Source organism: Lycorma delicatula, chromosome 5 (assembly GCF_047948215.1).
Source record: "Lycorma delicatula isolate Av1 chromosome 5, ASM4794821v1, whole genome shotgun sequence".
Classification (NCBI taxonomy): Eukaryota; Metazoa; Arthropoda; class Insecta; order Hemiptera; family Fulgoridae; genus Lycorma; species Lycorma delicatula.
The window spans coordinates 126,781,210-126,925,388 of NC_134459.1; the positions used below are offsets into that span (position 1 = coordinate 126,781,210).

The 144,179-nt window shown below is 30.0% G+C and overlaps 2 protein-coding genes across 9 annotated transcripts; both read left to right on the forward strand.

Moving 5' to 3' along the window:
- Positions 1–26,833: 26,833 nt before the first annotated feature.
- On the forward strand, positions 26,834–102,753 carry LOC142325357 (major facilitator superfamily domain-containing protein 6). Of its 8 annotated transcripts, XM_075367030.1 has the most exons (12): positions 26,888–26,969; positions 33,450–33,512; positions 36,715–36,855; positions 55,344–55,537; positions 58,513–58,796; positions 72,116–72,368; positions 73,791–73,981; positions 76,979–77,115; positions 78,921–79,036; positions 80,964–81,209; positions 82,521–82,670; positions 100,009–100,125. In XM_075367030.1, the coding sequence occupies exons 4-12, from the start codon at positions 55,480–55,482 to the stop codon at positions 100,068–100,070; spliced, it is 1,497 nt and encodes a 498-aa protein (XP_075223145.1). In that variant the 5' UTR covers positions 26,888–26,969; positions 33,450–33,512; positions 36,715–36,855; positions 55,344–55,479; the 3' UTR covers positions 100,071–100,125. The 8 variants fall into 8 exon arrangements, with proteins under 8 accessions (XP_075223142.1, XP_075223141.1, XP_075223143.1 ...); XM_075367027.1 differs by lacking the exons at positions 33,450–33,512; positions 36,715–36,855 and adding an exon at positions 102,655–102,753 and having other exon boundaries at positions 26,834–26,969; positions 100,009–100,107; XM_075367028.1 differs by lacking the exon at positions 33,450–33,512 and having other exon boundaries at positions 26,880–26,969.
- A 4,367-nt stretch (positions 102,754–107,120) lies between these two features.
- On the forward strand, positions 107,121–128,527 carry LOC142324527 (uncharacterized). Its single transcript, XM_075365360.1, has 5 exons — positions 107,121–107,177; positions 116,287–116,480; positions 121,390–121,569; positions 125,905–126,364; positions 128,127–128,527. Exons 2-5 carry the CDS (start codon positions 116,295–116,297, stop codon positions 128,426–128,428), a joined length of 1,128 nt encoding a protein of 375 aa, XP_075221475.1. The 5' UTR covers positions 107,121–107,177; positions 116,287–116,294; the 3' UTR covers positions 128,429–128,527.
- The last annotated feature ends 15,652 nt before the right edge of the window (positions 128,528–144,179 follow it).

A 144,179-nucleotide genomic window follows, 5' to 3' on the forward strand; every position in this document is an offset into this window, starting at 1 on the left:
AGAAGGGTAGTTGTTGTCACCGAATTGCTTTGACGACTCATGGCAACTTAAAACCTTATGGTAGCCTTGAAAAAAAGGACTGTTTGAGGTTTCTGGAGTGGTGCCCTGATAAGGGCCATTTTTGCATTAGCTCTGAGAAGAGCTGTTGGGTTCGAAAGCTGGTCTTTGACGATGTCAACTTGGCTGTGATCAGGGAAGAGTTGTGGCTTGTCCATTGAAATCAGACCAAGCGTTCCCTCAACGGCAGTTGGGTCCCCATTCCAGCATGGCAGTGATGGCCCCCAGACCTCCGCAGTGTCAGGTCAGCGTCAGTCATCTTCCGCTGGTGCGGCTGAGGTGGTTCTCCCCAAGTGATCCCCCGCTGGTACAGCTCCTGCGGCTGAGACCACTGGCCAGGGCGATTGAAGCCCAGCGAGCTGGGGCAGAAAGGTAGCATCCACGCCGAGCGACTTCCTTAGCTGGCTGGCCAGGCCTGCTGATCCAGCAGGGATGTTGACATCTGCCGGGAACTTCCAAGTTGAGCCAGCCAGGGAACTTCTGTATTGAAAATTTTCTCTGGTGTTTCCTCTTTTATTGGAGCCTTCAAGAGGTGGAACCGCTATAGTGGGAGATCTGCTCAGTCAGTGCGAGCGACACTTGTTTAAGTGCATACGTATACACATTCTGTACTCCCACTGACATCTGAACTGTTAGCGTTGCATCCGCCAATATTAAGCTAGGTATATATGTGAATTTGTGCACTACACTTGCAGTAAGTGTGAATTGTTCAGTTATGCTCTTTACTTCGTTATGCTCCCTTAGTGGTGAACTGCACAGAATAGAACAAATGCATTGACAATAAGAAATTGTGGAACTGAATTTCTATGCAAAGTCTTTGGGTTATAGCTTCTTTTTCATTCTTTTAGTTATATGTCAGTGTCCCAACATATTTATACATTTTTAATTGTTTTTCTTCATAAGTTTTCATATTGCATAATGTGCATATACCATTAGTACAAATTAGTAAGTCATTAATTAGGTTAATAACAGCCTAAGTTTATACTATCTCATCTTTCTTGTGACTGTATTGCAAGTAAAGCACCTGAGGTACAAAAGGTATTAGTCACAGTTTCATTCTCTGGGGATAAATTTAATAATATTTCAATAATAATATATTACATATATAATAATATTACATCATTTATAATAATTTAGTAGTTATTTCTCTGGGGATAATTCAATTTGATTAGTAAATGTTAAATTATTTCCTTCTACATGTAAAATATCTGCATATTCTTCTATTAAATTAATTATTGCTTCTTTCTCCTCACTATTTATATGGTTGAATCCACTTTTCGACAAGTCTGAATCTGACATTTAATTAATTAAATTTAAATTATTACTAATATTTCTTCTATCATTATCATTAGTATTTGGCAACACTTCATTATTATTTACTCCATTTCCTTCCTATTACTATATTTCCTTTTATTATAATTATTAGTTTTATGATTATTATTATCTTCATTAGTAATGTTCAACAATATACAATTATTATTCCTACATATCTTCTTATTTTTCGGCAGCATATTATTATTTCTATCACTTATTATTTTTATTATTCCTATTCTTATTCCTCTTCTTATTATAATTATTAATATCATAATCATTACTTGTGTTCAGCAGCTTATTTCTATCAATATTCTCCTTACTATATTTATTAATAGTACGCTCTCTCTTCTTATAATATACTTATTTTTATTATCTATAATATCTGGCATTCTATTTCTAAAAAGGTTTACTACATTATTGTTAATGTTCGGCAACATTCTACACGTATTATTATTATTACCATCATTCTTCAATATAAACTTATAATTATATAATGGCTCAACATACATAGATGTTTTAACTATTAAATCTTTATTTACTTGAAGGATTATCTACTTGCTGGACAATAAGCCTTTCCATCCTTGTATTGTGGAATTTCCAATCCATCCAAGTTCCTATAACCTAACATGCCTTCTCCATTTGTAATGTTATGTATTGTACATGCTTCTGCCTGATTAACAGCTGTGTTTTACTATTGACAGTTTTACTACTTGACAGATGTACTGTTATACTATTAACAGTTGTGTTTTCTGTCTCCACTTTACTTGTATTAAAATAACGTACTGGCATTACAATATTTTTATATGATAATTTATTATTTACAAATATAAATTAATTCTCATTTCCTTCAAATTATCTAGCCCTAACAATAAATCAAAATCTTTATGAAAATCAGACAAATAATATTTATGTTTTTTTACCACCTAATAATGGTTGGTATCAAGTACTGTATTTTTCTTTTGAAAAATACAGTACTTGATACCAACCATGCAGTGATGCAGTATTTGTTTGCAGTGATCACTTGGAATGGTTCTTCTCCTAACTATTGTTTATAATGTTCACTTCCAATTAAATTCTTTATAAATGTTCTAATACTATCATTATCTACTTAGTACTAGGTTTAAATGTTTTGATACTATCAAAATTCTAAACCTAGTGTATGGATCAATTATATATGGTAATTCATCTACATCTGCATTCATTATTGCAAATTTGTTCTGAGGCTTGTGTCTCCTAAAAAATTATTCTTGCTGAATTTCTTACTATTATTATTATTATTTTCTAACCTAATTGCTGAGTGATTTCGTAAGTTTTAATTTTGTTCCCTGCTATCTGATGCAATCTTGGGTGTTTATTTTGGGGTTCTACTGAATTCCTTGTTATACTCATAGGTGTCTCCTGACCTCTTTTAAATAAGGGTTGCTAATTGGGATTTTGGAAAAAGGGTCTTTGGTAATAATTGTGGGCTATGGGTGATTGTAATGGTATCTATAGAAAGGTGGTCTTTGAAAGTTTGGAGTTTTGGGAATGTAACCTTGATAATAATTGGGGTATTGTGATATTTGGTATTTAAAATTATTCAGGTTTCGGGTCAGAGCAGCTTTTTTTTTCAATTTGTTATGATTTATATTATTATTTACAAAATTATATTTATTTATTTTAAAGTGACAGCTATTGGTTAACATACACAATGCTTCCTTTAGAGAATTCAGATTTTTAGATTGCATTAGCGATCCTAATGGCTCAGTTAAACCTCTAATAATACTTTAATCACTCACTAGCTTCCTTACAAACTCATTTAATACATTAGCAATTGCTACCTATTTATATGTAAGTTTAATAATGTCTGTATATGGTCATAAAAATTAAAAGTAGTTTCATTATTTTAATTCAGTAATTCTAAATTTAATGCAAAACAATCTCGTTTGTAGAGATATCCATTTAATAATAACTGTCTAACATCATTCTATTTGTAACTATTTGATCCTATTACTAACACTAAAACAGGTGATTTCACTTTAGAAAGAATTGTGGAGAACAAATATTCAAGTTGTCAGGATTATTGGCAACATAAAATTTTGCGACTAACTTGTCACATAAAGTGATGAAACCGTTTAAACTAAAGATCATCTGAAAATTCAGGTATCATATCTAACTAAATATACTTTCTTTAACACCAGTACTACCATTTTAAATATTGATATTTCTTATACTACACACAAAAATGATCAAAATCTTTCTTATATACTATTTAAATATTTTTCTTACACACAGTACTAATTTTATCATTACATACATGGTGATTCGTTGCCTTCGCTGATTGGGTTGCCGGTGATAGATTGGTTGAGCAAGTTATTGATCAGGATTATGTTTGCTAATACTGTGGAATGGAACAGCTTGTAGAGATGTCCTCTCTCCCACATCGCTGAAGCTTGAAAATTGAATCAATCAGGTAGTATCCCAAACTACGTCGATTGTTGTCTTCAGTATGGACTCCGTGAATAATGTTCTCTTACTCTTGTTGTCCATTGCACCTCTTAAATGGTTCAGTTATCGAAGAAATTATGTACATTAATTTCTCAAGATGTCTACTTAATGTAGTTCACTACATTAAAAGTTGAAACTGAAAAAAAATTACATTCATTAATTTTGTCAGTGTCCTACCGATTTAGTTCCCCTTGTTAATGATTTACCAATCAGAGTTCAGTTATATTTGCTAATTGTCCTCAAGGAGCCCTACTGATTGTTCCAGTTATGTTAATTGATAACTATGTTCTGTTTTTAAAAAAAGAACATTTATTTTATTTACAATTAATTTTAGTATATTTACATTCATGTAATTACTATTTTATTGATTGTATTATTATTATTTATTCACAATAATAATATTTAACATACATGTTAATGTAGCAATTAAGACATTAATGTAGATGTTTAATGATTGAGTTCATTGAAAAGACTAATAATTATTACAAAGAAACAAAGGCTGCAGCTGCATTCCATTTCAGAACGTAGTGGTTTCCTGGAAATGAGTGATAGGGAATGCTTGTGGCAAATGGAATCCAATGTATCATCATTTTACTATATTATAACTTATATATATATTATTTTGTAGATCAATTCTTTTAAGGATCATACTCTTCTGTACTATATATATAGTAGAGTAGAGTAAATTCAGTAAAATGGCTGGCACATGATTTTGCTTTGCTTAAGTTTTTGTTTTTATTTTTAAAGTTTTAATTTTATCTTTGTTTTAATTATATTTTTCATTTTAACTTAATTGATTAATCTTCATCATTTTAAACAGTTTTTTATATTTTATGTTTTTTATCTCTTGTTTTGATTATAATTTTAAAAAATTTCCAATTTAAATAAAGGTAAAGATTTTTTATACCCTATTTTAAAGTATAAGATAAATTTAATTTAAAGATTAATAAAATCTTATTAAAATTTAATTGGTTTAAAAATATTTTTAACATAAAATTATAAATGAATAAGTGGTATGTTATAATGGATTACAAGTTTATTATGTTTTTTGTAATATACATATAAATTTATGGAGCTGATGATGCAAATCAAGTTCGCAAAAGCACTTCTATTTGTATAATGAAATAAGGTAAGTCATCCTATTTCAATTATTTTGTACTTAGTGTTGATCTATTAAATATAAATTAATTTGTATTGGTTCAGAGGAAGGAGTATTGTTATTAAAAGAATTGCTTTTAAAAAAATAATATATATATATATATATAAAATTTTTTTTGTAAAAGGTACATGGAAATGAATACAATTTTATGTTACGTGTATTCAAGAATTCCCATCTATGCCTAGATGTGAAATTTATTTATTAATAAGTAATGAAAATAATTTACTCTATTATTATTATTATATTTTTGTAATAAATAGACACAATTGTAAAATTAAAACAAATTTTTGAAATTGATTATTATAAAATGGCTAAAAATATCAATAGTATTTTTTTGGAATTAAGTGTGAAGATAAAGTGAACAAAATTAAAATGTAAATGTCCAGCTGCTTTAGACAAGTAAGTTGGACACATTACAGCATATCAGTCATCAGATGTTCATTCTGGTGAATAATTTATTGGATACTGTTCAAAAAATTTATAGCTGTTAATTTTCATTGAAGGTTACAGCTTGTATGGCACAAAATAGATCTTTTGCTGTCCTATGAATATCACATTTTAATTATTTTGTGTTTAATTTTTTTCCTTTTTTTGGTGACAGTTTCGTTGTTTATGACTGAAATTCATTGATCTGTTTTAAACTAATGGTTCCGTCTTATCATAATAATTAAAATACATTGTAATTTTAATTTCTATAATTGAGTTATTAATTTTTTTAAATCATTTGTTGATTAGTTTTAATCATTAATTTATTCATTTTTATTAAATAAATAAATAAATAACTAAATTAACCTAATAATTGTTAAAGAATATTTCATAATTAATCAGATTATTGGTTAATGTAATCGTAATAGTTTTTTTAAAATAATCTCTTTTTTCTGTTGATTTATATTTTGTTTCTTACTTACACTTACATATTCTAATTTTTTTTTAAATCTATTTTCTTAAACAGAAAATGATATAGCCCCAATTATGCTGCAACTTGATTCTCATTCTTACTTACAAAGGCTGTTTTTATTACATAAGTATTAAGTAGTCATGTATCAAATTTATTACAGTACTGCTTTTACAAGTACTCATATCATGAGTGGTACCTAGAACTATGTGTAATATAGCTTGATACAGATTATAATCAAATAATTTGATATTTCATAAAAAATAACTTTTCAACTAACTGGGAACAGAGATCAAATGATCACACATTATTATAACAGTTTTTATTAATTGATTATATTCTTTAATTTTGGTTATTTTTATTAAATTTTATATTTTTTATTTAGTATAGATTTATTTAATATTATTATTTAATTATATTATTTAATATAGATTAAAAAATATTTGAATTAATTACATTAAAAGGTCTTAATTAAAAAAATAAAACTGTTAAATGTTTTGCAGCGTTTATAAAAGCATCTTCATTAAATAGTTATTATTAATACAAAACATTATAATGCACTTATAAATTATTTACCTGTTTTATACACTATCTTTATCAGAAATCCATGCAACTTTAATTTATACATTAGAAATAATTCAAAAAACACAATAAGATACGTAAGTCATTGAGAATGATCTTTGAGACATAGCATCATGTTGGGAGAACGAAGCTCATACGCAGCTAGTCTCCCAAAGGCCAGCCCTGGTCAAACATTTTTCCCTGGTCTAAAGAATTGGAACGCAGCAAACAACTCTGTCCATAAATAAAACAAGTAATTATAACTGCTACTAAATAAATAATTACCCGTCCGATAAATGAAAGATATAGCAGCAAGGGTCATCTGTCCAGGTTCTGCAATTAGTAGGGAGATACAAATCCTCCCACTATCATTGTGTCGCATTCCATTCCAAGATCTTAGTTATAATCCTTTATTTCTCCATTGCTGTCCCAAACAGATATCTAAAGAAGAACATCCACTGTACTGTCCAAAATTCTGGTCCTTAGATCATATTGGCTCCACCCACATGCTTGTAGATGATCTATTAAAAATTAATAATTTTATATATATAAAATCTTAATTATGTTTTGGAATATTTTGAAAATGGACATCATTGTACATATTTGTTTAGATTACTTTAGCTTGTAGATCATCATATTATCCACATCAGATTACTAACGTGGACCTTATGAATAAAAGACACCTAACATCAAATGCTAGAATTTTTTGTTCACCCAAACTTTAACCGACATGTTTTATACTTTTATCTTATATAATTCCTCACAATTACATTTGTCTCATCTTCCTATAGCCAATGTCTTACTTACCAATGCCTAATTCATTTAAGATAAAGTTTTCTCATAATGATTAACTGCTTTCTGTCTAAAGGTTTAATATCATCTCTGTTAACCTAGATAAATGTAAGCCTCTTATTGTATGGTCTGTATGCTTTTATATACTTGATATTTTTTTTGTTTATGGATGGGCATTTGAACAAGCCCTCAAAACAATAATACTAAAAAAGAAGTTATATGTTTGAAAGCACAAAAAATTAGAGGTTTAAACAGAAACATTTGAGTAGATATCACATACTTCAGTCTCTGTATATTAACCTAGAAATCATCTGTAAAAAAACAAAATTGTCACTGATCACTTAAGATGTGAAGACTTTCTGTTCCATGCAGAAAGCATTGTGAAAAATGAATAAATCAAACCTGTGATTTTTATTAGATTTAATATGAATAATAAAGGTGTTTAGTGCACCAGTAGCGATGGTAGTTATTAGCACCATGGTATTAGTTATGCCAGCTCTCCAACATCTGCTACTAATAATCATACATGCTGCTGCTAAATAATCAGCTTTAGCAATAATGCAGAAATCCAGCTGGAAATATTGAAGGACCTGTAGTACAACTGTGGAAATGCTTCTTGAGTATACAATCTCTCCAAAATTTACATTTATACTGCTGAGCTTACATCTGCCAAACTAAAACATTATCGGAAATGTAGCATCACTATGACTAATGCAGTCATAACATAGAAGGGGTTTTAATACTTAGGTTTAACCTAGCAGACAGAAATCATTAATGGCCATGTGATTTTTTTATGATTTTATCCAGATGAACATTCCAAATGAGTTTCCTTTTCAGGATAAGGCGTAGATAGTTAATCTCACCTACAAAATGGTATTGCTCATTAAGACCCTTTGGTCTTTTCCTCAGGATTAATTTTTATAGAAAGTAAGTTATTAAACTTTGTTTAAGTTCACTTATAATTTAACTTTTTGAACCAAAAAAAAAAACCCTTCCATTAAGCTACAGAAAAAACCAATATGATGGCATGTTACAAAGACTGAAGTTTCATAAAGCCTTTGAACATTCCTTAATGGAACCTAGATGATTAGTCAGATTATCAATCTCAAGAAATACTGACTCTCTGATTGATAAAAAGTAAGATAAGGTCAGCACTAATGGCCTAACATTTGGTTTGATATAAAGATTGATATAATCCAGCTAAATTAACCAAATACCGCAAACACCATGCAAAAGTAAAATATATTGAATTGTTGGAAACAACTAACATGTTAAAAATAATTCATTGAGCTCTAAGAAACTTTGTGTGAGTTATGGGGCATAACAGGTGGCAAGTATAGGAACAAAAACCAAAAAAAATTACATTAAACAAGTTTTTAGTAGTTTATAAAGTAATAAAACCTGATACTAAACACAAAAATAAACTTAGCATTCAAATTATCTAATAAAGCTAAAAAAGGGTTTTCCAAGCTCTGAACAAGTACCTGCTGTAAATTTACAAGCAAATAAATTTCTCACTTTTTTTCTAAGTTAATATACAAAGTATGCACTCCTTTTTCTTATTCTCCATTTTTCTATACTCGATTTTGAACTCAGAAGCTTTGGTCAATAAAAAGATGTACTATATAGCATCTCACAGTGAAAACTGATGCAAGCTATCAACCCTGAGAATGGCAGTCTGTCTGATCATCAGAGTCAACGTAAAGGGATAAGTTACAGTTATTATTCCATCATGGAACAGATGCATGCGTAGGTTTGCAGGATTGCATTGGGATAGATTTACCTGCCGTTTCTGTAATACAAGTTATCTGAATCTCCCAATCACTAACACTCTCGCCATATTTCTTATCTACCCATTTCATAATATTTCCCAGTCCAACTTCTTGGTTGTCCATAGGCACTTTGACTTTGTTATGTAAGCATGTGATTATTAGGTTAATGATTACTATTATTTAGATTAATGTTTGCTGACATTGAAGGTGGTGGAAACAAACATGACTACATTAGACTATAACATGTTTATATTAGTCCAAATGTCTGTGGAAGATAACGTGGATGAACTATCATAAAGAAGGCAAAGATTCAGATCATGCCTTTCTCAAAAATGTTTTCCTGGAAAAAGCATGAATTCGGTCCCCAAGAATTACAGTGGCTATTAAAATCATTTATTATTAAAATAAACACAGAACTTTGGTTATGAAATCATGCATATTTAGTTAAGTAAAATTTAAATGTGATGGTAGATATTAATTACATTGTAATAAATGAAACACAATTATAATTTGTTGTTACCTCCCTAGAATAGATTCCTACAGACAAAGAAATTGCAAATAGAAGTCTTAAATCAATATTTGTTTTTATGTATTAAAGATTCTGATTTGTTATTTTATAACTGAGCACAAGCTTCTGAGATATTATACATTTATATTACCATAACCACTTTACTCGTAATCAGCAACTACATTTTATATGTTATGTTCTGGGTTTAAATCCCATTTAGACTGTCTATGTAGCATGTCACATGCTACAAAATTAATTATCCTCAAAAAAAAAAAAAGATTTAAAAAAAATAGAATCTAGGTTAGCTGTAACTGAACGTCGGCCTGCAGCTACCAGAAAAGAATAATTATTAATTCTTATCATATTTCGCAGACAGCTATTTAAATAAATCTTTTTAATTACCTAAGTGGTACATATATAATTAATATTGTGGTTATTATGATTATTACTATAAACAAACATAACTATTTTTGTATTCTATTGTTGTTTGTCATTATGGTAGTTACTGTTATCACGATCCACAGGCTCCTATTAAAAAGTTCCTTGTATGTTTTAAATTATATAAGAAAAATTGGCATGACCTTGAGCTTGGGAGATTATTCTATTTAGTTGGATAATGCATATTGTGGAAGAGCCCATGTAAATGACAAGATGGGTTGTATATTGTAATTTATGTTCAGTCCACTGCTACAGTAGGGTAAGACATGCAACTGTGTGTGTATCTGGTAGTTATCAGTCAAATTGTTTTTAATATTTTAATTACCTATTGTTAAGGTTTATGTTTTGACTACAAATATGGACATATATTTTTCTGACAGGCTGCATATGAATATGAATGATTAAAGTTTAAATTGATCTAACTTATCTTTAGAAATTTTTAATTAGGCTATAACATGTATGTTAAAGTTATGTATAATATTAATTTTGATTAAATATTAGTTTTTATCGTTAATGTTGTGTTTTTTTTGTCTTCAGTCATTTGACTAGTTTGATGCAGTTCTCCAAGATTCCGTATCTAGTGCTAGCCGTTTCATTTAAATATAGCCCCCGCATCCTACCCCCCTAACAATTTGTTTTACATATTCCAAACATTGCCTGCCTGCACAATTTTTCCCATCTACCTGTTCCTCCAATATTAATATGACTATTTCAGGATGCCTTAATATGTGGTCTATAAGTCTGTCTCTTCTTTTAACTATATTTTTCCAAATGCTTCTTTCTTCATCAGTTTGCTGCAACACCTCTTCATTTGTCACTTTATCCACCAATCTGATTTTTAACATTCTCCTATAGCACCACATTTCAAAAGCTTCAAATCTTTTCTTCTCATGTACTCCAATCGTCCAAGTTTCATTTCCATAGAAAAGCTACTCTCGAAACATACTTTCAAAAATGTTTTCCTGACATGTAAATTAATTTTTTACTGAAAGCAATTTTTAACTGTAAGTAAATTATATTTCTGACTGAAAGCTTGTTTCGCTTATGCTATTCAGGTGCTATTCGCTTACTAAAGGTGGATGAAGCCCCTGCTTCATCTACCTTTAGTAATTCTACTTACCAAATAACAGAATTCTTCTACCGCCATTATCTTATCTCTTCCTATTTTTATATTCAATGGTTGATCTACATTATTTCTACCACATTTCATTACTTTCGTTTTGTTCTTGTTTATTTTCATGTGGTAGTTTTTGCGTAGGACTTCCATTGTTTTAAATCCTTTTTACTCTCATCTAGAATTACTATATCATCAGCAAATCGTAGCATCTTTATCTTTTCACCTTGCACTGTTAGTCCAGATCTAAATTGTTCTTTAACATCATAAAACTGTTAGTTCTATGTAAAGATTAAAAAGTAATAGGGATAGGGAACATCCTTGTAGAACTCCCGTTTTTATTACGGCTTTATTCTTATGTTCTTGGATTATTACTGTTGCAGTTTGGTTCCTTTAAATGTTAGCAGTTGTTCTTCTATCTTCATTTTTGAACCCTAAATTCTTTAAAATGATGAATATTTTATTCCAGTCTACGTTATCAGATTCCTTTTCTAAGTCTATAAATGCTATGTATGTTGGTTTGTTTTTCTTTAATATTCTTTCTACCCTTAATCTGAGTGCTAAAGTTGCTTCCCTTGTCCATATACTTTTCCTTAAACCAAATTGGTCTTCTAAGACTTCTTCCACTCTCCTCTCAATTCTTCTGTACAGAATTCTAGTTAAGACTTTTGATGCGTGAGTAGTTAAACTGTTATGTATTCTTCACATTGATCTGCTCCTGCTTTCTTTGGTATAATAACTATTACACTCTTTTTGAAGTCTGATGGAACTTCCCCTTTTTTTGTAAATATTATGCACCAATTTGTATAATCTATTGCTTCCTCACCTGCACTGCACAGTTATTTTACAGGTATCGCATCTATCCTAGGAGCCTTTCTACCATTCAAATCTTTTAATGCTCTATTAAATTCAGATCTCAGTATTGTATCTCCCTTTTCATCCTCTTCTTTTTCCCTCTTCTTCAACTATAACACCAGTTTCTAATTTATTTCCTCTGTCAACCCTTTCTTTCATATTATAAGTCGGTGAACCACATTTATTTAACACATTAGATTTTAATTTATGTACCACAAAATTCTCCTTAACTTTTTTGTGTGCTCCGTCTATTTACCAATGATCATTTCTCTTTCCACTTCTGAACAGTTTTCTTTAATCCACTCTTCTTTCACTAATTTGCACTTTCTGTTTATAGTTCCTGTTGATAGTTCCTTTTACCTTCTTCATCACTAGCATTCTTATACTTTCTACATTCATCCATCAGCTGCAATATATCCTCTGATATCCAGGGTTTCCTATCAGTTCTCTTTGTTCCACCTAAGTGCAGTTCTGCTGATTAAGAATTTCCTTTTTAACATTCTCCCATTCTTCTATATTTCCTACCTTATAATTTTTACTCAGATCTCTTGCGATGTCCTCCTCAAAAATCTTCTTTACCTCTTCCTAAAACTTCTTTAAATTCCACTGATTTTCTGACACCTTTTCTTCAGATTAAAATTAAGAAATAAAATAACAAAATAGAGATGTTTGTAGTAAAATCTCTGAACTTGGTTGGTTGGTCATTATTAAATCATCAAAGTGTAGTTAATTTAATGGAAGAGGGTAAAAACTGCAGAGAAGGACAAACATTTAAATTTATAAATCACATAGCTGAGAAAATAGGATCTAATAATTAAGGTTAAACGTTAGCATAAACTAACTTTTACTAGGATTTGAATCTCAGAATCTTTGACTTCGAATCACAAGTTAACCCCTTAGACCTGCTCGATTGGCCATATTATAACATATTATGCAATTTTTTTTTTTTTTTTTTTATGAATTAATCTTATAGAAAATGAAACAAACAGAGGAAATTTAAAAGTTAGAAAATGTGAAACTAGGAAGTAAGGATAGAACCCCAAAATCAACTGTTTGGTTTTTCCAGATGATCTGGTAATTTTGTCTCCAGATATTAAAACTGCAGAAATTAAAATTAATCTTTTAGAAGTGTTAGCAAAAAAAAAAACAGGTTTACAAATATCTTTACAAAAAACTGAATTTATGACAAATATTAAAAATGCTCCAAAAATTTTAAAAATCGAATAAGGAAAAATTAATTAATATGGAATAGATTTAAGTATCTATGTGAAATTAAACGTAACTCTTAGGTAAAGAATCGAATAAAGTTGGAGCTAATAAAATGGATTTTGTATATCACTTAGCAGAGTATTTATAGAATAAAAAAAAAATTCCAGAAAAACTAAAATTAGGCATTACAGTACAGTAGTTATTAGACCTGAATGTTTACACGCCTTGGAGTGTTATGAATAAGATAGGCAAAATTGAAAAGCTAGAGAAGAAAGTGAGGAAACTGTTAAGATTAGGACCAGTTAAAATTGAAGAGAATTAGAAAAAATTAAGAACTCTATAAATTTTATGACAAACTTTCAAATGTTGGAAGAAAAAGAAAACTTTTTTTGGAATCTTTCCACAATAAAAGAAAAAAGACTTGCTGAAAGGATTTTTAATTTTGTCTAAAATCAAAAAACTAAAAACACCTGGTTTAATGAAGCCTTAAAAGATATGAGAGAGCTCATTATCATGGAAGAAATAATATTAAATCAAATAAATTTACAAATGTTATTTTAGAAAACAAAAGTTTCCAGAGAAAAGAAATATGACTATAGATGGTGTGAAAAAAGAAAGCAAGTACTTTTAAAATGATATTTAACTAAATGTTTAAAAGTTAAATGGAGAAAGAATGAAAAAGTTTTCAGAAGAAAGGAAAAAAGAGAAAAAATTATTAAGATATTTATTGTGGTCCTAAGTTGGCCCCTGTAAGAAGATTAATGTTTTTTTTTTTTTAATTTATGAAATTAAAATAATTTATAATTAAATAGCTGCTATAAAAAACAAATCGGAAAATTAGCCATTTTCTGTTTAGCCTCTGGAACCACCATAAACTATTACTTCAAAGGACGATATGTATGAATGTAAATGTAGTCGTGAACAGTCACGGGCGACCATTCCTAAGGTGTGTGGATAATTGAAACGCAACCACAAAAGAATACTTGTATCCACCCTCTACCATTAAAATAACTGCTGCCTTTACTAGGATTTGAACCTTAGAACCCTCGATTTCAAAATCAGCTGATTTGCGATGATAAATTCACCACTACACATGAATTAGCCTAATATAGCACATGTATCCAAACTTGAAACATGGCAGAATGTATCGTTGTCTGTAACGTTATTACGCATGCAGAACATCCATTCAAAAGTTTGTACAAGTCATAAAATGTTACATATTAACCACAGGGAGAGGAATTTACGTAAATATTACTTTTTACTATAGCCTGGCAAATAAAAGAATGCATCTGAGCGTAAGCTAATAATTTCTCAATAAACTGTAGTTAAAAATAGGAATATATATCAAACCAACCTTTTTCTAGATTAGTCTAAAGAACTTATTCAAACAATAACAAACGCGACCTTTGCATGTTTAAGAAAAACACAGTAAGCAAAACTTTTGCAGTTGTTTGTATACTCTATTTCCGGCTTCTAGAACTTTGACAAAAGTTCTTTTAGAATGTGCGGTTTGCATTTATGTAAAATATGTATTGTTAATCATAAAATGTAACCAAAAAAATATCAATCAATTCATTACCCTAAATTTCGCAAAAATTCATGATCTGCAGCAAGACGTTAAATTCCTTGTATGTTGGTTAACATCTTCGGCACACAATTTTTTATAACCCAAATTTTCAGTCAAAACTTTATAAATCAAGGATCTTGAAACACCAGAGACAATTGTATCCCGATGAAGCGTCGATTTTCGTCATCGTTTTAATCAAATCATTCATCCTGACTGCCGGCCGCTATGTTTTCATCAAGAATGTTCGTTTATCCTCGAAATGAACGGGACCACTGTCTTACCTTAAGCATCACTCATAATATTAGACCCGTAATCTTCACAAATTAGCCTGTGAATTTGAATCGCAGAATTGTTTTTTGCCATCAAAAATAAGATTACTCCTCCTACGAGCTAAGTAGTTTGGTCACTTGGTAGGATCACTAATTGTACAGAATGAGCAACACAAAACCGAACCCCAACGTAACCGCTGCAGAATCGGTAGGTTATGTAAGAATGTAATTTTATGAATGATACGGATAAATTAAATAATAAAAAACATAAAACGTCATTTAAAGGTTGCATTTATTTACCTTATTGTTACAAAATATGTTCAAAATGACTACCCTGGGCATCGATGGACTTTTGTGCTCGACTGATCATGTTGAGAATTGTCTGACGCAAAACGTTTCTGACAACGCCAGAATCGTCTGACAATGAGAAACGTGGAGACCACTGTCCTCTGCTGACAGCTCGAACATTTGTAAAAGCTGCATGAGCACGATTCATTGAAACGTTGCTCCTTCTTGTTGGAAGGACCGTATTCTTTTTCATTATCTGCTAATTGCGCGTATAATTCTTCGAAAATTGTGAGGTAAACTTGTGTATTGACAGTCCGGTCAAAAAATATTGATCCCACTATTCGATTACCGGAAACGTCTCACCAAACACCAGTTTTCTCATCGTAAAGTGGACGCCGAATATCTCCTGAGGATTCCTCGCCATCCAGTACCTGGTGTTCTGCAAATTAACATGGCCGGATAAATGAAACCATGCCTCGTCTGACATGAAATACGACGTCTATCTGTCCGCCAACAATGTTTTCGAAAAGCCAGTTGCAAAATCAAGTCGTTTCGGTTTGTCTGTCGTCTTCAGTTGTTGCACAGTTGTAACGCAGTATGGTTTCAATTTTAATTCACGAAGAATTTTACGACAAGATTTGTATTTAATACCAGATTTTTGGGATAACTTTCGTAATGATTTTTCTGGACTGGCAGTAACTCTCTTTTCAATATCGGCAATGGGCTGTGGAATCCTAACGGAAGGTTACCTACTTCCTTTTGCATTTAAAACCAAACCTGTTGTACGCCATTTTTGAACTGAATCGTGTATGCTGCTACTCTTCGCTGGGATACAGACATTTGGAAATTTATTTACGAATACTTGGCGTGATTCTTCAAATGATACAGAACGAATATAGGACTCAACTACAGCTGTCCTCAACAGGATTGAATAAGGCATTTTACACACACCTTTTTTTCTTTTTTTAACCTCTGGACCACCGTTAGGTAATGCTTAAAAGGATGAGATGATTGATTCGTAGCGTGTGTGAAGATGCCATGTCTGACCGGAATTCAAACCTGGGACCTCCGGATGAAAGGCCGAGACGCTACACTCGCGCCACGGAGGCCGGCTTTTTTTATGTTTTACGTCAGAGGAGGAAAGATCTGCAACTAGACGCCCAACAGCCCGAACTACTGGGTGTGTGGGGTTTCCTGCCGAAGCAGGTCCCACTAAAAACCCTCCCCCTCACACAGGATGGAGATGGGATTGCCTAAGCAGGTACACATCATCCCCTTGAGTGTCTATGTCACGGGTTCTACCTGTGTCGTCCTCAAGCAAAGGCTTGAAGCGTCCATCGAGGACACCTAACAGCGGCGATCCTGTTCTGTTGGACCCCCGCTACCCACCCCCGAGGGCTGGCCCTCCATCACTACTCTCGAACTAAACACCACCCTACCTTGGTTTCTCTTCTTCCATTTTCTGGGACAGTACTTCCTGGAACCAGCGAGAACAACGACTCCAACCGTCATTGGAGCTAAGCAATAATGCTCATAATTTCCTCCGGGGAGATCTCTCCCTCAAACGGTCTATTCGGAGCCCATCTTGGGCACCGTAGGAAAATATTCTCTGCATCGTCTTCAAGACCACAATACAGGTACCCCGGTGACGTCCGTCTCCTTTTATATAAGTATGAGTTAAACGATCCGTGGCCAAGCAGCCACTGGACCGTCCAAACATCTATCTCGCCATACTTCCTAGAGATCCATTTCTCAAATCAGGATATCAGCCTGAGAGTCCATCGGCCCGTTAGGGCACTACACCATCTCTCCTGCCAGCGGCTCATTAGGGAGACCCTAGCCATAGACCTGTTGATGCTTTACCTTTCAAATCCTTTCAAATCCCTCCTCTGCCAGGAAATCCACCGGTGGCATCCTAGTAATAACTAGCACTGCCTCTAGCGAGACAGTGCGGTACGCCTGAGCACCTACAGTACCAATCTCTGGTATATCCTATTGGCCCTCATATTATTCCTAAGATGTCTAGAGACCAACCTAACCTCATACCGGTAACGCATAGAGAATAATGGAGGTCACCGTCGAAGCTATTACTCTCCTTTTTGAAGCTGTTACTCTCGTTTTTGAAGCTATTACTCTCTTTTTTGAAGCTGTAGGTCCAGCGGCATTAGCATCAGTCTAGTGACCGCCGATCCTACCCATTCTGTCTTCTTGAGTGTTTCTTCAATGTAAGCCATTAACCCCCTCCCACTGTCCAACCACAACCCAGGTATTTGGTTCTCCTCGAGGGGGGCCAAATAGGCGCCATCCATTTTCATGGAGGACCTAGGGATTCGTTGACTTCCAGTCATCAAAATCATGTCAGTCATTTGAGCAGAAACCGAGAGTCTTCTGCCCGCCAGCCATCTCGCAATACGCTTTAATGTATTGTTGGCCAGCAGCGTCACCTCTTGAAGACTTCTCACTGTCACTACAACGGCGAGGTCATCCGCGTAGGCTACCGTATCCACACCGGGTGGCAAATCCATTCTCAATAGGCCGTTCTAAGTCACGTTTCAAAGTAGGGGGCCCAATATTGATCCCTAACCCACGGGATTGGTTTAGTGTTGATGCGTCTTCGCAAATCAGCTGATTTTGAAGTCGAGAGTTCCAACGTTCAAATCCTAGTAAAATCAATTACTTTTATATGGATTTGAATACTAGATCGTAGATATCTGTGTTCTTTGGTGGTTGATATACTTTGGTGGCTGTGTACTTTGGTGGAATAGATATTCTCTAAATCACCCATGCCCCGCCAGCAACTGAGTTAGATTAAAATCCAGCGAGCCATGGTTTCTTCTAGACCATCTTCTAACATCCTCTATTACTCTAGAGGGCCATCTGCCATTCTCACATCCACCCCATCATTCTTGCCATCAACGCCCCCGTAATTGCCGAACTCGCCTCTCTCTTCTCAGTCGGATTAAAGGTACCAAGTTCTCGTAGCCTTCTCCTGCGTGCGACCGCTAGGTTTACCGAAAGCATCCCCGCCAAGACGTCCGCAGCCTCCTGAAAAACAATTCTGTAGGCTGTTGCAATCCGGAGGCAGCACCTCCTATGTAGGGTCTCAATCCTTCCTCTGTACTTTCTGTAACGCACCACGTCCGCCCAGATTTCTGCACCGTATAGCAGCATGCTGCATGCAAATTCTGTAAGTAACCTCCTTCCCAGTTGCCGCGGATCCCCATAGTTAGGTAGAATTCCTGCTATATGGTGCAAGACTCTCTCCGCCTTTTCAGCAGCCTCAATGGCGTGCCTTCCAAATCTCAGCCGGGAGTCAATCCATACTCCTAGATATTTTTTTGAATTCTTTGACATTATTCTTTTCCCATTCATCTCGACTGACAAGTTACGTATACGCTTGACAAAGGATACAACCACAAACTCCAATGAAAAGTCCTAATGTCTCTTTCTACGTTAAGATACGACGGAGTTAAATGCAAGTCGTTCTGATTTCCGCAATTTCTGTGTTCCATCGGTAAACTGGTCTGTATCTCTCTCTCGGTTATCCCGACCATCCAGGACCTCTCTGCAGGCTTCAACTATAGCATCATGAAGCTCATTCGGCTTAACTCATCATGTCCAGTTATCTTCTCCACAAACCTTTCCTAAAGTCTCGATATCTGTGTCTCACGTACCTTCCAAGAGCCCACGTACTCATCGCGGCTACTTAGAGGACGCCCAACGATCATTTCAATACATCTATGATTGCTGAGCGTTTCATCCTCCAACACCCGCCAGTGAACACTGCCCTTATAGGTTTCTCTGACGAATGTTAAATCTCTTGGCATGGTGCCAAGAGATTCCATAACATCAACGAGTTGTCTGCCCCTCTCATCGGATATCTTACTTCCCAGCTCCTGGTATTTGGAATTTAGATCGCCTCCCTCCGTTTCCTTATTTCTTGAGCTAGATCTTCCACAAATTCCCCTATAGGTTTGTTTGGGGAAATGTAACAGCTGAAAAATGCATCCCCGCAACAGCGACCCAAACAAACCCTTTATCTCCTCCATTATCAGTGAAAGTGTACTGTCTAGTCATTATGGTGATGGCACATAAGCATTCGGGATCCATGATCCATCTATCATTCTTCACAACACTGAGATTAGGTTCCAAGGCCAGTAGGAGGTCCACATCAATATTACTCGCAATGATTCACAAGAGATCATGGGATTGACGGCTCTTGTCGGTATTCATTTGAAATACCTTCATCGTCATTCTCAATTACAGCAGCTACAGCATTGATCACCTCTTCCCTTGTTATTGTTTAGGCACCTATATCCTTAATGTTAATTTTCCGGGTTCAAACTTTTTTTTTAATGTCATGTTGACATTAAAAAAGAAAGTTAATATAACACCCTGAACTCTCTCTTGTAGTTTTTTAATTAGCTTCTCAAGGACTTCAGCTTCATCATCTTTAACTTTGATGAAGATGTCCTCTCCCTGCCCCTTTTAGACAGAGAGAATTTCCGAGTCTATGTCCGTAACTGGAAGAACGATCTTTCTAGGTTTTAGACCAACTTTTTTGTACAACATAAAAGAGAGTCGTCCTATTAGTCCTACTTTCGCGTATTCTAGAACTTTCCTTGTCACCTGGCTGCTTCGCCCTCCTCGACTCCAAAGATAACATCTAGTTTAGCTTGGAGAAAGATTTCGACAATACCCTTCCTTAGAAGTGAAATATTCTTTTCTTCTGTGGAGGAATCAATAACGAGAAAAAACACTTTTCTTTCAAAGTCCTCAGGTCATATTCCTGGATAACTATAACTGACTTCTTACAGGCAACTAGCTGACCCGCAGCCATCAAATGTTTGACCTTTGGAGCCACTTTAAATGTTGACTCCGAGAATCTGCTTTCGGCTTATTGAGATCGAGTGTGACATCAATGTTCCAGAAATACCGGTTCATCCAGTTCCACAGTCTGGAATCAGTTCCACAGAGTCTTGACGAATCATTTTCTCCATTTAGTCGCCACGAGGACATCTATGTCGTCATTCTTGACGCCCTCTTACAATTGCCATAACAGTTCGCTTCTACCGGCATCAGTCCTGGTCTGACATGCAACTTCTTCTCTCAGTTCGTCTTTCTTTCAAAGGAGTTAGATTCAACAAATCCTCTAAATGCCGTCTCGACCCTCCCCATATCTAAGGCAAGCTCTTTCAGTTCTCTGGCCGTGTGATTTTTCTTGGCGTGCTTAGTGAGCGTACTGCTCACACTAAGTAACTCCTTAACATTCTCAACTAGTTCCCCTTGAGGGATGTTCTCTAGATTAACCTCTGACTGCTGCTCCATCTCAGCCGGAGCCGTTTTAGCAGAGCGGCTCCTCTTCTTCCGCTCTTTACTTTTCTCGACAGTTGACGCACCATCCGTCGACTAGCTAATTGTCAAGTCTCTGGAGCTAAAAGTGTAGTGGAGCGACTGCTGTTGTTGGTTTTTCACTCCTTTTGACCATTTTTACCAGCCACGGTTTGGCAAAATGTATGCACTCAAATCCCAAATCCGGGTACCCACAACCGCTACTGACGCAGAAACCCCCCGCACCCACAACTGTCGCAAAAGCAGAAGGTACAGGAATTCTTAGACCTTTCTATATTTCTAATTAATTAATTAAAAAAAAAAAGGCCGGCTACACAAACACAATTGCACTCACAATACTGCACGGAAAAATTCGTATACTGCAACTAAACGTATGCTACATGTAACCACCCTACAAACGCCAGCAACAATCACTAGTAACATATACATCCACCAGTCGCGATAGTTACGCGAGTCTTTCATAAATAGTGTTGAGTAGCGGTTTCATTATGGGTTCGATTTTATGTTGCTCATCCTGTAGCAGTCATCATAAATGGATGAATACTGACAACTAAGAGAAACGTTCTCGTCAATTTAGGACTTTTGTCAGACTAGAGCAGCGTTTCTCAACCTTATCAATATTTGCGATCTAATTTTCAATTATAATTTTCCCTCCCTGTCATACATAACAATTTATACACTAATAATGTATTTTCAGCATTTTGACGCTATAGTTAGACAACGACCTTAATTACAAACCTTAAAAATTACCAAGAATAAGTAAATTTATTGATATTTGACTACCCCGACCGCTGCATTGACAAACCAGAATCGATGCCTCTCTATTACTCTCAGTCTTATGTTCACCATATCAGACATTCTCGCGGCTACGCGAGAAGTTCCGATTTGTCTCGAACATTCTGGAACGTCTCCACATTCTGGAACGTCTGAGACGTTCCAGATACGTTTCACTGCGCAGTGAAACGTATCTGCGCAATACGCAGCAGCACCTCGTTCAATTCCAGCCAGTCTCGGTCGAGTCGGTTCTTCTATCGCCATCGAATCTATTTTGTATGTTGTAATTTGTGTGTTATTTGCAATTCACGGTATTATATTCACGGCAGTAGATTTATACAGAATCATGGATACATTTTTAAGTGGGCGTAAGCGAGCATTAGACGATAGTGAAGCATCACAAACGAGCGTGGTTCCAAAAATAAAATCAAGAATACTTATTAAGAAAATTTAATAACTTTATAACTTTCTTATTAAGAATACTTATACTTAAATTTTGGGTTTACCAGTACTGAAGTAAATGAAAAAGAAAGGCCCATTTGTATCATTTCTTAAAGGGTTTGACAGCGGACAGGTTGATGAAACCTAATAAACTTAAACGACATTTGGAAACTCTTCATAATGAGTACGTTAACAAACCCCGAGAATACCTTAAAATTAAAATCATTTCAAAAGCAAACATCATGTTAAACAAAAACTTTGTGAATGAAGAAGCTTTACTTGTCTCTTACAAAATTTCATATAAAATAGCAAGATGTAAAAAGCCTCGCATCATATTCTATAAATATAATAATTAATAGCCTCACACCATTGGTGAAAAGCTTATTTTGCCAGTTGCAATTGAAATTGCAGAAACTATGTTTGGAGATAATTTTGCCAAACTGCAGTCCATAACTCTATCAAATGATACTGTTGCCCGTCGAATTGGGGATGTATCTGAAGATTTACAGCATCAGCTTTTCGGGAAGTTGCGTGACAAATTGTTTTCAATTCAGCTTGGTGAGGCAACAAATAGCAAATGAAGAGGCTCATTTCATTGGCTATGTTCGATTTTGTGATGATATGTCAGCAGTAGAACTACTTTGCAAACCAATAGAATTCAAAACATCAGAACTTGCTTTATTTGCTATCTTAAATGATCTTATAAACGAGGCAAACATAGAGTGGAATAATTGCGTCGGAATGTGCACCGATGGTGCTCGTTCAATGTCTGGAAGATTCCAAAGTATACAAGCACTGTGAAACAAAAATCTCTACAATGTGTCTGGACACATTGCATGAGCCACAGAGAAGCTCTAGCTTCCAAAGAAATGAGTCCTTGTCTGAATATTGTGCTTATGATGGTTGTAATCGTAGTAAATTATACAAAATTGAGACTCCTAAAATCAAGAATCTTTTCTGCACTTTGTAAAGACATGGGTGTAGTACATCTTGACCCTTAGGGGAAAACACCAGCCAAGTGACGGTTACGGTTGCCATGCCACCCCCTCCATTCCTAGCCCTGATGGGCTTTACCGGAGGTCATCTTCAAAATCTCGGCAAAAGGCATCTCTTAGCCTTGATCTTGCCTCAGTCATGATGCACCAATGCAAATACCACATTTGCATCGTTGACATTCCCGTCGGTGTACTATTTCCTAAAGAACTCATAAAAACAAACAAAACACATCTCATCAACTCTTGAACAAGAGTTGATTTGACAATACCCAAAGGAACTGACCTACTACCTGAGCAGATATAAGGTGAGTTATAAACATAACAAAGAACTACACAAAAACGAAAACAAATCATAAAAACATAAAACAGGGAAATACTAAGACAAAACAACAATGGTCAAACCCAGGCAAAACCCTAGATCCCCTCCGCATTGCTCTCCTCTGCCAAATAAACAAGAAACTTTTCTGCGATCGTCCACTCAGCCTGTTTATGAGTGCAGTATATTCAGCATTACTATTTTATTGTGAAGCAAGATGATAGAAAATTGGAATTGTGGAACAGAAATTTTAAGCAAAAAACCTAGAAATGTTTGCAGATGTGGATGAATATGTTAAAACTTAGTAGGCTGAAGAACAACATGTGAAAGTTGTTTTTGTAATCATTGAAAATCATTTAGTCATGCTGCCAGAGAATTTTAAAAAGTATTTTCTTGCTGACGACAACTGGCAAGTTGCGAAATTAAAAGATAATTTAGTGGTAAATCATTTTTTGAATTTTGGGCAGGGATGGATGATGCGTTTTCTGCACTGAAAACAAGAGCATTTCGTATATTTTTACCATTTTCAACGTCCTGCCTTTGCGAAACCGGATTTTTTGCGATGGCTGCTTTGAAGATAAAATATAGATCTCAGTTAAATACAGAAAAAGAACTCAGATTATCTATTTCTAATATTAAACACTTCGAAAAACTTTGCTCTGCAAAACAGGCCCAAGGGATTCACTTTTATTGAACTTGTTTTTAATTTAGTATTGATAAGCTAATTATTAAATACACTGTGCAGTACTGATGCAGTCTTATTTATAAGTGTATATCAGTGTAAAAGTGTATTTTATTATTTTGTTTTGCTTTCCTTTCAGTAAATTAATAATTTTTTTAATAATATTTCCTTTTTGATATTATTTAGTATTAACACGCCCCCCTCATTTAGTATTAACACATCCCCTAGGGTGGCTTGACCCCACAGGTTGAGAAACACTGGACTAGAGTGTAAATGGAGATTCCTGCAGACTCTGTTGGTTGTACACATAAGGTACAAGTGTCAGCTATTACAGTAAACAACAGTCAGTTGAATAGAACATGGCGTCCAATGTAGTGAAGGGTTATGTGGAACAGCGCGTTGTAATGAAATTTCTCGTGAATGAAAATGAAAGCGTAAAACCCGGTGAGATTTATTCGCGACTCCTTGCACAGTAAGGTACGGTGATGAGACTTAGCCGCAGTAAAACATTTTAGTGGTGCAAACGTTTTAAAGAAAGCCGTACATCTGTGACTGACGATTCCGAAGCCATCAAAGTTATGAGCCTAGATTTTTGGGATAAAAATGGCATCATTCACGCTGATTTTCTACTCCGTGGATTCAGTATTAACAGTGAGAACTACTACAAAGTTCTTCAAGATGTGCACAATGCTCTCAAGAAAAAACGGCCTGGTATAATCGCTAAAGGCTTTCTGTTTCTGTAGGACAATGCACGACCGCATACAGCCTACCTACACGACATGCGTGCTACAAGATCTTGGCTGAAAGTTATTGCCACACTCTCTTTCTTTTTCCTGTTTAGCCTCCGGTAACTACCGTTTAGATTATTCTTCAGAAGATGAATGAGGATGATATGTGTGAGTGTAAATGAAGTGTAGTCTTGTACATTCTCAGTTCAACCATTCCTGAGATGTGTGGTTAATTGAAACCCAACCACCAAAGAACACCGGTATCCACGATCTAGTATTCAAATCTGTGTAAAAATAACTGACTTTACTAGGACTTGAACGCTGGAACTCTCGACTTCCAAATCAGCTGATTTGGGAAGGCGCATTCACCACTAGACCAACCCTGTGGGCTTTGCCACACTCTCTGTACAGTCTGGACCTCACGCCCAGTGATTTTCACCTGTTCAGGCACTTGAAACTGTTCCTCGGAGGCCAGCATTTCAACAGAAACGATGAGGTGTAGCAGTTAGTTCAATCATTGTTTCAACATAATGACAAATCTTTCTACACTGCGGGTATCCAATTATTAGTGAAATGCTCGGATAAATGTAGCAGGGGATTACGAGAAATAATGTATTTCTTACTATCATAAGTGTGTTATACGTTTTTTTAAAAATTAATAGTCCCTGACTGACCAGAACATTCAGTAATTCAGAACATTCCCTCGTAACAATAAAATAACTAAACAATTGTATAGAACACTGTATAGAATACTTATATATATTTCAGAAATTATTTTGACTACACCATTATCATATTCTGAGTGCTAATTTAAATGTATGACATACAGCCATAGCATAATGTATTCAGCGAAGGAGAATGTGATGAAACAATATTCAGTAGTTAATTCAAGGAGACATGTCGCATCACCAGATGACATGAAAAATTCATGTGTTCTCTTTGTTCTTCACCCTATAGAACCACCGTTAGGTAAATTTTATCTTTCTTTTTTTAATTCTTTTATTTATAATCGCATCAACAATTAATGTCATTAGCGACTTAGCGGTGTAATCTAACTGTACCGGTAAATTTGTACTCTTGAACAAATTCAGGTCGACTAGACCTGTGACGTGTGTTTAATTGATATCCAACCACCAAAGAACACCGGTATCTGGTATTTAGTATTCAACTCTGAATAAAAGTGTTTTTAGTGTAGTATACCTTAATTAGGATTTGAACTTGAGAACTTCGACTTCGAAATCAGCTGATTTACGACTACTTTACCACTTGACCAACCCGGTGGGTTACCGTTAGCTACTGTTTCAAAGTATGAGATGAAATGACAATTCTGTAGCGTTTGAAAATGCCATGCCTGACCGAGATTCGAACCCGGGACCTCCGGATGAAAGGCCGAGACGCTACCACTCAAGCCACGTAGGCCGGAATTTGTTCACCTAGTATGCTTCAAACGCAAACAACAATGGATTTCTTCACTGCAATCGTCTCACATCAATGATGATTTCCATGGCAACAGATTATTTTTAAATTAACAGCTTACTGCCGACAACATGAAAAGCAATGTTCAAATATAACTAATATAATACAATTTTGTCCAACAGTTCTTATAAACTAAAATTAAAAAACTTTGCTAGAAACACACTTTATGTTGTGTTCTGACTTGCACCAAATACCCTGCGTTTATAGCCGGCATTTCTCATTGCGGTAACGCATATTTTCATAGTCCAAAACATTTTTTCCCCGTTTAAGATAATTAAAACATGAGCGATATCACCTTTTCTTAATATTAGAAATAATTTTGTATAGCTACTGTGCAGCTTCACGTAATCATATAGCGTTGTTTTACATTCTAAAAATAATTTTAATTAGTTAAATTATGTTATGCCCCCGCTCGTCTTGTAACTTAAAAAGAGAATGGGAAAATTTAGTTACGTGAATTCAAATAAATTAAATTGAACCGCGATTTTAATTTACTTTTCTTGTTTTAATTCCCGCTGACTGTTGATTTAACTCTCTACTAATGCTAGTTGAATATTATTATTATTATGATTTTTTTTTATTATTTTATTATTTATTATTAAAACTTATCTGCGCTTTTAAAACCTCAATTCAAACTAAGATTTTATTTGGCGGTATAATTTTTCAACATTGTATTACGTTTACATTTTTAAATCCAAGCAAAATCACTTTATTTATAATATTTTGTTTTGTTAATTTTTATTATTTTGTTTTGCATTTTTTATGTTGGGCAACTGTACCGTAAGTTGACATTGCGTATAGTATAGTATATTTCATTCAGTTACCTGTCAGATGCGTTTGAGTTATGAACGATGTACTAATAGAGGCTAGGTTATAAATGTTAAACGAGTATTAAAACTCGTTGGATTATCTAGGAAGAAGTAAGTATTATTCTTTGTTTTTAGTTGTTATAATTCGTCGTTGCTAAAATATCGTCACGTTTTTTTACTAGTGTACATGTAGGTTATCAATTTTATAACCTGAAACTCGATAACTTTTGAAATTATACACCATAAAATTGACATAATATTTTTAATTAAATAATGGATGTATTAGATAAAACTAAAGCTAATTTTTTTTTCTATTGTGATTTAAATTTAATAAAATTTCATTAAGATTTATTTGTGTTAAATAGTATTTATATTTTATCTTCCTTTTTTTATTTTCGTATAAGATATAAATAATGTTAATATGACTGCTTTTGTAGGAAATATTTTTTTGATTTGGTGCCTTTTAATATCCCTTAGAATTAATGAGTGGATGAGTGGCAGATACTTTTTAACTAGTTAACAAAGTTTATAAGTATGTAAACGTTTTTAATGAGTTCTTAGTATTTTTAAACGCATTGCTTCTGTGAAACTACAATAGGTTAAGATGAAAAGTATTTGAAATAAAATAATTATTAAAATTTTGGATTCTGATTGTAGAAATGCACTTTAATGTATAGTTGCAAAACTTTACTAACTGTATTAATCCCAACCTTTGTTAAAAGTTGAATTGAAATACTTGCTCCTCCAGTCCTATTTTCATAAAATTGTAATTGCATCTTACTTCTTCACCAAATTTCTCATACCAAAGTAATAAACATACATATTCAGCTTTAACAGAATTATTGAACAAAATAGATCCTAACACTCTAATATCTACAACCTAGTTTTTTCTCTACTATATCTAGGCTTTAGACATACAATGATTTAAAAGTAATTTTAACTTTCAAGTCTGCAAAAAAAATATTGTTACATCATTCATACTGGTGTTACACAGCTTCAAAACCTCAGTCTATAATTTTAAGTCTTTACTACAAGTTTACCCATAAGATTACATTATCATGTTAAAATATTACAATCTTTGGGCATGCCTCCTTTGAGCTATGAAGCTGCAAAAAGCGATAATTCTATGGTTTGGACCATATTTGAGAATCTACAAGAAAAAAGGACTAGTGCCGAATTTCTAACTTTGTTAATAATATACAATTCTTAAGTCTTTGTGTATACAAAGACTTGAGTCAGAGACTTTACTGATTTTAAAAAAATTAAAGAGATGTAACATTTTTAAGTATATAAATTTAGACTAAAGATAACTATGCTAGAAAATGTAAAGTTTTAATTTTTATAAAACTTTACTGGAACGTGTTTTATAAAAAAAATTTCAATATTTCAAAAAAATGATGATGTATGTTTTAACATGATAATTGTAATAGAGAAAAATAATAACATTTTCATAAATAGTAACCTTGGTCAAAAATGTTGTTAGGCACAAAGAAGAATGGCCACCACAAAATGTTAAGAAGTTAAAACTTGTAAAAAAACTCCCCATTTTGAAGAGTCTGTCACGTTGGAATAATATATGCAATTTGTAATTTTTTTTAATGTTTAGCAACAGACATTTGTTAATCAATACTAATGAGTTAGTCAACTACTTGCTGTCAAGAAACTTCTTACAAAATTAAGAATGTGATAGCATACATGCATGTGTGCATATATAACTAAGCTCAACTGCTATCAAATTCCAATGATGTGTGAATTATTGGAAACTAATAGAGGATTTGGTTTAGATTAGTATGGCAAATTTTTCTGTTCTTTTACAGTCTTTATATTATGTTGCACCTGCATATCAAAATTATAATTGATTTTTTTTAAACATTATCTCATAACTGCCCTTGTGACAGAGAAATGTATGTTAACATAAATGGAAATGTAATGTCTACCTTTGTACTTCTATTGTTCTTTCTTGGTGCTACAGATTGTGTTAAAACTTTTGTTTTTTCTTAATTTTATTTTTTCGTAATTACGCTAAAAATAAGACATTGGGTTTGATGAGCAATTACACAAGTGGACAGTAGTAATATTAAACCTGAGAGAAGGTGTTCATTATTCTTGTCCCAGTTGATCATTAACATTCAGCTCTATGAATTTACCTTATTGAAAAAAGTAATGTCTCCTATGTTGTAGTAATTGTGGAGAGTAGTGTAAAAAATATATTGGAATTATATTAGAATTTTCACATTGGTGTTTATTTTAATTGTTATAATTGTCTTTATTAATAAGCATCCTGTTTAGTCTTATAAACCTATTATAAAATTAAAGGAAAATTTTCACTATCATTATAAAGGATTCTGAGCATTGTATAATCTTGAAAACTATGAAGCATTATATGAATTAAAAAAGCAGGTTAACGAAGTGAGTGTACAAGGCTCATCTAAAAAACATTGAAAGTGAAGTTGTAAATAGTAGTAGCAGGAATATTTTTAAGTTTCAAAAATAAAAATTGATAGTTATGGTTCTGCTAAGAATCTGTTGATGAGAATTATTGTGTGGATAGCTCAATTGCCTCTGATTTTGCAGATTATTTTATGATGGAAATTAAACCTCCATATTTAGTATTTAGAATAATGAATTTTTGTCTGGAAATTTTTTTCAGCTTTCCATATCAAATTTTTCTCCTAATGAGGTTGAGAATTCCAAAATTTCATCTAATTCAAAAAGATCATTTCATTGTTTACAGTACAAACAAAAACCTATGTTCACTAGCAGATTCAGTTTTCAGCATAACTAGAGATGATGTTAAATATTTTACTAGGTTCTTAAACTCTTAACAGACCAGTTGAATCTGTTACTATCCCTCCGACACATTGTTAAAGGATTTATGGAATTCTTATTGGATCTGCAACTGTTTTTGTTTAGTTTATTTATGGAAATAAAAATATTTCTGTCAAAATGGGAAAATTTGAGGTATCGCAGTACCTTATTCAGAAAGGTCAAGAGATTAGTTACTACAGGCCCATTTCTATTGTTTTTCTTCTGCCAGAATATTCTAAAATGTAATTTATGAAAATATTTTGAACAGTATTGCTGTATTAATTAAACAGTATTGAAGTCATCCCAGTTTGATAAATCTGATTATTTTGAACTATGTTGTGTCTTAATAATTAGGTACTAAATCTTGTACAAATCCTATTTTTTTTTATTTTAAAAAAGCATTTGTTAAGGTGGATCATAATGTCCTGTTAAAAAAGTTTGACGCATCTGGTACACTCTTGATCGACCTGATCTTGACTGTACGGAAATTAAATCGTTTAGTCCTATGTTTGCACTCACCCACCGTAAAACATACCGATCCGATCTTTCGCTAAATACACTCAAACCTATGCGCTAGCACGCTGTAAAGTTTAAACTTATAAAGACTATAAAGTAGAAAATAAAAAGTATATAAAAAACTTTTTAAAACACCATTATTTAAATTAAACGCACTGAAATGTAAAAAATAATTTTAGAACCGTATCCCAGAATGGATTTGACAACAAGGTTTGATGGTCTTATGTAAGATTATGTGAAAGTCATAGCTTCAAATTAAAAATTTGATGTTTATGCCAATTTTTCTTGTGCTTGATGAATGGCCTAAAGAGTAGGGTGCAAACATGCATAAGTAAAAATTGGCAAAAACATCAAATTTTTAATTTGAAGCTCTGACTTTTACATAATCTTCATATCACATCAAATCTTGTCAAATTCATTCTGAAATAACGTCCTAAAATTAATTTTTACTGTTTAGTGCGTTTAATTTAAGAATGGTGTTTTAAAATTTTTTTTACATATTTTTTATTTATTTATGTGATTGTTTTTCTACATAGCATAATGAATTGTAACGAAAAAGTAAGCACCAGACTGTACTGATCACTAGCAGAAAATTTGCTTGTGATAGGGTAGTATAAATTTCTAGAGTTAAATTTCTAATTTTACTTTCGTTATATTAGTTTTTATCATTCAAAAAAAATGTATTTTTAAACAAGAGGTAATCAGTTTTGGATTCCTAATAATCCCATTCTGAGACACTGCCTGCCATGTCAACCCGCCCGGAGCGGCGGGTCTAGCTGCGGAGGCATGCCTATGGCACGCTCTGTAGTTAGTCTTCTTCATAATTCAATGTTAGCATATATTCTTGTACTATTAATAAATCTTTTGGTAAGATCCCGTTCCTTAATGATATTAATCTGTCATTTAGATAACATACATTTATACTTTCTGAACTTGTTTTGCTACTTCATTCCTCAATTTTTTCCACTCCGATTTTTCCTTTCTTTTGTATAGAATAGATGTGGTAACTTCTCCACCCCTAATTTCACCCATCCTACCCACCTTACTTTACTCAGTCATATTATATCCATTTTATTTTCCTCTTTCTCTCTTGAGATTCCTTAACTTTCCATTCTATTACAAAGTCTTGACATTCCAATTTTCCTATATGCAGTCGGTTCAGTAACTTCATTTGTTTCTTCTCTCAGAAATCTGAATGAAAGGCCGTTTTAACTCTGGAACATTTAACAGAAGAAACTACCATCATAGCATAATAAAAGGAGTAATTACTAGGATAATTAATACAGTGTCTTTCTGTATTCTAATACTATTGACTTTCTGAAGAAGTTCCTTTGCGTTTGTGGACAATAGAGAACTCTGTAACCACCATCACTCGTGCCATCTGAGAAAGCCGGTGACACTTGTGATGGGGAAACTCCGTATACCAGAAGTAATTTGGTTCCATTATTTGTTAGTTCCTTTTATGTTCTAGTCATTGTTAAAGTATACAATCATTAAACCCTATCTATCGTAGGGAGGAGAGTATCAGGATTTTCCTTTCCTAAATCTCGGACATTAAAATCTTTTCCTAGATTCTATAGTACTTCTGGAGAAGCTATTTTATCTATTTTTAAGTTGTAATTTTGTAATCTTGTATTTTATTAACTTTTATATTGTTAATATTACATGATGTTGTTTATTATAATTGAGTTTTTATGATGTACCTGTTGAAAGCAGTATTGTATAAATAAATAATTACATTTTTTACTTGCATCTAAACTTCCCTGTAATTTAAATTTAAATTTGTTCATCTTAAATAATTTTATGTAATTTTCATCACATCAAGGAATATAAAAGACAAGAGTTTTTATTTTTTGATAGATAAACATACTGTATAAGCATATGGTTCAACATTTCCAGGAGTAGCATCTTGAAAAATTACAAAATGAAAGTTTTAAAAAATGTTGTTGAGAATAAATGCTAAAAGTCTTAGTTACTTGCATTTTTTTTATTGTTAATACTTATTCTTCCAATGCTAAACACTTATTATAACAAGGGACATAATATGAATGAAAAAATAGGTAAATAATGCCAGAACTTATCTGGGTATTGAACTAGAGACTGATTGTTGTAGAAGCCAGTTGGTAACCACTACACCAACAGGTGGCTTATTAATGATCCAATTTTAGTGTGTGATCTTATTAATCGGTTAACATTTTGTAATGGTTAATAGCAGGTAACCACTTGAAAAAAAAATTAATCTAAAAATATTGTAGCTTGTTGATATTACTTATCAGTGTTTATTATCTTTTGTTCTGGTACTAATGATTTTTTTGTAGCAAATAACTTTTGAATCAATTTCCTGATTTTATATAATATATATATATATAATTATATAAAATGTTATATATATATATCAAATATTTATGTCTTTAGGAAATTACATTTTCTTGTGAAATTTTCTTCTAATGACCTTCAGCTTATTTGATTAAATGTAGAAGTGTTATAGTACAATAAATATCTATCTTTGTCAGTGAAATTGCATTGTGATAAAGTATTAAATTTTTTCTCCCTGGTAAAAAGGAAGATTTTACAAGAGCAGAAAGATCTGTTACTTGCATTTATAATTAATTTATTCATAATTACAACTGACATATCCCATAACTAACATGATTTATAAGTACATATCTTTATGTTAAAGAAGCACTTCATACGTTGTTTAGAATGTATTTTAATTGTTATTAGTTAATACCATAAATGGTAATAAATCCTTGAAGAACATAATTTTTGTCTTTTAATATTATATTATTATTCATAATGTTATTTAATAACTTTGGTGAATGACTTTTATCAGTCTTTTATCTAGTAATTCTTTTTTACTACTCTAAATTACACTAAAATACCTGTAGTGATATATGCCTTAATTATGTTTTACTGATTATTTTGTTGTTTACCTTGCAGTTTTAAAAATAAAATAATTTTCCTTATAAATCTTTAATTTAATTTTGTTTTAGTTTTTAGTATGTAGTAGTCATCAAATTTGATGGTATACATAAATATTGTAATATTTACTCTATCTTTTTTTTATTTGCATTTCTTTGTTTGTTTGTGTTATTAGTTATTAAATGTCACTATTGTTTATTTTTACGTATAATTTGCCTGTTTAAATTTAATTTATTTACGTGTTGTGATATTAATTATTTGTAAAATTTCTATATCGTAATTATTTTTGTGTTCATGATTATGTAATTTTTTTCTGAAACATTTATTCACAATTCTCCTTTGAAGATTGGTAGATTAAAGTTTTTGACAAAAAAGTGGGAATGCAACATCACATTCTTTTTTAAAGAAGTAAGTAGTTTATTTTTATTTTTTTACTTTGTTTTTTTAGTATATAATACTACACTTCGGGGTATAAAATAGACCATTTTTGTAGCAAAATAGTTGATAGCATATTCACTGATGCTTAAAGAGATAATTGGTATGGTTCTCTATGAAACTGATATGATGTCTGAAGCTTAAAGATATTAAACCTAGAAAATATAAAAATACTTGTTGTGATATACATTGCTGAAGATCTGCAGAATTAAGGAAGAAAGCAAAGAATTATAAGATGTCTAGGACCAGAGCTGCAGAGGCTGATGTTAAATGTTGACCAAAAATTGTTTTCAAATGAGAAACTCATTTCTTATTGAAAAGAGCCTTGTAAGACCAATAAAAAAGGACAACAAAATAACTACTGATCCTGAAGAATTGTTTGAGAAATTTGAATCATATTTTCAATCTGTATTTCAGATGAATAATTCCATGTGCTGTATAGATTGTGATATAAATTACTGTATGAATGCCATTGAAGTGTTTTTGAAGAGGGTGTATTATTGATCATCAAAACATTAATACCTACTCCTGCTGCTGGTATTGATGGCATTCCACCATTTATAATAAAAGATCTGGCTGATTGTATTGAATCCAGTTTAGCAAAAAACTCTTTAATTTAAATTTATCCAGTAATGTGTTTTCCAGCTGTTGAAGAAAAGCTCTGGATACCGGTGTTCTTAAAAAGTGATATCTCCATTTAATTCCAACTGCAGACCTGAATCAGTATTGAGTATGGTTGCTAAAATAGTACAAAAAACGTTATTCATCAGTATTTGTATTTAGGTCTTATGAAACAGTATTTGGCCATGTCAACATGGATTTATATCTAAGTCCACTCTTAGAAATCTTGTAATTTCCAAAATCATAAGGTATGTTGGAATAATTTATATCAGAACCTGTAACCATATTGTCATACCAATTGGAAACATGGTCAACTGGATTGTGTAAATGCAGTTCGTGCTCATCAGTAGGCACCGATTGAAGCAAAAACTGGTACCACCCACACATGGAACAGGAACACATACAGATATTCATGAAGGAAGATATATCAACGAATTGACCCAACATTGACATGTTGCTAAAATCTATAAAATTTCAGCATCAGACTGGTACAATAAACTCAAATATTTTCATAAAGAGGAATGGTCAGTCTACTTCAGGTCATCACAGAAAAATGTTGAAATCACCTTCTGAAATTGGAGGTCTATCCATTAGACAAAATTCAGGAGGTGCCAGTTGCAAATGTTGGCAGCATCTAGTATTCGATCCATGGTATTGATGGCAGAGAAATTTCCAGTATGTGTCTCATACTGTCTGGTGAAATCCACCATAGACAGGAAAGAGTCCCCCGTACCAAGTAAGATTGTCATGTATTGTGAATAGGTTTGTAATTTTCCTTTTGCTGCTGCTGCAACAGTTTTCTTTTTGGATAAACAACCATTATACAGAATAGATAGACAACACCGATAAAATTTTTCAGTTTGCATTAAGAAAAACAAGATTCATATATAATCAGTTTCAAATCAGTGTCTTTATGTATCTGTATTCCAATAACCTTCTGTATTTTAATGAGAAGACAGTAAATCGCATAACACGTCTTCGGGTTTGACAGGTATCATACACCTTCCATTCTTGGAATTCAAGACTGAGTAAACTGCAATTTAACCACAATCATTTTCCATGGACCTGTGGCTACCAGTTCAAACATTTAAACAGTCAAATCACATGGGCAGAAGCCATCCCAGCAGCAGGAAAAGTTTGCACTTGGTCAGCTACTACGTAAAAAAAGTACAGCTACTACGTAACACCATTTGCTTAGATACCATATGATATAATACCTTTGTTTGTTTCATTAGCTTAATTCATTGATATTCTGCTGACTACCGAAGTGAAGAGCGTAATCCGTCGGGTTTTGTCTTCCCTTCATGAACAACAGTGCTGAGATCACTAAAGTCAACAGCAAACAATTCATGTTGGCCACTGTTTGTTACAGTCTTAACAACAAATACCAAGGCATAAACTGTATAAATATAACAGCAGTAACCCAGCCCAGTAGTGCCCACTGAATTGCATTTGCACGGTCCAGTTGACAATGTTTTTAACTGGTACAGCAACATGGCTGCAGGTTCTGATATAAATCATTCCAACATACCTTGTGCTTTTGAAAATCAAATTTCATTGAATCACTACTATGTTCAACATTACCAGAATACCAGCGGCAAAGAAACCTTAACTGAAATTATGAAAGACCTTCAAGTTTTTACTTTAACTGAAAACGCATCATGCTCCCTGGCCCACATTCGATACAAAGCTAACCATATTCACAAGAATATATATATATGAGAGTATACAGAGTGTTCCTCAAAGAAACGTAGAATCGTTTTAGGATATGTTCTACTGGTAGAAATAGTAAAAAAAGTTTATATAAACATAGTTCTGGAAATGCTTTGTTTTCAAGTTATGGCTAGTGACTTAACTAGCCATAACTAGTTAAGTTATGGCTAGTTAAGTCATAACTAGCCATGAGTAGTTATGGATAGTTATGGTCATAACTACTTCATAATAGCCATAACTATTCGGCTCTTCTAATAAAAAGAAGCCATACTGTAATTTTTGGGACTCAAATTAAGTAGTAAAGTTGTGGTCTCTTATGCAATTTGAGCTGGGAAATAGGATAAAAGAGGTCCCACAATTGTAACTCCAGTATTTTAGATATCCGACATAAAACCAAATTCCCAAAAATTCCGGTATGGCTTCTTTTTATTGGAAGAGCTGAAATCCGGGCAAAATCTTTCGCTAGCCATAACTCGAAAATAAAGTGTTTCCCAACCTATATTTATATGTACTCTTTTCATTATTTTCAACAATATAACATGTCTTGAAACTTTCTTCGTGGGACATTGTATATATAATATATATATATCCACTCAGATTTTATTCTCATTGTAAAAAAAAATTGTAAATTCTTAATGTAAAAGTTTGTTCACAGGGTTATTCAATTTCAAATTTTATTTCCCTGAAATCAAGCTTAGGGTAGATTCAGTCATTACTATTTCCCAACATACTTAGTAGTTTGTCTCTGTAATAATATTAGATCTATATTAAATTAAGTAAATATTTATTTCATTTAAATTCTATATAATTAAATTTTTTTGTGTTTTTTTTAATAATCAAGACGTTGAGTAAAGCAGCTAGCTGATAGCAATTACTAATCTAGCTTAGAAAAAAACCTTGTATTGTGATAATGTTGTTTAAGCCTCTAGTTTAAAGTGTATAAACAAAGGTTATAACTTACAAGAAGTACGTTTTTATCAGTGTAAGTATTATGTACTACCATAAATTTAATGAAATATTTATCATTTGACTAATAGAATTATCTTTAGTTTAACATTGCATTAAAAGTAGGTTGTACATTTATATAATATTTTATGATGTTGCAATTGTAAGTAAGTTTGTTTATTGTATATGGCATGTTGATTGTATGAATTTACTACTTTGTAAACTTTATTTTATAAGGGTTAGAATTTAGCTTACATTTTTACCCATATATGACATAATATTATTATAAAAAGGCTGTAAAATTATGGGATGACTGTTTCTATAAATTTCATGAACAACATGATAGAAATGTATTATGTACTATAATATAAACGTTAGTTGCAATTCACTTATTCCTTTGTTGGAAATTTTTTTTTATGTCTAATTTAATGATAATTGATTAGAATTAAGTCAGGAGTGTAACTTGATCTCATTTCAGTTAACAAAATTGAAATTTTTAATGCAGCAGAGTGAAGACGCTACATTAAGGTACTATAGAATTATAACAGTTTTATTAAACAATTAATTTAGAATTTAGCTGCTGTACAACCCATTAAAAAAAAAAAAAATAGATATGTTTTGTTTTGGATAAAATAATTAATTATAAACAAGATTGCTTTAAAAGAGGTTTATATATTTAAGTAAAGTATTTTAAAATGTGTTTATTAAAATATTACATATAAACTTTGTAAAAAAAAACCCCTAATTTTTTAGGCTATTATAAATATGACTTAAAAGATAAGCAAATCAGAAGCATTAAAAAAATATACAGCTAACTGTAAATCATAGCTCATGTTCAGTTAGTTGAAGAAACATACATGGCATTGGCCATGTATGTTTTCATTTGGTAACAATTTTCTATAGTATATAGAATAACTTACCAATTCAGTGCAATGAATGCTACAGATCTTGTTCACTTCTTGATTTATTTTTTAGAGGCCCTTTTTAAAATTAATTTTGAAGTTTTTAACTAGTTATTATTTTTTTCATAAAGAATACCTAAATTTTTATTAATTACTATTGTTTGTTTTTTAACTTTTGTCATTTTTTTGTTTGATTTAAGATTTAGAGTGAAGTTATTATTTTTAATTGGAGTTTTTTTATTTAATTAGTTTTTTACTTTTAATTTAATTAGGATGCTAGAAGGTGTTAAGATATCATCAGTAATGTTAAATAATTATTATATAGCTGTTCATTGGTTTTTCATTTGTTCATTGGTTTTGACTTATCAGTTTTTTAATAAATTTGATTTCTTTTTTATAACAATGATAAGTGCATCATTTCAACTGCATATGTATTAAATTTGTCTCTACATATTATGCAATAAATTAATTCTGTGTAGTGATGATATTATTAAGAGATAGTAATAATTATTTTTTTAAATGTAAAATCTGTATCTGTATGATATAAATAATTATGTTATTCATAATCATTAAACACAGAATCATATTTTTCTTTTAATTATGTATATCATTTGTATTAGTTTATTATATGTTATACTGTATTGATGTATTGCTATTAATATTTACTGATAATACTTTAAAATGTAAGTTCAAAAATATGGGATACATTTTTTATTTGTAATATGATATTTTAATTTTATTAATATTGATTAAAATTTTACTTTGCTAATTTTACCGATATGTATATGCACATCAATACTATATTACGCTACGCGTTGATTCTTTTTTTATGGATTACACTAAGTTTTTCTAATTTTGTCAGTTTGGAAATTGGAATTGTTTTTGTATATCAAGTTAATTTGAAACTTTGTTATGTTAAAAAGTTTGTTGTATTAAAATGCTGTATAAACACATGCAGATGTGTTTATACAATTTATATATATTTACAAATATATATATTTGTGTGTGTGTGTGTGTGTGTGTGTGAGAGAGAGAGAGAGAGAGAAGATATGAGAGCAAAAATAAATTAATGGATAAATCATGTTTTATTTTGGAAAAGGTTATTGTGTGAAAGTATTCTTTTATAAATTTTTTATCATTACTACAATATTTTGATTATAGTCAGAAATCACAAACTAAAATAGAAGCAAAATTATGTCTCTTACTTAAAAAATTCAATTTTAAATGTTAGAATAAATTATACTCTACTTTCCAATAAATTTAAGAAATAAACTGTAATGATTTTTTTTTTAGTTCTTACTATTTTAATTTAGATAGAAATTTAGTATTAATCAAAACAGTGTATGAATTCTTTATCATTTATTATTCTTTTTAATGTTTTACTGTTTCATTATTCTGCATCTTAAAAAAGCATGGAATGGGAAGTAATAAGAAATATTGGTGTCTTCTGAAGAATAATTGAAAATTTGCAGATAAAAATAAGAATAATTAGCCTTAAAAAACTTTAAATCCAGAAATATATAAGTGTTATATAATTGTAGGATCTGTTTTAGGAAGAATAATAACAAAAGTGGTAGTAATTATTAGGCGAGTACCCCAGCTTTAACAAGTTAGAATGAAGTAATGAAATCTTATCCTTTATAGAAGATTGCTTCTTCTATAAATAATTTAACAATAATGAAATTACAAATATTAAAAAAACGTATGTAATTTATAAAATTTTTTTTTTAAAATAATTAATAATCAGACTGTATTGCATAATTTGTCAACAATAGTATTTGGAAAATGTAAATTCTGCTTAATAAAACTTGATAATTTTATCTTTTTAAGGCAAATTTAATTACATTTGAAGAATATGTACCTAGAGGAAGAAGACTTCCAGTAGTTTTTACATTACCATCTAAGGACTTTAAAGTTTTCCGCAAGTGATAGTAATCCCTTTGGTGGAAGTAGTCTTCTTGACAGATAATCTTGAAGGAAGCTATTATATAAGGGAAAAATGGAAACTCCTCTGGGAAATTAACCAACAAGAAACAGTAAACTCATGGATGATAACAGACCCAACCAAAGAGGTTCCTAGAATGGACTTCTCAAGAAACATTTGGTGCCACCTAAACAGAATAAGAATAGATCAGGGAAGAAGCACTGCTAGTGTGTATAAATGGAGATTGAAGGACTCTGCTCAGTGCCTTTGTTGTGACCCTCGTCAGACAGTTAGACATATTATAGAAGAATGTCTAGTTTTAGTGCCAGTTGGCCTAGACCTTAAGGATATTCATATTTTAAAGCAGTGGTAGTCAACCTTTTTATACCTACTGCCCACTTTTGTGTCTCTGTTAGTAGTAACATTTTCTAATCACTCACTGGCTCCACAGTAATGGTAATTTATAAAATAGGGAAGTAACTTTATAAAATGTATAAAGCAGATTTACAGCAAGTTAAAGCACATAATAATAATTACTTACCAGATACTTTATGTTGGGCTTTCACTAAGTTTGGCAGAATAAATCTTTACAAAATAACTTACTGTAGTTAAATCTATCTATTTATTTATACTTTGTGTAGATAGAAGCATGAAGTCTGATGAAATTACATTTAATTAATTAAATTTTTAATGATATCCCCGAGGCTGATGCTGATGCTGCAAAACTAAATACTGGATATCTGGCTCAGTTTTTGTAAGGAATAAACAAAGGTTTCCTCTTTCACAAATATTCAGGCAGTTTCTTTCTTTGATCATAATATGATTAACAGTACTAACGCCTGATTCCACAAGATATGAGGTAGGAAAAGATATCAATAAACTGAATATCATTTTCTCCGTATTTGGATATGACAGGCATTTTTTTATTTTGCTATAGGATTTCATATCCAGCACTATCGAATTTATGTTTACTTTCTTCATCATATCTAATCTCTAACAGTACTTCTTGGCAAAGTTTGTTCTTGGCAAGAAGTCTGTTCAATATTTGCAGTAAAAGGATTTTTCATCCAGTAATACACCTTCAATTTCAAAATATCTTCAAATTGTTTTTACATGTCCAATTTAAGTTCATTGAGGTCTCTGGAGTTATATCATCTTTTACAGATGATAATTTAGGAAACTGATGAAATTCTTTCTTCAGTATATTACAATGAAGTAGTTCAAGTTTGTCAATAAATAATCACAATACTTTGGCATCCTATAAGAGTTTTATTAGCTGCTTGAAACTGCAAATTGACATCATTAAATCTCTTAAAAATATGTGCCAAATAAAAGGCATCATTCTTTACTGTTTTTAACTGACACAGATTGGTCTCATTATTACTCAAAAAATTGTATAACACTATCATATAATCCTACAAAACAAGCCAAAACTGTACCCTTTGACAGCCACCGGAGTTCTGTATGCAAAAGTAACCTAATAAAATCTTCATTATTGTCCTGGCAAAGCTATCAAAATATTCTATCATTTTTTGCAATCAATTTGATCTTGTTTACGGCTCAAATTATTGTAGTTAATGATGATTGGTGACTTATACTTACATGTTTTCCTACATGATGTTGTTTCTGCACCACACAATGAATACATAAAGCATTTGGTGCTTTTTCCTTCAAATAAGCAACAAATCCATGATAGCGACCTACCATTGATTGTGCTCCAACAGTAGCGCATGCAACAATATTATTCAAAGGAAAATTATTTTTTGCAAAGTATGATTTTACAGTATTAAATATAGATAATCCTCTTATATCTGTAATGAGATTTATTGCGAGTAGCATTTCTTCTCATAATGTACTGTCTTGATCGAAATAACATACTTATGCCATTAATAAAGCATTATTATCTGCAATGGTAGACTTGACCAATTGCATGGAAAATGAAGAGTTTTGGAGAATACTTACAGTATTCTCAATCTAATGTTGAAAAGTTTTTTCAACATTAATTTCTTCAATTTGTTTGCTTAGGAGCAATGTTTTTAAAATTTTAGGTACATCCTAATGCATTACTGTTGAGATAAATTCTTTTATAGAGAGTTACAGTTCCTCCAATATTATAGCTTTTACCACTTTTTGCAATTAATTGTGAAATGCAATAAGCGGCAATTAATCCATCTTCATTTGCTGCATGTTGTTTCTTAAATGATGCAACGGTTGTTGAACAGTTTTGAAATTTTGTATATATTTCCGGAAAACATTCAGTGGACTTGTCCTTATCATTTAGATGCTTTATAGGAAGATGTTCTCTCAATCAACTTGGCTTCATTGCCTCATTGGATAATGTTTTATGACACAATAAACACATTGGATGTTGTTTATTTACAACAGATTCTATGAAACCCATCTTCAGATACTCTGGCAAATAGCGATGAATGTATTTCTTTTTTTTTTGAGACATGGGCTCACAATATTTTGTTTGAAGCTGTAGGCACATGCTCACTCTCACAAATCTAACTGCATACTGACCAGGTGCATGAGCTATTCTGGGACGAGGCTCTTTTGTTTGCAGTTACATTACAACGCCATTTAGTTTTACTTAAGTAATGTGAACTAAACTTATGCACAGGCAATACAAATAGTATATTTTCTGAAATTTTAATTTTCATGGAATTTTATGAATACCTAATGAAGATTTTTTTAAATAATGCTATGAAAATTTTTTTAAAAGTCAATTAAATTAAAAAAAAGGAAAGTGCTACAGTATCAGACAAAACCCCGCCGCCCACCATGAAAGCTGGAACGCCCACTAATGGGTGGTAGGGACCAGATTGACTATTGCTGTTTTAAAGGATGAGGCTAAACACTGGCTTGAAAATTTAAAAGTAGATCTTTATTGTGTAATTTTAAAATAATATAATGCTAACCTCATACGATAAGAAGAAGAAGATACATTTGAAAGTTGTAAAAAATGTGATAATACTCTTTTTAAAAAAAGTTATGAGAGAGATTTTAAATATTCTTGGTTTCTAGTTAAAATATTTTTTTCAGGATTACTTATTGTATAAATTATACATTTATCAATATGTACTTCAAAATCAGAATTTGAATGATTTAGAGTATGAAGTAAACTTATTTTTTCTGCTAAAGTTAGAAAGGAATTTTGTTTTCTTTTTTTTGGAAATATTTAATTTAATTTAATTTTTAGTTCCTATTCAATATTATTCTTACAGTAGAGAAACATGTATTATTTAAATATTAAGAATCCATTTATGTGTATGTGTACATTTCCATCTAAAATTCAGCTGTTTCTAAATAATTGTAATGTTTTAAATAAAACAATTAATTATCACAGCAATTTGAAAGTTATCAATGTTTTTTTTTTTATTAAAAAAACTTAACGTTATCATTTTGAGGAATAAAATTTTATAAATTCAAGAATAAAGTACAGACTGACTGATATTTTATTTTTATATATTAGTGTTATATTATATAGTGTTATATTAGTGTTATATTATATAGTGATATATTAGTGTTTGTGTAATAACATTCACAACAGGTAAAATTATAACAATAGCTAATTATATTTTTATAAATTAGTACTATGAGGTAGAGTGTTATTAAAAACTGTATGTCTGTAACTCTGTTTTATTTGTTGTGTTTTTATAATATTAAAACAAGTTGTTTGTGTGATTTTGTGAATATTTTACTTTTGTGTATGTCTTGTAGTAGTTAAACAGATGTTAATATTAATTCTACTGGAAATCTTTTCATCTGATCAACATAATGCTTTTTTTGTACTTAAAATAAAAATTTTTATTAAATAATATTCTGAATTGTTTATTATAATAAAAAGGACCTGTAAAACAACATTAAAAGCAGTATAAGATATAATGAAACTGTGACTTTAAAAGGAAGTAAAAAAAACGACCCTGTTTGTAACTAGATTAAATTGTATATTTAGAAGATCTTTTCAGAATTACTAAAGGAGACCTGTATTGCTCCACAGCAACTGTAAATAAATTAACTTAAGCTATAAAAGATAATTTACTTTGTGATTCATAAGACTTCTTTCCAGACAACATTAGCTGTGCATTGACCCTTATATTTCATCTCCACTTTCACATTATTAAAAGATTTTGTACATGATAGGACATTGTATGCCCATGATTAAAATCTAGTTCAGGTAGGTAGATTCCTACTCGGTTCAAAGTTTGTCTTTGTGCCTTCTTAATGGTCATGGAAAATATGCTAGCTGTAGAGTGAGGAATTGTATGTGTTCTCTCAAAACGTTTATCTGAATTGAGTGATAGAAGTCAGTTGAGGCTCATTTGATGGTACTTGACAGCCATGTCAATCATGTTTTAAGGCATGAATTCTGTATATTAATTAGTTTCTGAGATATCTCAATTTGAATTTCATTGAGATAAGGCTTTAAGTATAAGAAAAGCTATGTTCTCTTAAAATTCTTTTCATACTTGAGTAAACATAGTTGGTGCATGCTCTTTTTCTGTAGTGTGACATAAAACCACACCACAGAGTGGTGGTTTGAGTGTTTTAAGACCTAAAAGAAGTCTGTAACTAAATTAGTTACTGAGTATTTACAGAAAACTAATTTTTTTATAATTTACTTTTTTTTTGTCTTCAGTCTTTGACTGGTTTGATGGAGTTCTCCAAGATTCCCTATCCAGTACCAGTCGTTTCATTTCGGTATACCCCCTACATCTCACATCCCTAACAATTTGTTTTCCATATTCCAAATGTGGCCTGCCTACACAATTTTTTCCTTCTACCTGTCCTTCCAATATTAAAGAGACTATTCCAGGATGCCTTAGTATGTGGCCTATAAGTCTGTCTCTTCTTTTAACTATATTTTTCCAAATGCTTCTTTCTTCATCTATTTGCCGCAATACCTCTTCATATGTCACTTTATCCACCCATCTGATTTTTAACATTCTCCTACAGCACCACATTTCAAAAGCTTCTAATCTTTTCTTCTCAGATACTCCAGTTGTCCAAGCTTCACTTCCATATAAAGCGACACTCCAAACATATACTTTCAAAAAATTTTTCCTGACATTTAAATTAATTTTTGAAGTAAACAAATTATAATACTGACTGAGAAGGCTCGTTTCGCTGGTGCTATTTGGCATTTTATATCGCTCCTGCTTCGTCCATCTTTAGTAATTCTACTTCCCAAATAACAAAATTATTCTACCTCCATAATCTTTTCTCCTCCTATTTTCACATTCAGTGGTCCATCTTTGTTATTTCTAATACATTTCATTACTTTTGTTTTGTATTTGTTTATTTTCATGCGATAGTTCTTGCGTAGGACTTCATCTATGCCATTCATTGTTTCTTCTAAATCCTTTTTACTCTCGGCTGGAATTACTATATCATCAGCAAATCGTAGCATCTTTATCTTTTCACCTTGTACTGTTACTCTGAATCTAAATTGTTCTTTAACATCATTAACTGCTAGTTCCATGTAAAGATTAAAAAGTAACGGGAATAGGGAACATCCTTGTCGGACTCCCTTTCTTATTACGGCTTCTTTCTTATGTTCTTCGATTATTACTGTTGCTGTTTGGTTCCTGAACATGTTAGCAATTGTTCTTCTATCTCTGTATTTGAACCCTAATTTTTTTTAAAATGCTGAACATTTTATTCCGTTATCGAATGCCTTTTCTAGGTCTATAAATGCCAAGTATGTTGGTTTGTTTTTCTTTAATCTTCCTTCTACTATTAATCTGAGGCCTAAAATTGCTTCCCTTGTCCCTATACTTTTCCTGAAACCAAATTGGTCTTCTCCTAACACTTCTTCCACTCTTCTCTCAATTCTTCTGTATAGAATTCTAGTTAAGATTTTTGATGCATGACTAGTTAAACTGATTGTTCTGTATTCTTCACATTTTTCTGCCCCTGCTTTCTTTGGTATCATGACTGTAACACTTTTTTTGAAGTCTGACGGAACTTCCCCTTTTTCATAAATATTACACACCAGCTTGTATAATCTATCAATCGCTTCCTCACTTGCACTGCGCAGTAATTCTACAGGTATTCCGTCTATTCCAGGAGCCTTTCTGCCATTTAAATCTTTTAATGCTCTCTTAAATTCAGATCTCAGTATTGTTTCTCCCATTTCATCCTCCTCAACTTCCTCTTCTTCCTCTATAACACCATTTTCTAATTCATTTCCTCCATATAACTCTTCAATATATTCCACCCATCTATCGACTTTACCTTTCGTATTACATATTGGTGTACCATCTTTGTTTAACACATTATTAGATTTTAATTTATATACCCCAAAATTTTCCTTAACTTTCCTGTATGCTCCGTCTATTTTACCAATGTTCATTTCTCTTTCCACTTCTGAACACTTTTCTTTAATCCACTCTTCTTTTGCTAGTTTGCACTTCCTGTTTATAGCATTTCTTAATTGTCAGTAGTTCCTTTTACTTTCTTTGTCACTAGCATTCTTATATTTTCTACGTTCATCCATCAGCTGCAATATATCGTCTGAAACCCAAGGTTTTCTACCAGTTCTCTTTGTTCCACCTAAGTTCACTTCTGCCGATTTAATAATTTCCTTTTTAACATTCTCCCATTCTTCTTCTACATTTTCTACCTTATCTTTTTTACTCAGACCTCTTGCGATGTCCTCCTCAAAAATCTTCTTTATCTCCTCTTCCTCAAGCTTCTCTAAATTCCACCGATTCATCTGACACCTTTTCTTCAGGTTTTTAAATCCCAATTTACATTTCATTATCACCAAATTATGGTCGCTATCAATGTCTGCTCCAGGGTAAGTTTTACAGTCAACGAGTTGATTCCTAAATCTTTGCTTAACCATGATATAATCTATCTGATACCTTGCAGTATCGCCTGGCTTTTTCCAAGTGTATTCTTCTATTATGATTTTTAAATTGGGTGTTGGCAATTACTAAATTATACTTTGTGCAAAACTCAGTGATGTCAAATGTAGATTTGAGTTGTGCATTTTACATTGTTGACATCTAGATAATTTTATCTGTGAATAATAAAATTTTTACAAGGATTATTTACTCAACTTACCAAGTTATGAAAGACAGGCAAACAAAAATTTTAATTCGTAAGAGGATAAGTGTAAAAAAAAATGTAAAAACTGCTTGGTTTTTATCATGCAGGTAATACTTCTTTTCTGTTTAGCCTTCCGGGAATCACTGTTCGGTATTACTTTCAGAGGATAATGTGTATGAGAGTAAGTGAAGTGTGTAGTCTTGTACAGCCTCAGATTGACCATTTCTTAGTTATTTGGATAATTGAAACCCATCCACCAAAGAACACGATCTAATATTCAAATCCATATAAAAGTAACTGCCTTTACTAGGATTTGAACGTTGAAACTCTCGACTTCAAAATTGGCCGATTTGCGAAGACGCGTTCACCACTAGACCAACCCCGGTGGGTTGGGTAATAGTAATAAATGGGTTGTTTGTAAAGTTTTGCAGTCAACGAGTTGATTTCTAAATCTTTGCTTTACCATGATATAATCTATCTGATACCTTGCAGTATCGCCTGGCTTTTTCCAAGTGTATATTCTTCTATTATGATTTTTAAATTGGGTGTTGGCAATTACTAAATTTTACTTCGTGCAAAACTCTATAAGTCTGTCCCCTCTTTCATTCCTTTTGCCCAGCCCGTATTCACTCACCATATTACCTTCCTTGCCTTTTCCAATGCTTGCATTCCAATCTCCAACTATTATTTTCATCTCCTTTTACGTGTTTATTTGCTTTATCAATCTCTTCGTATACACACTCTACCTCATCATCATCATGGGCGCTTGTAGGCATATAAACGTTAACAATCGTTGTCGGTTTAGGTTTTGATTTTATCCTTATTACAATGATTCTATCGCTATGCGTTTTGAAATACTCTACTCTCTTCCCTATCTTCTTGTTCATTATGAAACCTACTCCTGCCTGCCCATTATTTGAAGCTGAGTTAATTATTCTAAAATCACCTGACTAAAAGTCGCTTTCCTCTCCCCACTGAACCTCACTAATTCCTACTACATCCACATTTATCCTATTCATTTCCCTTTTTAAATTTTCTAGCCTACCAACCTTTTTTTAAACTTCTAACATTCCACGCTCCCTCTCGTAGAATGTTATTTTTTAATTTTCTGGTGACCCCTTCCTTAGTAGTCCCCACCCAGAGATCCGAACGGGGGACTAGTTTACCTCCGGAATATTTTACTAAGGAAGGCGCCTCCATCATTGCTATATGAAAATGCAGAGAGCCATATTTTCTTGGAAAAAAGCAACTGTAGTTTTCCATTGCTTTCAGCTGCACAGTACTCAGAGGACTGAGTGGTTGATATGGCCGTTTAAGTCATCCTGACTCACGCCCCTAACAACTACTGAAAGAGCTGCTGCCCTCTTTCAGGAATCATTCCTTAGTCTGGCTCTCAACAGATACCTCTCCAATATGGTTGCACCTTCGGTCCAGCTACTCTGTATCATTGAGCACTCAAGCCCCCTCACCAACGGCAAGGTCCGTTGGCGAGGGGGTTTACCAATTTATCAAATATTTTTAATATAAAGATTATTCAACTCATAGTGGTGTTGACGTGTTTCTTTATAATGGTGCTTGTCTTGAAGTGATTAGAATATCCATTCTACAGGGCTGTCAATTATATTTGACCTGAATTTTATTTATTCATTTAGTTTTTTGTGTTAACATGAGTCATAAGTTACTTCTGAAAATGACAAACATGTTTTCAAGTATAACAAGCATCCCATGGTAATCTTACCAGAATGGGGGGTGGAGTGAAGTGGTTTCTCATTGCCTTTTCAGTAAGCTGAATATACTGTTCCATATTAATTCGCCTTGCCAACTTCACTGAAATGCAGCTCTAAAATGAACCATCAATGTATTCATTATAGGAAAGGTTGAATATTTATTTTATATGTATTATAATGAGCATATGTTATACTTTAGAGAAAGCAACTCTGATTGGTGCCTCTTGCACTTTAGGTGTTTTATATGCAGTGCAGTCATTAATTGGGTCAGATTATGTAATACAACAAATTAATGAGCTTCCTGTGTAATGAAACCTCACATTTTATACAATGTTACAATTTCGTAGGGGAATTCTCTTGTATTAAATTGTAATTTACCGTTACTGAATCTTACAAAAACAACATAGTAAATCATGAAAAACATTATATAGTCTTGATATGAAATTCAGCCAGAGAATAAAGTAGTCTCTAAGGACTAAGGAAAAGTTTCCTTGAAAAGTAAGAAACTGTTTTTTGGTACAATGCTGAAAAATAGACAAATATAATAACTACATCAAGATATCTAGAAGCACAATTCTGTACATTTAAAAAGTGAGTAGTTATTAATTATTTTGTAAAACACTTTAATCATACTTCATCATGCTTATCACTCTATTTAAAGATAATTTTTTTTTAGTGGAAAAAATAAAATTTTGAGGTTAAAGAAATTAAGTAGAGAAATAATATATAGTATAATATTATAATCAATAATATAATACAATGGTATTATTTATATAATTTGATAGTAATAATAAATTGATATTTTGACATTTTTTTGCAAATATTAAATTGAAAAGGTTTTCATTGTCTGAAGAAGAAATATTATTATTCCAGTATTATATGAAAACTAATTAACAGTAATAAAAGGAGTTAATATTGATTTCTTAGTAAAATCTGTTTTGTTAATCAGCAAATGAAAAAGTGGAGGAGCAGACTCAGAGCTGGTTTATTAGGGGTAAATTAAACCTCATTAAGTGTAGCTAGTTAAAAGAAGTAGAAAGCAGTATCACAAGAAGATTGGAAATGATAAACATTTTTTTTCAGCCCTACATATGTCAGATTGTACAACCATGTTGTATAGTAAAACATTTGTATTACACATATTATCATCTGCATTATCTTCTGCATATATAAATTTTTGTTATTTTACATGAATTATCTGCTACAATGACATAAATTGATTCATTTGATGTGTAAAATGTTTTGTCTTTTGTAAGCACTTCGCTTCATATTAATAATAGAATCACTTTAATTATTTTTAAATTACTGGTTTTGTTAATAATGTTCAGTAGAAATTTTTGTGTTTGATGATAATTATAAAAGGAACAAATTTGTGTAAATTACTAAAAACTCAAAGCATAAACCAATATTTTTGAGGGAGATTTATTTACATAGAAAATATTAATGCATGTAGTCTATTTTAAGTTTAAAGTTTTTTGCTGTAAGTATCTTAAAGCTTGATTTGCTATAATAACTAACATTATAAGAAATGTTATTCCAAGTAAGCAATATTTTTTTTTTATGAAACAGCTGACTATTGTAAGTCAAAGCTGCAAACCCTTCTTTGTAAAATTAAATAAAAATGTAACACTGGTCAACATAAAATTTGGAACTGAAAAGGGAGTAGGTGTTCTATATAGTATTTTATATCCTGAATCTGAATATTTATTCTGAAACAACCCATCATGTAATATTCTTGAGTTACAATCTCTTAAATTTATTTGTTCCATCATTCATGGAACAAACTATACAAATAAGATTGTACATCTGTATGTTTGCTTATTCACATCTAATTTATATTATGATGCATGCTGTAGACCTATATTTGATATACAACAGTCGAATCATGTCATTTCATGTCAAGCCAGACATGTATAGATGTGTCAGTGAATCAAGTAATGAGTAATTCAACGTGATGAAAGTTTCTTCAGTATGAGTTCAGCTCTTGGTATGACTTTTGTTCTTTAGTAGTGATGGTATTTTTATCATACCCATATTATAAAGATTGTTTCATAAGTGATGCCATAAATTTAGTCAAAGATTTTTATGACAAAACAACTTTTGGTATTATTTTATTGAATATCAAGGTTTGTTGTATGTGTGACTGTTTTATTACACTCCTTGGTGAAACAATTTTATGAAGTGTTTTAAGTAATTAAGTATTTATAAATTAAAACTTAATTATTTTTTAATTAAGTAAGTATTTCTGTAATATCTTAGTCTGTGGTATTAGTATTGAGTTTTATTTTGCCTTCTTGGCTTGTTTTAATACATTTTTATTGTATGATTAATAATATATTTACACCTTATAAACTTTATTATTTTGGAGTTATTTTACCCTTTTATTAATAAAATTCTGGGCGATGATAACGCCCAGGCGTTTTTCGCCCACAAACAACAAAAAAAAAATCTTAGTTTACTTTTATTCATTAAAACATTTTGAATTTTACAATGAATAAAAATTGGACTTGTAAAAATTCTCCAAATATTTTTTATTAAGATTGCAGAGAATTCACCCCAAAAAGTCAGTGAAAACTAGTTTCAAATTTGCTGAAAACTGCTTACAAACATTACTTTAACTGTCCCTTGGGAGACCAAGATATGTCCTGGGTTCCACATGTAGCACATGTTAAATGCTGTGTTAAACTAACCCAGTGGTTAAAAGGAAAAAAGAGCATTTGCCTTTTGGCATACTTATGATTTCACGAGAGTCTACTAACCATTATGATGACTGCTGTTTTTGCTTAACAAATGTTACTGGTTTCAGTTCAAACAATAAAAGCAGTATTGCATACTCAAATGTTTGTTCAGTTATGAAACCAGTATTTCATGGTGTTTATTTACTGATTCCAATCGCTCCAACTTCTTGGAAAGTAATTTCTGATTATCCAGAATGCTCAACTGATGAATTCTCAACTTTAGTAGATATTAATTACATTCCAGAAGAATCAAATACTGAACCTCACCTCATCACATAAGCAGAACTAAGCGACCTAATTCGTGATTTGTATTTGTCAAAACAACATGCAGAACTCCTAGGTTCATGTCTTAAAGAATGGAATTTATTAAACAAGGTTACTAAAATTTCAGTATAGAAATCGAAACAAAAATTTACTGAAATAATACAGAAGAGATCGTTTAATTTGTTCCTGCCATGATGTTAAAGAGCTAGTGTTTGAAGTGGATATTGAATATTTTATTCATGATTGGCATTTATTTATAGAATCATCAAAAAAAAGCTTAAAGGCAGTGCTGTTGCATAACTTGAATTGGTTTTCTACTATATTGGTAGCACAAGCTATAGGAATGAAAGAAACATATGAAAGTACGTCAGAAATTTTAAAAGCTATTAAGTATGATGAACACTCATGGCAAATCATTGCTGACCTGAAAGCGATTGGGCTTTTTCTCTGTCTCCAGAGTGGCTTTACAAAATATATCCGTTTCTTGTGTTTGCGGGTTAGTCGGTAACTTCAAATACTATGAAGTTAAGGACTGGCAAGGAAAATATCAGTATTCCCCTTGTTAAAGAGATCGTAATATTTTACCACTTTACACATAAAACTAGGCCTGATGAAGAATATTGTAAAAGAATTAGATAAGATGGAGACGGCTTTAAATATTTAGCTGAGATTTTTTCACAATTAAGTGAAGCCAAATTAAAAGGGAATGTTCATTGGGCCACAAATAAGAAAATTAGTTTGTGAAAATATATTTGACGCCAAACTGAATCCTAAAGAACTAACAGCATTCAAAAATGTTGTTACTGGTTTTCTTGGAAACAAAATAGCTGAACTCTTAGTGAACTACAAAATTGTAGGCTGCAGAATGTCATTGAAAATTCATTTTTTACATTGTCATTTTGACTATTTCTCTTTGAACTTAGGTGACATCAACAATGAACATGGAGAAAGGTTCCACCAAGATATGTTATAGATGGAACAATGTTATCAAGGCAGATTGGATGAATCTATGACAAGTGACTACTGCTGGATGATAAAAAGAGGACTTCATTGAACACAAAAGAAGAAATAAAAGAAAATAAATTAAGATAAACATAAAGGTCTGCAAAATAAAGGAATTTTAATTATTATTATTTTTGTATTCTGTTATTTAAGAAGTATCTCTATTTTAAATGATCATAACTAACTAAAAATCTGAGGGTGATGAAGAAAAACTGATTTTATTTTAAGATTCAGCAGAAAAAATGCATTCTAATTCACCTACTTCTATATCAGTTCCAAATTATTATTATTTATTTTTTTTGACCTTTGTAATTATTTATAAAACCTAATTGTTACATAATATTTTTTTCTTATCTTGATGTTATGCGCTTTCATAGAGATATAAAATTATATACATTAGGTTAATCACATATCTTGAGAAATTAAAATACAGACATGTTTATCATCTCGGGCATTTGTATAAAATGAGTTATTCTGCTATTAGAATTTGTGTTAGAAAATATAACTATTGTTTATTAATGTTATTATTTAAAAGTGTTTTTTAAACTGAGATCTACATTTTAATTTTTCAAAATATGCTTTTAATTTAATAGATATAATTTTATACATTTTGATAAAGCAGAGATCTCTGCAAAAGCTCTTAACATGAAGAAAGGAACAGAATAAACAGTAAATAGTAATAGTTTTCATAAATATTCATATACTTCTCCATTTTCCTAGACTATTTATTGACAGAAATATAATTATTGTGTTTATGAATTTATTACAAAATCAACTTTTGAAATATAAAATTGTTTATAAAGATATGTAAACAAAAATCAGTTTTAATTGTTTACTCAACACTCTTAAATTTGTAACTAAAAACAGATTTATTTGTTTGAAATTTTAAAAACACTAATAAACATTTTTATTAATTTTATATAAAATATATTTTCTGTTGCTAAATTTAAATTTGTTTATTTAATTCCAAATTTTACTTATGTTGCATATCTAATATTTTTAATGATATTTTAAAATATAGGAAATACAGTTCTTCATTTAAGTTGAAAACTGTTAATTTTGTAAAAGAAAACATTAGCAAAGTAATTTCTAGAGAACATGATACTAATGTGAACAACGTTTTTCTTCATTGGAAAAATTAAGACATCTTAAAAATGCCCCATTCAGAATGTGTTATATCATCAGACAAAATTGTGTTGACTTAAATTCTGTAATTAATTTAGTGGTTCTGTAACTACTAAGTGAAATCGATACATAGAAACAAAGTGAAGTTTTAATACAGAGTGTTCAAAAAAAGAATACCAGTGTTTTAAAGCTATATCACTTAACTTAGACCTACAGTAATGAATCATAAATAAAATAAAGGACTAACTCTTACAGTTTTTATCTACAGCTGTTCAATTGAGCACCTTTCGTCATGTAGTACACATCTAGCCGATAGGAGGGTTTGTCCTGTACTTAAATCAGCATGGCTGGAGTAAAGGAAGCTACAGCTGCTTCAGTCCTTTTTCTCAATTCAGGTAGATTATTAGATAGCAGAGACACATATACAACATCCTTTATAAAACAGATCAGATGACCTTGGAGGCCACTGCAAAAAAGCTCTGTTATTGGGTCCATGCTGACCGATCCAGCAATTGGGAAAAATGTTATTCAGCCAGTCCTGTATAGAATTATGCTAGTAAGGAGGCACACTGTCTTGTTGCCAAATAAAATTTTCTGGTCTAACTTATGTACAGCATTATATCCAAATAAGCAATTTGCATAAGTTCATGGATTTTGTGATTCCCAGATATGGACATTATATATGTTAACTTTTCCACTAAGATGGAATGTTGAATCATCACTGAATACAATACACTTAAGAAAGTCATGCTGCAACATTTTGATTGTGAAGTTGGCATGCCCAGCATAGTTGGTTGGCTTCAAAGCATATAACAGCTGTAAATGGTATTGACACACATAATTGTTTCGTTAAAATATTCCACTCTGTTATCTCCAACATTGGTAGTTTGTAGCTGGTCTTCTAATAAATCTTTTAGGGCTACTCAGGGAAGACTCCCTGACATGTTCAACATTTCCTTCTGACACCCTAGGTCATCCCATACTCTTTCCTTTACATAGACATCCAATTATTTCAAACTTTTGATACCATCGACAAATATTAATGTCACTTGGAGGTTCACAGTTAGACATTTTCTGTAAAATGTACATTAAACTGTAACCACAGATTCACATTTTAAGAACTGCATAACACAGTTGGCTTTCTTTTTAGTAGTCACCATCTTTGCTAGAGAGATCTGTCAAGGGGAAAGATAAGGTGCCAATCTGTGGCCAAGTACGCAACTTACTGCTCTTTGATTCTAACCTTAAATCAATACTCTATAGATCATCCAAGAGATGCTATAACCAATTAATACTCCAATTTTCTTTTTTGTCCATCAGTATTATTATATGTCCTATTCAGTTGAATGAAGTATAATGATCAAATTATTTTATTATATTAAGAACAGTATTTTGTATGAAAAGATATTTACCAAAATACTCATGTTGTATAAATTTTAATTTTAATTATAAGGTAATAAATTAATGTGGAAAACTTAAAGTTTTTATTTTAATTTTAACACAAGAATGGTTATTTTTTATAACAATTCTACAACATTTTTGTTCTAAAATGTTGATTGATATGCTAAAATTTATTATAGTAATTATTATAGTAATTTATTATTATAGTAATTGAATCTATCAAATAACAAACAATTGTCATAAAATTAACTAACAGTTCTGCTAACAGATAGTTTATTAGGATAATGCCTAGGAGGAATTTTCATTAAAAATAATTAAAAACATAAAGAGATTGTTTTACAAGATTAATAACATTTACCGTGATACCTTTTTTTGTTGCACAGGATGACAGCTGGCAACCCTTGATATGGTATATGTGATACTACTAGTCATACATATTCTTAAATGTAGTGGTATTTTTATTAAAATATAATATAGTCACGATAACATAATAATTCGCTTCATATCAGTTTAACAAATATGAAGGTTAATCGTAGGTTATTACCTGTGAAAGCACATTTTTTCTTCTTTATGTCTGGTAAGTTTCTATCTGTTTATTATTATACTGTACAAGTATATAAAAATGTTTCATTTCTACTTGGTTTAGAGACCAAGGACTCTTACCTAGTAGAGCTGCAAAATAAGATATGATGTTTAACTGGTTATATTTTTAAATTGATTTTAAAATTAAGAAATGCTTGTCCAGCAATGGAAAGAAATATACTTTATTCTTCTATGTTTTATAGTGAGTTTTTTTTTTAAAGATATGACGCACTACTTTTATACTTAATGCAATAGAACTTTCAAATCAAAATAAACTTTATCAATTGGAATCAACTAAAACTGAAATAATTTACAAGATTTTAAAAATATGTCATTAAGATAGGAGGTAAAGATACAAATATATGGAAAACTTTGTTCAAGTAACTGATGAACTTTGCGGAGAAATGGTTAGGTTGAAAACATTGTTCTTGGAGGGGGAGACTAGAACACATCACCATCTCAATAATGACAAAGCATTTTGGTATGAGCCATACTGCCAGACTGTATGAGAGTTCCGTAATGAAGTTGGTTTTTCCACTGTCATTGATAGTCGGAAAGTTTTGGTTCTGTGGAGTGGATCCAGTTACCAGTTTAATTTTTACAGATGACTGAACATATTAATATACAGTTGCTAACTGCTATACATATACAAGCACTTAACTAAAATGGGCTGGGTGATTCCATTCCAGCCTAACTGCTTAATTAGGAAAATTTTCTCAGAGTTATTTTAATGCTACTTTAGGTAAGTTTATTTTATAATTGCAGAACAGAGTTGAGTTGTTGAAAAATAACATGAGGCTGGCAGATGCACATTTTAACTAAAGCCTAGTATGCCATATCCACCCTCTAATCCAGTTTATCCTTTAATATAATTGAAGTTTTAATTATAAAGTGTTTATTACTAATATTACTTCTAAGTTCCTAGGAACATATAATGAGTCTATGCCATAGGTGAACCAGAGGAAAGTGGCAGGAGAAATATCAGTTAATAGGAAAACATATATATATAGTAGATATGTTGTCTGTGCAGTTTTACATAATACAAAATGCACAATTACTTGATTCTCAGAATCAAAAAAAAAACTTTTACTGCTTGGTATCTGTACTCTGGCCTTCTGTCTCTAAAACTAACACAATGTCATCTTTATTGCTGATAATTAAACAATTTTTCTTCAAGTTTGGTTTTATGTGGATTTATTCCATTTGTATAAACTTGAAATTGTTTAAAAAATAAACAAAACAAAAAAAATCTGTCCTTCAAAGTTTGACTCATTTAAAAAAAAAATTAACTACTTTATTCATTGTGTGGTTTGATGATATTCTTCATTCCTTTATTCCTGTGCTTATGTTATATATTGACATATTTAATATATTTTATATTCTCAATGGTCTATTTTGTATATTCTAATCTTTTTGTTTCTGTAAACATTTTATCTTCTAGCAATCCTCTATTTCCAAAATATAAATATGTAGCCCACCAACCTAGTTCATCTCTTTAAAAGGTCGTGCCACATGTCTCTCTATTTTCATCATCATCATAAAACCTCCTCATTTTGAATTTTATCAACCTACCTAATTTTTTAACATCACTGCATTTCACATGCCCCTATTATTTTTCTCTCTGTTTTTACAATTGTCCATGATAATCTGTTATATTTCACACAATCTTCAAAGATCTCTTGAAAAAATATCTTCAAAGATTTCTTTCTTATTGTCAGATTTATGTTTGAGACTAAGAGAGACTTTGCTATGGTGTAAAAACCCTCTTTGCTTGTCCCAGTCTGCTTTGAAGTCCACATTCCATTGACTACCCTTTGTAATTTTACTGCCTGTATAGGGAAATTCTCTGTTTTCTTTGACATTTACTATTCTTTCTCTAGAGAATATTTAATTTATTTTTTCTTGTATCATGTTTCACTGCCTTTACTTTAAACTTTATTTTCAAACTGAGACTCTCCTGGCAATAAATCCATGACTTATATTTCATTCAAGTCAGTTTTTGATCATTCCAAAAAAACACATGTATTTAGCAAACTTTATTTTTATTCTTGGATAATTATTCCACTCTCAGATTTTTCCTTAACTCCAGATTGCATCTTCTGTTATTAGTTAAATAACCATGGCAACCACCTATATTCTTCTCTTCCTCCTTTCTAAATTAGAGCCCACTTTCTTCTCGTAACTGCTAGCCGAATTCTGTATAGATTGTAGTAAGTTCTTTTACTTTATCTAAGGTTAAATTTTCTTAAAATGTTAAACATTGTCTTATATTCTATGCATCATAAGCTTCTCCAGATCTATAAATGTAATGTTGGTGTTTTTTCTTCATAAGTCTGCTTTCTAAAATTAATCTGCAAGGCCATTCTGGCCTGCTTTGTACTCTTGTTCATTCTGGAGTGGAAACTAATGTATTAAATAAATAAAGGATAAAAATATCTCTTTTTTACTTAATTTTTTTTTGTATGACACTATGAATTAATTTTATGTAGTGTTTGGTTTACTTAGAAAATGTTTACATATTGGAAAAATATTCTATAGTTTATATTCTTCATTACATGGTGCATTGTTTGGTGATATAGGTTACAGCCTCACCCATATAATTGCCAACCTCATCTTCATGAGTAGTTGTTGAATACAATTATATGAAACACTCTTTTTCTTGATAAAATCATGGTGATTTAATGATTCCCAGTATAAGGAGTCCTCTCCCTGTACCAAGTGCCTCAGATAAACTGATTGTTGGAAAAAAATTGCCACAAAAGCAGCTTAAGAAATCCTAGGGAAAAGAAAACTGAAACCATGATAACGATGGATGACTGAAGAAATACTAAATCTTATTGAAGAAAGAAATTAGATAAGGAAGAATGATTTGGAGAAATACAAAAGGATAAAGAACCCAATTACTAACAACTAAAGTAATCATCATCATATTATTATTACAATCATCTTTGTTTTATTTGTTGCTTTTAGCAATGGGTCCAGTGTTACCGTTTCTTCCTGTATTTGGAAAACAGCTTGGTGTGTCTGAGGTGGTTATGGGTGTAATTACGTCAGTGCTTCCAGTATTATTTCTTATAGCTAAGCCAGTTTTTGGTTTTATTCTTGACACATTCCAAAGTGCCAGGAAAATTATTTTTCTTCTACTTTTATGTACAACAAATGTATTTTTTGTTTTACTTGTATTTATACCAGTACCTGATTCTAATGTAGTGAAAATTGACACATGTTCTGGGCTGCATGTGTGTTCTAATCAGGTAAATGAATTATGATGATTTTTAGCGTAGCTCTTAAAATGTAAAGAATTTAATTTTAATTTATTCTAAACCCAACACATAATTAATCCCATTCCATGTTCTGTTGTATTTTTTGGATGTTACATGATCATTAAAACAAAAATAGTGACTTACTAAAAGACAGCATCCTTCTCTTTTCAATTCAAAAATGTAGGTTCATTTCTGATTTGAACACAGTTTTACAAATGTATAGTAATGACAACTCTATTATTGTTTTCTATATATATATATATATATATATATATATATATATATATATATATACATGGCAAAATAGCTATATTCATTTTATGTAATAGTTTGGTATAATCTTTATGCAGTTTTACACATGTTGTAATATTTTGGTATCACAGTGTATGAGGTCTGTTCAGAAAATAACGAAGCATTTTTAATTATGCGCCAATGGAGATATTTAGTACATGCAGTAGGCAGCATTGTGTTCTGCATAACCTCCTCTGTAACCATATATTCTTGGATTGTTGATATTTCATTTATTTTTTCTGTTTTTGTTATTTGAGTGCAATGTGTGTACGTGTTAGTAGCAATTTCTCTAATGTTTGATTTTTTGATGATTGAAAGTTTGTTTCAATGTCGTAGCCAGATTTCGTCTCCCATTATGATCCTTTGCATGAATGTTTTGTTGTCAGTGGCTTATTCAAGAAGTTGTCGACAAATGTCCACGATGTTCTTTCTGCTGTTCATTTATCGAACGACGAACAAACTCTACTGCAACTGGATGCATGTTCAATTTTTCAGTCAAAATGTCAGGGCATGATCTACTTGACATGCTAACCTCTTCTGCAAGTTCTCTTACAATCAATCGGCGATTTGCATGCGTCAGATCGTTGATTTTCTGAATTTGGGTGTCATCGGTTGAAGTAGAAGGCCTTCCCGGTTGAGGGTCATCTTCAATTGATTAACAACTACTTCCACTTTTAAATGATGAAAACCATTCATAACATTGCATATGACCCAGACTGTAATCCCCATAAACTTGTTTCAAAAGTTGAAATGTTTCTGTAAACATTTTCCCCTGTTTCACATAAAATTTTACGTTGTATTGTTGCTCCTGAAAATTCTAAAAATAACTACTAACACTTAAACATGTTGCACTCAAATAACAGTAAAACAAAAACTAAATGAAATATCAACAATCCAAGAACATGTAGTTACAGAGGAGGTTAATATGGAACACAATGTTGCTTACTGCCGTCATTAAATATCTCCAATGGCGCATAATTAAAAATGTTTGGTTATTTTCTGAAGAGACTCATATTTTGTTCACTACATAATTATACTGCTATATTAATAGAATCATCATCTTCTGGTGGTGCATCACAAAGTATCACTGCCATGAGGATCTGTACTGTGTAAATCAGACCATTATGGTATTTATTAACCATGTTTGGAGTTGTATTGATGGCTATTAAAAACAAGTATGAGTTCATGTAAGTCTTAATATATTAATAACCAAATTATTCAAGGTGCTCTTGATATAATAATCTTCAGTCATTTATTAGTTAGGTAGTCCTAGTGTTACATAGGTGTCAAGATACTGGTTAAATGTAATGAATGCTTCACTGCACACCAGCATAATCCTGAAAAGTCTAAAAAAGATTAATCATTAGATCAATCATAGGTAATCATCACTGATCATTCATGAAGACACTTCTTAGATACCCAAGCAATGTAACATTATGCTTGGGATTAATTACATAATCTCACTCTTCAGCTTCTTGAAGCAGTTGGCAGATACCATGGTGTTGCTACTTCTGATCAAGCGTTAGGGCTGCACGGCCTTGGGTATGACTGCATACCCAAAAATACATAATGTATTTTTAACTTGATGGATCTGCCAAATAATCCTGGATTTGTCTGTAACTGACAACATAATCTGGAACTCTCTTGTCAAGTTTACTTTCTAAACTTATTCCCAAAAATATAATTTAAAGCTTTATAAGTTTCAAGGAAATGACTTCTGAAATGTTTTAAAGATGTGGCAGAAATATCTTTAGACTAATATACTTACTAGAAGATTACTTCAAGTGGATATAAGTAGCAAGTTGTAAATCAAGTTACTTCAAATGGTTGTTTTCTTCAGTGTCCAACATTTTATTTTATAAAATTTGAGTTTTATGTACAAGGAATATCTCTAAAGTAAAGACCGCTGGGAAATTTCTCTCCTTAAGTTTGGTGAACCTGTGTCGTTTTCATGGCCACGCTAGTAATGTACACACTGCATTGTGTCTGTAAGTTGTCTTGTTGTAGTATCTTTGATTACATTTGAGTTATTACATTATAAAATGAATAGGAAAATCGATGTTGCTACTGACTGTGAAATATGTGAATCATACATTTTTTAAACCATCAAAACGTTAAGCCGGCTAAAATTCATAGGCACTTGGTTGCTGTGTACGGTGATGTATGAATGAAACATCTGAAAATGGTGTGAAAGGTTTAGAAACAACAGAATTAATGTACATGTTGAAGAACATTTGGGGAGGCCCTCAGCAATCACTGAGGACGTGTTGAAACAGTTCGATGATGAAATCAGAAAAGATCGTCGCCAACGATTTCTGACCAGGTCCTTCTTTTTCCTGATGTTTCAAGAGCTGTTGTTGGTCACATTTTTCATGACCATTTAGGCTTCAGAAAGGTTTGTGCACATTGGGTGCCACACATCTTAACGGAACATCACAAAAAAATCCAAATAGGATTTGCATTTTGGAATTTTTGATGCGCTACACAGAAAAAGGTGACTAGTTTCTTAATTCAGTTGTTACTGGCAATGAAACATGGATTTTGTATTACACGCCAGAGAGAAAACAGCAGAAATGAATGGTGTCTTCCTCAATCACCAACCACACCAACATAGGTCCATGCCACAGCCATTTAGATGCAAACTGATGACCACATTCTTTTGGGATCAATTTGACATACTGTTGATTGATTTTATGCCACATGGAACGACTATAAATGCAGAAGCCTACTCTATGTAAGTTACGGCATACCATTCAAAATCAGCGATGTGGGCGGCTGACTGATGACGTCGTCCTGCTGCATGATAATGCACATACACGTGATTTACTGAGAACATTTGCATGGGAAATTTACAATCACCCACCATAAAGTACGGACTTAGCGCCTTCTGATTACCATTTGTTTGGGAAATTGAAAGAATTTTTGAGTAGTAAGTAATTTGTGGGTGACGATGAACTTAAAAATGCTGTTAATCAGTGGCTAAATGGACTGGCGGCAGAAGAATACGATGAGGGTATATTGAAGCTGGTGTATCGCTATTAATTCATGTAGTGATTATATAGAAAAGTAGTATAAAGTATGTAGTTTAAGAGAAATAAAAAAATATTTATAAAGTTTTCAGAATAAATCTTTTTATAGTGAAACAGTCTTTACTTTAGAGATAACCTCTTGTATTATATTGTAATACAATGTAAAATTAATTTTTGCTCTTTCTTTTCTCTTAATAAAGGCTTTCTATTAATAAATTTTACTAAAAGGTCTTCAGTTGAATAATTGTTTCATGTTAAATTCTTGAAAATATTTTCATGTGTATTTACAAGTACTTATTGATATTTAACATTTGTGGAATCAAAATCGATGTGGAAATTTAAGATGGTACTTAAATAGTTTTATATCATTATGTGTACATGCTAATGATTTATAAAATAGGATGTTAATTACTGAATGAACGAGTACAGTATTACAATATTAGTGTAATATTGTACATTGAGTGATGTTAATTAATTCTGAGTAATATTAATTTAATAAAGATAAAGTCTGCAGCTGCACTCTATTCCTGAGCATAATGCTTTCCAGAAGTTAATGAAAGCTGGATGCAAGTGGCAGTTGGAATGTGAGGAATCTGTCACTTATTATAACTGCTCCATCCCCAAATAAAACAACCGGGGAATGATTAACAACCTCAGGTCTTTTAAATATTTTAAAAGACCTCAGGTTTTTTATTTTTAAATATTATAATGTAACAATAATAGCAATTAATAAAATTAAATTCAGTAAATACAGTAATTAAGCACAATAAGAAAGTCCAAATTGACTTCCACCTGTTACAAAACAATTTATTTTAATTATTGACAAATTATTTAAATTCATCTTTTCCAAATATAAATTCTTTAAATGAATAGACAAATCTGTATGCTGTGCCTCTTCAAAATTTAATTCATTAATAAATAAAAATTTTGGATGCCTGTAGCTTGTACTCATATGTTGTAATGGGCTATCCCTATATAAAATTTTATTATTTGCATTTATTAAGTATATTCCTTGTAATGTCTTAGTATTGTCAATGGTTTGTACTATTTTCTGTTTTAAATTTTTCTTTATTCAGCAGTATTGCCAAATAATATTGTAACTCTTGTATCCATTAAACAATATTTCCTTTTACTTCTAATGTTATGTATTTACAATTATTTATTTTACCAGTTAATACAGTATTTTTTCACATTCAATATTTTTATATGTAATTAATTCATTTGAACAAAAATATTTATTATATATATTATTACTGCAATTACTACTTAATCGTATTGCTTTTGATTTCACATTTTACTACTTAAGTCAGTAAAATTATCTTCTATTATTTTTACAGTTCTATTACATTATATATATGTTATTGACTACATTTACAGTATATTGATCACTGATAGACAAAAAAAATTTTTTTGATGTTTCTAAAGTGTGATACCATTTCTTGAATTGCTTTTTTGCATACATTACAGATCTGTAATTTTTCTATCACCCTTAGTTTTAAATAAATTGCATTACTAAAAAAAATTAGGGGAAATATAGTTAAAATCTGTAAAATTTATAATTTTGCATGGCCATACCTTTGTTAAAATGATTTCACTGATACTTCTGTTTTATAAATAGCCTCAGGCACATCCTAGATTAATGCAACAGTAATCGGGTAGCATGTTAGTATTCCATTTCCCTTTTTAGCAGTTTTCATCACTGAAATGTCTTGGTGGAAACGTAAACGTTCTCCATGTCCGTCACTTACATCTCCGAGGTTGTTCAGGAAAAAATCCAGATGTGAGTGGAGGAAATGTATTTTCAAAGACATATTACATCCCATAGCTCTGCATCAAGTAAGAAGTTGGTTAATAATATTGTGGGAATTATCATATTTTTGTTTGCCAAGAAAATGTTTCCAAACATTAATTTTGACCATGAAGGCTCACCCTTCAGTATTAGATATGATGTTATAGTATTTGATAATGATATGATATAATTCTTTGTCTAGTATTGTTTATTTATAGCTTACAAATTACATTAACAAAATTAAACGATAAAAAATGAGTTAACAAAATACAATATAATAGGAGCTTAAAATGCTAACAATACGTTGAAAAATGAAAAAAATTCTTTAAAGTTCAAAAATGGTGGGTGATAGAAAGATTCTTAGTTTAAATCAGTTTTCAGCATCAAAAAACAGATAAATTCATGTATCGCATGTTAGAAAACAAAAATTACGTTTATCAATGTTACTTATTTGATCAATAATATCATTTTGCTTTTATTTTATTTGATTTAATATTTCTTCATCATTCAAATCTAAATTCCCTGTAATCGTCTCTATTACTAAACATATACCAAATTCCTCTTTTATTTTGTATATTATTATTTGACAACACTATTTCTAGTTTTTCATTAACATTTTAGTATGGTTAATACATTTTATATAATTACTAACATCTTGGTATTTGTTTCTGTTCTCTGTTACAAATTTTTCTTTGCTATTAATATTATACAGTCAATTAATATTATTATTCTTTTCAAAATCATTTTATACATTTACATAAATATTATTCAAATTGTCCAAATAATAAAACAACTTATTTTAAATTATAATAATGAATAAAAACATGATATGAAACTTCTAATTTAGCCATGCCTAAATCTATTGATACAATTCCGTAATTAACTGTAATATCTCTAAATTATCTTACACATGGGCGAAAACTACTCACGACAACATATACTCCACAACTGCCATTGTGAAATATTTAGGATGAAATTCTACTAAGTGCAGAATGTACCTAAAACAGGATTAGGATTATTATTGGGAATATATTTTGTTGTATTATTTATTTTAATTATTTAAGTAATTTCCATCATTAAATTATTTTATTCTATTTTATTTCTGCTTTATAATATTTTAACATGTACAACTGCTGATATTTAAACATATGGTTGTGTGTATTATTTATTTCATTGTTTATACGTATGTTACTGCACCAGTTTATCTGTACTTAACGTGATATTCTAGTTACATATTTTAGTTAATTATTTTTATAACTTGGTCCATTTATTAAAATTTGATTTCGCCGGTTGATTGTTTCAATAAATCTATATATTGGAGTATTGGATTAGTTAATAAAGTATTTTTACTTCATAAAACTAAAGTAAAGTATTTTTAATTCATAACATGTAAAACATCTAACATTTGTAGTACATCTAGCTAGTTAAATTCAAGGTCAATGTCAGAAATAAAATTTTTTCTTCATATGAAAATTAATTATTTATACAAAGATTTTTTTTAAATGAACATAATATTTCTTCATAATTAAACATATTTAAATAATTCATATAATTCCTAGTAAAACATTTTTAAATAATTCATTCAGTAATATTTCTTCAAATAAAATAACATTGATTATGTAACAATAAACTTTCCTATTATATGTAAATCATGCTGTATTAAAATATTTACCCATGACAGAACGGAGGCCATATGTGCGATTAGGGTAAGAGGTTGTTTATGTGTATGTCTGTTACCATTTTCCTCAAAAACTACCGGACCAATTTCAATGCAGTTTTCTGCATTACGTGAGTATCATTTCAGAGCAGGTTCTTAGATTAATTTTACGGTTATAGGTCACCAGGGGGTGCTAAAGTAGATGTGTTTCTCTAAAACAGCTGGGCCGATCTTGTTGCAGATTTTGCATTATGTAGATATCACCTCACAGCAGGTTCTTAGATTGGTTTTATGGTTATAAGCAGCTAGGGGTGCTGCAGTAGATATGTTTCTTTAAAACGGCTTCGGTTTTTAAAATTTTTAATTTTATCACTTGTTCTAACATAATTTACTTTATTTAAAATTGTAACTAATTATTTCATAATTTTGTAATTATTCGTCAATTATTCTGTATACTTATTATTTCTATTTTCATAACAAACCTGCAAAATTTGGATTGTGAAATGTTATGTTAACTTTTGATAATTGATTCCTATGTACAAGGTGGTACCCAAAAGTTTGGGGAATTTTACCATAAAAATAAAATAGCTTACCATAACTTATAATTTCCACCGTCTCCTTCAAATTAACCCCCTTGGGCATTGATACAGTGATCCCACTGTTTTTCCCATGATTCCATGCATCCCTGGAAGTCTGCAGGTATAAGTGTTCGAAGCATGTTCTGCGTTTCTTCCTGAATCTCCTCAATTGTGTTATAACGATGGCTTTTCAATTGAAATTTTAATTTCGGAAAAAGAAAAAAGTCGCACGGGGCAAATAGGGTGGATGGGGAATTACTACTGTCTTTTTGGAAGCCAAGAAATTCCGAACGGTTAGCGATCTGTGCACGGGCGCGTTGTCATAATGCAGAACCCAGCTGTTGGTACCCCACAGATCTGAACGTTTGCGCCTAATGCTTTCACGTAACCGCTTCAAAACTTCACAATAGAACATCCCATTGACAGTTTGACCAAGAGGAACAAATTCCTTATAGATAATGCCTTGATGTCGAAAAAAACAATCATCATGGACTTCACGTTGCTGCGAACTTAGCGTGCTTTTTTTGGCCGTGGTGAACTTGGTGACTTCCACTGCGACGACTGCTGCTTAGTTTCAGGATCATACCCGTACACCCATGTCTCATCACCGGTTATGATGTTGAAGATGAAGTTAGGGTCATCTCTTGCTGAATTTTTCAATTCACTACAGACAGCTACGCGATTTTATTTCTGGTTGTTGTTCAACAGTCTCTGTATGAATTTTGCAGCAATGCGTCTCATGTTGCCCGACAATTTGCATGAACCCATATGACATTTGTACAATTGCATAAACATCATGGATTGTTTGTCTACGATCTGCAACAGTAGCCTCTCGCACTTTCGCGATGTTTTCCGGTGTTGCGCTTGTTGATGGTCTTCCTGTACTCTCATCTTTATCGATTGTCGTTCATCCATCTTTGAATCGTTTGTACCACAAAAAAGTTTTACTTTTACTCATAGTCATAGCATTGTCACCAAATGCTTCCACAAGCATGCGATGGGTTTCTGCACCAGTTTTTTTAAGCCTGAAGCAAATTTTGATGCAGGTTCTTTGCTCTTTAAAATCTGCCATTTAGAACTTCGTTGAAGCAGTAAAACACAACGTTACACAACCGCATGAAAGTTAACAATGCAGCCTCTCACCATCACAGCTGTTGGAACACTGATTCACAAAGAGTACTATTAGCCACATCTAGCGGCAGCAGGTGGCTAATGCAAACCAGCAATGATTCGCATGCAAAATTCTAATTCCCGAACGTTTGGGTAGCACTGAATCCAAAAATAACCTTTCATTTTTTCCATCATGTCAGGATTATTCACAAATTGCAAATTTCAAAATTTGTAAAAAGTTGAAAAATTGCGAAAATGTGATACTATAAAATTTCTTTTCTTTATAATAAATTAATATAATACACTTTTTTCCTATACTATGCATCTTAGTGCTAAACAGTTTAGCAGTCTCAAGAGATGGGCAGGGGGGTTTGGGTTGAAGATGACAAGACAGTGGTGGCAGAACTTGGCTGTCACAAGACTTAACGAGATGTAACATGTTTATTGGCAGCTATTCGTGCCATTCATGCACTGTTCAACTACTATCGATGCTGTTTCAACCATCAGCATGCGTAAATAGAGTTTTTTCGTTCTCCATGATCAAACACGTTTTTGTAGAGGAAAATTATATTTTCAGGCATAAAGTAAACTTTCCGTTTTCAAAAGACTGCTGAAATTCTGCAGATTCTTTTTGCTACATTTGTGGTGATGGTGGAAAAGCAAAAACTAAATATAACATCATGTTTCGTTTGACAAGTGTACCTCACATATTTCGGAGTAAAAATAGGAGATCAAGAAAAAATTTGGGCACCCTACTACATTTGCTACACAAGTGTTGAAGGAATTAGATGATGGTTAAAGGGTGAATAAGAAGCATTCATATTTGGAGTTCCAGTGGTGAAAAGAGCCACACAATCATACCAATGATTGTTACTTTTATTTGACTGTGTTCACATTTTCAATTTGAAAAATAAAAAAAAATAATCGTCTATCCAAATATGCCATCTGCTTTACGCCCAGTTCCTCATGGTCCAGATATAAGTGTGTCAATTCCACCAGAAAATTTACCTGAAATAGACGGTTCCAAAAGTGATTTAAATGAAGACAACATCGAGGAGTATGAACCGGTGATAGCTGTGCACCAGTGCTTTACGTACAGTCTGAACTAAACGATTTGGTTTGAGACTTACATCTGACCAAAGAAAATTCAGAATTACCTGGTTGGAGGGGTAAAGAGAAGAACCTGCTAGCAGCTGGCACCTCATTTTCTTGGTTCAGGTACAGAGAAAAGGATTTTCTACCATATTTTTTGGAAGAACATTCTGTATGAAAGTACTGATTGGAGACTGTTCATAGATTCATACAAAAGAAGCCTCAAAGTTGTTCTTCACAGTGGGAATACATATCCATCAATACCTGTCGGACATTCTGTCCATTTAAAAAAGGGTTATTATAATTTGGAATTCATTCTCAATAAAATTAATCATAAAGTGGATTATATGCAGCAGTCTCAAAATAAATCTATGCTTCTATGACAACAAGAAGGATACACAAAGTTTCCTTGTTTTTTGTGGGAGTAGGATAGCAGAGACAGAGAAAATCATTGCATAATGAAAGATTAGCCAAAAAGAGCTTTATTAGAACCTTAAACCAAAAATGTGCTCCAAAAAGCTCTCGTAGATCCAAATAAACTTCTCCTTCCACCTCTGCATATCAAGTTAGGCATGATGAAGCAGTTTGTCAAAGCCTTATCAAAAGAAGGTAAATGTTTTAATACATCTGTGACAATTTCCAGTCTTATGAACCACCAAACTAAAAGAGTGTCTTTACCGGTCCTGACATTAGAAAATGTCTCAAAGATAGTAATTTTGAGAAGCAAATGGAAGTTGCAGAAAAAGAAGCCTGGGGTGCCTTTAAAGATTTAGTAACCAAGTTTCTGGGCAATAAGAAGGATCCAAATTTCAAATCAATCATTGAGAAAATGCTGCAAAAGTACAAAAACTTAGGCTGCTGCCATGAGCTTGAAGGTTCACTTCCTAAATTCACATGTGGACTATTTTTCTGAAAATCTGGGTGCCGTTAGCAAAGAGATGGGTGAGAGATTTCATCAGGACATGAAGGAAATGGAAAGGAGGTATCAAGGAAAATAGACTACTGTGATGATGGCAGACTGTTGATGGGTATTACATTGAGATGAACCCTATAGAGAACATGGAAGGAAAAGCGCAAAGCAGAGTATGAACTGTGCAAAAAAACTTCAACACATGGAATAAAATTGTAAATATTTACAATTTTATTCCACCGTAATAATTTTCGCCCACCGTAATGATTTCATCATTACGGTGGGCTAAGAGGGGGAGTAGTTTCCAAAGGCATGATGTACCTCATAAAAATTAATTAAATAAATATAAAGAAATTTATTTAAAAATGCACTATAATAGAAATGAGGCTTATTTTATGGCAATTTTCATTAGAAATTAAGAGGTCAATGACCTCTTTATGTATATTTTTTCACTTGTTTCTGTCTTATTACGTATTTATTGTAAGGTAGTTATTTTATTGTTGTGTTTCGATACTTGTTTTTTTATAAATATTATTAAATAAAGTAGATCCATTTGATTTACCTAATACTTTTAATATAAAAAATAGTTACGGATTAGTAAATAAATTAAATAGCTTAAATGTAAATAAAGACATTAGAATGGTTACTTATGACATAATTAACATGTATCCTAGCATACGTATAGACCACACCATAAAAATAATAAAAATTAACAAAAACATTCATAGTAATATAGATATAATAGTTTAATATTTATAGAAAAGTAACTATCAAAACACAATAGCAAAATAATTACCTTACAATCAATACATAATAAGACAAAAAAAGAGTGAAAAAATATACACAAAGTATTTATAGACAAATAATATCATTGAATACATTACTAAAACTTACTTACAATAAAGAGATTACATTCCTAATAACCGCATAATAATATATTTTTAAAAAACTAATAATAATAAAATAAACAATCTCTGTGGAATTTATAAAATTAAATGCAATGATTCTGATAGTATTTATATAGGAAAAACAAATAGATCCTTTAAAACTAGATTTCTTGAACATTATAGAAATTACAAAAATAATAAATTAGCTTTAAATAATGCAGCAGACCATATAATAAACAATAATCGTTCTATTTCTGATATTAACACAAATTTAGAAATATTATAAATAAATAGAGACGACAGAATTAATTATATTAGAAAAGTATTTACACACAAAATTTCAGTTTGATAAACCAGACAGTGTTTGAGGGGAACGGTCTTATGAAAACTGCAACTGACAGCAATACTTGTTTCAATTAATTCACAATTTTCATTATTTTAGTATTATTATGTTTAGATTTTTATTATGCAATAACAGAATTATTTCAATCATGATTGAGGATGCGGTATATCGCGAAATTACTTTCATCAAAAATTAAGGTAAGATATGTCTTATCTCAATATTTTGTACTAGGTGGTTTACGTAACAGATTTAAATATATTTTAACAGTACAAAGGAATAATATGAATCTTAAAAAGATTAATTTCAGTAAAATAAAATATATATATATATTACCTAAAAAGTTAATTACTGTAAGAGATAGTTCACTGTAAATTGATTTATTAAAAAAATTCAGTCTGAATTACGAGGGTGGATCAATAAGTATATTCTACCCGTGTTTGAAGACAGGTGGCGTTGCTGAAGAAAGTTGTTGGCATTACCGTAATATTCTACCATCTATCAAATGATGCCGTAGAAAATTTCAGACTGATTCGTAGGCTAGTTTTTATTTCGCAGCCATTGATATTGAATGTATTTGATGTTTTTTGATAAATGGAAAAATATCAATATCGATCTGTAATTTGCGTTTTATTTTGGATTGAAAATTGTGCGAAGAAATAAAAGCGAAGTTGGATTCTGTCTATAAGGACTCTTAACAATCTATGATAACTGTGATATATTGGTTTAACGAATTTAAGCGTGGCAGTAAATCTGTTTTTTATGAGGAGTACCCAGGTCACCCAGCTGACGTGGTTACTGACAAAATCATTGAAAAGATCCATAACATGATTCTTGCTGATCGTTAGATGAAAGTGTATGAAGTAGCAGAGCCCATAAGTGTGTCATACAGAACAGCATTAAACATTTTACATGTTAGATTAAGAATGAGAAACTTGTTGGCCTGATGGGTCCTGTGATGCTTTCTTTAGAGACAGCAAGCAGCTATGGCTGTCATCTTCGAAGCATTGTTTGGATCTCTTTGGAAGAGGTTTTACATCAAGTCATCACCATTGATGAAACCTGGATCCACTACTATATGCCAGAGACCAAACGACAATAAAAAAATGGGTTTTTTCAGGTGAATCTGCTCCAAAGAAGCCCAAGATGGTCCCATCAGCCGAATAGATCATGGCTACAATTTTTTGGAATGCGCAGGGAATAATCCTCGTAGATTTTCTGGAAAAAAGAAGCACAATCTTGGGGCAGTACTACAGTGACTTATTGGACCAATAAAGTGGGAAAAAAATTCTGCTCAAACAAAGAGGTCATCATTGAGACAAAAACCTATTTGGAAGAGTTTGACAAATCGTATCGTTTAGAGGGTTTAAAAAATGGCAGGGATGTTGGAAAAGTGTATCCTCCTAAAAGGTGATTACATTGAAAAATAAAGAAAAAGATTTTCTGAAAAACTTGCATTTTCATTTCTAACACAGGTATTACTTATAGGTTTAAGCTTTTATTTTATTATCTAATTTTGTTAAATTTCTGTATAAAATGTAATTTGTGGTAAAATTTTAGATTTCTGTATAATTTTGAATAATTTTCTTTTTATATTTATAAAATAATATTTTCTTTTTTATTGCAGTCAAGTTACAATCTTGTAGAAGAAGAATGTTGGTCAATTTGTAATAAAACTGAAATACAACAGAATATTTCTTATAGCGATTCAGATTGTCAAGTGATTTGTAAAATAAACACTGATAATGTCACATACTCTGCTGATACAGAATTTTATAAAGGCTTTTCATTTTGGTCTTATGTAATTCTTATGAGTCTAGGTTCTATTGGTTTTAATGTAATCAATAGTGTAAGTGATGCTATTTGTTTTGATATGTTAGGTGAGTAGTACACATTAAATGATTGTATAATAAAATATATGTATTTTAACTATTTAATAAAAAACAGTGGTTAACTTTCTTCATCTCTGATTGTTGCCCTTCATGATGTGTAACATTGAGTATGTTTATCTGTTATATCACCTGTTCAGGTGGTAGTTAACAGTTAATTATTTATTCTTTATAATCCAGGCATAGAGTCACTGCAGAATTTCATTGTTGTGTACTACATGTACATATAGTAGTTAAGATTAATCTCAATTACTTAAGGGATGTAAGTTGTTTCCACGGAAGCATTTTTGGTTGGCTAAAACAGGCAATAATAAACTAATAGTTCAAAACTGTTTAAAAGATAATTAATTTTGAAATGCATTCAACTTCATTAGCCTGAAAGCTTTTAGTAAGATAATTTTATTTATATAAAATATTAATATTCCACTTACAAGGAATTTTGGCTGTAGTTGGAGTCACTGTACTTGATTTTTACAGTTATGTTTTTTTTTTTTGGAAAATTAAATTATTGATAAGTCAGTGTATTGGTCTTGTGTAGTTGAAATTTATAAGTAATACATTGTAAAAGAATATTTGTAATTCTCTTTCTTCTTTATAAATAATGTGTTCTACTAAAAAATAATTATTCAGAGATGAGAGGTTTCTACAATAATAATGTACTTAAGTTATTTAAATGTACCATACTGACAACATTTATATTGCATGCACTGAAGTGTATATTTCATCCTTGTCTTAGAAATGCTACATTTTGAAGAAACATTTTTCATAAACAGGGGCTTGCCCACTCCAGAGGATTAAATGAATGCAGTCTCTAAGCTATCTAGACTGATTCTGAAGACAAAATGTTACTATTGTTTACAGATTTTAAAATTTAAAAAAAAACTAATTTAAGAAACAAAGTATGGTCATGTAGAAATTTTCTTATTTTATACCTCAAGCATCAGGAAAAATATCTAAGGTGAGGATTTTTCATTTTGAACTATGTTAGGTAATATATTATCAGTTTCAACAGTTCATTCTTGGGTTTGAGATTAGCTGATTTTTGTTATTTTGTTTCTGTATAAGATTTTATACTTAAACAATTAACTTAAAACAAAATTTTTCTTTTCTAATGAAACTTACCTGCATTTTTTATCTTACTACAGTAAGTAACTATGATTAGGGTTCTGCATACCTTTAAATTTATTGTGTATCTTTCTATCAGTGAAGATTAGTATCAACCTTCACACTGTGTTATCGTCAAAACTTGGGAATACCCAAATACTGATTCATTGCTTGTAATATATTTTTTTTTCATTTTTGACTGTTTCATAAAAAATCATTTTTAAATATAAGATTTATGAATCAGAAATAATCATGGTTTTTACTATTCTTAATAAATTATTCAAACTTATTGATTTTTTTTTTTGACAGGTAATGGTGCAGAGAAGAAGTATGGCATGCAAAGAGTTTGGGGAACTTTTGGTTTTGGTTTTGCAGCTCTTATTGGTGGTTATGCTATTGATCTATGGTCAAAAAAATCTGTAATCAAGGATTATTCTCCAGCATTCCTTTTTGCTTTTGGTTGCATGTTATTTGATTTAATCTGCTGTTTAAAACTTAAGGTTTGTTCCTTTTTTCATTATGAACTTGATAACTGTTTTATTTCTCTTTGTGAACTGCTAGAAGGCATAATAAAACTGTAGATTTTGTAATTAGAATTATATTGCACTACATTTCTTTTTGTTTCTTCTGTCTTTGTACTTATCATAAATATTTAATATTGTATGTTGATAGCTCATTTTAGTTCTTTGATTTCCTTTTTTTAAGAATACAGCAGATTTATTTTACAGTATGAAAACTTGGTCGAAATTAGTACAAAATTTAATTTAATTTTTTCACTGTTTACTACTGCTTTCCATCAGTCAAATTAGCTGAATCTCCTCTAAACACTTAATTCAAGTTTAGTCCACAGACAGAACTTTTATTCTTCTTTTGTTCCTTTATTTGATTATACTTTTGTTAACAAAAATAACTCTATTAAGAGATAACTATGTTGCCGCCTTCTTGAAACAACTTATGAAATATGATGGTCCAAATGCTCAGTTTTTTGTTTTTAGTCCCATTGATTAGGTTTGCTTACATTCTTATCATATATATATATATATATATATATATATATATATATATAGAGTATTATTTCTTTTTTTTTTCATTTTTAGTATAAAATAATGAAATTTTCTCGTTTTAAATGTGATGAATTTTCATTCACAATTAATTAATTTTTTTTTTTTGGCAGGAAGTATGTTTACTTTTTTGTAAGATTTTATTAACATGCTGAAAGGTTTTATAGAATTTTTTTTAATTTGCTACATATTTTTTTATATTTATTATGTTTAACATAATCTTTAAAAGTGATAAATGTTAAACATTTAGTATTTGTATAAAAATTAAATGCAGTTACACATTTGACAGTCAGAATACAGATAATTTTAGAAGATAATGTATTTTTTAATCTGTTTTTACTAGAAAAGGATAAATAAACTTAGGGTTCTATCAATAAATATATTTTTTGTTACAATCTGCTATGGATCACGCTAAGTGTGGGTTTATTTCTTTTTTAATCTTTTTTGCTTCTCTTCCCTGTACTTCCTCATTCTTCTGAATTTGGCTTTTTTCTTCCCTTCAGAACAGGTGTTCGATTCTGTTTTCTCTCTCTTTGCAAAAATTTGGAACCTCATGATATTTTGTACCATTCCCTTATAGTCTTGTCTATTTGTTGATCAAGTCCAGTTGTATTTTGTATTTTTTTTTCCTCAATTACCTCCTTGAACCAGTTTGTGACTGTTTTCTATGATTCTTTTAGTTACGTTATTTGTGGGCGTTTTCTTAATGTGACCATAGAAGCATAGTCTTCTTTTCCTAAAGTTGGTTGTGAGTTTTTCTGTTGTCTGGTATATTCTCTATTGGATCTTAATTTTTTTTTTTTTTAATATCTTTTTAGAACTAAGATCTTTCTGAGGATTTTTCTTTTTTCAGTTTTTATAATAGTTAATCATTTTTATAAAGGTAAATTAAAAAAAAAATAATATGTTAAAATTTTTTTTCTAATAATTCAATCAGTTTGGGGTAGAGCGAAAATTAATGAGCAATAAAAAAATTAAATAGAATTGAAAAAAATATACATTAAATTTATATTTCTAAATTTTGTGCTATTTTTATAGCAACTGGCTACTATTGCCTTATCTTGTAGTTAGAATGACTTAATTTAACTGGGAAAGACTGTGAACTGGCTTAAACCCAGTTTAATTTTATGTTTATTTTAAACTTTTGAGAAGTAGAATTTATTGTAAAAGGGATGGGAGATGAGATATTTATTGTACCTATATTATTATGAGTTGGTGATATTTACATAGTAGCTATTGTAATGTCTGTATACATATGACAGATGAACTCAAGTTTCTTAAAGGAATGAAAGGTTACAGTAGGTATGAGTGAAGTTTAGGTTTGCAGGAAAAGGAAAATAGATGGTTTTATTTACAATTGAGAAACTTTAGTCCACCTGTTTCCAATTGGAACTTGATGAACTAAAGCATTAACTAGAATTAAGGTTAAGCTTATTGATACTTATTGATTTTTGGTAGCTACTTAATATAATGGCTATGAATATAATAATAGCAGCTATGAAATTCAAAGCTTGATTTTTCTCCTTGTACTTAAGTTTTAACCATTCTTTCATTAACTAGCAGCTGCTATACCAATTAATTTTATAGCTTTCCCCTATATAGTTATGGGTTTGTTGTTTACGGCTCTCATTTTTCAATGCAAAATTAAATATAAGAATATGGCTTGTATGAAAAGGAAGGAAAATGTTTGGTCTATGATACTTTGAACTTATTACATTTTAAAACTGATTTGTTAATTGAGAAAACTCTACTGGAAATGGTGATTTAATTTAATGGAAGAAATTTGCTATGCAAGAAACAAGATTAAACTATATTAATATCAGTAATAAAGTAAGTAAATTTACTTACTGTCAGTAAGTTAAAGTCACTGACAGTAAAGTTACTGTCAGTAAAACATTTAATTTAGTTCAGTAAATTACTGAAAATTATTTACTTTCTTAAAGTGTTTGTTTTAAAGGTAGGCTTATAATTTATTAAAAATGTAGTTTCTATATTATAGTTTTAAATCCTTAATACTTCCTATTTTTAGTAAATAAAAATATGTGACTCAAAACAGTGGGTAGTATCTCGGCAATTTCAAACACTATCATAGGATAATAATGTTATTTTGTTTTTATAGTATCAGAATACCATTGAGGGTTAATACTTGCCTTTGCATCAGAGAAGAATATAGTTCAATATAACTAGCTGTTGGAACAGTGAACAAATTGCAACTACGTATAGACTTAAAAGAATTGGCATAATTATATAAGATTGTTTATTCTTTATTACTGCATTTAAGTTAATGGTCCTTGAGGATTATATCCTTGTGTGTAGATTATTATGCTTATATTCAGTTTCGTTAATTTCTGTATAATTTTTACATAATTGTACCTTAATATTTTACTGTGTAAAGAATCAATGAATTGACAAAAATTATTTATTTTATTGTTGCAGTTGCCACCACTGCCTAGATCAGAGAATATATTAAGTGACATGGGTTTTCTGGTCAGGAAGCCAAATATAGCTGTGTTTCTTATCTTCACTGTTCTTGTTGGTATATGTGACAGCTTCATAATTTATTATCTCTTCTGGTAACAATTTCTTATAGCATTTAATAGTTGTTTTATGTGTACTTGTATAATTCATGGTTAGTGGATTCAGTTTCTTTATTTAGATTCTTTTTTTTTTTTTGCTTTTTTATCTTATCATCCAAAGTATAACCTCTTAAACTGTATTATTTACTACCTGACAGTTCTAGATTGTATCTAGCAGTAACATTTTGCAAATAAGGGAGTACAGACAAGAGACCAAGAGTCAAAGATTTTAACAAACTAGTCCTTATAGATCTCTGAAATTAAAAAATTGCAATTTTCATTTATTTAGGTAAACTGAATACTGTTGGTCTTTTTGACAATTTTTCTATTGGGGAGATGAAATACTGTTAACCATTACATTTTGGTTTTGGTCAAGTTACTCTAATAATTTTAATTTGTAATAAATATAAAATGATATTATGTGAGTACTAATATTATACATAACATCATATTATTTTATTTCCAAAAATAAAGTGTAATGACCAGTAAATATAATAATATATTGCTTAAAATATATATTCTGTTTTGAAAATACTCTGATGTATGCTACATGAGTACATGAAAATAATAGCAGATTCTTATTCATAACTATGTAGAATAAGTTTGTTAAAAAGATTGAATTATCATTGAAACTGAAGCTATTTTACATTACTAAATGTTAATCAAAAAATATTAATTAATATTTGGATCACAGACCATTTGGATGTCAGTTTTAACAAACCAGCAGCATTCTCTGTGTTTTACTGTTACCTACTTTTTTCAACTGTAGTTACTTTTTGTGATAAACAATCGTTTTATATAGCATATTGCTGCTGTCCTTAACACTGGATAAAAGGAAATTTTTAGTACACAGCAATGTAGCTAACCATCAGTTTATTCATATCACTGCATTTGTAACACTTTACTTCAGGATATTTTTAATTATTCTTTTTATTTTAGCTAATTTTGCTCTGTTTTGCTGATTGCGTAGGATGTTTCTCCCATATATAACTTACGTATTAAAACACTTGAAGAGCTGGTGGCCTGTAATTGTAAACTAAGATTATCATTTAATACTACTAACTACATATTAATCCCAATAAACTTGTATCAGTTTATCCCTCCTTATTTATTCTGATTTTTTTTTCTTAAAATTAGAAATAAAACAAGCTTCTGGGATATGAAAGAAGCTGAAAAATTAAAAAGACAACCACTTAGATCTTAATTAACTATAGACGTATGGAATTTGACAAATATCAGTGTAATATCTCTCTTCTTCCCTTTATATATATATATATATATATATATATATATTTTTTTTTTTTTTTTTTTTCTACTGACAGTTACAAATATATGAGATGCAGTTCAAAAATAAGGGCCGATCAGTAACAAAATGAAAACAGTTGAAAAAATGTATTAATAATTTCAAATACATAATTACTTTATTTCTCTACATAACCACTCTTTGCATTGAGATTTTCAACTCTTCAGTTTGCTTGAATTATTAAGAAATCATGTTTTTCACAATTTATTTCAGTAATTTTCATTAATAATATAATATAATATCAATAACCTTTTCTTCATTAATTTCATATTTATACTTTTTTTTATATTTAGTATCTGTTAATATTGTAAAAGATTTGTAGTCAGATTATGCAGTGTGTTTACAAGTTGTTAATTTACTAACTAGTTTAGCATTAATCACTTGACATATCTAAAAAGGTTTATGTTTTTATTTATTACTGTCTTGTAATAAGCGAAGGTTAACCATTTTATAATATTTTGATAATTTTGAATAATTCATTTTACATGTATGATTTTAGGTTTTTAGAAGATTTAGCCAAAGAATGTGACATGATGGATAATATTAAATTATTAGAAGGTTTAACAATAGCAGCAGAAACTCTAGGTGCTGAAGTTTTATTTTTTATGTATTCTGGTAAGAAAGGGATAGATTTTCTGTTGTATTATTTAAAATCATTATCTTTCACATTTTATCCTTTTCCATCTTGTCTCAAACTTGCCAACAAGTGGTAAACTTCTATCCATGTAGCTGCAACAGATTGATGGATCTAATAAAGATAGTCCATCATGATGTTAACTATTTCTTTGATATTTTCTTGAAGACAAGGTAATACTACCTACCTATCTCCCTTACCTTTTATTATCCTGTAAGTTGAACCTTTAGTTTAGGGAGAGGTTTTACTTATAAGAAAGTGTATTTCATAAATTATCAATATTCTATAATCAAATGTAGAAGATCCAAGACCCTATATACTTTTCTAAATGCAAAGTAGGCACTTCTGTAATTTTATATAAGAAATATTCAATCTTAATTTTTCTTGTCATCAGTAAGATCAGTAACAAAACAATCCTATTACTGGTAAGCTAAATTTTGTTCAAAATAATATGAAAATGTGCTTATAATAAGTAATGTGAAAGCAATATTTCTTTTGTAATTTTAATATTGTTGAACAATCTGTTGCAATCCTAAACGAAATGAATTTTTAGACATAAATGACTAGGCAGTGGTGCATGAATATTTGGCTGCTAGACTGCTAATTAGTGATCTTGCTTAATAATAAATAGAATTCAATGGAAGGTTGGCATGCAGTGTAATTAGTAGGCTTCAAAGCCTGAAATAACTGTAAACAGTGTACGGATGCATATGTAAGCATCCACTCTTTCTTTAAAACATTTCACGCGTCATTACTAGTTCACAACTAGTCTTCATAACAGATTTTTTAGGATTATGCTGGAAAGACTCCCTGACACATTCTACATTTTTTTCAGACACCCTAGGTCATCCTGTACTCTTCTTTACATAGACATCCGGTCATTTCAAACAGATTATGCCATGAAAGAATTTTATTGTCATTCAGAGTATCAGTTAAACTTTCTACAGAATTCACATTGAACTGTAACTGCAGATTCACATTTAACAAATTGCAAAACACAGAAGTCTTTCTGTTCAGAAGTCACCAACTTTGCTATTGATACTGTCAAGTGGAAAGATAGAAAATCAGTTTATGACCATGTTGCAACTAAATCTGCCCTTTTTGCTCTTTGATTCTTACCTTAAATCAATACTGTCTGTCTGTATAGTTGGGAAAGTAAGTTCAAGAGGTGGAAGGAGAAGTCTAAATAGGAACCTTTAAATTAATCCTGTCTTTAATTTAAGTGAACGTTATTCATACATTATTTAACAAGTTTGTGCTAGAGTGTTGATATTGCTATCTTCTAATCAGAAGTAATTGTTTTTGCCACTGATACTTTGGCATCATATCCAGCAGAAATCAAGCTGGTAAGAGGAATCAGATCAAATTAATTAATTTAATTACCCACTATTTTGATTAAAAAATGAGTCCTGCTGAATCATGGAGTGACAGTCACAATGGCTGATTGTTTTAAAAGCTATTTATTAATTTTTTTTTACTTAAAATAGGAAGTGACCAATATTTTTTACTTTTACATTTATATTATTAATGATTTTTGTCATTTTGATTATTCTTTTTTAAAGTGTTAATTTTTTATTGGCTTTAAAGCTCTATGAGCATTGCAGATTTATTGACCATACCTTGTATTACACTGATTTTTCAAATATATATTTTTGATTTTTTTTCATTTCTTACTTGTTGGTTCTCATATTCAATGATGATTACTTTGATGTTAACAGTTTAACCAGAGTTCCATAATTCTAATCCTCTAACTGTCATTTATGCATGTAATTCTGTAATTTAATATAATATTCTTTCATTTTCAAGTTATTATTTCTAATTAAATTAAACAACACTTAATTTTTAAAATACATTAATTTTACCTATTTCTTGAAACATTTGTTTTAATATTAAACTGTTTTTTCTTAGGTAAAATACTGGAGGTTTTAGGATATGGCCATTGCCTTACACTTTGCTTCCTTGCATATGGTATTCGACTTGGCCTTTTATCAATGTTAATTAACCCGTGGTTAGTGTTACCTATAGAATTGATAATGCAAGGACCAACATATGCTTTGTGCTACACAACTATTGTTGCTTATGCAAGTGCTGTTAGCCCTCCTGGGACATCAGCTACAACTCAAGGTCTTGTTGCAGGATTAGATGATGGATTAGGTTTGTATATTCCTGTTTCTGAGTTAATATTTTCTTTTCGTTGACATACTTTTTAATTTATTTGTAAGCTGTGACCATTGAGTTTGACAGAGATAAGACTTGTATATTAATAGTTTGTGAAAAAACAAAAAAGATAAATTCATATTTCTTTGCTTTTCTTAATATTCTTTTTAATAAAAAGAATATTATATAGAATAGAATATATTTTTAATAAAAATATATCTTTTGATTAAATATACTGTTAATTTTTCCCCAAAATGCAACTTAGCATGAAGAATCATATGTTTAACATTGATTATACATATTGCCATCCATTAGGAATTTGATTAAATACTATATTTTACAACATTCTGGGGATGGCCAGATTTCCCTTAAATTATTCTGAGATTATTCTCAAGTATCTTTAGAGGAAAAGCAGTTGGTTACTTGATAAATTTTATTGGAGCTATGCATAGTTAGGATCTATTATCAAAATATTCTGTTGGGTTAAGTAAATCCTATTTAGAGGTACTCTTTCCCTGATATTTGTGTGATTTGATTAGACTGAGTCTGTTGACCTGTCTGATGGCTGTAAAAAAATCCAACCTAGAACTGAGTAATCAATGAAACCTAGTAATTCCTTCTGGTACTCAAAACCTAAGCAAAACTTCTGAGGAAGCTTTTGCTTATCTATTTTCTTGGTGGTTAAATGGATATTAATAAATTTAGTTCATCGACTGTCAGGTGTTAAGTTATCTTTACAAAGTTATTACTCTTTCTGTAGGAATTTTGATTAACATTTAATCACATCTGTCCTACTAATTATTCCCTGACAACTTATTGTTGTACAAAATGTCTGGAGCTTATCTTTTACAGAATGTAAATTTGGTTAGGTAGCTGACAAAAAGTATGCATGTTTTCCCTTTTTGCCAGTTAATTAAAATTTACCACATTTGTTATGTATGATTTTGTCCAGTGAGAATATACTCCTTTCTTTTAAATACTGTAAAATGATAGTGTGTATGAATCCTTTTATTTTAATATTTTAAAAGAAGAGATTAGATATGAATGGTCATTTAATTACATCATATCTACATTTAGTGTAAAAAATATGACATTTTCCAGAAATTATGAAAAGTATAAACAATAAAATTATATAAACCCATCATGAATAAATTTTATTGAATTAATGCAATGTTTACTCAGTAGTAAACATTCCATGTTCATATTTTTAATATTCATTTCAAAATGGAAATTGTTTAATGTTTAATATATATGATTATATTTGTAGTACATAGATGTATCATTTTTCATGTTTTATTATTTTTTTAGGCTATGCACTTGGAAGTCTTAGTGGTGGATATTTGTATAAAACTATTGGTGGTAATAATGCTCTGAAAGTTTACAGTGGAATTGCTATTGTCTGTAGTTTATCACATGCTGTGTTATATCCATTGTTACGAGAAAAACCAAATACCTCTGGTAAAAATGTTAATGATAATAATAATAACAATAATAAAAATAACCTAAATAATAAATAGTTTAACAAGTAATTTAATAATAGTATAACAAATAGTTAAGAATTGAATATTCTTTTTTTTTTTATTTGATCTCACTGACATTGCATAATGTCTTATCACCCATTGCATTACTTGTAATATAATATTTTTAAAGTATAATTTTAGAATTTTTTTCTTTCTTATTTTAAGTGATACTTCACTTGCTGTAGTCTTAAACTTGTGGCAGACTATGATACAAACAATACTGTAGTCTTATTTATTATGCTGTTATTTTGATCTCATATCGATTACCATGTTATCTCAGAGCCTGATTCATATTTTTGCTCTGTTTATTAAATATATTTTATGTGTATTAATTAAAATTAATTTATGATATTAAAAACCACACTGATGCTTAAAAATCTGTGTTGTTTCTGTAAAAGTTTTTATGCTTATATATACTAACTTAATATTTAAGTTAACTTGAAATTTTTTTTAATTCATTCCTCCATTAAACTATTTTTTTTTTACTTATATTTTTTATCTTTGATTATATTTTTGTTTTTTATTATTTGTTGACATACAAATAATAAAAAACAATTGCCTTAAATATAGTAAACAATTTTTTATTGCTTTTTTAAAATTTGTGTTTATTATAAGTAATAATAAAATTATAATGACTTGCATGCAATTATATCATTACTGATGGTATGTAATGCACATTTTGTGCTAACTAGATTTTGTATTTATATTATTGTTAATTTAACTAAATCTGTTAATATTTAAAGTATCTGCATGGTGTTGTTAAGTTTGTGTGTTGAATGTTATTTATACCTTTTACACCATTTTTATAAATACAATTTTCCTAGATACAAGTATAAAATTATGCCTTTACTTCTCTGCTTTTTTCTAAGTATGCTATTAATAGGTTGATAGCTTTGATAGCACATTAATAAAATGAATTACAACTGCTTTTTATTTATTACTTTCTGTATAAAATACAATTTACAAGAATCCCCTTTTTTATTCAGTGTCTAAACATAACCCTCAACAAGTTACAGCCCTGCTGAGCTGCACACATTCTTCTAAGCAGCATTGAAAGTTGTCCAGTACTTTTTATAACATATCATCAGTGATATTCGTGATAGTAACTGTGATGGAAACCTTCAATTCCAGTATGGTGGCACAATCTGTAATGAAAAATTCTTACTAGAGATACTTCCATAAGAAAAAAATCAGCACTTTTTAGATCACAGGATCAAGCCAGCCAAGAGATGTCACCATGACAAGAGATTAATCTTTTGTGTGGAAAAGTCTGTCACATAAAATCCATGCATAATTTTTTTCATGACTACAGCTACCTCATTCTGTTGGTACCACAAATGTTCATATCCATGTTAAGCAGCTGTAAGTAGTCCTACAGCAACCTTAGATAATAATTGCTTGTGACAATTACAGTCACACCTCATCGCCCTCAAAAAAATGAAGGCCCAATAATCTGAAGGAAGCTAATCCACACCATATTGTGATCCCACTGTGATTAGGCTTGATATGGGTGTACATCACAACATTAACATAAATTTTGATTATTTAAAGGATATCAGACAGGTGGTGCAAAATTGTCTGCATGCAACAAAATTTGATACTTAGTTTCTTGAACAATTTGCAATTTGAAAAATGAAAATGGAGATCATGGTGTAATATTCTTCTGAACAAGGATTGGATATTTTAAAACTGTAAAGTGTTGCCTAGCAGATTTTTGGGGCTATGCAAAATTGCAGTATGAACATTTTCAGCATCTGTACAGTTCTTTTGCTCTTTCTTACTTTATGATTACAGGCACGTGTGTAAATTTAAGAGATTTTATCCATCTGTAATGCTACGATAATCTGGCATTTTCCCATGACATCCTGTTGCCTGAGAATGTATGCTGCCCATCAGTCACAAAATTATTATTCTTGAAATAAGTTTCAATAACAAAAGCACAATGCTCACCAGTTCAGCTTCACATATTGACAGTAACAAACAAAATGGCAGCTCATATATAAAAAAAACACCTCATCACCCATTCATGCATTGATGCATTACAAGATTGACCTGTTCAAGCCAAAATGTACTATGATCACTGCCCCCCATTAGAAGATATGTTTTATTATATCGTTATTGATGTTTATAGTCTTACCAATTAAATAATAATAATATATGAATCAATATATGGAGTGCTACATTACATTATTGTAGCTGTTTATATTGCATTTTAATAGCACTGTACATATTACATTCGTTTACAATAGCAAAAGAAATTTTTTTTAATTTAAGAGCAGCCAGTGCAAGCTGCTTTATCTAAGAGGAATGATATTTATAATATAACCTACCTTTTTGGTGTACAGATTTAAGTATTACCTTAGGCTGAATATCATCTGCATTTTGACATATTGGTATGCAACTGTGTATTCAGTTCAGTGTGAAAGTTTATCTGTTCACACTGGATAAATGATTACAAAAACTAAAAAAGATTGCAGAAATCGTAGTAATCCATACCAAAAAAAAAAACATAAGATATTTTTAATTGATAACACTGATCTTGTTAAATGAGAGTAAATAACTGATTCTTATATTATTTTTCATGCTGATTTCAAATATGAAATCAGAATTCTTCTATCAGGCTTAGATTTTCTGTAACTACCATTCTTATTTTCAGGTACTATCATGCATGAACTCCATAAGCATAGCATTTTGTGAACATATTTTATTATTTATTAATTAAATAGCATTTGTTTATTTATTATAGTCCCTTAATTGTTGTCACATTGATGTGTTAGATATTAGTCATCATTATGTTTATTATTTTCATACTAATTAGAATGAACAAAAATGTGACTCATCCTACTTTCAGCTTACTATAAACATATCATCCACTCATTAGTTATTTCTGTCATTATTATATTTACTTATAAACTGTTGGGCAGACTAGGGAAATATTTTTAATTCTCATTCAAGTGCAAGTTTTCGTGTGTATAATATTCAGTTTTGTAGCTGGCTTTCAAATTTGCAGGTATATGTTGTTCAATAAAGTGAGTCTATGTTTATTAAATTAATGTGTTTATAAAGTGTTTTTTAAACAATATTAGTTATTGTAATTATTAACAATGCCTTACAGTTGCATTAATCCAAACAATTTCTGCTACATCTGTGGTGAGGTAATATTGAAGTCTCAGAAAAGAAGTATAACTCCACTGATAAAAAAGTTATATGAAATATATTTTGGATCTAAATTAGGTGATCAGGAAAGATCTTGGGCTCTACATATTTGCTGTACTTCTTGTGTAACATTGTTGACTGGTTAGCCAAACGGATCTCGTCACATAACATTTGCAATTCCAATGGTTTGGAGAGAACTGAAGGATCACACTACAGACTGTTATTTTTGTGTAATAAAGATATCTGGGATAACAGCTAAAACTAGACATCTTGTTAAATACCCTGATATTCACTCTGGTATGTAGTCAGTGTCACATAGCCAAGAAATTCCAGTTCCAGTACCACCAGAAGTATGGAATTTAGATGAAGATGAAAATGTTAAATCTTTTGCTGAATTATCAGGCGATGAAAAAAAAGAACCAAACTTTTTAGAAAATAAATATACTGAACCACATTTAATTAATCAGTCAGAATTAAATGATCTGCTTCATGGTCTAAATTTATCAAAGAATCAAGCAGAAATACTAGCATGAAGACTGCAAGGATGGCATCTTTTACAATCAAACACTAAAATAAGTGCTTTCTGTGACAGTCAGAATTTGTACATTTCTTCTCTCAGACAAAAACTTAGTATACTGTAACGATGTGGACTCTGTACTGGAAGCTTTGGGACATATGCACCATCCTGACCAATGGTGACTTAATCGACTCATCAAAGCTTAGTTTGAAAGCTGTTCTACTTCATATTGCAAATAAATCCCATTCAATACCATTAGCATATGCTGTTCACATGAAGGAATCTTATGAAAATATGAAACTTGTATTGAGCAGGATTCAGTATGAGAAATATTTGTGGAGATCTGAAAGTATTAGTGCTTTTATTTGGACTGCAACTTTGATACGCTAAGTTCTGTTGCTTTTTGTACCAGTAGGACAGCAGGAATAGGAAAAACCATTACATAAAAGAGCAGTGGCGAAAGAGAGAGGTTCTGACTGTAGGAGAGAAGAATGTCGTAAGGCATTAGTAAAACCAGAAAAAGTTTATCTTCCACCACTAAACATTAGGCTAGGTTTATTAAAAAATGTTGTTAAAGCAATGTTTCATAATGGTGCAGGGTTTCAGTTTCTAAACAACAAATTCCTTAACACAAATAATCCTAAAATAAAGGAAGGTATATTTGTTGGAGCACAAATAAGAAAACTAATGAGCGAACTAACGTTTGAAGAATGTTTGTTTGACTTGGAGGCATGGAAATCATTTCAAAATGTGATAAACAACTTCCTTGGAAACCATAAGGCCAGTAACTGCAGAGAACTTGTGAATGAACTCCTTCAAAACTTCAAAGAACTTGGGGTGTAACATGTCACTCAAAATCCATTTCTTACAGTCACACAAACACAATACCAAGGAAAATGAAATCCAAAAGTGTTAGCTAATTACTGTTGGAATCTAAAGAGGGGTCTACCAACGCAAATTACAGCAGAAAATCCAAAAGAAATAGATATTAGGTGAATACAAAATGCATGTAATGTATTGTCATATTACATTCACCATACATTTTTTGTTTCAAAAGAAATTTCAATTACAAAAAACTGAACACTATAGAGAAAATCTATTCATATATGAAATCAGCTTAAAAAATATATAAGAATCAGTCATTTACTCTCATTTAACAAACAATTTTGTTGACCAGTGATGTGTTCTCATAAAGTAAGTTTGCTAGATTACATTATTTACTATAATTAATCATTGATATATTGCTTTTGTTGATGGTAATAATAGTTATAATATTATTTAATGATGAGAGGAATATTATAATCAGAATTAATGTTAAATTAATATTGTATAAAATAATACTCTTTAATTTGGTTGCAGTATTGCACCTTAGCAATCTAAAAATTTCTTTATTCTTGCTCTGCATTTCTTTTAGCTTCTATGATTAGCCTAAGAAAGAAGTATCAATGATTGTAATTTGCTTCTGGTTAAAACACAAAAAAAAATATAGCAAAGGAGAATTTTTATCAATAGTAATTTATACTTGGTTTAGTTTAGGTCCTCTTATGCATGGTATCAGTAATTGGTTCTAACTCTGTGTACACGACTTTGTTGGGCACAATTCACTACTGCCTGTTTTTCTGGTACTTTTTATCAATGCAGGTTCTTCCAGTTCTTTCAATTTTCTCGAGTCTGTCTATCTTTGATTGTTCGTTGTGAAAGAGTGGTTCCAAGCCAAGAGAGGTGGAAGAGTGTTTTTGGTGCATAAGTGGCTTCTGGTTTTATAACTGTGTTGTGGTGTCTTATTTTTACGTTTATTTATAGGGATTTTCTGTTGTAAGTGAATCAGTTTAATTTTTGAGTTTTAGCTAGTTTGTTTCTTCTTATTCGGATTAAGGTTTTTCATTTACATTGTTTGTTATTATTTCTCAGAAATATTTAGATTGGATAACTATTTAGATTTTATTACTGTTTGTGTTTACATCAGTAAAACCAAGACAGTTTGTTTTGATTTTTCAACCTATTTTTACTTTTAGGGGGCATTTTTTGACCCATTCCCTCATTACCATTTCTAGAGCACAGTTTTATAACAGCAGTAAGAGCCTATTGCCTTGGCACAGTCCTATGTTGATCGCAAATGGTTCTGAGATCTTGCCTCTAAATTTTACCTTTAACTTGTGTTAGTGAGGAGTGTCAGTTTTATCATGTTTATTAATTTGGTATGTAGTCCAAGGTGTTAGAAACTTTTTAGCACGGATTCTGTGTAGATGCACTTGTAAGTTTTTTGAAATTACAAATGCTATCACCATGTTTCTGTTTCTTTTTGTGTTGTAATCCATTATTGTTTTGAAAGTCATGATCTAGTCTGGAAAGTTTCTCCAGCATCTGAAACCTCCCTGGTATTCTCCTACTTCCTTATCAAGTTGTGAACTAATCCGATTGAAGATGATTCTTGAAAGAATTTTGTGTGTTGTTTCTTAAGAGTGAGATTCTCCTGTAATTTTTAGGGTCTATTTTGTCCCCTTTATTGTGTAGCAGATGGATAAGGGCTGTCGTTTCAGTGTTCTGTTAGTTCTTTGAACCAGATGATAAGCTGTTAATAAAGGACAATTTTTGCTGATCTTCTTGCATGTTTCCAGATCTCTACAAAAGTCTAAACTTCTCTTGCTGCTTTGTAATTCTGCATCTCACCTAGTGCTTGGTAGACATCTTTTATTATGGGAGGGTTGATATTTCTGTTGGTTTTGTTATTGGGGTATTGGTGTTGAAGTTTAGGAGTTCTGTCAATTTCTCACAATTTAGGATTTTGTTGAAATATTTATTTAGAATTTCCATGTTGTCTTTATTGTTTTGGACCAGTTTACTGTTTTCATTCTTTATTAGTAGGGTTGGAGGTTCATATTTTTGGAGCTGATTTTTTAAGGTTTTGTAACTGTATTTTATTGAATTCTTCTATTGACTTCGGTGTCTTTACTCTCCTTAGTCTTTTTATTCTCTTTAGGGTCTGAGTGGTTTCATTTCTTTGTTTTTACTAGATTTTGGAAGGTTGTTTCTGACTTTTGGGATTGGTGAAATGGCCATGCTTGATGTCTTTTTTCTACTCCTCAGAGGACACTACGTTGTAGATCTCCTTGTGGTGGTGTTTGTCCATGAAGACATGGTCTAGTTGCCATTCTCCTTTAGTGTAGTCGGGGTGTTTCTAGGATTTGAGGTTTCCTCTTGAAAGATTGGATTTTGAGATTAGGTTGTTTCTGCAGAGATTGATGAGGCTCTGTCCATTTTTGTTTGTTTTCTTTTGGGTGAGCCATTTTCTGATGATGTCAAGGATCATCTCTTTCTGCCTAGTTGAGCATTGAAGTCTCTGAGTAATTGTTTAACATGATTTTTGGGGATGTTATTTATAGTCAGGTCGAGTAGATCACAAAACTTTTCTGTTTCTATATGATCATTTGTAGAGTTATTTTTATTATTAGTTGCTGCACGAACATTTATTGTAGTGTAGATTTTATTAGATGCTTTTAGGGTGAGTGATGAGATTCTTGAGGATTGTGACTATAATTTTTGTATGGAGTTTATTATTTTGAGGCTGATTAAAAAGCCTGACCCAAACTGTGGGACATGTTTCATCACTCTCTTCCCAGGTATACCTTTGTAGAGCCTACATCCTTGAGATTCCATGCCATCCTGGACAATCTTTTTTATATTCTGTATATAATATTGAAAAAAAAAGTTCCATGAGCGCTTTCATAGTTCCATTGCAATAACAACTACTGTACAACAGTATAATCGAAGTATACGAGTATATGATTAGCAAATTAAAGCAGATTGAGCCTCACTTAAAAGAAACAAAATATGTTAGGGAACATCATTCAATTTTTCACTTTATCCTAAAACAACAAACTGTTCAAAAGGATATTTTAATGGGAATTTTTTCTTTCAAATTAAAAAGCTTAAGCTTAGGCTCACTATGCCTGATATCACAGGAAATCATCACTGACATTTTAAATTTTCTTTGCTTTTTTAACTGTGAAATCAGTTGTATAATTTATGAGGGAGTTCTCAAAAAAAAAATGTTTCAAGTTATGTTAGTATTAAAATATCAAAATGATAAAAATAATGGATTACATTGAAATGTATTTTTTATTTGTTGGTCAAATAATGATTTTAATTTTTTATTATAGTGAAATATATTGCGAAAGTATTTATTATTCCCTTCACATTCCAATGTACTTTACTTCTGTTCGTTAGATATGATTCTATTAATCTCTCTGAAGCAGCTATATTTCTCTGGCTATCAAATTATTATTTTTCTAGTAGCATTATTTTTGTAATGGGATAAAAGGTAGAAATAGAGAATACAAAAATAAAAGCGCTTATGTTACAATAACAAAAACTGTCATTTATCAGGACCAACTCTACCAATCTGAGAGCATTTATTAGTAATTAATCACATGATAATGTTCATATTCAATACAGTAGAATAAATCGACTACATTTTATAAAATGCTTCCAGATAAAATTAAAAATGTGAATGGAACATTCATCAATGCCAAGAATGGAGCATTTGTAATTAATGATAAATAAATCAAGGATGACTTCTGAAATGTTTGAAGAAGAGATTCGTTCAAGGATGAATTAAGAAGGGTTGATCATAAAATTTTGTTGCTGATGGCAAACTGTATGGTATATTGATATCACTGGATTTAAAAAAAAAAAATCTAATGTGGGCATCACATGACTTCCTTGTATACTATTAAATTACATATGCACATTTGTTTAAAATGAAAAGTACATGAAATTTTATTTCATTAATAACTTATGATTTTTTTTCATATATTTTTTTTATTGAATTATATTATTTATCATAAAAGTTTTTTTACAGTCGGAGGTTAATAATTATTAATAAATCAATATATTTAAATTAAAAAAGGAGATGAACTCTGATTTTAACTGATGTGCCCCTTCCCCTTCTAAAATCCAAATATTTCATTAATTAAAATTTGATTTGGATATAACTCTAGAACCAATAAAAGTAAGTACCGCTTATGATATATTGTCAAAAAGCTCTCAATGAGGGCTTATTACTGCAGTTAAGAAAAAGTCAAAATCTAATTTTTTTTTATTTTGGGCATTTTTGGACACTTGGTTTTACACATTTGATTTGTCTATTAACAAATCATTGGAATTAAGTAATGACATATGACCCAAGAGTCCAAATATTTCTGTTTGAAAGTGGAATAGTCACGTTTAAGATTGTGATCATTGTTTAGCCTTCTTTCCAACAATAAAAATCTATTCTTTGCATTTATGAAAGAGTTGCCTAGCCTTATATTATTGGGTTTATTTGGTAATGCGACTACAAATCTGCCTTCATTGTTTCAAGTAAAATTGGGTTGAAAATGTTTTTCGCAAATAGAATTTTCATTAAATGGAATATCAGAAAATTTCCTCAATTTTCCAGAAGTTCTCAAGTGCTGTCGAAAGATTTGTAGAGTCTTTTTGAGAAATAAAAGTTGCAATGGTATTATTGCTCTTAAAGTTAATAGGAAAGCAACCACTGAGAATATATCTGAATTTGGTTTCTTGGAGAACAGGATATTTAAGGTTTCGAATAAATTTCCTAGGTAAAATAAAATTCAAGTAAAATTGTGCTCCAATAAGGATGTCAATTTTATTTGTTATGTTAAATTCAGAATCTGCAAAAAAACAGATTATGAGGTAAATTAAAATGCAAAATATCAAAGGTGCATGTTGGAAGGCTGTCTGTTACCTCTGTTAAAATAGCACATTGCAATTGGAATGAAAGGTTCATATATAAAGAATGTAATGTCAATACAACACTATATTCAGAATGAGAAAGTGTATTATTTATTCCTAAATTAGGAATATCATTTTTTAATAAATGGAAGTTCTAATTTTCGTTGGAATTTATGAGTACAAAAATTCGCTTGACTGCCAGAGTCTAGTAAAATTCAGCATGTATATGCTACATCTACATTGATTGGTAATACATAATGCAGTAGATAAAATTATGTTTATATTGGATTGCAATTTAAATGATAAATGATTATTATTTTCAGACTTATTGTCTTTTAATTTAGAATTAATATTATTTATATGAATAAGAGTATTATGTTTTCGAGTACAAATCTCACACACACTACTAGAATAACATTTGTGAACTGAATGACCTTTACCTAAACAATGGTGATGTTCCAGAAATTCTTTCCGTTCATCAACAGAAAAATTTAAAAATTACTTACAACAATGTAAATAATGATTAGAATTACAAATTATACATTGCTTATAATTAAATTTTGAATAACAACTAAAATTATTTGCCTTATACTACTTGTTAGCATTTACATTAAAACATTTAGTGTAGGATTTAGTTCCATTGTTGTCATTGTCCCTTGGAGTTATGTATTAAGATGTCTTGTTGATTTGACTTATTTGCATTAATATTTTCAAGTATCTGTCTTTTAAAAGTTCAAGGAATTGTATGAAATCTTTAAAGGTGGGAAACCTTAGAATTGAAAGTTTCTTCTTCCTAATCTGGAGATATTGTAATTTAACTTTGATGTTAACAACTGAACTGAAATAAATTCATATGTATTGCTTAGAATGTGTATTGCTTCAAGAACATTGACATATGAAGATACTTTGATAATAAATTTGGATAAATTATCCAAAAATTCTCCTTTTATAGAATTTAGTTAATACAGTCTGCGTTATGAGATGCAATTTAAGTACTTCTTGTCAAAACACCTTTTGAATAGACCTAGTGCAATTGTATAATTTTCATTTGTAATTGGTAAATTTTTAATAATAGCTAATGATTCGTCCTTCAAGGAAGTATGCAGATAGTGGAGTTTTTTAAATTATTTAAATAATTTCTATTATGTACTAAATCGCTAAATAGGCTGTAATAATGTTGCCAGTCAAGAACATTACCTCTGAAAAATGGTAAATTGATGGCAGTTGTGTTTGCTTAGATGCTGTAACTACATTGACTTCCTGATCAATTATCATTTGCTTAATAATAGTACCTATTAAATATTGTAATTTACATTCAAAACTGCATAAATTTCCTTCAACCTGTATACGATCTGAACAAATATCCCCAATATCTTCCATTTCAAATTGAGTTTGAATGGCATCATATTTGACTTGCAACTCTTGAAAGTTTCCTAGTTTAATTCATAAAAGATGAATATCAATGTGAGAGACATTATATTTTTCAATAAATGTACAGATTATTGTTATCAAGAATTTAATAGATCCTCTCTGTTTAATTAATTGTTTTCTGTTCATTATGAATTAACAGCGTTAAATATAAATATGAATTAAATAAGAAATAATTAAATGAAATTACTTGAAGGTAATGAAGAAATAAGTTGTAGGCTGTATTTCATTTGAATAATTGGCAACTTTAATAACTCCCTTTTGGTTAACCATAAATTAATTTGTTGAAAGATTTGTAATATATAACCTGGATTGTCTTTGATTGAAGAGTGTCACAATAAATCAAATCTTCACATACCCAGGGCACAGAGGACCAAAAAAAAAGTGGTCTGAATAATTGTACCTAAGTGCACCTTTCATTATTCAGAAATTATGCCGCTGGATCATTAATATCTTTAAATAAAGTCTTTGTTAATCTGATCAATAATATATGTTTTATTTGTACTTAATTTATAACACATTTAAGATACATTGTCAGTTATTTAGATATTATATGATTAGTAAATTATTTCACAATGTTAAGTTTAAAATGGTGTACATGTAGAATATTAATGTTTAAAGAGTATTATATAATTAATGTATTTATATTTTAATTAATATTTAAGTTACATCCTTTAGTGATTGATTTAGACTAACAATATAATTAAAAAGAAAAAATATATCATAAAAAACAGCTGTTGAACTCATCAGCTAGAATAACAAATTTATATGTTTTACATAAGTAAGAAGAAAAGAGTTAGATAATTTATTTAGCATTAATAAAGAGGACATGAAACTGAACAGACATCGTCCCGAAACTAGTCAAAATGAATTCAGGAATGGTCAAAATAGATATTTCTGTTGAAATCTGAAAACCAAAATTTTTCACAATCACAATACTTACCTTACTTTGTACAAGGAAGTAATTAAAGTAGTTTTCTTTGTTGCCAATGCTATAAGTATTGTATGGCCAATAGACCGGTGCCATAAAATATATAAAATATGTTTATTGAATGAAAATCTAAAGACTTATTGAAGGCTAACCTTAAAAAAAATTTATTTATACAATGCATTCATTGTATCTACTGCAAAAAGCATGAGAAAATATAACAATAAAATATTCTCTTCAATACACTGGCGTTCTAAGCTCAGACACTTAAAATGCTTATGATAAAGAAGACAACCTTCCACCCACCAAGTAAGTAGATTAAATAATTCAATGTTCTGCAATCACTTAAAGAAACAGAATTAGATCTCTATGTAATCTAGCTCCTTCAACAGCTTTTGGCAACAATGTTATCATCAGAAGTATTCTCTCATAAAATAAGAAGAGAAAGAAAGTGATGAAACTGTGTCAAAGATATTGCCACCCTCAAATAAACAAATGTTAGATACAATTCAACTAATTTCCAACCCCATGGCATAAATGAAGCTTCACTTCAGGAAGTCATAAATATTGGAATAAAATTTAAGATATACAGGTTAAAACGCAAATAGTTAAAAACTATTAATTGTTTTGTCAACCAAAATTTTTCCAATTAATAAGATTGCTTTGACGATGTATTGAGATAAATAATATGTTTGTAAATAATCAGCAGATGATTCTTTTCACCAATGAAATTCCGTAATAACAAATTGGAGAATGAAAACAAAATAGACTATTTCTTTCCCATAAAAATGGATGGTGCGTGGATTTGTTTGTTTGATAGATGTGTTCACATTTTTATTTTAGCTGCTGTTGGCACACAGCAGACCATGTGGTGTGCTGGGCAGTTGTACACAGTACACGAATGATTCATTCATTCAAACGATTTATACTCCTTTTTATGAACAAGTTATCTAAAATTATATTTGTGTTTTGAGGATGAAAAAGGAAAACATTATGGTTACAGCTGTTAAAAATCACAACTCAAGAAACAGCTAAAAATGTTCAGGATTTTGAAGCTTTTCGTTGTAAAAGTTTTTGTTGTTAGTATGCCAAATTCATGAATGTTATTTAGTTACAATTGGTGAAAACATTTAACAGAATCATTTGTAATGAAACGTAAACCATGTTAACATTTTTTGCAGCAAGCCATAGGCCCATCTGTGTTTAGTTTGTTCTTAATATCAAGGGAAAGTACTGTGTATCAAAATAGCTATTTTATTGAATAAATTTTTAAAAAATGAAAAACTTATTTTGGTTTCATTTTCCAATTTGTATATCATGTAAATAATTTTTTTTTTTTTTTTTAATATTATACTTTCATAGTGTGTTTTTTTGCAAAATGCTGTATTATGTACTAGAATATTTTGTTTAAAATTGCATTATTAAAGAAATATTTTTAAAACTAGTGTCTTCATTTCTCTCTAAGTACTTGTTTCTTTTTTGTACTTTACATTTTATTTATGTGATGAAAATTTTTAGTCAAGTTACTTTACATTAAAATTCTAAAAGATTGTCCCAATGTATAAAATAGTTCAAAAATGTATACATTTTTAAAGTCCATATTTTACTATCTCTTCATAACAAGAATCTTGCTGTAGCAGTGAAAATTGTTGACGCTTTCAGTCCCATTATAGAAAGATTTCAGTGTAATTTTTTAATTACATTAAAAATAATAATAACTTATTTATTATTATATGAAAATATGATTAAAGTAGGTACTAATTTGTTACATGTTGTTTGGTTAAAAAATAAATACCAGGTGGTTTTCTTAGTCTTTTACATATTTAGACATATAACTTAGAATAAATTGAAAAATAAGGTAACAATTAAAAATTGTTTTACAAATGCTTTACTTGAAATTTAAAACTGACAGCCATTTTGATCTTAAAATCTTGATTGATTTCCATTGTATAGTTATTATGTACAATAAAGGGTATTATGTACAATATGAATAATTAAAAGTCCAATATTTAAGCTTGATGTTAAATTAAATTAGACTTTGTGATAGTTTAAATCCTAGCATTATCCATTTTGGCTTATTGTATCCTCAGATAGGTAGGTAACAAGAGCTCTTGGACAATAGTTTCACTGGCACAGAAAAAATGGTTTGTCTTCTGATCAGCCCAGACAAAGAAATGATTGCCTTACCAGCCGATAGAAGGGGCTATTACAGTCCCACAGTTGGAACAAAGGCTCATGACTCAATACTTCTCATGCAAGCAAGAAATAAAGAAACAGGAAGGATGACAAAGGAGAAAATCAACCCACACAGAAACAGGCCTCTGATTGGATAGATAATCAAGCTCAGAAGCAAATCTGATTATAGTTTTTTTCATAAAATTTCAATTTCATTTTACTTTGGAAAGGTTATCGCTGGTTCCTCTTGTACCTCAGATGGACTTTAATTTAATTATTCAGCCTTTCCTGTTTCCAACTAATAATGTTTATGAATAGCTTATTTTATAGAATCACAGTAATAAAAGTTTTGTATTTTCAGGTTCTTTCCCTGTTTGTATCATAGTAAAGTGCTTTTTCCAACAGGTATAAAATAATTGCCAAATTTAGTTGGCATTTATGACTGGAGTATATATCATTTTTTATCGGCTTTATGTACCATTATGTCTTTCTTTCCTTTAAAAAATTTTGAATTGAATGATATAAATTATTTCAACACAGAACATCATTAGAGCACCAGACTCATTTTTAGCACTCCCACCACCATGACCATTTTGTTTTGCATTAATTGATGTAATAAAAAAATTCATTAAATTTCTCTTGTACTAACACTAACAAGCCACTAACTGGTAATTAGAAACAGAGATTAAAATTTTATTTTTAAATATGCAACCATAAAGGATAGATTCATTTTACAGATTTATTCTAATTCTTGAAGTAAAAACATAAATTGATTAGAAGTTGAAATCTTGTTTAAGAATGACTTGACCAATTTTTTGTTTATTTCTAAAAAGAATTAAAATTAGTGGTACATTAATTTTTTTTTCAACAAGTTGACTCATATATTTTTACTTTCCTGGCATCATAGCTTTAAAGCTAATCTGCAAGAAGGAAAGTATTGTTATCAATAAAAAAATGGGGTATGGGTTTTTTGCATTTTTCGACTTGTAACCCAGGAACCACAAAAAAAGGTGTAATGTTGTACATGTATTGGCATGTTTGCACTTAATAACTAGGTCTATAAACTTGGCGTTTATAGACCTAGAAAAGGCTTTCGATAACGTAGACTGAAATAAAATGTTCAGCATTTTAAAAAAATTAGGGTTCAAATACAGAGATAGAAGAACAATTGCTAACATGTACAGGAACCAAACAGCAACAATAACAATTGAAGAACATAAGAAAGAAGCCCTAATAAGAAAGGGAGTCCGACAAGGATGTTCCCTATCTCCGTTACTTTTTAATCTTTACATGGAACTAGCAGTTAATGATGTTAAAGAACAATTTAGATTCGGAGTAACAGTACAAGGTGAAAAGATAAAGATGCTACGATTTGCTGATGATATAGTAATTCTAGCCGAGAGTAAAAAGGATTTAGAAGAAACAATGAACGGCATAGATGAAGTCCTACGCAAGAACTATCGCATGAAAATAAACAAGAACAAAACAAAAGTAATGAAATGTAGTAGAAATAACAAAGATGGTCCGCTGAATGTGAAAATAGGAGGAGAAAAGATTATGGAGGTAGAAGAATTTTGTTATTTGGGAAGTAAAATTACTAAAGATGGACGAAGCAGGAGCGATATAAAATGCAGAATAGCACAAGCTAAACGAGCCTTCAGTAAGAAATATAATTTGTTTACATCAAAAATTAATTTAAATGTCAGGAAAAGATTTTTGAAAGTGTATGTTTGGAGTGTCGCTTTATATGGAAGTGAAACTTGGACAATCGGAGTATCTGAGAAGAAAAGATTAGAAGCTTTTGAAATGTGGTGCTATAGGAGAATGTTAAAAATCAGATGGGTGGATAAAGTGACAAATGAAGAGGTATTGCGGCAAATAGATGAAGAAAGAAGCATTTGGAAAAATATAGTTAAAAGAAGAGACAGTCTTATAGGCCACATACTAAGGCATCCTGGAATAGTCGCTTTAATATTGGAAGGACAGGTAGAAGGGAAAAATTGTGTAGGCAGGCCACGTTTGGAGTATGTAAAACAAATTGTTGGGGATGTAGGATGTAGAAGGTATACTGAAATGAAACGACTAGCACTAGATAGGGAATCTTGGAGAGCTGCTTCAAACCAGTCAAATGACTGAAGACAAAAAAAAAAAAAAAAAAAAAAAATTTATTGTATGTCTTCGTAGACACATTTGTAGTTCAAAAAAAGTACTTTGAGGGTGGAGAAGCCGATCAAAGTTTTAAAAATATCTATTTTTTGAATGTTTAAAATTTTTATAGTATTATTACTATTAATAGTTTAATAAACTATTATTAATAACCTTACAATAAAATTTCATCATAATTCACCCCACACGCCCAAAAAAGAAATCTTAGTAATAAAACGTTTTATTGATTGTACATTTTTTAGTGAATTTTTTTTAGTTTTTAACATTTAATGTGGTAAATGTAGAAAAATCAAAAAGTCTTCTTGGGAGATGATTTTGGAGGTGAGATGCAGAAAAATTTTTTTTTAATATTTGAAATTTTAAAACTTTTTTGGATTATCTTAAATAAAAATGTTAAAATTTGTTTTTTTGCTACACCATCATGTAGAATCAAACTTCAAAATTTCAGGATACATTCATGTTACCCCAGAGAAGGTTTTAGGCCATTAATTGAGTCCCTAGTCCCCTTGGTGATAAAGATTTTCATTAAAGAAATAAAAATTGATCCTTTTACTTCATTATATTCATTGTATTTATAATGAAGTAAAATAACTAATTATTTTTTCTTCAGTGAATATCTGTAAAATTTTTAATATTTTCACAACCATGAGGTAACGGACATGTTGGGGGTCCAGGGATCAGAGCCTCCTTGCTAGACAATCAGTTGAGTGAAGCAAACTTTGACCGGCTAGTTAAAACATATAATGATAATTTTACAATAAAACTTTTTTATAAGATGAGTTTTATTTTACAATAAAACGTATCATAATTACCCCCACCTGAAAAAAGAAATCTTAGGTAGCTTTTTTCATGTATAATTTTTTCCAGAATAAAACCAATGCCAGGAAATTATTACATCAGAAGTTGTCAGCCTTTTTTTTAGTTTAATACTAAATAAAAATATTACCTTGAAATTTACAGTAATATAACAAAACCTTTATATTATAGATATTGTTTAACTATAAATATGCATTTGTATGAGTATTTTTAAATTTGGTTTAGTATTTTTTGGTTATAAAAACAGTTACACATAACATGTTATCTTTTAGGTGGATATATCAATATATCTTTATTTTTGTTTACCTTCATTATTATCATTAATACTTGAAATACATTTTTTTCTGTTTCTAGGTACTTCTGTTGAGTATAAAAGTCCTGAATCTGCTGGTAGAACAGTTATTGTAGCTTCCTGATATTTGATTTTACTAGATGTATCATTACTAATAAATGGTATTAATTTTCTCACCATATTGTGTGTTGCTACAAATCAACATTTATTTTAACAAACCGGTTTTATTAATTAAAATTTTAGTGTATGTGTACACACAGATATACTAAAATGTATATTTTTTATGTTTTTGTTTTATATGTATATACATATATATATATATGTGTGTGTGTGTGTGTGTTTGTATATATATATAAAACAATGTCTTAATATATATATATAAAACAAAGACATATTTGTTAAGTTTTCACATCACATGTTGTTTAATATGTAATTTAGAATATTATTGTTAACTACTATTTAATCTTATATTTCTTCCTTCAGTTATTTATGTGTAATTTATTGTTAATATTTAAGACCTACTTAGAGCAAAGTAAATGTGATTTGCCAGACTCATAGGAATGATGTGGCGATTCACGTAACAGTGGACAAACAAGGTATACAGTGTTCACATGTACAAACCGATTACTAACATCAAGTACAGTAATCCCCTGATTTATACAGGCCCTATTTATTTGAATCATTCACTGAAATTGTTCAATTGATTCCTGATTATAAGAATTGAAATTACAAAATGCTGATGTTTTTTAAAGATAGCTTTTAGTTATTATTTATAACTAAAGTTATAATTAAAGTTTAGTTTATAATTAAACATTAACTTAAAGTTTATAACTTTTAGTTATTTTTTGAGGTTTATTGAACATGTTGGAAAATAATTGGGCTTGTTATACACCACTAATAAAAGAGCTTGATAAATGGTCACTCTTATTATATGACTAGAATCTCTATTCACAGCACATTCTTTCATGTAAATAAGGCTTATTTTCATGGCAAATGAGGCTTATTTGCCTTATTGGCCATAATGTATGCAGCCAAATTTCAACAACTTATTTGCAACAAGTGCTGTAAAAAATTTTTATAACAGTGCTGTGCAAGTTATAACAGTGTCATCTAGTAATAAAGAAATAAGATTTAAATTAAGTTTGAAAGTGAAATTAAAAATTACACAGACATTTGGAAAAAAGTAGAAAAAGATAATAAAGTTGCTCAGTTATATATATTTAATGGATCTATTATTCACGGTTAGAAAAAATTATACCCTCTAAAGTAATTGCTAAAAATAAAGCTGTGCCAACAAATTCAAAAATGGTTAAATACACCAAAGATAACATATGTGAAACGAAAGATAATAAAAATATCATATCAGTACTGAAAAAAGCATTATGTAAACCAAGGTCTTGTCAGAATTTAATTAGCTAAAAAGAGACAGTGACAATAGTAATGAATATAAACAAACTAGATTTATTGCTAGTAAAGGGTAGTGTGATAGATTTTAAAACACAGTACATTAAATTTATCGGCTAAGCTCCAAAAGCTGATGAGAATGATGCTTCATTTTAAAAACAAAGTTACTTAAATTTTTATTGATGATGAAAATGGCTATTTACTGGATGAATATGGACAAAACTCGATTATAAATAAATAATTTATTTATATATTTTATTTTGATCAATATTGAATTATATAAGTTCCAGTGATATGTCACCTAGTATGACTATCACACCTACCCACCCGGTCGGTCTAGTGGTGAACGCGTCTTCCCAAATCGGCTGATTTGGAAGTCAAGAGTTCCAGCGTTCAAGTCAGTTATTTTTATACGGATTGAATACTAGATTGTGGATACCGGTGTTCTTTGGTGATTGGGTTTCAATTAACCACCCATCTCAGGAATGGTTGAACTGAGACTGTACAAGAGTACACTTCATTTACATTCATGCATATCATCCTAATTCATCCTCTGAAGTAGTATCTGAATGGTAATTACCAGAGGCTAAACAGGAAAAAGAAAAGTATAACTGTGACACCATTAGGACAAGGGGTAGTAGCAGCAATGTTTAAAAAATATTACCTCAAGACACATTTCAACAAATCTTTGATGACATGGATGACAATAGACACATTGTTTAAATGTTGACACAGTTACAGTATTGCTTGCTCAAATCAAAATAAAGTGTTCAGAAGGATTTGAAGATCACATAAAACATTACATAGAAAAAAACTAGCCAGTGTCTTCTAACGTCTCGAAATGTGGAAATATTGGCAGTTTAAAACCAATTTACTCACATCATTAAAGTAAAAAATGTAAACATTAAGCCGTCAACACTATGTAGATATTTTATACCAGACATTACAAACTGAGACAACCGTAAAAATCTATCAAACAAAGAGTGACTTATTAATTAGTAACATGAACTAAAATAGTAAGTAGATGTGATTTTTTTTTATTATAAATAAATAATATTGGTTATTATTATGTTTTCTTTTATTTAAATTTCTTTTTACCATTACTTTTCTTAAAAATTAAGTAAAATAAAATCAACTAATAATGAAAAAGCATACACCTTAACTGGTTTTCTTAGACTGTATGAGCAGTTCACTCTAGTATATATTTAAAAGTCTGCTAACAATTTTGTTTGCATTAGGGTTTTTCTTGTACTTTGTAATGTTATATTTGTATAATCTTCACACTGTAATGTGATATCTTTCAGACACTGGGGGTAAATTAACTAAATCATTGTACTTCTGTGGAACTTGTATTGTGGTCGTAAATGTAATAAAGTTTGTAAATAAAGAAAATATTTTCATAACTTTTTTCTTTTTAATGAAGTTTCTCTTTTCAGATTGCCTCTTAATCTTAACTTTACGTATTCCCTTGTAAAGTATAATTAGGAATTGTGATTTTTATTAAAGTAAATTTACCCAATCGAGTTGTCTAATGGTAAAAGTCTCGCTGTAAATAAACTGATTTAAAAGTAGAGGTTCTTATATTCAAATCCTAGTAAAGTTAGTTGTTTTTATTCGGTTTTGAATACTAGATTGTGAATATTGGTGTTCTTCTGTGGTTGGAGTTCAATTAAATTGTCTCAGGTATGGTCAGCCCCTGAATCTGTTTAAGACTACATGTTTACTGATATAATTACACTTACACTTCAGTTGCTAATGACATTGTTGATGTGACTAAATAAAAGGATATTAAAAAAAAAAAAATTTATAGTTGTTATATTATTATAGTCAAAATTGGTTTTCTCTTTAATTATTTTCATATTAAGTATAATTTTTATATCCGTATTTATTGATATTTTATTTAATGTATTAAAATAGTTGGTGTTAAAAATAATATTAAAATAAATTTTTTATTTTTGGAAATCAGTATAGCCTTTTTTTTGTAACTTTAAATCTCTTATTGTTAAGGTGAAATTCTGCAATATTAGGCCTTAAAACAATTGTTTCATTATCAGACCTCTTTTAGTAAAAGGTTTATATCCTTATAAACCCATAACTTTCTGCTGCAAAGGTCAGCAGAATGGCAAATAAAAGATCTATTAAAATGAAAGAACAAATATATCTTCATATTTTATTTTACAATTTGCGGAATTTAATATACCTAGACAGAAAAAAGAACACAAATTATATAACACAGATATTTACTTATTATTGTTATATTTTAGATAATTGATTAAGAACGTCAATAATGGAAAAAGAATTGTTGGGCGTTTTAAAAATGGTACTGCAAAAAGCAAGTGTTTATTATGTAGTATGTACATAAACTGCTTACAAAATTTATAAGAGTATCTGAACAATTTAACATGACAATATACTGGTGATTTTAATTATTAAGTGTTACAACAGTGTCCTTATAAATAATATGACATCAGTATTTTAGAATTGTGAGTTGGTTTTTTCTGTTAATGAATGCCATTATGAACACTTCATGTAACAAATAATATATTAGCTAACTTTTAATGCCTCATTGTTTATTTGTGTACTCCAGACAGTGTAACAATGGTGATCATAAGTAACAAAATATGATCTTAATAACTGGAATTAACAACTCTTTAATTTCTCAATTTGCTCCAGTTATCCTAACTATTATAATTTGATTCTAAGCAACATACATACAAGTAACAGTTTTTTATAACAAGAAGGGATACATTAATTTCTTGTTTTATACAGTATTTCTTATGGTTCTGTCATATATAATGCATCTTGTGTACAAAACGTAGTAGACAGCATTGTCTTCTCTGAGAGTAATGATACATGTTCAGACTATACCAGTTCTTGCAAGAACAAAATGATGTCATTTGTGTGGCTGAGGCTGAATTTCAGTGAATGCTGATACATAACTTTATATTTGGTTTAGTGAAGAAGGCAATCTTCATGACTTTATCATTTTTATAGATTTTTTCTTAATTGTTATAAAAGTACTGAAAATCATCCGTGAAACTTGTTAATTCATTGATAACAGCTGGCAGTAGGATAACAGAATAGAATCAGATTTCTCTATTTTACTGTAGTTATTTTTATTAAAAACCATATGCTGAAGCTATGATTTATCTAATAACAAAAAAGCAATTCATATTTTAGTATTTAATAGTGAATTGTAATTGGAAATTTGTTAACAAGAAAATAATAGTGAACATTTTTGTTTTTTAATAATGTTGCTTCTTCATTTTTTCTTTCCATTAAAGATAGAAAATTTATTAACCCGCCTTTCATCAAGATATGAATCTCCACATTCTTGTTTCTCATTTTAGTATTCAATTATCCTGTAGCTATTTACTTCCAGTACCAGTTCTAAAATCGTTTATGTTTTATGAAATTATGTTACAGAATTTTTGAATGGTTTCATTTTTTTTAAACTTCTTAATGCTAAACTTAAAACTTATTTAAAAAAAAAGTTTTTCCCATTTACAGCTTTATTTTTTTTCATCAAAAAAACTTTGTCAAAAGATGGATTAAAAATTTACATTAACAACATAATTATAAAGGTATATTTATTACTACCTGAATCACTATATAAAATGAACTATTTTGCTGTATTACAATCTGCAGCAGTTAATGGTACTATTGCTTTTTTTAATATCATTGTTTAGATATATATTTTTAAATTAAATTTACTATTTAAATCTAAACAAACCATACTTTATTAAGTATTTCATTGATGTTTTTTAATATATGAATTTTCTCAAAAGTAAGGAGTTTTGTGTGTTTTCTATATTTAAACATTTATTTTATTACTTTTGTGTTATCAGTAATGATGACATTATTTTTCCATAGAAAAAAGACTTCATTTATTTAATTATTAAACTTTTTCTTATAAATAAAATAATAAATATAATCTGAGATAGATTTTAGTTAATCATTTTGTTCTTGGAAAGTTGAATCTGTAGAATTACACAAGATAAGCATTTGTTGGAATGTTGTCCAAATAATTTCAAGAATTACTAAACTGAATTTTAAAATTCCTTCATCATGTAAAGTTTTACTTCTTAAATGTGATAGCTACAAATTACATCTCCATCCAATCCCTCTGTGGAACCTGTTCATAATAATAGAATGTATATAAAGGTAATTTGCAAACAATATAACAAACTTTCAGGACATGTTCTACTGGTAAAAATAAAGAAGAAAGTTCATTTTAATAAAGATTCAAAAATACGTCATTAGAAAGTTAGCTGACAAAAGATTTTGCCCTGATTTCTACACCTTTGGTAAAATTAATCCAAACTGTAATTCTTGGGGAAAAAAGAAGGGGTAAATTTAGGTGGTTTTTGATGAAATCTGACCTGGAAAAAATAGGTCCCAGAACTGCATTTTTAATAGTTATAATATTGAAATTTTTGTTCTGTTCACCTAGTTGAAATTTTCCCATTTTTATTCTAATAAACTTTGACATTCTTTTAGGAATTACTTTAAAATCAAATTCAATTATAATTTAGGAATTATAACTTTAAATACTTTTTGGTTTGATATTTAGTTTCTGCGGACTTCATTCATACCATTTTACTCGTGTAAAATTTTCTTTAAAACTTTTTTACCCGTTTAACAAATATGCCAAATATAAAATACAGTTTTTTGACCCCAATCTTTTGTCTTTTACTACAGATTTCTTGAAACAAAAAATATTGATCTGGGACCTATTTTTCCCATTCTCCAGAGAATGGAGAATGGCAGAGAATTACAGTTGGCTTAATTTTACTGAAGTAACAGAAATTGGGATGAAATAATATAAAAAAATATTAATAATAAATATAAGCATTTATTAAAACCATTTTTTTTTTATTATTATACTTTGCTGAATTCATTTTAGTTGGTATTTTATGAATTAAGAAATAAGGAAACATCTTTTCAGTAAAATTTTTATTTTGACCAAGGTCTCGTTGACTATGGTAAATATGTTAAACAATTTTGTTTTATTTCCCACTCCAGAGTAGATACTGGTTACACATTACCTTATTATCATCATACGTTGTGTTTACTCAAAAAATAGTGAATAAACGCCATTTAAATCATTTAACCAATAAACCATTCGCGTTCAACTTATTTATGCTGATATAACAATGCCGCGTTATCAGTGGTTTTATTAATTACTAAAACCAATGTTTCAGAAATGGAGTTCGATAGACGATGACAAAGAGGATAAATGCAATAGTCACTGATTTTATATTGTTGCCAAATATTATGATTGTGTGAAAAAAAAATAAGGAAACTCGTGGCAAACAATGCAACATTAAATCATTGCGAAGAACGCCGCGTGTAATTACGATTCGATGCAGGCGTGTAACGCCACATGTTTAATCACATGACCTCTCTTCGCCATCATGATAACTTTATTCTTGATTATGGAGTTCTAAATATTATTAGTAATTCCGTAACTTCAATTCTTGCATTAAACAAGGTGCTGGATTATAATTAAAAAGTTTAATTTTAAAATAAGAAAAACACTTGGCATTATAATAAATACGCAAATTTGTGTTATATAAAATTAGGACAGACATTATTTGAATTTGTTTGCCCCTGATGTTTGGTGATAAACATTTTTCAATTTTGTATTATGTCTTTTAAACTCGTTTTTAAATGATCAAACAAATATCACTTTTTGATTCGTATATTTCAAGATCAGCTGATTGAAAGCTGATAATCAGCGGTTACATTTATTTTTCATTATCGTTGGACTACCCTGGTCCCTGTTGTGACGAAAGGAAAGTTGTGATCACAATTTCGGGATTGGGTAAATAAATATATTTTAGCTGTGTTTTTATTCTATTTATACGTAATAGTTAGTATATATTTGACTAGTTTTATTGAACTAGTTTCGATTATTGTAATGTTGTCTTTATATTTTAATCATTAAATCTGGCTTTTGATCAGTTCCCCCACTTTTTCCAGTAGGTCCAGATATTTGATAATAATAGAATGCCTAGACTGGATCAAACAGACTTAGGTAGTTGTCACGTTTTTTTAATTTTGTAAATAGCTTAATTATTTTTAGGAATTACTACTATGTAATAATAGTTATTTTTTAACGTTTCGTGCTAATATTTGAATAAAAAATGTTTTTCCTTTTAAATTACACGTAAAAAAACTTGTACTACGATGACTGATTAAAAAATTACTCGACTAGTTTTCTCTTTATTATGTGATGTTTTCTGTGCTAATTTTCATATTCGTTTGAGAAATTGTTGTGTTTACTCATGTGATGCACTATTACCTGGAAAGTAATGTAAAGTGAAAAATTGTCGATATGTATTGTTGAAGAGGAAATAGATGATACTGATTTCTTTTCAGAAGCTCTTTTTGATTTTGTTAAATTTTTATCATTGATAATTAAATTTCAATGTATTTCTGTAAAAGAATGTCAGCAATAAATTAATAAATTTATTTCTTTTTATTGACATACCATTTTGTGTAAAATTATTGTCAGTTATTTAATGTAATTTTATCCCTAAATTGTGCTGATGCTGATTTATAGTTATTACTGTATTATTAGTAGTTCTCAGTATTATATGTATGACTTTTTCTGTAACCTTTCAGAGGTTATATTTATTTGTGAATTTTTGTTTTCATACAACAGAAGTATAGTTATATGAATAATCGTTGCCTAGTTAAGGTTTACATTTTTAAAGAACTGTAAATTGTATTTTTAATATATTCAAAAGTTTTAATATGTTTAGAAGTGATTCAGTTTTTTTTTTTGGCGGTAGATTATACTTGCAAATTTCAATTCTGTTCAAGTATAATTGAAATATACATGTGTATTATATTATATATATTATTATAATATATATGTAGGGTATAATATAGTATATAAGTATATTATTTATCATTAAATTATCCCTAAGAACAGACTTCTGTAATGAATACCTACCTCAGCTTCAGGTAGGTATTTTATATGGTGACTCCCATAAACTATACCATGGGTGCTCTAAATATCGGTTATCACATCCTTAGCATGGTTTTTCATTGAGTATTTATTCAATTTCCAGCTAAAAGGAAAAGACAGTCTACCAACTCCAGAACTGAAACATAGTATCAGCAAAACTACCAAATGAAATGTTAAAAGACTCTTCGTAGAGGTTGCCCATCCCGATTCCTGAGGAGATCTGGATATCTATGTACAGCAGGTTACTGTTTAAAAATTCTTATTTGACTAGCTCAAATATATTCTACAACAAATTCCTTTCCCTTAAATATTATAAACCATCTTATGATAAATTCTGGCTTTCCTTAAGAAAATTTTTTCGGTTCTGTTAATGGTCGCTCTGGCTTGTGGTTTGTAGAAATGGCCAACTTTATAACGTTGATGTTCCAGGGTCCCCCTGGAAGGCATCTGAACAATGGTTCAGTTTTTAAAATTATAATATCTCACCAATTTATATTAATTGTTTTTACTTAATTGACATTAACAAAATGTTGGGTTATAAAACTTATTTATGTGCATTAAATAGAATTACTTTTGTTATGAACTTAATTTTTAACAGGCCTAACGTCTCATAACTGGCTGAGGATCACTATGAAAAAGTTACATTTTTACAGACCTTGAATTTATGGAGCTTTGTTTCTTGTTGAGATTGAGAGCAAAGAGAATCTGTAAAAAATATCCTTGTTTGTTGACAGACCAGCTTACGTAAAGACATATCATTATTGTGAATGTATAGAAGTGTATGATTTAACTGTAATAAGTGCATTAGAGCAATGCCTTGATGTCTAAAGCTTCTTATGTGCTATGAAGAAAAGAGCCTATCTCCATTTGAAAGTTGTACTAAGTTTAATTGTTTGGGCTGTGTGAAAATTGTGAATGAACATGCCAGACCAGCTTAAATAATATAGATATGTCATTATTGAGAATGTTTAATTAGTAATTGAATGTGTAGAAGTGTATGATTTAACTGTAATAACTGCATTATGGATTGCCAGGAGCAATGCATTGATTGATGTCTGAAACTTCTTATGTTCTATGAAGAAAGGTAGCCTATCTGCATTTGAAAGTTGTAACAAGTTAAATTGTTCGTACTTTATAAAAAAAATGAATAAACGTTAGTGGTTGATATTTGAAAACCAGCTTGACTCTTATGAGAAAAGTATGTCAGTGTGGAAGTTAATAATGTGGATTAATTGCCTTTTAAGAAGTCATCAATCACATTAATATATGAGTAGAGGCATAACAAATTAACCCATTTTATAATTATGTTGTGTTCTGTATACCCTGTAGATAATTAATTGCCTTGTAAATAGTTCCTACCAAATTCTTCTTCAATAGTGTATGTTTTGCAGTATTATGGTGTAAATATAAAATTAGCTTTTGAATTGTCATTATTATAAACAATGATATATGGATGAAATGGAACAATTTTTGAAAGCTATTAAGTAAATGTATTGTTTTTCCTCAATTTAAGAGAGAGTTCTTAACCTTAGTGTTCGTGGTTCAGTAATTTTCATTTACTCATCTACAGATGTATGTTGTTGCATGTTGAAATGATATTTTTTGCCTTTATTTGAATCTGCCTCATCACTATATTTTTCTCTGTTAAATTTCCTAAATTATGCTTTGTTTACATCCATTTCATTTGTTATTATTTCTTGATATACTGCTATTTATGAAAATCTTTTAGATTTGTTTGCGTTTTGATTTCTTAAGTAAAGTTAAATATCTTCAGTGATAACTTTGTGAAAAGAATTAAACATATTCAGGACTTTTAAGGAAAATTCTACTTAAAATTTAAAACTAGATAATCATTTCAATTATCATCAATAGATACTAAGAAACAGTAAAAAAATTAATTTATAATTATTTAAAAAGATGATACTCATTCAGAAGATAATCTTTGTATAAGTTGTTTTCACCATGCCGATTGTAAATATACAAAAAAGTAGTGTCAAATTATTATTGTTTTTGACTTATAAAAATTTTGAAATCAAAAAATTACATGTTCCGGTACTTACGTATTAACGCCACTGCAGCTACAGCTTTATTTAAAAACAAAGTAGGCAATCGGATTTTGGTGGGAAATGGGCTGATATAGAGTTTAACATAGATTCAAAATAGTTTCTTTATTAATTTTAATAAATGGTTATTTATATTTATTTATTTTATAAATTAACCAAACTTAACCTACACTCGCTTCGCTCGCTAACCTTGACTAATTAACAGGAATGTTTTGATTATTTAAATAATAAATAATTGCAATAATTACTGAATTTATTAAATAAATACTCAAAAAATTACCGTGTTAATTAATCAAGGTTAGCGAGCGTAGGTTAAGTTTGGTTAAATTATATTTATAAAATAAATAAATATAAATAACCATTTATTAAAATTAATAAAGAGACTTCATTTTCCACCGAAATCTGATTGACTACTTTGTTTTTAAATAAAGCTGTAGCTGCGGTGGCGTTAATATGTAAGTACCCATGTTCCTGTAATGGCTAGGGTAGTAATTTGAATTTGTAGCAATACTCTTGTGTTTACATTTTTTATTTTTTGTATAATCGATATCGAATGTCTTATTATTTATTCTTAATATATGTCATTGAAATTTGTGTCTTCAAATTTCAGTTATTGATAGTTTGTGAAACATTAACATGATTAAATTAAAAAATGAAATTTAAATGAGTTTCTGAATTTTTTATCATATCAGCAAATGTAACCAATCTGGTCTAATTAATCTTAATTATTATTAAATTGGTAGATTGTTAGGCTGAGTCAATAATTGTATAAATAAGCAATTATTTAGTTTGAAAATAATGTATATTGTACTTTTACTGTACAGTACTTGATTATAAAATTGTTGGTGAGGTTATTGTGTAACTTATAAGGGACATAACTTGACTGAAAGGCATTGTTTATTGTTAGACTTTTTTTTGTTTATTGATGATTAGTACAATGACTTTAACAACATATACTACCAACATTATTGACTTTTTAAATGCATGTCATCTTTTAAAATAATTACCATTTAATTGAATAAAATTAGATGAAACTGTAAAGAAGACATAATAAAAATAATTATTAACAAATAGATACTTACAAAACAGTGTAAAACAAGTATTTTAACAGTGTTTATTGAATAAAAATAAAATTTATAAACAAGCCTTTTAGGAAACCCTATTCAAAAGTGAAAAGTTAGCTTAAAACCACTGAAACCTCCAATTCAGATTGTCCACCATGACCTATTGCAAACCCATTATGTATGTAAAATAAATTGTCCAACCCAAATTATTTATTTTAAATTAGGTAGAGATAGCATATACTTAAACCAATATAAATTTTTTTTTATAAATAAAAATAAATAATCAATTTAAAATTTATATGATTTATAAATAAATAATTATTTTTTTTTTGCTTTTCAGTGCATTTCTATATTTGTTAATATATTATACTTTTATGTTTAAAATTCTCAATTTGATTTAATTCTTATTTTTTACTTTTTAGAGGGTTTCCTTTTTTTATTAATGTTAATATTAATATTAGTTAAATAAAAGCTTTTTTAAAAAATAATTTTTTATATGTAATCAAATATATTTTGTATTTTTTTTTAAGACTAAAAAAAAGTAAAAATATTTATTTTTACACATCGAAGTTACATACATGTACCAAATTTCAATCATTTTCATACGATACTTCATGAGAAATGAAAATTTTCAACTAAATGCATGAATTTAACATAGGGGCAGCGCGTGGAGGCGGATCATATTAAATTCCGACACCGTAGTGCTGTATTGTCATCGAAGTTACATACGTGTACCAAATTTCATTGATTTTCATATGATAGATCAAAAGATATAGCAGTTGCAAGATTTGATTATTACTAAAGCGAGTTAAATAAAAAGCTTTTAAAAACATCCTTCCTCCTATAACAAATTGGATGTGGACAATACATTACTTCCGTGTATGCCTATTAAATTACATTTACACATTATTTTTTTTCTTATTGAATTATTATTCACAGTATACATTTTTTTATAATCAGAATTAGTAATTATTAATAAATCAATATATTTAAATTAAAAAAAAAAAAGGAGATGAGGTCTGATTTGACCTAAGATTCAAATATTTCATTAATTCAAATTTTACGTGGCTATAACTCTGGAACCAATGAAAATAAGTACCATTTATGATATATCGTTAAAAATCTCTTGATGAGGGGTTATTACTGCAGTTAAGAAAAAGTCCAAAATCAAAAAAAAATTTGGCTTTTGGAATTTATTGGACCTTTTGGTTCAGTCAACAGCAATCAAAAGAGGAGGTGCACAACTAGATATTACAACAGTTCTAAATCCAAAATTCTAACATCTTATGGCTAATTGTTTTTGAGTTATGCGAGATTGTACGTACATATAGATGTCATGCCGTAACTAGTCAAAATGGATATTTCCGTTGAAATCTGGGAACCGAAATTTTTTGCAACCACAATACTTTTTTACTTCGTACAATGAAGTAAAAAGTAAATTACCATTTAATGTCATAACAAAACATTTTCAAAAAGATTTAATAGGTAAAACTTTCAGGCGTATTAGAATATTCATCTGCTATAGTTATTCAACAATAAAGTTTCTGCATCATTATTAATAAAATAAGTTTCCCAACTTCCTAATTTTTATTTCTTATGTCCATTTTTTAAAAAATCTTATTTCTAATAAACTAATTTGTGATCGAGTTTCTAAGCAAGGTTGGGCAGCTGTTGATATGTTTGGTTTTCTGTGTTTATTATGGCAAATGCATGTTAATCCCACTTTTAATTTGCCTTATTTATCCTAAATTACAATTTTTGTCTTTTACAAATCAATTTCTATTCACTTTTAGGGTTAGTTTTATTATTAGTGGTCCCAAGAGCAGAGATCAGTTTCCCAGATACAGCACATATTGTGAGTTTTGTAGTGTATACTTAGTGTTTTAAGTGTATACTTAGATTTAACAAATGTCTTTGCCTCGTCCAGTTTTGTAGATTATTTGTTATAGATGCCACTTTATTTTTCTCCTTTTAAACACATAGCTTGACTGTTTAAAGATTGATTTAGGTAATATTTGTCATGTAAGCTTTAGGTAATTAAGTGATCTTGAAGAACACTGTTTTGTATTTGATAGTTTATTACATATATTATACGTAAGCCATCACTTGCAGTATTGATAAATTCCTATAAAAAAAAAAAATTAAATATATGCCACGTGATTATCAAGTTTAAAGTATGGATTCCATGAACCGTGGATTGCTGATTCAAGTTTGGTATTGCACAAGGAATTTTTTATTTCTACTTTTTAAGCAAGGAATGACAAAGACTATAGCAGTATCACATGAGGGGTATCATTTCTTAAATTTTTGTATAATTTTGAGTAAAATATTGATAAAACATTTGTATAATGCTCATATAATGGCGTTATGAATTTCTAAATTGGTCTTATATTTCAGTAGAAAAATCTTGTGAGTATAACAGAAGGTCATATGATTGAACTTTTTGTACAGTAGAATGCTACTGATTGTTTTTTCATTGATTTTTTAAAATTATTTTGAAGTTTATTGTATTTATTAAAAAAATTAACAGCTTGATGAAAGTAATTCTATAGATTTGTAAAGTGGGCATTGGCTTAAATTTTTAGTTACAACAATTAATTGATCAGTTGTGTAATCAACTGATCCTGCTCTCATTTATGCAACTTAATTTTGTCAACAGTTTTGCTCTTTTCCTTAATTTGAGTATATAGTTTTAAAAGAAAGCTTCTTTTTGTGCTTTACAAATTTGTTGAATCAAAATTTAAAAAAAAAATTGTGTGGCCTATAAATAAATAAATATTTTATTGTAATCTGACACAGTAATATAATGTATAGGTAATGTTAGTAAATGGGTAAGTATTCTACTCCATGGATTAAAAAAAGTAATGGCCTAAGCATTTGCCTGGACAGATCAAGGGAAACCATAATAATACTTGATCAGAACGACATCACAGAACACACATAAATTACAAGATAAGACATATACCTTATTAAAGTCAATATTAATTATTTAAAATATTAACACATGAAATAATATTAAGGTAAATAATATATGAAGGTACACAGTGTAAAAAATAACTACAAATAATTTAAAAATCAGAAATTATTGAGCATACATTGAGCGAGATGCAGAAAAGTAAAGCTTTGCGATTTTTTAATTAGTATTATTTAAAAATTCAATAACAAGAATAATACTCTTCTGTAAAAGAAAATCTTTTAATTGTATTTTAAATAAATTGTTGAGGAAACCTTTATAAATAGTCAAGAATTTTTCTAAAAATGACAGTGGAAATATAAAGAGGCACTTCTCATAAGCTGAATTATTGTGTTGAATTTCAGAAAAACAGTTCATTTGGCAGAGGTGGATATCATTATTTTTTAAGAATAAGTAACTATCATTTTAGCAAAGATTACAATTCATAACTATAAATACTAGAATAAACTAACATTAATATTATTATTTTCAAAATATTATTCTACATGGATCATAATTATGGGCACCAAACTTTGAATTTACAACCCATTTTTATATTTTGAAAACTGGTTGTGACTCTTTGAGGGAGCCCGAAGAGGTGACAGCATAGTGGTAAGCATAGACAGCATAATGGTAAGCGTAATAAATATTTAATTATGATGACAAGCTCAGTATTTTATTGAAGAATTTCAAATTAAAACAGTAGGTTTTGATATTCCTGCAAAGAAAATCAATTTGCAATTTGAAGTGGATAGCAATGAATGGTTTAGATTTTGAGGTAGATCATTAATAAACAAAAAGAAAAGCAAAGGGCTGAGGACAATTCCCTGCGGCAGTCCATATTCTCAGTCTTGAAGCAAGGATCTGTATTTTACAGGGTTTGAATATTTAGTTTTTATATTTAAAGTACTAGTTAATTTCCTGTGTATCAGTGGGAAATAAAAATACCCATTCATTAAAAAAAAGGCCATTTAAGATAAGTGGGTGTCTCAAATCACCACTTAAAGGAAAATTCACAACTTTATATAAAAAGTAATATTCTCAACCAGGAAGATTCTTCACTTCTTAATGAATGAGTATGAGCAGTATTCGAATAGACATGTGCTGTTGTATTGAAACAAACTAGATTGCTTGTTAAATACAAACTCACTAGTTTGTATTTAAATATGCATTATGAAGCTAGCTTGATTTTAAGTATTTTAACAAAATACTTATCTGTTTTTTAGGTCCACGCTAAAATATTTTTTTTTTGAAGAAAAAGAAGAATATATTTATTTCATTAGTAATCATAAATAATAAATAAGCATTACTCATGTGTTATTTCATCAGATACCCTTCCAAATCTACAGTTATAAAAGCAAAATTTATCTTAATTTTCATGTGATTACTGTTTCATAGATGTAAGGTTGTAACATTATTTAAGAGTTTAGGATAAAATAATACAAAAACAATGAGTTTTTACATGTTATCCTATATTTAAAAGATTGTATATATAGTATTACATGATTATTGACTTAATATTAAGTAAATGCAAAATTTTTGAAACTGTAAAGACATGAAACTGAGTCCCTGAATACTGTCATCAGCCTCGGTTGTTTACCCAATAAGCATTAATAAAGAAATGACAATCTGTAATATATTAGAAGGTGATAGATTTGTGATTCATAAACTTTATTATTTTTGTAAAATTAAATAAAAAATATAGAATAAATATTTTTTTTTTGTATTTCCCTGCCATATTTAAACTTTTATAAATCTAGCGAATTATAAAATATCAATTTCTTTGAATTTTTTGCCACAAGAGAATCTATGTAATAAACTGTGTCTAGAAGTATAATACAGGTAATTATTTTTTTCATCTCTAATTATTGTTTTAGGTAAGAAAATGGGTAGCGAGCAACAGTTTTGTTTGAGGTGGCACAATTACCAAAGTAGTCTATTGGCAACACTACCTTTGCTTCTTGATGGAGATGATTTGACTGATGTTACACTATGTGCTGGTGGTCGTAGCTTGAAGGCACATAGAGTTGTATTATCAGCATGTAGTCAGTACTTCAAAGATCTTTTCAAGGTAATTTTTATTCTTCATAACTACAGTCTAAGTGCCATTCACAAATTGTTACATCTTACATGCCAACATTCCATGTATAATATTATGTATCCTCTGGAATCACAGGAATTCCTGACAAATCAATTTTTTCTACAAAGACAAAAGTAGATTATAATTCTGCTGTTTTAAATATGTTACTCAATTTTATTTAATTGCTGTCTAATGAAGGTTGTCGTGGTGTTAATTAGTTTTTTTAAAGTATTTTTAGTTCTTTTTTAGTTCATTAAGTATTATGAATGGATTTTAAAATACTTTGGAAATATTCATTGTTTGTTTGATAAAATAATAATACCTTTTTTTAACTGTACTGGAATTGTAATTGTGCCTCTGTAAGGAATGTGTTATGCAAGAGAGTGATAGAATTTTAGCAGGGGGGTACCCCGGCTTGAAACATCATTCAGTAAGTAGCAACAATACTCTTACTACCCAAAGCAAACTGTTCGTTACTATCTTAACTGAAAAATTTGTTCTAACAAAATTAATTATTTATATTTTATTGAACTATTTACTGACTGTTTTGACAGTTGTAAGTTTTCTCTAATAATATTATTGTTTGATCTATTAAAGATTACTGTTCGAAATTTTAATTAACATTACTAAAAAGGGAATAAATATTTTTATTAGTACATAAATAATTTATATAAAGGTGGCCAGTTCTTTACCATCATCTGTATTGTTGCTGTCAGATTCAGAGTTTACTGAAGAATCGTCTGCGTCGTGTGGATATAATAAACTTATCAATGACATCTGAAACAATTTTATCTATAGCTTATTATTTTTCCTCCAGTTTTGTTACTTTTGAACAGTAACTTTAACACTCGCTTATTGTTTTGATGCCCATGTCAGTTAGTCTCTTTAAATTATTTAGTTTTAAGTCAACATGGTTATTTTCTATCAAAGTGATTTCTTTAGCCCAAGCCAGTTCATTTGAATTAAGTTTGCATAAATATGGAGGTAATCTTACAACTTCATAACCCAAACCAGACATATTCATTGATTTTGTAAACTTTTTCCTTTGGTTTGTGTAACAGAATGAGCTATTCCTTTTTCATTGATCATTGGCACACTGAACTCCTGTTCTCAGCATCCAGTCTACTATTTCTAATTTAACTAATTACTTAAATTAGTTTAAATAGTTCTAATTTAGTTTTTTTGTTAGTGCTTATTCTGCCAAGACATAATGGTATTGGGCGTTATCGATTACAATGATTGATTGATCAGGAATATTTGGTAACAATTTTTCTCTCAACTATATCTCGAAGTTATGATTCTTTTGCTCATGATAGTTTCCACTAGTTAATCCAAATTTATTGGTGGTAGTAACAAATCCTTCCTTACTTCCTGCATGTAATATTATTAAACAATTAGCTGCGTTTCAGTTGTTGGAAACTACAAAAACATTGTCAGACTGCCAACATTTTTGAAATGTTCATTTGCTATCAGCCCATGTCTCGTCCAAGTAAAATATCATTTTCCTGGTTTTTCTCAAGACTTTCATCTTCACACCATATATGTAACGCAAGAAAACATTATTTAGCCTTTTCGCTAATATCTTTCTTTTATGTAGGCTTTTCCTCCATTTAAATCCTTTTATGTTGTCTCAATAGCTATTTTCAGCCCCAAGGAAAGTGTATTCTTTGTTTCACTTCTGGCACAGAAAATAAAATTCTTGGATTATCCATAATATTACATTTTTATCGAGATCATCAATCCTAATTATATTTTTATCCTCATTTTTTGCTTGATGTTTATTTCTCTGGCTTATATAATTTTTGTTGTAAAGTCCCCAGATTTTCTTGTAGCTTTCTTCTTCTTATTCACCAATTGTCAAATTTTTACAATAAACTTCTCTGATTTTCTGGTGTAGTAAGCAGCAAGTTTAGTTGCTTGTGACACAGGATAGGCATAAACATTTGATTCTGTCTCAAAGACGCTTTTCAAAATGTGTCTAGTTAATTCTCATCCTTCACTTTTAATTACTTTGTTTGTTTTATGCTTATTAACTCCTGTTTGAGCAATATCTGACTTACACATAGTGTAAACTATGTGTAAGTCAGTAATTTAATAAACGCATACTAAAATTTGTTTAACCATATTTAACAAAACATAATTTACCACCATAATTAACATTTATTATTTGACGATTAATTTACCAACATGAACAGAAAGGAACAAATTAAAAACAGTAGGAGCATTAGTAATTTGTGATTGACCTTTACTTTCAGTTGGACCCCATTCCGTTCATTTGGTAGCATATCATACTTCTGATAAACAAAACCTCTTGTTTAGTATACACAAAATCCCACATTTTCATTATACCTTTTATGTATGCAGTGTTTGAGATTTATGTAATAAATAATGAGTGTCTTAGAGACAGTAGTAAGAATTGAATATGAGCTTTTTTTTAGAAACTTGGATGTATTTGAATCTGCATGACAAACATCAACACTCACAGCCATCTAGTTGATTGTGAGTCACTATTTAGTGCATTTGTACTTTCAGTTATGTGTTGGAATAATGCTAACTTTAAAAGTTGAACAACTTATAAATTTAAAATTTTTATTAACATGAACAAAATACTAGCAGAATGTTTAAAGTGAGGCTTACAACCAGGACTGCTTGTACTCAATGATTTGAGTGGTGAAAGGTTCAGTGAAGGATGTCAAAACGTGAAAGACAGTGAATGCCCTGGGTAAACTTCAGGAAATAAAGAAAATGTAGAAAAAATTTGCCAGACTTTTCAGGAACACTCCCGACTCAGTGTCCAAATTATAGCTGAAGCTGTGAACATTGACAAAGAGCCTATGTGGGGAATTTTTTGTCAGTCTCTCAACATGAAAAAATTTGTGCCAAGATGGTCTCAGGGTTTTTGCATCAGAGCAAAAAGAATGTTACAAGGAAATTTGCACTGACATTCTGCAGTAATTTGATGCTGATTTCAACTTATTTTAAAAAAGATCATCACTTATGTCTGAATTTAAATTTTCTAGTATGATTCTGCGACGAATTAACACTTAGTACCCCAGAAATTACAGTTAATCATAAACAATGAAAAAACTTGTCAAGCAAGTCCAAATACGAATCCATGCCATTGTGTTTTTAATGTCAAGGGCATATTTTGAAAAAATGGATTCCAGAAGGTACAATAAACCAGTATTATAAAGAAGTTTTGGCAATGCTTAGAGAAAATTAAAAAAAAGACTTAACTCTAAAAAATAGTTTCATTTTTCATCAGGAATATATGCCTATTCACACAATGCTTTTTATAAGGTAATTTTTGACTGACAAATACTTTACTGCACTGGAATACGCTCCATATTCTTTCTTTTCCTTATTATGAAATATGAAAAGAGCATATTTTGAGTCACTTGATGTAATAAAGAAGAAAATAGTAATGTGTTAAAATAGTTAACAGAAACTAATCTGCTTCACTCACCAGTAAAAATCAAGTCTGTGTCAGTGAATAAGGTGAATGGGGACTTTATTTAAGTGGACAAGCATTAAAATCTTATTACATATAAATTGAGAGAGTTATTTTGTCAGTTTTATTATTTAATTGATACACAGTAGACAAAAAAAAGAACTAATATTAAACATTAAATAATTGCTTGCTGATAACTCTAAGGTACCTTTAAAAGTAAATATTCTGAGAATGTGATTTAATTTTGACTTGTTGACATATGAGACTCTTGAGTTACTTGTAAGGTATACATGAATTATAAAGTATTGTTAATGTGTATTTACTGCAATCTTAACTGTTATCTGAACATATAATAGGTATGAACAATACCTATAGGTTCAATATACTGATAGAAACATTTTTTCAGGATCAGACTGTTTTATTGAATCTATTTCTGGTAACTATCATTGAATGAATGGAGAATTTAGATCTAAGCCCTGAACTAATGCATCCTTTTTATAAGTATAAGAATGTTGTCTACTATTCCATTGTAAGAAAAACCATATTCAAATACACTTCATCCTTCCTAATCTTAAAAAACACTTTTTGTTTAATCTTTCTTTTAAATACTTTTATGCAGAGGTTGTCTGATTATGCAGTCTTTGTATGAACCTCCTACAATAGCAAGCATTGAGAATTGTATTCTTACTTTTGGAGATGTGAGAAACTTGAAAGCTAATTAGTGTTATTAAGGACCTGTCCTTAAATCACCTTGTGTCCCAAACTGCTTTCTAAATTATGAACTGAAAAATTTGAAATCAAAATTTCTTTTTTTTACTTTATGAGTGTAATAAAAGTAAATTCATAGCGAGTCCCTTAAGAGATTTGAAATTATTCACTTCAGATACTGAAAGCAAATTGTGAATAATTATGAACACTGCAATATAATGCATGTATAAACGGAAAATTAACAGATTATAATGAAATATACTTGGAAAGAAGGTTTAGACTAACTACGTTACTGGTTTTGGTGGTACTATGGAGGACCCATATCTCACATTATATAGAATGGACTTAATTAATAATAACTTCAGCTGTTATTTTATGGCTTGTAGAAAAGATGGGAAGAATTTTATAAAGCAATTTTACAATTTTATAAGATGGATGGATTATGTTGGCAGTTTCATGAGAAGTAGTATTATAGCCCTGGAAGCAGAAGATTTTCTGAATTCAGTAATAATTATAAATATATTGCTGTATAAAAATATAGAAAATAGCTTAAGTACATACAATGTGAAAAAATTCATGAGATGCTTATGTAATGAGCGAAGTATATTTTTGTGTGATATTTCATTCAGTTTTTTATTTGAAGTTTTGTATAAAAGTTAAGTGTTGTTACTCATTTAATTAAATTATAGTTTTTTTTTCTTATTATAATTACTCGAGTATAATCTATTTTGACCTTTGTAGGAGATGCAGCCAATGCAACATCCAGTAATTGTACTACCAGGAACAGAATTTACTGATCTCTGTGCACTAGTTACTTTTATGTATAGTGGTGAAGTCAACATATACCAGCATCAGCTTACTAGTCTACTTGCAATGGCTGATACTTTACATATAAGAGGATTAGCTGAATTTACAGGATATGTATGTTATGATTAATCTTCTATATTGCTCATTTCTGGTGTATAACTCATTAAAAAGTAACCCTTAAATCATTCCCAGCCTTAAAGTTTAAGCATATTTTACCCTTTTATTGCAATCTTTCAATAAGTCTGGTTTACACATTGAGAATATAAGTATCCTTTCAAAGCTGTAAAACTAGTTAAATTAATGCATAAATTAAATTAAAAACGTTTAAATTAAAAAAAAAGTTATTTAATACTAAATGTATATCTTGAAAATGTTACTAAAAAGAAATAAAAGAAAGATTTTTTTTTAAAGTTATTAAGAAAGATTATTAAAATATATTTTAAGAATTTACAAGTAATTATGGTAAAACTGATCAAAACATCATGTTTTCTTCTCATTTTATTTTCTGTTTACAATTATTAAAAATAAATATTTACTCAATTTTTCTGTTTCTCAGAATACTGACTTTTTTTGAGACCATAAAAATATTAAAATGTTAGCTTCCCTGTTTTCCATCCAGATTCTTTATGCAAATCTGGCTTGAAAATTTGGATTCACAAAGAACTAGAGTATGGCTGAGAAGTGCCTCATACTCCTAGACAGACAACTGTTCTGAATTTTGATCATTTATGTGATTGTGCTTATTAATTATTTGTTCAGTGGATCTGTGTGTGCACTATCATAGATGCTATTCAGGCTAAACATCTGCTTCCAGCCAAAAATAAAATTATCTTTACCAAGATAATATGCCTACACATACATCTTGGTGAGTTATTACAAAACTCCTGGGCACTAAACTTTAAAGTACTTGCACTATGTTCGACAATTTGGTTCCCTGGAGACAAAGATTCACTTCAAATGATGAGGTCAAATCTGAGATAACAGCTCTTTTGCAGAGTTGAATAAATCACATTATACTGGAGTGTTAAAAAGTTGGGAAGTTGTCTTTTTTCTAAACAAACCAGATTGCTAGGTGACTACATTGAGAAATTAAACAAAACATTTCTGAAAAATCTTGTGTTTTCTTGACCAGATTGAGAACTTTCTAAACCCTCGTATTATTTATGTGTGTTATATTCTATGCATGTATACTTTATTATTACAAACACAAATGTTACATTTAACTTAGGAAAAAATGTAGAGGAAGAGTTTAAAAAAGTTATTCCTTTCTGAATTTTATACTCTCTGAACAATTCAAACAAAAAATTAGTTTTTAATAAGCTATTATTATAGAATATTGATGATGACTTATTGCATTACATGAGTTATTTTTGTGCTGTTATCAGGTGCCCAGTCAAAGTTGCTTAAATACACTCTCAGGCAGCCAAAACACAATATAGTCTTAATTTTTTTTTTTTGAACTCACCAGCATTTAAACTTAGGTTAATATTGTTTAACGAAGTACATAGATATATTATGAAATTGTATTTATAAAATTGTGTATAATTAAAGAAATCATGTTTGTGTGATTTTTTTTATATTTATGTATATTTTGATGAAACTTTTTTTTTTCATATTTGCGCATAATATTTTTATTTACATAAAATAGAATTTTGGTTTTAATTAACAATATTATCTTCTGTGTGTCTAAGGTGTTAAGACAGTAGTATTCATGTAAAAATGCATTTGACACCTCAAAAATAAAATTAAATGAATATAAATTTCTTGGTTGATCACCTAGTAGGATATTTTAAAAGTGAGCATGGTGTTATGAGATTTGTCATGTATTATTTATGCAAATAGTTTGTTTTATTGGAGTGAAAATTTATTTATTTCCTTTTTTAAACAACTATAGGATAAGTAACCATTTACAGCTACTAATAAGAGATGAATTTTTTTTTAGCATAGTGAAAAACACCATACCTGACTTTAAATTCAGGACTATTGCTTTTATTTAACAGGGTTGGCTACATTTTATTAAACCACAGAACTACACATACATATTACGTATAGAGTTACATAGACCATTACTACTATTATATCCATTCTGTATGTAGTAATAATAAAAATTACTATACTTCTTTTCATAAAACATTTAAAATAAAGAATTTTATACCTTTAAAAGGGTATGTATTTATATCAAATAAAAGTCGTTATTATCCAAGCATAATTGTGACTAATTTAATATTCTTGAACAATTTAAAAAACTTAGTATAAAGAAATGAAGAGGTATGAGAATTTTCCAATTCTCAAGTTCATTTTTTTTTTTCAGTAGAGTAAAAACTTAAAGTAGAGGGGAATTATAAATTGAAAAGAATCTTTTGTTTGTATCTGGAACAGAGATCTCTATAATAATCCACTTGATCAATACAATATGCTGTAGTTTTTATATGCTTCTTTTGTAAATAATATAAAAATATCTATGCTGGATAATACGAGGGTGAATCAAATTTAAATGGTAATTTTGATATTCTATGCATCAAGCAGTACCGAGCAGGATGGCTGAGTGGGGGGGGGGGTTAATGTTCAGTGTGTTAGAGAGGCGGAACAAGCTTGGTTAGCGCTGTTCTGTCAGTACAGCCTTGAATGAGCAAGAGGCCCTGTCATCTTTTGCACAATGTATAATCATGAAGTTTTTAACTAATGAAGGTATTAAACTCGCAGAAATTTTTACTCGTTTAAAGGTACCGTTTGGGGATGCTACACTATCCCAGAACTGAGTGTATACATGAGCCAGACAATTTAAGGGCGGGTGAAAAAATGTAGAAAATGAAAATCATGATCGACGCTCAAGGTAAAGTCTCACAGCTGACAACATTCATCCTGTTCGAGAACTTATCAAAGGTGATGATCATTGGTTCATCGTTGAAGAAATCATGTTAGAAATGGGTATCAGCTATAGGAGTGCTCAATCCATTATCACTGATCATCTTGGCTTTAGAAAAATTAGTGCTTGATGGGTTCCAAGGTTGTTGACAAAAAATCAAAAACAGATCAGGTTGGAGATCTGCGAGAGACATAGATTAAAATCAGCAAGAAGGGAATGATTTTTTGAGGCGCATCATCACATGTGATGAGACATGGGTCCATCATTACACTTCTAAGTCAAAAATGGCGAGTAAGGAGTGGCGAAGGAAGGATGATGGCTGCCCGTGTGCCCAAAGGCCTCTCTACTGGAGTGAAGCCCAAAACCCATCTGTTAGCCAGAAAAGTTCTTGCAACAATATTTTTTTTCTCAGGGGAGTTTTACTCATTGATTTTTCTCCACAATCAACAAACTGTGAATGAGGCTTACTATTGCCAGCTACTACAGTCAACAAAAGCTGCCTACCAAAACAGAAGACAGGGTTTTGCCCATCAGAGATGTCATTCTTCTCCACGACAATGCCAGGCCACACACCACAATTTTGACAAGGGATAAATTGGAAAAAATGGCACTGGGAAACCCTTGACTGCTGCCCTCCCTACAGTCCAGATTTGCTCCTCTGTGACTATTTTATGTTTGCGCCCTCGAAAGAATCGCTTGTAGGGGAACGATTCAAAAACAATCGAGATGTTGAGGAGCGCATGTGCAATTGGTTGACAACTCATCCTCAAACTTTTTATGAACAAGGACTATTCAAGCTTCCAGATCATTGGCAAAAGTGTGTGTAGATTGTGCAGGAGACCTTATAGAGAAATGATGTAGGTATGAATTGTGTATATTATTAATCAATAGATTTATAAAAAAAAAATTACTGTATATTTGATTCACCTTCATAACACATTTTCTATGTTATGAAATATAATTTTCTTTAATAAAATTTACCAAAATCCATGAAATTAAGTATGTAATGATATTTGATAAATATGAATTATAATGATAGATAATATGTTATGAATTATTTGAATTTTCAAAAATTATGTATGTGGTTATTTTTCCTGCTTGTGTAAGAAGGATGAGAAATTTGACGAGTAAGTTGTTTATATTTGTGGATTGTAACTTTTGAATATTTGCAAAATTACTCTTTGATGGGTGATATGAATCATTTCAGTCCTTCAAGTAACACAGAATAAATTAATTGCTTATTAGGAAAAAATTAGGCTGAATACCAATTATTCTAAATGTTTAAATAAATTTTTTTTCCAATTCCTGACATCTAAATTCATTTGATATTCTTTATTATATTTCATCATTAGTATTTTACTTATTCAAGCATGATGGCATAATTTATTGATTTGTAGTAATAGGCGTTCTTCACTTTTCACTTATTGATTTATTTTATGATCTTATTTTTGTTAATTTTAATTTGATAGAAAATTTATAATGAATTCAGTTCAGGTTTTAGGGGTAATATTTAGTCTTGTTATGAAGCAAATTATGTATAGTATAAAAAACAAATTATAATCATTATTTTTCTTTTATTACAGACAGGATTTGTGAACAATTCAGAATCTGTAAGAAAAGAAACTTCAACAAGTCCACGTAGCAAAAGAGCAAAAGTTACAGCACCAACTTTAACGTCATCTGATGATTTACTTTATCATGCAATGACTTCACGAACTAAACCAAAGAATGTTAAACCCAAAGCTGATAATTCATCTTCTGAATCATTTCCTTGTTGGGATAATATCACGACACAGAATACGGCTGAAGATTTAAGTCAAAGAGTACCATCCAGTGGTTCTGGGTCTGCATTGGATGATACAATTAATTTAACTAACAGTAATAATAACAACAATAACAATAATAATGACAACGTTAATGTACCATCAATTAAACAGGAAAGTGATCAACAAGAGTCAACTGGAAGTAGCAGTGGGGGTACAGTTACTAATACAGCTGATCATAACACTTCATCTTCAGCTCTACCAACTGATCTGACTCAGAGTAATTATTTCTTTATATATTTTTAGCTATTAATTTTAGGAAAATATTCTTTTTCAGAATAATAATAATCTCTTTGATCGCAGTGGGCACTTTTTGTACTTTTAAGAGGGATTGGCAGACCTGGCTTCACTCAACATCTAATTCAGCTCTTAGGATTATTATTATTATAGAGTCACTAGACTTAGGAAATGGGTTCATTCAAGGAAAGTCATTACATTCGACCTTGGATAGTTTCCCTTTCAAATTAATTTCAGCATGAACATAAAAAATACTGACCAATACCTATAAAACCTAAAGTTAGAGGAGGGTGAAAGAAAAACAAAAGGGCTGGTTGGTGAGAAAGGACAAGCCATTTTTGAAGATCCCTAACCATACACAACCCTAGCAAGAGGAAAATTCATGACCCAGAGTAAAGGCACTTGATCTGCTCACAATTCCTCAGAAGATCAGAGCATGTTTAGATCAGATTAATTTATTCTATCTGGCATGGCAATAGTGTTATATTTAGTATTAAAAAGAAAAAAGAAATCAATATTTTTTCTCTTTCTTATTACAACAGGCTGTAAGTATATTATTTATTACTGTACTTACTCCAGTCCTTATTTAGAAATTCTTGAAACTTGTTTTAACAATTTCTAAAAATACTATACCAGTGATTTTATTTCTCAGAGTTGTCTTGTGACAAAAACTCAGTACTATATGGCATACAGTAGAGGACATTACAGAGTACAATCTGACTTTCCCTATTAAAGTTACCTGCGATTCAGTAACAGTAGTTATTGTAGTTTATATTGTATAATACTATGTATATTTGATATTTACAGTACATATAAATTACGTATACTAGTAAATTATGTCTAGTAAATCAACATTTTTCTATCAAAGAAAAAAAATTAAATTATTTAGGCATTAGAATAGTGAAATTTGCAAGTTGACGTTTGGTATTTTAATCTGGGTTCTTATATTCCTGTACATTAGGAATAATGTGGAACAATAAATTACTAAAAGCATACCAAGAGGGAAACAATAATTGTACAAAAAATAAAATGCAACTTAAATATCTAAACAGTTTCAGGTAAAACCCCTAAAAAAAAAATTAATGCCGGTCAAAATTATTAATAATTATATCAAAAAATGTTAACTGTAGCAGCTAGTGAATTTTAAGACAATATCACTAATTTATATGTAACAGATAAAGGGGATAACATTTTATTATAAGAGTATAGATTTTCAATGAATACTTATTGAATTTTTAAAACACCTACGCATAAAAAAGACTGTACCTTAAATGGCAGGCAGAGTAAAGACTTTCAGTGAATACTATATGAAACTAATTTTCAATTAGCACCTATTTATAAAAAAACAACTGTACTTGAAATGATTTTGGTTTCAATCTTTCAGGTATAACGGGGAATATTATAATTGAAAGTGAATTTTTATCATTCTAGTTATGTTTTTTATTTATCATACTAAAAAATCTTATGTATATTTTAATAAGTATGAAGATAAATTAAGTAATAGATGAAACATGGCTTCTAATCCCATATCACTCCAATGTAATTAATCTGAAGATATGTACTGTATTTATTGCTATGTTGCTTCAATTATTATTCATCATGGTGACTTGATGCCATAGTGATTGATTAGTAATTAATCCTAGATGTAAAATTTTTGGTGAAGTATATAAAAATCTGTTGTTTATTGTTGTAAATGTTCAATACATATGGTGAATTATTATATGTGATTATTTTCTTTATTTCAGGTAATAACTCTGAATCAGGGTCAAAAAATACTACAAATCGTTCTGAAAGAGGAGAAAGGGGATCAGGTCAGAATGTATCTAATTCAAAATTATATGCTATGTGTTTTGTTTGTGGTAAAATGTTAAGTAACCAATATAATTTAAGAGTACATATGGAAACTCATTTGAATGCACATTATGCATGTTCTGCATGTAATCATGTGTCACGTTCTAGAGACGCTTTACGCAAGCACGTCTCATACAGACATCCACAAACATCAACTGAAACACCTAGCAGGTCTACTAAACAGCTCCACCCTTGACCATGCGCTACTTTAGTACCTTCAATTATTGTAATTGTTATTATTATTATCATCATCACTAGTCTTTCCCTTATTATTATTATTATTACTACTACCTTATTTTTATTATCATTATTACCACTATTATTGTTAATATTAGAAAAGAAACCATATTGTTACCATTGATTTTACATTTATTCTATGTTGAGTTAATTGATTTATAGAGTTTTATTTTATGTTGGTGGAAGTTTGTTTATTACATAAAAAGGGCGTTATTATATTCAGTAGTAATTATATTTAGTGTGAAGTATACAGTATTTTCTTGTGAAGTGATTTAACAGCCTTTTTTTAAATATTAGTTTACGAGTACCCGTTTTGTATAAGTATACAAAGAAAAATTGTCAATTTTATTGAAATTTATTTCTAAAAGTTTTAAATAGGAAAATAGTTTTTTATATCACTCCTTAATGGTTTTATTTTAAACTTATTAATTAGTAAATCATTTTTGGTGATTAAAATTTAATCAGTTTACTACTGTTTTTGACTTTTATATTACATATGTGAAAAATGAACGTTACTGTATTTGATTGTTTGGATTTGGTTACAATATTTTTTTTCTTAATGTGGAAATTTTACCATTATATTAATCTTAGTTTATCTGTTTTCAATCTTAAGTTCTTTCTCCTAAATTTTAATCCCCATTTGTATTCACTATATTTTTTTAAGTATGTGCACTTTACCTATATATTTCATTTTTATATTAGGTTATATTCATTGTTTGCTCCCTAATATTGGTTATTTTGATCACAGTAGATGCTATGATCATTAGGTGCTAAATGAGAGCAGCATATAGAAAAATTCATTAAAAAGAAAAGTCAACCCTGTATTCTTTATCTTTGCTGAACAATTCATTAGAAGTACTGTACGTTTGTCATTATTAACGAAAGTTTAATTTTCTATGATTTTATTGTTAGCGTTGTTCAAGGTTATGGAATCATCAAATTGTACGCTTAACTCTTCTTACCAAGTATTCTATCCATATTTTAATAAAATGGATATTATGTTATCTAATTGCACTTACTGATTATATGATAATATATAATACACATATTTTTACCATAACTGAGTACTGCACCAATATATTCATGTTTCATTTCTTTTACTATCATTTATAACCAGGAATGTAATGGCTTATTGATCCTTCCACTTCCTCATACAGTTTTAGTTCATCTGTCTGATTTCTTTAAGAACTGGTAATTAATTATTCTGTTAATAAAAATAGGAATCAGGATATCGATAATAGTGAAATTCCTGATGTTCTAAGAAATGTAAATCCTTTCTTATCTAAAGGTTTTTTTTTAGATGATTTGCTCAAACTACTGTGATAAATACTCATATTTATTTTTAGGGTAACTAAGGGTATCATTTGTCATGCCAGCTACATAATTATACTCTATTGTGGTTAGGCAATGAGGTTGATGTATATTCTGTATCAAACAATATCCTCACTAGAAATTGAGCCTTTTGTTAAATGGGTAATTTAATATTTAAAGGATTATTAGAGAGAGAGAGAGAGAGAGAGAGAGAGTGTGTGTGTGTGTATGTTATAAACATAGCAGTAAAACTTTCACTATGCATTGTTACTCCGAGCAATATGGATTTAAAAAAAATTCAAAATGGTTTCATAACTATGGAGGCTGTTCAAAAAGTTGTGGTAAAAATGCTCTGCAGGAAAAAATATGTATTCAATCTTCCAAATCTACATGCTCTTTTTCAGAGTAACACCCCTCGGTTCTTATGCACATTTCCCACCTTTCCTGCCACTTTTTAAACACAAACGTCAGACCATCTTTCTTGAGCTCCTTGCAGTATGCCTCCACAGCTTTGATGGCCTCTTAATTTGTCTTGAATTTCCGTCCCCTGCATGAAAACTTGACTTCGGGGAACAGCCAGAAGTCACAAGGGGCTAAATCTGGACAGTACAGTGGGTGGGGTGCAGTTGCGATGCCGCGAGTGTTCAAGAAATCAACTACAGTATGAGCGACAAGGGACCGCACATTGTCACAATGCAGTAAAATTTCATTAATCTTCTTTTACGGATTTTTTTTCTTAAGATGACACCATTGTGATCAAAACTGATTTGTAATAATCTGCCGTGACAGCATGTTGGTACAAAAAACTGTCGGAATCGAAGAAGATTATCATCATAACCTTACCGGCACTGCTACTCATCTTTACTTATTTTTGGAGGTGGCAACTGTACCCTTTTCCATTAGAAACTTTCTTGTTTCAGCTCCGTATCGTAGTGGTACATCCAAGATTCATCTACGGTTATGATTCAATTCATTTCTTTGTTTGCTTTCCACCAAACCACAATAACAGGTCTTGACATATGGAGACTTGATGTTGCATTTGCTCCAGTATGAGCAGGCGCCACACCCATCAGCAATACACGAGTTGCATGGCCAAATCATCGTGCAAAATCTAAGCCCCTCACGCAGCTCATCAGCGATGCTCTACCACCTCAGATGCTTTATACCACTTGTAGAAGGTCACCTGGTTCATAACATCTTCACCATACACCGTAGTTAATAATTCATACGCGTCTTTTCAGTTCTTCTAGAGTTTCACTAAAAATTTCATGTTACAACATTGCTCTAACATTTTATCCATGCTGGACATGATAGGCGAATATCTAATATACATTACGCAAATTTTCACATATGTCCACACACTGCACGATTCGACTTGAAACTGATCGTAATAGATGGCTAAACATATGGGCCACATAATGGTATGCAGTTTTACCAACCTTCGCAACACATTTTCCCTCAGGATCACTATTATCATTACTTTTTGAACAGCCCTCGTATAATGAAAATGCCATGACTCCTGGATAATGTTCTGGGAATATAGTAAATAAGTTTCATAGATGGAAACAGAAAACATTGGTAAACTAAATTGTAGATGGAAGTAGTAATTTAAAGTAAAATTCGTTTACAATATAACTGATATTAATAATTAACCACTTCTGGTAGGACAAACAACAGTTTTTTCTTTTCTCACTAGTATCCCCTTAAAACAATGCTAAAATTCTATTCTTGTAATAATATTGTTTCTTGCTAGTAACATAATCTTAACCATGTGAAGAAAAGTCTCTATCAGCTGTTTTTCAATTCAGCTCATACTGGAAATAAAAATAAAGTAATGACTGCCAAGTTATTTATTTATTTATTTTTTGGAAGGGAAAAATAAAATTCCCAATGGCTATTAGTCATTCAAGTTCAGTAATCAGTAGCAGCAGTAGTAATACTTAATGTATAGCGTATGTCCACATACATTAATGCTAATGATACTATTTTTACATTGTGCACATTCTTGTTTGGTTTTAATTGGTTAGTTAAACAAATAAATTTTGATAATTGACATCAATGAGATGTTTTGTACAAGGCTGATTACTTACAGCATTGGTAAAATATCTTGGATATTGTTGGCAATCTTTTCACAGTAAGAAAAATTGAACAGAAGCAATTTTTTTGGGCTGTATTTAAAATTACAAATTTTTACAAATATCAGGAGGGTTTCAGTTTATTGTTTTGTCTAAAAGATTATTTAATGAATCATTGTATTCTTATTTCACTAAAATAAAATCCCATTCTTACTAATATTTATATTTTTTGTTAAATTTTTGTTTATATACAGGGATATAATATGATTTTGTTAACATATAAGACACCAAATGATTTGCTTATTTATCTCTGTGTTTACTAGATATAAAGTGAGGGTTTTTGAAATTTTGTTTAAAATAAGAAACAGGATTTTTTTTAATTTAGGATTTATTATGAGGTGAGCCCTGCTAATGTATATAGTATTTTTTTGTCAGTGTTTTAATGCTTTGACTGTGCAATAGAATGTTGTGAAAGTCTGACAATGGCTTAAAAAAATTTCATTATAGGAAAATGTATTTTTTTAAGACATTTTAAGCTGATATGTGTAGTCTTAAAATTATGAATCATGAAAATGAATCACCTTCTGTATATATATATCTAGAATTTACAGAATATTCTACAAAATAGAAATAGCTTGATACTGCTGGCATATATTTAAACACTTACAGGCCTAAGATAATATGAGTATTGTGAAACAGTCAGTTTTTTGAACTCATATTATCTGCAGTTATGATTAAATTGAAACCAACAACAAATGAAAATATAAAATAATAATAATTGAATATACAAAGTATTAAATATCATACTTTTAAATTTATTTCTTCTCTTTAAAATTCCCATTTATTTAATCTTATTTGATCCCATTTATTGAGTTAATCTTTTGTACATCAAAATTTGACGAATAATGCAGTAAATTGTTTTAGGATGTAAAATATAATTTCAAAATTTAAAGGAATAGAATAGTGCTAAAAATAATAAAGGATTTTATTGGTTCATATCTATTGTTTTAGATTTTTTTAGGTAGTTAATCTTTTAATTTCTTTTATACATTTTTACATTAAGGTGATATGAAAGAATCTACTGTTGACATTCATGTAGGACCTATATGTCAAGTAAGTTTGCATGTCAGTGTTACATGCAAATGTGTAGTTTTACATTTCAGTAGTTATTCAGTCATACTATGATTATATTGTTTGACTTTAAAACCGATTGATCTTTACTCCTACGTCTGTTGAGTTCTAGCTAAAGTGATTCATATCGTAGTTAAGAACTACTATTAGATCCAATTGGTGTTTGGGTCTGATCTGCCTTAACCTGTTATAAAAGTAAACAGTAATCTAGCCTCCAGTTGCAAGTAATCTGCCCTATATTATTTTCTTATTATATCTTTTGCAGATTAGGAAAGTGTGAAATAATTAATTATAAAATAAGATTCTGCAACTTTGAAGGTCAGCAAAGATGTGATTATTTACATCACAGATCCTGCTTTCAGATTTTTTTTCAAGATCCTGTAAGAAATCTTTCAACAGAGTTTTACCGCAGCTAAACTGAAATAAAACTATTAAGGATTAAAAGTTATACTGTGATCATTTTTCTTGAATTATATTGTAATGCTGCACTAAATATAATATACGTTTCCTGTTGTTAATTTTTTTATTAACATTATATTGTTAGCTGTGTTGTTAGTGAATATCTTGTTGGATCTCAAATGATATTTAAAAACAGATTTCCATCATCATTGTTATTGTTATTACTATCATTAATATTATTTCTGTTAGGTATGTTGTTATGTTTTGAAAGAACTGTGTGATAATTTCATTTTTTTTCTTAGTTATGTTGATGTATTTATAATAATTGTATATACATATTACTATTTAATGAATGATTATACCTTGTTTTAATTTAATACTTATTATTATTTCTTATTCAAACTTTTAGCAGATTTTTTAAGCGATTGATATTTAATTTACATGCAGGAAGAAAAATGGTTACCAAATGTGTGTCTTCTGGAGTTACTTTATCAACTTAGTTTGTTCGTGTGCCATGGTTCTGTCTGACTAATTGTTATTCAGTACATGCTTGAATAAATCATTTTCTCATATTCATCTTTTCTACCTAAGCATTTGTCATGTTCTAGCTAAGAAGTGTGTCCTTCTTGGGAAAAGAAATAGGTCAATCAACCCCATAACTGTTTTAACTTTTATACCCTGCCAAGGCTGCCTTGATTACATACAACACATCAGTTTCAGCATTAACAAATTGTATGGGAAAGAAAAACTGTATGTATACCAAAATAAATTCTTAAAGGTGGCTCATTGAATCAGTTACTATGAAAATGGATGAGTTATTTAACTCTATAAAACTGAGTGAATACTGGTAAATTACATGTTAACTTAAATATTTACGCAATTTAGAAAGATTGTCACCCTGTCTTTTCTAACGTAGCTATTTGTAAGAATGACACATTTAAGTGAACTTTTCACTGGATAGTTCCAGTTCAGTTCCATCCACTTGGTTCAGAGTTCATGAATTTGAGTGTAATGTGACATGCAAATGGATATAATTCTGTAATGAATTAATGCAGTCATGATTGTTTTTATTCCTAGCTTATCAGTGTTTTTAACATAGGAGTACATACAGTGTAAGTTACTGATATAGTGACTACATAACCTTCTGATATTGAAAAGTTTATTATAAATGTTTGATAGTATAAAGGTTTGTTAAGACAGATGATGTTAAGGTAAAGATTATAGAGATATTAATATAATTACATCTTCGTAAAAATAAAGATATTATATATTTTTATTGGTAAAAGCATATTGATTTGAAAACAATTCATACCAGAAAGTTTCAGCTGAATCTAAAAATACATTTTTTATGAAAGTAACTATGGATTTGGTTTGTACTTACCAAATTAAACATGTAATTTAAATATTTGGTTGAAAAATAAATCAAAAAAATTTGTTACTTTGATTTAGTTGAAAAGCAGAGATTCATGATTTAAGTTTCTCAGTATATTAAAATGTCTAAAAATTAAATTTATCCTACCTCTTGTGTCAATCTGTGCTCTTAATTTTGTAGTTGATACTTGATGTTCTTAATTTTTTTGTTATTTTCTATTATTCGCCAATAGTTCAAAACCTCTCAGGTTTATATAAAAATTATATATATATTTTTTTTTTTAATGATATCTTAAGGTTGATTAAAGGTCCTTGTAAGTGGAAATAGTATTCTCAGTTAAGTCAGAGTTACTTTTTGCATTTATTTACCCCATTTCTTTCATAATAATTTGAATAGAGGCTCAAAGTTCATGAAAATATTTAAAAAATTGTGGAAATTCATTTATTTGTTTAAAGAATATCGGTTGATATAATTTTTCAAGGTGCTACTATTTAATTTTGATAAAATATAATGTTAAATTTTTCTTAGGAGTTACCTGCATCCCTGTAAATTACTATAAAAAAAAAACTTAGTAACAAGGTTTTTATTTATAATTTTCAATTTAATAATATAGAAGTGTTTCTTAACATATAAACTTCCAACCAAAATTTTGTGACATTTCCGTTTAGGCTTCATTTGTTTTTCTATATTTTTGGCTATCGAGGCTTGTTAAATTTCAATCTTAGCTTTAAATTTTTTTCCAAAATAGTGTGCCTCACCTTTGATCCACGTAGCTTGATCGAGTAACTGTTACATTCCAGAGTGACATGTGGCTATTTTGAGTCATAATAGCTATTATAAGATATAGTTTCTTAAATTAAATTAAGTTACTCCAGCCCAAAGTACTTGAAACATATACATTAAAAAAGACAAAAGTATCATATCCTTTGTAATTTTAAAAACTGTCATATAATCCAAAAAAAAAAAACTGTTTGCCATTATGAAAATACTTGAAAACCATAAAAAATATTAAATAATAAAAAAAAACTAATAGCAAGGATAATAAAATTTTCTTCAGAATTCAAAAGTTTAAGAAGAAATAGTTACACTTTCTTTAATGATTTTTGTATGCTGAAAAAATTATCCTTACACACCTTTCTTTGCAGACATTACTTTTTCAGTTGTACTGTTTTTGTCTTTGATACACCATTGACACAACTGATAGTTTAACCAACTTCTTATAGCAGTATTTGTAGTGTCCACAATTATCTTAACCAAAACATGAGCTTAGGCAGATTGAGATGGTTGAGGGAATTGTTCCTTTTTATCATTCTACCTACTTGCTTGAATATTGCTTCTTTGAAATTGGTTATAATTATAAGTTTTCCTGTTACTGTTTTATAAATGGATTGACTATATATTAATGAATCAAAAGCTTCTTCAATACCACTTGACACTTCATATAAGACAGCCAGAATAATAGACGCTCATCTGATCTGATAAATCAATAAAAGATTTACTTTGTTTATAGGCCACCATTGCTTGTGGTTTAGTTGTCGTTGCTTTGCCCCTTTTGACAAGTGTTACCATATCTCTGTGTTGCATGGTGAGCACTAAAACATCCCTTAGATCTGTTCATCCATGAAAACTGTGGGAGAACTGCATGAAATTTACCAATCTTCCTCTAATAGTAAGCAATACATGCCAAAATACTGAGTCTCATGAACATTATAATGCCCAGAAAATAATTAAAAGTTCACTATCATTAGTTTTTACCAATTTTGTAATTCTAGCATGAAGGGAAATACCAGGTTCAATCTTACAGGTATTGACATAATATTTTGAACAACCAAACAATTAATAGCTTACTTCAGTTATAAAAAGCTGAAAGAAATCTATTGGATTATAGTCTACTTTGAACATACAAAAAATTAATAACTTCTGTAATTATAAAAAGCTGAAGCAAATCTACTGGATCACAGTCTACCATAGTCTCTAAAATGATCTTTATTGTTGAAATTTTATATTATCTTTGATTCAGAAAATGTTTCAAGCAATCCTTATTGTTCTATGTTCTGGGCATTTCCCTTCTTATATTTTATTACAAACCAAAATTGTGAATAAATCTTTGTACTCGATTTAGTTTTGTGATTTCAATCATAAGTTGATATTTGATGGTGTACCAAACACAAAATGTGCCACTTCAAAGCTTCTACTGGACATACCATTTTGGCCTTATTTCACATTTTGGACTTACAATTGTTACACACCAGATGTTATATATTTATCTTTTTTTTAATTGTATACAAGAGCTTATTTAGTTTATGTATCAATCATTTTTGATAATGAACCTTTTGGCCCCTCAGTATTTAATGAAATAATTTAATTTTCTTAATATTTTATTGATATGATATGGCTGAATTCATCATCTATAAATTCAAGATTTCTTTATTTCCCTGAATTATAAATATCAAGTAAAGGGTTTTATTATTCAAAAGAAAAAAATGGAATTCCGATTTCTTAATTAAAACTCAATTATAATCAGATTGTAAATAAACCATTATATGTGTTGTTTTATTATTACATTATTTTTATTAAAATTTTACTTACTAAATAAACTTTGCTGTTTTTACAGTGCTTTAAAAAAAACAAAAAAAAAAAAACTGTAATATGGAATTAGGTTATAATTTGATTCCATTATTTTATAATTCACTAAACTCAGCATGCAAATGATAAAAACTACATAAAAACTTATTATTTATGTAAATACTAAAGTTATTATAATAACTAATCTAACCTAAAGATTATGTAAAATAATCTGAACCAATACTCTCATGAGCAAATATTACTATGATACTAAATATTAGTATCATGATATTAGTCATATCAAATATTAGTCACAGATCAATAAAGAATGAACTAGTATTATTTTGACTTTCTAAATTTCATCTGATGATTTTTAAGAGGTAGTATTTATTTGGACTTTTATTGTAGTGTTTAGATCCAAAGATGAAAGGGTTTCAAAAGTGTATTGGTTTTGTGTTAATTTAAGCTAAATCTTTTTTCCAACCTACTCAGTAAGCCATGATCCTTAACCAGTTTTCTTGACAATTTAACAAGATTAAGATCTTGAGTTCAACAGCAACTGAACAGTTGCAACTCAACAGTTCAGAACAGCAAGTTCTTCTCTGAGTTAACAGCAACTGTAATCAAAGAAGTAATGGTCACTGCTGTAGTTGTAAATTTTCCAGTGTGTTAACACTGAACGTCTTGAAGATATTGTATTAAATAGCACTAATTTAATGTAAAAGACACGAACTCCACTTTGAAATAAAGAATGCTAATGAATACATGAAAATAAAGAAACTGTGCTACAGTAAACATCATCATTTATTTTAATTAACAAGCATGAAAATACAATATATTCATGTAATGTAGACCCAAAAAAATGCTAGGTTACTTGTTAGTTGTTATTAACTTTAATCAAAACATAAAATCTACTTCATAACATTTGAATTAAGTTTGTTTCAAAAGATATTTATAATAATATACCAAAAGTGTATTCATCCATATTACTGTTTTACTATCTGTAGGCTTAGCTGGTTGTGTTCTTGTGTCATCAGCTGTTCAATGTTTGGTGTTTCTGTAGTCATGCCTTAACATAAGCCTCAGGATTCCATTTTTGAATGTTTGGACCATTGAGTTTAATGAACATCAGGGCCAAAACATGTGGAATGGACAGTCTTGTTCTAAAGGGTGTTTTAATTGTGTTCATGTGGCTGAAACCACTCTCACACTCTGCTGAACTGCAAGGTGTAATAAGCATGGAGCAATTCAGCAGTGGATTTAAATCCTTTTTATCAACAGAGCTGTTTTCCAGATAATCTCTGTAGCTGTTTTTTAATTTATGTGTCAGATCCAGGTTAAATGCAAATAAATTTTGATCTTAGACTCACCTTATCTGACACAAAGTTTTTTGATCTTAGACTTGCTATATCCACATCCTACAATTTTTAAAGGCCAATGTTACTTTCCAGCACTTTCAAATCTGAAAGAAGTGAATCATATTCTTCTTGATGAGGGATAGGGCCTGCAGTTGCAGTTGATGGCTCTTTATTACTTCTTGTAGTTTTTAACTTCAAAAAATTGTACATTTCTAATGATTTTGTCTGCACAGGTGTTCCGTCACTTTTTTGCTTTGAAGACATTCCAATATCGTTGAAAGTTCAGCTAATATGTCATACATGATTGCCAAATCAGATTGGAATTGAGATGATGTAAGATGTTAATTAGCCCGTTATATGTGGTCCGTTCAGTTGGACTTCTACTTTTATCATACTTTAGCATTACTTTTATTATATTTTTAGCGTTATTGAAATGGGAGTATGTTTTGAGAGGATAGAAGGTCTGGGAGTGGATAATGATTGCAATTAAAAAAGGAAAACAAATAAATAAATAGTCCTTAGCAACCAAAGTTTCCAAAATATTGCATAAATTATCTTAATTATATAATATTGACCTAAAATAGCAGAATATCCACAAAAAAATATTAATACATGCAACATATCAATTTCAGAAAGTATTACGCTAAATAACAATTAACTTCCGCAATTATAATGAACACGATATACATAAAGGTTTCACAATAGTAATAGTATCAAGTAGAATTACAACTCAGTCACAAAATGATTATATTAATTTACACACACGATTGTTACAATTAGTTACACATTTTCTTTTTAAGTACATAAAAGTAAACACTATAACTATGGTAACAAGGTAAAAGAAGTATAACTTATCCAGCTGGTTTAGCCGACATTACATTTGCTGAGTCAGCTGATACCAGTCATTTAAGATTAATAAAAACAATGATTTAAGCCTTGATTTTCGCCATGATTTTGACTCATAAAACTGTCCATACTACCATGTTCTTTCATCAGTTTTTTGACCCAAGAGATTGATTGGGCAGAACTAAAAACTAAGGGGAGGAGTTTAATACTTGAAATTCGTATCATATTGTTGTTACCACCGACTTTAAAGAGCTACCAATCTTGTTCTTACAATTTTATTCAGTTGCAGTTCTAGCTCACTAGCATATTTCGCTAATTCCCATTGATTTCTAGGTGATTTGCTATAAAGAGTGTGTAGTTTATCCATAAAAATTTGAAAATGATTAAAGTCTCACATCATCGACTGCATGACGCCCAGCTAACTCTATCCTGTGGCCTAAGCAGTGCCAAAGAACGATGTTGAGATTTCTTTGATCCAACTTTTCAGCCATGCTAGATTTCTTTCCCAATATGATATTGATGCCATCAATAGCAAGTAGACCAAATCCTCATTGAGATTGTCATCATTGAACCATATTTATTCAAGCAGTTTAGTAAAACTAAAAAACTGTATCAGCAGTTTTATTTGGCAATTCAGTTAAGTAAAATGGAAAGTTTGGTGGAAGGTCTTCTGGTTTCACATTTTGTTTAAATAAAGTAGATTTAGCTCTCAGGCTTGTTGCCTCATCAGTTATGACTGAAGTTTTACCTAAAATATTCAAAACCTGATTAACAATTTCAGTTGTACTAAATCTTGAGCGTAATCCCTTACCAATGTCCACCCCATTTAACTTTTGGAGCTTCAAAAACTCAAGATGATCAGAATAAGGCCTATCATTTTTTGGCAGGTACTACTCTGACCTGAATATTTTTATAGGAGATTGAAGATGAGATGCTTCATTTTTTCACAAGCATTTTCAATTGTTTCCAATTTCACCTTAGCAGATATGGCCTCTGCTGTGTGATCTGTCGAATGTTTGTGCGGAAAGATTTTTTTTCTTAAAGAATGAGCTGGGCAGGCTTTGTAGACTCATTAAAAATGACTTGGCACTTGACCAGCACTTGGCACTCCAGCAGTTACAAACACACATCTGACAAGATGGCAGGTGGTAGGGGTCAGAAAAAGAAGACAAGGAGTTGTGCGCACAGACAGAATTAGCCGTTAGTAGATCATGGCTCGATGACAGGTACCTTTGGCATCTGCCATTATCATGTATAAATTGGGTTAGTAGCACATTGTCCGTAGTGATATTAAAGAACACGCTTTTCAGTAAGTCTGCAAGTGTATTTTATTTATTATACCTGCCTATTATTTTAAAATTCTTTTAATGAGTATACCGCAATTTGTATAACAAAGTTTAATTTAGCAAGAAAACAGTATGGAATGCTGTTCCAATGCGTTTCCACCCTACTATACCATTGTTAATGGGTTTATAACAAAAACCCATGTCCCATGTTTGTTTTACTTACAAGCAAACAAGTATAGTCTTAATAATAGCTCAAAATTTTTCAACTTAACATTAACTGGCCTCAATTTTAAAATTATTCACATTTTTTTAATTTTTCCTTCAGATTTTTGGGCCCAAAACATATAAAATTGTGAAAAATTATAATTAATAAATAAAATAATTTAACATATCTATAAAATACCCATAAAATTATTTAAAATATATCTCAGGCTCAATTTTTATCTATAATAAATTAAATCCATCCTTCTTAAAAACCAAAAACAAAATCTGATATTTCTTCCAGTTGAAGTAGTAGTTGCTTCTGAAAATTTATGAACATTTTTTCAGTCTAAAATTTTGCCTTAAAAAAAGAAGGCTGTTGCATTTATTTTTTTCAAAAATGAGATATACATAATTTAAAAATATGTTAAATATGACAAAAATAATATGCAACATGAATAAATCCAACATGAGTTTAAGTTTTCTATTACCTCAAAATATACAACACTAGCTTGATGAAAGAGGCAAGTAAGTGCTTCAAATCATTTTTCTGCAGTTTAGTAAAGGAGTTGTATCTTTACATCTTTTTTTTGAAAAGTTTAATGCATTTCATCACCTACATTAATGAAGGTTTTTTTTTACTGGCATTAACTGCTTTGGTCATTAGCTTCTAAAACACCAATAGCATGCAGTAACTTTAACTTCATTGTTGTAGATGAATCAGTTTATTAAATGAGTTAAAACATTGGCATTTTATCCTCAGTTTACAATTTTCAATTTCTTGTATGCACTTCCTGAAACGTTCCAGATGATGTAGAACAGTCGGATTGTGTGCATATATTAATTATATTATTTGCATTTATTATTTTTATTTATTACTTTTCAAATCCTAAATAAAATAATATAAATTCAGTATCTTTACGTTTAATTTGTAATTTGTAATTTGACCATATAAGTTTTATAAAAGAATTGTCATAATTAATTACTTAATTTTAAAGAATACCAAGTTAAAACATTAAATACTACAAGATAAAACTAAACATTTTGAGAATGTATAAGGGTTATCTAGAAATTAAACACCGTTCAGATTTCTCTGATAGAGATAACCACATCTGCAGGATTCAAGGTTGACCAATTTGTTGAACTTTCCTGTACTTTTTCCGTGTACTCATACTCATTATTAGTAACTGGTGAAGCTTTAAAATGAATAAGACATTTATGCGGCCATCGATTAGAAAATGTTACATTATATTCAGCAACAAATTAATAGAATATAGTGTGATTACTTTTCTTTTTTTCTTTATCATTAACTGCTACTGATGTATATAAAGAGAACATTGTATCAGCCTTTGAAAAGGAAAACTGCTCCTAGTATTCTACAACTTAAGTGATCTAAATGCACTGATCTTTGAAATGAGAATTTTATTATTTAGACCCTTTTGTAATCCTTACTAATTTTTTGCTACTCCAGCATTTTGTTTGTGTAACGGTTCCATCAGATTCTAAGTTATACTGCTAACATGGAGTATTCTAATATGTTTAGCTACAATGTGTTTTCCACAGCCTTTTTCTATATTATTGATTAAAGAATTGTTGAAATTTATGTTTTTAAAATTATTTGTAACAAACAAGGGACCAATTCCTGATCATCATTAACTCATTTGTTTCAATATAAATTTTATTTGTTCATAAAATATTTTGGAGAATCTTCTGTAAACATTCATGTAGTATGGTTGTAAATGACGCCTATCTTCAAAGGTTTAGACATCTGTTTAGTGTTAAATTGATTAAGATATTCTGTTTATATTATTTGTTAATTTAATAAGATGTTTTATCAAATTTGATGAATTTTTAAATTTCAACAAGGGACCAAATCCTGATCGTCATTAACACATATATTTCAATATAAATGTTATCTGTTCGTAAATAATTTGGAGCGCCTTCTTCTGTAGTTGTTTCCGTAATATGGCTGTAAATGATGTCTATCTTCAAAGGATAAGAAACCTTTTTTCTGCACAATTTACAACCACTAATTTTACAAAAACACATTAGCTGAACAAATGCATATATTGACTACATTGTATACAATTGTCTTCTAAAGGGGCTTCCAAAGTTGTTTAAGAATGGTGCCATTAATATATAATACCTTCCGCAAGGTCTTTGAAAAAGATGTTTATAGTTGTTTAAAGCTTCTTTGAAAGAATAAGTTTTATTCATTTGAAAGCAGCTCATCTATAATTTTTGATAATTTTGAAAATGAATAAAATTTTTTAAAAATCGTTTGATAATTTAAAAATACTTTAATACCAGTTTTAAGTGTACTTTAATTTTATGTATAATGCATGAAATATAATCTGTAATGTAGATAATTATTAAACATAAATTTAAAATGAGTTGTTTGCCTTGGAATTGTGTCTGAACCAATGTTGTCAAACTTGCATATTGGCATTCATTTAAGTGAAACTACAAGTAATGTTAAAATAGTGTTATTTCATATTCTCTATAGATGTATGTGAATCACTTATAGAAGGTGTTTTAAAGGTAATTGTTAAATTTATATAATATAAAGTTCACTGTTTATTATTCAGCAATGAACTCTTTGCCCTTTAGATTGTATAGTTGGCAACAATGATCTCTCACATCTTACTGCAACTGCATATTTTTTCAAACTTTTCATTCATCTTTTAAAAATGAGATAAGTCATACCAGTTTTTGAATTGAAAAGTCTTATGTAATTAACTGATTACTTAATAGTATTTATTCATATTTCTTAAACTTTAAAATTGTAATAGAGATCAAAATTATGAAATAAGCCATAGTATGTATGTTAAAAGATTTTTATTTAGTTTTTTTTTAAATCTGAGATTTTCTGCTGAGCTTTATTCGTAAGTAGTATTCCAACCTTTAGCAAATTTTTGCTTAGAGCACAGTATTCTTTAAAGTGTTTCTCCTATTCACAGACCAAAGAATATTGTAATATAATTGGAACAACCTTTTATTTTCATTTCATTATTGCCCTCATCTTTATTACTTATACCTTGAATTGATTGTAAAATATTTCTTTATTATTCAGAAGTAATTATCATATTTTCACATACAATGTTGCATAAACATTAAATGTCATAGAGATATTCATCTTTGTAAAGATGAAGTTATAACATTTGCA

Coding starts and splice junctions, on each gene's coding strand:
- LOC142325357 (XM_075367027.1), top strand. CDS start 55,480: ATGAAGGTTAATCGTAGGTTATTACCTGTGAAAGCACATTTTTTCTTC. Junction 55,538..58,512: donor TTTTTTCTTCTTTATGTCTG/GTAAGTTTCTAT, acceptor TGTTGCTTTTAG/CAATGGGTCCAGTGTTACCG. Junction 72,369..73,790: donor TATTTGTTTTGATATGTTAG/GTGAGTAGTACA, acceptor TTTTTTTGACAG/GTAATGGTGCAGAGAAGAAG.
- LOC142324527 (XM_075365360.1), top strand. CDS start 116,295: ATGGGTAGCGAGCAACAGTTTTGTTTGAGGTGGCACAATTACCAAAGT. Junction 121,570..125,904: donor TAGCTGAATTTACAGGATAT/GTATGTTATGAT, acceptor CTTTTATTACAG/ACAGGATTTGTGAACAATTC. Junction 126,365..128,126: donor ACCAACTGATCTGACTCAGA/GTAATTATTTCT, acceptor TCTTTATTTCAG/GTAATAACTCTGAATCAGGG.